The sequence below is a fragment of the Grus americana genome, chromosome 3, assembly GCF_028858705.1.
Source record: "Grus americana isolate bGruAme1 chromosome 3, bGruAme1.mat, whole genome shotgun sequence".
Lineage (NCBI taxonomy): Eukaryota > Metazoa > Chordata > Aves > Gruiformes > Gruidae > Grus > Grus americana.
In genome coordinates this window covers 65,119,195-65,263,373 of record NC_072854.1, presented here as the reverse complement: position 1 = coordinate 65,263,373, position 144,179 = coordinate 65,119,195, and the positions used below count along the sequence as shown (strand labels likewise).

The window sequence follows — 144,179 nt, the reverse complement described above, 5'->3', positions numbered from 1 at the left end:
ACATCTGGATACCTCAAGTTGAGTGACACTTTAATATAACTGGATTTTTACAAAATGATGGACACCTGCTCTTTGAAAATCAGGCTCTTCTTAAGTTGTATGAAGATAACCACAGAAGTGACGCACCTGAAACTAATAGACACTTCTGAAAAATCCTGTGCCTTTACCATGATTGATAGAGAACTGTGTGCATTTACAGCGTCATTTTAAGAAAGACCCACATGCCTGGCTCAAGGGTAACAGCATCGCTGGTTTCATATGCAACTACCTCTCATAGTGCACCGCTATATTAATCTATTCTGAATAAATGAGAAGAGTGCTAAATTTTTAATGAACAGTGTTTCCACCTGTCTCAAGATAATGAAAGAATGTAAAGCTGTTCTTAGAACTTTGCAGAAAGCAAGAGTAATTAGACACTATCGGCACCTATAACCTTGGGATGATCACACCACCACATTTTGTGCAGAAAGGGGAATTTTTTATTTTTTTTTAATGGATCTATTATTTCTAAAAGAAAATGATTCCTTGCTGTTATATTGCTCAGGGGAGCAGCACAAGCGGACAATAAAGCTCTATTCCACAGATCATTCTGTACTCCCACTGTTCCGTAAGAATACTGGGGTCCTATGGGCAAAGGATGAGACCTACAAAAATGGTAGGTGGGCTTACGCTCACCTCCCACCTAAGAGAAAGCCCCTGACACAAAAGAAAGTGCCCAGTTCTTGAATGTTCAAGTAATTACCATTTGAACTTCTCCATCTTATAACATGAAGATCTGGAGTGTTTTCCTGACCTCATTGCTGGTATGTTGGCAGGGGAAGGACAAACAATATTGCAGCAGGAGTCTCATGCCCACCTTGGCAAAAACAGACCATCCTTTAACAAGTCTCTTGTTCTGTCTTTTCATTCAAAACAGCTTATGTGCATTACGGATGAAATGGTATCTCTTTGCTAATAGACAAAGTATAGCATCCAGTCCGTGGCAGGACACTTGCTTCCTTCGCTCATCAAGTCAAAATGGTGTCAAATTTCTGTTGTCTGTATTTGAAATGCAACCTCCTCCCTCGAGAACGTATGTGTGAACAATGATCATGTAACTCACACCAGATTGTGACACTAGGCTAGTGCAAGTTACGTTTATGAGGCAGAACGAGTGTTCATTGTCCTGCCGCCTAATGAAATCAAATACATTAATAAATCCAACACTAATGAAGAATAGTATTTATCAGAGTACGGATTATTAAAAGACAGTGTTTCCACTTCACAGAGTTGTGAGAAAAGAACTGTCTTGCAGGTCTGCAGGTGTCCTGGGCTGCCTAATCGATCCTGCAGAACTGCTGTGGATGCTGAATTTTGAGGACCTGCTGGCAGCGCCAGCACTGTTCATGATGACATGGCGCTCTGGCTGCCGGACAGGTCAGACAGAACTCCTCAGATGTGAAGTAAAAGCAAAGATCTCACTCTACACACTTAAAATGATTAACTGGAACTACAGTGAAGTATTTTAATGGTAAGGGAATAAAGATATGAGGGGATATACTGAATTTCTACATATCACTCAGAGCAGGTTTATCATGTTTTTTAAGAATACAAGAAGGAACGCAAACCGAAGAGAAGAAAATTATGTTATCAAAAAAGAAAAAATCACTATAAAAAGTAGAAGGATAGCGAAAGAGAGGCGAGAGGATGAAACAGAGACTGGTCTCAGTGAGTTATGTAGGGCATGTATAAGAAGAATCACTGAGACAAAATGTGTAAAGGGCATGGCAGTGCAAAATAATACGATGTAGGAATACTGAAAACAGAACTAGCGGAGACCTTGACAGAGGACATAAGAATATCTGAGGATCTGAAATAGGTTTTAAGAAAGGCCAACATTAAAATAAATACATAATTAATATGTCCTAAAATATGGTTTAAGCATATCGGAGAATAAGAGATAAAGATGGTGGTATAGCATCTGCCACCATCAGGCTCAAACAATAAAGACATATAAGTGAATCTAAATGAATGAGAGCTTGGAATACTGTTGGTCCTAAATGGTTGACACCTGACAATATTAAATGATCAAGTAAACAGGTTAGCACAAATAAGAAACACATGCTATCATAAAGTGTGTATCAGAGTATTAAAGAATGACTCCTATTTTTGCCTTACTTGCACAAGAAACAATGAAACTGTGAAAATTAGAAACATCGAGGCGACACAGGGGAGAGAAATCTTTGGCTGTTGTCAATAGACATTAAAGTCTTCTTTTTCTCTTTTTTTTTTTTTCATTACTATAGTCGTACAGTGGTTACACACTGATAAAAATCCCTCATGTTTCAGCTGTCAGATTTTAAATATGGAAATCCAAGATAGTCTTAGAGAGAAAAGTTATGCACATGTTTTATTTGATTCAGAATCGAGTACTCTGCACATCAATCAACTGTTCTAATAAATGAGGAATCAGACAAACTATATGCAAGTAATTTCTATATTCAGAAAATCTGCTTTTCTGGATACCTATTGTGACGGCTGCTCTGGGAAAAAACTGAATTCAACATGTATTTCATAGGACACTTGAGTTCGACCACATAATTCAGCACAACTTATATTATACAGGACAACTGTGGCAACACTACCTAACGTAGACATACTACCTTGGTGAAAAAGCAAGTATTATTAGTACAGTTTACTCTGAGGGTTAACTGTCTAGCTTGGTGCAGAACAAGAAGTCCACACTGTAGATTAAATGCGACTGCAAATACATCAGTTCAAAATTCATCGCAAACGGAGCCTCAGTCAGTCCAAGATAAAACTGTGGAGTCTTCCACAAAGGCAAAAGTGATAGGCAGGTTTATAAATAAAACAAAGACACATTGTTTTACAAAAATACACGATGCCAACTTGAAGGGGGGGATGGAATCAAACTGCTACACAAAGAGACTAGCAATGTACACTGCTGTCTTCCTAAAGCTTTTGTCAAACTATATTTTTCTTAAGCTTTAGACAAGACACATTACCTTTAACACACACTAATAGACTGTCTTAAAGCCTCACGGGGAGCCTAGGCTCTACCAGGTTAGCATGGGTTAAAGTTGGTTGCATGTGCTAACATCACACCTTTAAGTCTTTGTCTAGACAGAGCATTAGAATAGATAACTTGTTTGTAGGATGTAAGTATACAGAATTAGATAACAAACTGCTCCAATAGGCGTAAACAAAAAGTCAATGTGCTGACAATGGATTGCAGAAGACAGAAGTAACAAGCTGGGTTCCTTGGGGATGCCTGTCTAGCTCTCTGTTGTTTATTAATGACCTTGAAAGGTGCTGTCTGAATGTAGCCAAAAATATGCAGTAACTGTAAATATGACGAAATGCCTCATATACTTAGAGAATGTGCCGTACTACAAACTAGCTTTCTAGGGCCTGCATTGACAAAGGTAAAGCCATCATGCGAGGCGCTGGAAGGACTTCTGGGAGCGCATCCCCTGCACCATTACCCTGTATTAATCTGAGCTGCTTTGCACATTCTTCTCCAGTGCTCAGTGGGAATGCACAGCCAATTTACCTACGCATCTGTGGGAGCCAATTTATCTAAGCATCTGCGGGTAAAGGTAAGGGGAATGTGCAAGACTCTGGAAGAACAGAAGCACTTGAGTGTAGCTGACCTGCAGGGAAGTTGCATTTATAGATGTGATCTTCTCACATCTATAAATGTGAGATGTGTGTAAAATCCTCACCAGACACCTGTCACTGTACCAAAGGGGATGGATTCCTAAATTAGGTTAACTGACCTCGCCTTGCCAATCCACGCTTCCAGTCAAGGAAGCCTACGTTTGAATGTTTTCTTTCCTGAAAGCTTTAATGGGCAGAGATGTTCAGTGAAAAGTTGTTCTATGGCAATAACCATATTCTGGCAATATCAAATCAACCAGTGCCTGATTAACATACAAAAGACAGTTTATCCATAGAAAAATGCATAGATGTTTTCAATTGTGAACTCCATCAGCTTGCTACTCAAATTTCTGAATGTGTAATGTTTCAATTAAGGCAGTATCTAAACTCTTCCGGTCATGTCTCAGGCACAGAATTAAACTAACCAACAAGTCTGGCATCAGAAAGATATTCTCCCTCCACAAGGGCACTGTGCTAATAGCGCAGCACAAGCTAAACCGTGCTTGGTCCATTTCCTTTGATCCCAGAATTGCAATTTTCCTTTTACTAAAACTTTTGGGGTTTAGTATTAAATCTCCTGGATGGTCTGTCACTGTTGTGCAATGCACCAGAGTGATGTTGCTGGAGCCATGGCAGATAGTAGGGTGGTTACTTTTTAGTTCAGTGTCCTTACGTCCAGCTGAAACAACACGAGAGCAGAGATAAATGAAGAGTGGAAGTTGATAGTCAGGTTCACATCTTTTGTCCCTGAAAAGAAATATATATATACCTATTACAGATGAATGGATAAGTGCATAGGTACTTTCTCACCAGGTAAAAATTGCCTGTAGGATTCTCTGTGGTTATAAGGGGGGCAGGAAGCCCCAGAAGACTGTTAAAATACAAAGGGAGTTTCCCCATAACGATCCACGCTTGATATCTAGCTTATTAATTGCAGCATGTTTTATCTGACTGTACCTCCCTCTGCTTCTAAAAATAGGACTGTCAAAAGGCATCGCTGTATCAGCCAGTTCCTCTCTGCAAGTTAATCTATTATACAAGAAAAGGACTTTACAAATGGCTACATTAAAGCCATCTAATGAAGTCAAAGCAGCTGTTTTAAAACATATTCAAACAAAATCTAGTCAATGAGATTTGGCCTCTGAATTTCATGTTGTACTATTAGGTATGTAGAAATTGAGCTTTTCAAGGGAATGAATTCTTTAAATTAAGTGAAAAGTCAGGCTATTTGAGCACCTCATTATACTCTGTATTGAAGATCTTTCTCATCCATATTATCCTATTAAGGTTTGCAGTGATACCCACAACTGTATTCACTGGTGCAATAAAAGGACACACACAGCACTCGGACCAGTGCTTTTGATACTTCTGTCTTTATTCAAGCCCAGTTCCTATTTATCTCAACAGAAATTTTGTTGCAGGATATGGAATTAAGCCATGTGTTTTTAACTCAACAATATATTACATCCTGTAAAAATGTAATTTTCTGGGCCTTACAAAATATCAAAGCTTCAGATCATTATTAATTACTTATGCATGCATATTACTCCTCCTTCCTACTGACAGATCTTCTTTGAAGCAGAATGGGTGCATTTCCTTCAGGCTATTCTGCCTTAAAAGGGTCAGCTTGAAAACCACATTTTTGTTACGCCTATCAAATGTGGTATCCACAACAGTAAAAATAACACTTAAGGCTACTGCAGCTGAAAAAAACAACAGAGAAACATGTATCTGTATCTCTGACATTCGATTATGTGCCCATCCTAAATAAACTGGTGTAGGCATGTTTTGCATGCTCAAGCTCTTATTTCTCCCTTACTCAATGATCTCATGCATTTCATCAGGGAATTAGAAACTTCCATAATTTTTTTAATAATTCAGAGTATATTAGTTAAGTACACTTCACCAGAAAGTGTATATTTCTAACCAGGAAGTTTCAAGGAGGGTCACTTTAAGTAGTTCAAAATAAAAACACATTAAGTCAGGTGGCCCTGGGTAGATTTACCTGAAGTTTTAGTGATAAAATATGGGCATATTTATTCCATTCCCAGCCATGAAAGGGATGCCCATTGCATCTAATAGAGAATGGAATGCTTAGGAAATCATGGCTTTCGTGTAAGGGCACAATCCTGCTTTAATTAAAGTCAATATGAAATCTGATAATATTGGTGGGAGTAAGTGCAAATCTTTATTTTTTTCAGGAATCAGTTTAATTCATTGTGCTTCAGCTAGCAATTCTGATTCCAATCTATCACAAACTACACCACCAACTTTGTTAAACCCAGAAAATCAAATTAACAATGCCTAAAACACATATTTGTTTGTTGCAGAAGCAATCAATAATTCCTGGACTACATATTCAAAAGTAGCATTGTCATGATGCATAGAAAATAAGCAGATGGATATATATAATGGGCACTTTTTAAATGACCAGATATGACATCAATTAATACGCTTTTGTTTAATTTAGCTCTATGATCCCTTTCCATCACATTCTGCTTTTTCTCTCATACTCCCATTTCCTTTTCCTCCCACTCCCACCCTGTTCTCTCTTATCATGACATTCCCTCCCCCATGTCCCCTCTGTCTCCCTGTCCTGCCTCCTGTGTGCTGAGCATCAACAGTGCCAGCCCGACACACCAAGCAGAACATCTCATCCTTCAGCCATGGCCTCGAGAGCCTTTTATTCACTGCTGATTTGCTTCTGTATGCTGCAAAAGAAGTGTGGTGTGGGTCCAAATACCAATTTGGTTGTCTGCATGCGAAGTTGGAGAATGTAAACAACCTTCCATGTAACCTCCTGGCAGAGTGAGTTATTCACTGCCCTAGGGTGCCTCAGTTCCAGCAACATGGCCAAGTGGATTGCACATACGACTGGGAGCCCAGAAACTCCTGAGTGCCAGTAATAGCTTTAACTAATGATTCTTTCAATGGATACCGACAATTCATTAATCCTCTTTGTCTCAGATTATCTGCAAAGATTGGTATAATAACGCTTTGCTCGCCTTCCTCACAGGATTTTGCAAGAAACAATCCAACATCCAAATTTTATTGTCTCTCTATATATGCTTTTCATTTATTTCAGTGGGAATTATGCTTTTTCATCTGAAGGCAGAACTCAGCCCTTCTACATTCAAGATTATGTTGCGCTCTGAAGACGTAAAACTCAAGTTTTGTTATACTTTTAAGAGACATATGCAAAATCAAAAGTTGAACAGAAGGCTGTTACTCCCATTAAGAAGAGATATGACAGGAAAAAGCAAACAAGGAAAATGAAGAATGGTCTTCCTTTTAAATTAGAACAAATTTGTGTCCCAGAATAGAAGATGGAGCAAGAAGATGTGTGCTTTCAAGGGAAAGTATGTTAAGTGCTGAAGATATTGACCAAACTGTTCAAGAACACTTCATGCTTACTTAATGACTGATTACTCAGTAATGTTCCCAAGGTCAGCAAAACCTTGGGTATCTGTCATCTGAATGCCAGTTCCATGAATTAAAGTGACCAAAATTGCAGTAGCTTTCAATAGCAGACATTTTTAAAGGCTATGTCCCTTTATGGTATTGTTTATTTATTTAAGCATAGTCAAAATATCTGTATTCCATCCATTTAAGACTAAGTCCTAACGAACAGCACTCATGTCCAAACACTTAGACCTTCCTACTTCCACTCTCAAAAAAAGTTAAAAAAAAGAAAAAAGTCTTCCAAGAAACGTCTTCAAAAATTCTCATTTCTCCTCCCCAGAGAAGATGTAGTAGAAGAGACAGCACGACCTAAAGGTCAAGAGATTCATGCTCTGGCAATAAATGGAGGAAGCAAATTCCATGGTAATAGATTCGTGACTCAGATGTGCCCTGTATCCAACCTCTCATCTGACTGTTAGCTCAAGCTTCGCAGACAGCTCCAATTCCGTATTATCACAGATGCAGAGGAGACGTTCTTTTTGTTAACTAGCAAAAACATATTTACAGCTTTGGGATGTAAAGCTAACTCTTCATTTCACAACCCTAAACGTATCAAAAGGCAGCACGGACCAGAGAAGAGGAGCACAGCACCCTTGCGCAGGGGACACGAGAACATGCACGCTCTGCTCCAGCCGGAGCTTGCAGCAGCCTCTAAGGTGTGGCACCATGAAGAGCACTTTGCCATGAGCTAATGATGAGGTTTTAAAAGCATAAATCTACTGAAAGGAAAGGTTACAAATGCCAAGCGACTATTTTTCAGCTTTTTGGACATCTAGAATCAGTGTAGCAAGGGATCTGTAATAAGACTTGCACATGCTCTCTCAGCTGACTGTAATTTTCAATGGTTCAGTAAAATGTAACACGAAAAAAACCTTTCATACCAAAAATGCTATTCCTAGAATTACATCTGAGTGCCATGACATTACAATATAAATTATATCCTCACAAGAGTATTGGAAAAATGGGTAATTAAAAATGCCAATTTATACGTACATGAAACACATTCTTATTGCTAAAATTAAGTGCTTATTATAGAAACCAATTATTAAGCTATACCACACTTTCGATTTTATGAACTAAATCTACAAATGACTTGGGTGCCTAACTCCACCTTTAGGTACCACAGGTTAACATTTCAGCACTACCACAACCCACAGATCCTTTTCAACCGCTGCTTAAATTTGAGGGCAGACCCAGAGATCAACAGGCAGGTACATGCCAGACTGTGAAGCTGCCCACAGCCCTGCCTCATGCCTAATCACAGCCCTACCTCATGCGTAATTCCTGCTGAAAATCTCACATTCAACATTTCAGGGGGAGGTAAGAGGGAGCAGCAGGGTCAGGGCACACATCTGCCAGGATTAGGGCACACGCCTGTGTATTGGGAAATACGTTCTGAAGTCTCCTCTCTGCCTGATTCATTGAATGAACCTGAACCCATTCTCCTGTTTCTCTGCGAAGTGGCCAGTGTTTTGAAAAAATCTGTCTCAATCTGTCCCCCTATAGCTGCTCCACTTTGTATAAACATTCGTACATTTCTTGGAACACACACGTGAATCTGGGTCTCCCATATGACCACTTTAACTAGCAGGTTAGTCTCACAGGCTCCCTTTCCCAATGAAGTATAACAGCTTCAATAGAAGATATTTGCCTAAAAATACGCTATGGCCTCGGATATTGGAAACCTGTGCTCATATATGGCTCCAAATCAGACCAAATACAAACATGGTTTGAATATTGGCCTGCTACTTTGCATCTTCCCTCATATAATAAAATAAAATAAAAGTAAAAATTTCTCTATCCTAACCTTTCCATGGGCTTTCAAGGTATTTCGTATTGCTTCATGAGAAATGATATGCTGAACTCCACTAAAAATTCTGAGTAGAAAAAGTATATCATTCCAGCAGTGTGGAACCAGGGTCCTTCCAACCCAACCAGGCACTGAGCCAGGCCAGTGACTTCTTGGTCTGAGCACCAAAAGGCAGGGAGAAGAAAAGGACAAAAAAGCATTGGTCACATCCGGAGCAAACTAAGCACGGGCAATTGGCTCCTCACAAAATGGTATAGAAAAGAGCTTGCATAAAAATAATGTAACAACCACTTTGAGAGCCAGCTCAGGTATGGATAAATATTGCCTGAAGACACCAACCCACCTCCAGAATAATCTTGCTTCCTAACAGCCCCGGCTCAGGAAACTCCTATGATGGCAACAGGAAGAGGTTATCCCATGGTATGGCGAACTATCCCAGTCTGTAAAAGCTGCCTACACAAGAAGTACTTCTCAGCAGCCTTGCACTAGCAATAATTTGGTTGCAAACCAAGAAAATTTAACCCAAGCTGGTCCTGAGCAAAACAAGCCATTTAGTGGCAAAGGGTTAGGTTCTGTGCATTTATCCTTTCCTAAGATAAAGGAATAAATGCACTTCCTCACACCTTTGGCCAACACAGCCATGCTTGCAAGTGCCTAGTAATGCATACAAAGCCTAATGCTGCACATACCAGGCAGCAACAGCGACAGATGCTCATTTTAGTGATCCACACTCCAGTGTTCATGGGACTGGGTATTGTTGACAATGGTGTATGTGTGTGTACCTGGTAATGAAAAATTAAATCATTCTCAAATGTCTATTCGTTCCCTGCCAAGAGCATTATTATCCACATGGAAACGACAGGCAATTACTCATCTGCTCTGAGGTCTCTCTTGTGTAGAGCACCATTCTGTGACCACCCTCACATTAAATTTGGGCTTGTCTACACATGGAGTTGTTCCTGATTAATTGTTCTTGATTAATGTCATGTGTGGCCAGAGCATCCACATGTGGCATTAATCAGAAATAGCTTTTATGCGCAGACAAGCCCTTATTCACAGTAGGAGCTCTAGCAAGATCAGGAGGAATGGCCCATGCCCAGCACCTCTTGGGGCAGATACTTCTTGCCTAACACAGTGTAAGACATTCCTCAGTCCAGGGCTCCACCCGCAAGACATCCTCAGAATACATACCTAACCATATGTAAAGCACACTCCCAGGTTGTTTTCTTAAAGCCGGTGCTGTGGACAGATGCTCAGTTTGGAGACAAGTGTGCAAATGTTCTCTACTAATTGCTCTCTCTTCTGATAGACATCCCTGCCCTCACAGAACTGGAGGGCTCATAGGAGTCAGTCCCAAACTTGTTCAAGCTTTGCTGATTTTGGTCAAGCAGCAAAGAAACGTAGGTTTGAGCTCACCCAGCTGACTCTGCCCAAAGCAGACGAGGGTGCACCTTCCTCACTACCAGCCCCGAAACTCCTTTCTTCCTTGGTAGCCACTGAATCTTGAAGATTCCTTCCTTCCTTGCCCTGGCTTTAAGCTCTTGTTCTCTATCGAGTTCTCATCTCTCCACATATTTCCGATGCATGGAGACATCCTTCTTTCTCAGCAAGTTTGTGTTTGGTTTGTTGTTTTTTTCCAAGCTGGTATTGTATTATGGAGAGCCAAACTGTTATTACTCCAAGTGCTACAATTCAAAAGTACTTTCTTGAACAATTATTTACTGTTTTGTTTTTGTTTGATCTGCTGGGCACCTACACTCAGTTCTGGAAGTGAACAGAATTTAAAGAATAATTCTTTCTCAGCAGAAGTTATTAAGCCAATGTCATCTGACCACTCCAGTTTTCTTATTTATATACACAAAACTAAAGTAGTACTTAAATTTACTAGCCAAGATAAAACATACTTATTTTGATAGAGAACCTGTCTGGTGAATTTTTGTTTTTCAGGTTTTATCTTAAAATGTTTCTCTTTTTATCATGATTCAAAAACTGAAAATTTATTTATACAGCCATTAATAAAAGAAAAAAGGAACATGTCTGTAAATACAAACTGGTGTGCTATTACCTACATTTTCTTCATTTTTAAAAATCTTATTTCTAAAGTTTTGAGTGTTTAGGTTTTCTGGTTTCTGGGGAGGGTTGGGTGCAGATGGGGGTTTAACTGTCTGTTTATTTCATAGGGAAAATGATATGTCTGTGTGTTAGATGTGGCTTTGGAATTCTCTTTTAACAGTATATCACTTGTTTTAGACCAGGTGTTGACTGGTCAAATTACAGGAACATGAAGTATAATTTGTACTTGTCACGCACGCAGCCCTTTCTTAAAGGCATTAAGTACTATCTTTTTCACCTGATTCAGTGAAAAGAGATCTAAATGTGTGGTGGGCAGTTACAACCTCTCAATGTGCCTCCACCCGCATCACCCTGCGGATGGTGCTTTGTTATCTGAGCACTGGAATCACACTGGACCCAGCTGGAAAAGAGGCGAAGAAAGCGATGTGGGAGGAGCAGAGCTCTTAGAAACCATTCCTGGTTTTGTAAATAGGAAAAAGCAATTTTAATTCAAGATGATGTAGTTTCCAAGTGATTAAGCCAGAAAGACAGATGACTTATTCTTCCAGTGGAGTGGGAAGAGGCATGTAGGGAGTCCCTAATGCACACAAGGGTCCAAACTGCCAGCTAAAGGGGCCAAAAATGATATTCCTAAAATCTCAGGCTAAGCTTATCATTAGCCAATAATTTGACATTATAGGCACAGATAAGCAATCGAAGTTGTTGGTACTGAGGCCCCTATATCTATAATTCAAGCAGCCTGGGGGACTTCAGACTAGGCTTAGTCCAATCCCCTGAGCTGTGTGCTCCCCCAGCCAATTCAAAGTTGTTCAAGGGACCTGTTACAGACTTGGACCATCGCCAGCTGTCACAGTGTTTTTGGTGTACAAGCAGAGCAAAGCTTCTGGTTTAGTTTCTCTGAAAGGAAACAAAATTTAGTCAGCATACACCACAAACACTTTGCAAACTAAACCAGAACTCAGAAAGTAAAGACAATTGGGGAATTAACTTCAAAACTGCATTGCTGCTCTAGCCTGGAACACCATGCACAGCCTCAGGCACCTGAAAAAAGAATCTTGATTTCCAGCCAAGTACCCGCTGACTGTTTATCTTTGGAAATAAAAACATAACATTAAGCTACATAACAATGGCCAATTAATTAAAAAAACCACAACACACAGACACAAGGAACATTGAAGCTTCACCTAGTCTTTCTAATGCCTCATATGACAAATTACTGAATTAGAAGTCCTAAGCAGTGTTTAGAGCAGGGAACTGGAGGCCAAATATTCAGGCCAAAAGCTACAAAGGTCTAAGGCACCGAGCAGCTGTGTAGATGGCCAGCTCACACTGAAATCACTCAAGCCCAGTGAGATGCCTAAATAACATTGTCCCTCCTGTCTCCTTCTCTATCAAATAAACTAGAGCAAATCGTTTTAAAATTTCTGGGGTTAGATTAATGGATTTCTGCTTAGGCAGTTATATAATAATTTTGCACTTCATCATTTCAAATGCAAAAACAACTGAGAGACTTTCAGACTGTAGATAAACTAATAATACACTGCACTTTTAGTTTGTTATTCAATAGATGCTACATAAAGTGGGATTGATTTTGCAGCTATTGCACTTGAGCAGCTCTTATTTGGGGCAATGGGCGCTTGTGTGGGAAGAACTGCTATGGAAGCAGTCCCCATAATGCCTTATTGACAAAATTAATCCTCATTTTTCCTTCAAAGTGATTACAAGCTGCATCACCATTCCAGTGTTCTTAGATGGTTTCGGTACATTTCCCCATATGGCATTAGGAGGAAGTTTTTAAAACTTATATGGCAAAAACTTGATTAAAAAAAAAATAAAATCCCTAAACTGGGCCATATGTAGGACATTCCTCTTGGTGATCTCTCTGTATTATGGAACAGGCTCCCAATTTAAATAGAAGTCAACCCAATTTACAAAATTGGATTGGACAAAACACTAGAGAACATGTTACAGTGTGGGGAGTCATCATGCATACGCAGTGCAGATGCACTGCTGAATGACCTAACTTGCCATTTGCATCTCTAATTTCTATGATATAATCTCCATTCCACACTGCAATTATTAGAGAAAGAAATTAATTTCTTGGTTCCAAGGAAGTTGAGAGAGGACTAGAGGGGTGAAAAGAGGAAATAAAATTTTACAGAAATTTGTAATTCAGAAAAGAAAAATCCTGTATGTATACGAAGACAGTAAAGGTTATGGAAGAGAACTGACATTCAGTGTACTGTTAAAGGAAAAAGTTTGCATTGCTGGAATAGTGGCAACAAAGTCACTCCTTGTTTCTATTGTGTTCAAAGTGCTTTGTTCTCTTCCACTATTCTCTGCCATTTGTTTTTATATTTACTGTTCCATATACCAATTAAGAATTCTTAGCAGGTCTTGTAAGCAGTAGAAATTTAAATTAGATTACAAAAAGAACCTCAAAAGCAGAGTGATTTTAAATGGCTCATTGAAACCAACTGCAAAATTCTTCTTTCAGATGGGGGGAAGGGTAATGCTTTTTAAGAGTGCCTTAAAATTAATCCAAAATGAGTATCACTTATTTTCAGCATGTCAGATTTGGCAGGTCTACTCTGAGGTTAATGTGAAAGTGAATGTAAAAATATTTTAAGCTTTTTATTCGCCAAACTGGAATACCATGAACAGAAAGCTTTGGGAAACCAAGGTGGTCTCAACAGTACCAGTCAGAGAGATGTATAGTGCATTAAGGTCTATTTACTGAGGAAACAGAATCGGGGTAAAAGTTGTTCAGGGTATGAGTTGCTGCTTCTCTTTCTGCTACCCGTAACAGTGAAAAAGGTATCCAGCTGCACATTACTTGAGGGGATCTGCAGTCCTGCCATGCAGCTGCTCCGCATTAAGTCAGCAAAATAAGCAGTCCAACCTTCTCCTCACGCCACCCAACTCCCATCTTTGCCTCGTACCCCATGCTGGCACAGTGGTTGTGTCTTGACTAGAATCACAGCTGGTTTTGCACATTTAAACCTGTTATCTTTTGCCAGCAAAAGCCAACAAGTAGTAAACAAGGCAACCTTCAAAAACTGCAGCATTTGCAGTTTGGGGCGCAGTGGCCTTGTCTACATCAGTGTTTTTTTTCTGGAGTCTCTCAGGGCTGACAAGGCCAGTCCAACCCCACCAGTATCAGCGCTGCTTGGCGCACAGCTGCAGATGAAGCTCCCTCACCGTGCATATTTCAAACGCTGCCATTGAGACTTCATGGCCTGACACGGCAGTGCTAAATTTGCCAGCAACTGTTTTATCTCCATCAGCACTCCCAAAGTTTTAACAGGAGCTGTGCCCCCACCCATTACCAGGGCTTAACAGCCTTTAAAAAAATAAAAAAAAGGTAAAAGAACAACAATAAAAACTCCTCAAAATCCCCACAGGTAAGAAAGTTTGACCCCCTCGTGTGAAAGGCCCCAGTTTCCGAGCAGCTTTTCTTGCCGGTGCTGCGCCACTTCCCGCAAACCACCAGAAGCCTCCAGTACTTTGTGCCATTATTTTTTGGCACCAGGTGACCTGAACTCCTCCTTTCTTTTTTTCAAAGTAATTTTCCATTCCTTATACCTATGAAGAAGAGTTTGAAAAAAGTGATCCACACAAAGCCAAACCGCAAGCCAGGTGATCTCTGCACGCAGTTCTGGGCAGTTCCCTGGGCTCAGCCTGGGACTGACCACACAGAACCACGACTCCCCTTCTTCAGGTCGGTAGGTGCCTGCTCACAGGGACAGCGAGAAATCGCTGTGAAAGCGAATCCCGCGCCAAATCCCCACCGGCAGAAGGCTGCCCACCCGGCCCCTTCCTTTCTCCCCACACGGGGCGGGCACCTGCCAGCCTCCGACGTGCGCTACGTGTCGACCCCGCCGCCCCCCGCCGCGCCGCGGCCGCTGCAGGCAGCAACATCTGCCGCGGTTACACAACGGCGGGAGGGAGGACGGCTGAGGCGGCACCCCGCGGGGCGGGACGGGGACGGGCACGGGCACGGGCACTCGCCCTTGCCCTGCCCGCAAGGCCGTCTCTGCCCGGCTGAAAGGCATTGGGAGCCGCCTGCTCTAGCGGCCGCCGCGGCGAGGGGCGCTCGGCCGCGGCGCCAACGGGTGAGGCGGTGGCCGAGGAAGGGCGGAGACTCCGGTGCGAGGCCTGAGGACAAGAGGTGCCGGGGATGGGCCAGGCCGGGGCTGCGGGGCGGCAGGGAGAGAGGAGCCGTCGAGGAGAGGCGCTGACTCTCTTGGCTGGCAAGCCTGGCGTCTGAGAGGAGCCCCACCTGAGGGCAAAAGAAAAACGTGAGGAACTCATGAGGGAGAACGTGATAGCTGCTGCCCAGCCTGCACCAAATTTAGTAATCGCACAAGCACAGGACCCCGGGGTTAAAAGTGAACCTTGAGTGAGCCCCAAACTGAGATGCAGGTACTTGCATGCGTCCTCGCTGAGAAAGTGTGGTTTCTGAATTTTATTTTTGAAGCTCTCAAGTGGCTGAGAGAATTGCTTCTGAAGAGATTGGTACTCACACAAAAGCCATCAGCCTGCTGGATGGATTCAGTTTATAAAGTAGCTCCCCGTTGCAGCAGCACTGCAGTAAAACAGGCCTGAAGCTCACCTGCTTGGATGGGACACTAAAATAACAGCAACAAAAACTTCTGGGCCGACAAACAAAAGTCTGGGAAAAGAAAGAAGGCTTTGATGTCAGATCTTAGGATTTTGAGCAATTTTGTGAAGCCATAGCTAAATGCAGGGTAATGGGGAACCAGAGGAAGTTGTTTAAACAGTCAAAAGGCTTTCAATAAAGATGGTTCACAAAGGGCTACTAAGGAAAGTCAGTTGCCAGGAGGAGAAGAGGTGGTGACATCCTGCCAGTCGTGGATGCAAATCCAGTTAGGGGATAGCACGCAGGGGCAGAGTAGGAATAATTGCTTAGTTCTCTTTTCTAGAGGGGTGCCTCAAGGATCAATAGAAACAGCGGCATTGTTTAATGTACTTATTGACGACCTACTAGAAAGGCTGGATACGTAAGAGTGGCAGGCAACACAAGGCTGGTTGATCGCGAGGCACCTTGGTAAGCCTTGACAACCCTAAGTAACTGAGTAATGCAGCGGCAGAGGGAATGCGGTGTAGATAAGTGCAGAGTAATGTGCCTCGGAAGGCATGATTTAAACTACTTGTATACACAGATGGGTTCTGAATTAATTGTAACCTTTCAACAAAAAGATTGAGGTATCAGTGTGGACAGCTTAATGAAAATGTCTGCTCAGTGTGCTGCAGTGGTCAAACCCAGAAAATAAGCTGTAATAAAAAAATGGATGATGGAAAATATTGTAATATGATTATATAAAGCATTGATAGAAAGTTTCAGTTAGCCAGCCTTAGAGGGATGCAGAAGAGAAACCTGCCTACAGAATAAACCGAACGACCTTGTAGAGGTCAGTTCTGCCAAGTGCCGAGTTATCTCCCCTGTTACTGACTACAGTGCATCCTGGGCTCTCAGCACCTTAACTGAGCAGAATGATGGCTTTTAAAGAAAGAGTACGGGAAAGTTTGTACAATGAAGGATGGACCAGACATTGCACGTGGCATGCTTATGTACCTTGTTCAATAATAAGGAACGCGCAAAAGGACATAGCTTATCAATGTAGCATATAACTAATCTGTAGAAGACTGGTCAAAAACTGTTACTATGGTAAATAGCTTAGGTTACCACCAAAACAGAGGAAACTTAAACATACATTTAAAAAAAAAAAAAAAGGAAACCCTGTCTCTCAGCTCATGTAAATTGAGTCAGTCCATTAACTGCTGTAATCAGTAGAACTGATTATACAAGCCAGGGAGGTACCATTTCATCAGTTGTTGTACAGAAAATAAAAATTACAAGAGCCTTCAACTTGCAATGTTCAAGACTTAGCAGGGTTAAGATAGAAATCCCTCAGATTTATGTCTCCATCAGTGATGATATAACTGGCTAGTTGCTTTATATTAGAGGTTTGTCTTCTTAGTTGTATGGCCACAAGGGAATCCTTCCCCAGGTACAGTATTGTTGAATGCCTGATGCATTATGAGTTCTTTAGAAGACGTTAGTGTTGGCACTGCTAGTAGGCAGATACTGAACTTAGTGTACCAGCAGCTTTTTCTGTGCTATGAATACCTACCTTCAGGCAAAATGCATGTGACTGAATTTCAGATATCCTTTTAGCTATTTGTTCTTTCTGAAATCAAGTTCCCTTGTGCTGTGCTAACAAAAATTGAGCCAGGGATAGCTAGCCACAATACATGAGCAGCAATGAACCTCATATTACAGTTAAAAATAGCATTAATCAGAGCTATACACTGAATTTAAGCCAGTATTAGTCACAGAGCTGTTTGTTTTATTCTGCAAGCATCATAAATATTCTTGAGCAATCAACTAGCCTTGAGAATTTATGTACAAAAGACAATGAATGAAATGTTCATAAAACATTGCAAACTGGCAGGAGTTTTGTTCTTAAATGTGAAGACTTTTAGAAAATCTGTAAATGAAAATACAAAGTAGTGGATATTTGTAAAACTCTTGGAGGAGTAAAAGCTATATGTACATGTTTATTAGTAGTAATAATCCTCTTTCTACCCTGGCATGGGACTGGCAGGGGGATTGGAAGAGCAGGCAACCTCAGGAGGTAGAAGGGTAGGCCAGCCTCACACTTGAAGGGCATATTTTACTAAAGATCTTGCTTCAGATGGATGTAAGAACCCTAACACGCATTCTTGCTATTGCTGAACACCTTCCATACCAGAGCGAACTATAGGATATTTGTTTTATCATGCATGGGCATTATAGTGAGGGAAGTTGTTGGATTTAACATTTGCAGCATGAATGGAAATTGGTTATTGGGGTGTCAGAGTCTGGAGGGAAGAAAGAAGCTGTGGATGCAATTATGCAAAGACGTTGTTGAACATAACTTCACTGTGATGGATAATATGTTGTTGGACTGCTGCCGTTCACCATGTGAGAGATTCGTTGGGGGGGTGTTGCATGTAGCTGCAGGAAATGGGATATCTGGAAGCAAAATTGCAGTGATCTTCCTGGACAAGAGCTGTGAGGATTGAAAGTTTGCAGGGATAATTCATGCTGGAGCAGAAAGGAAGCAAGAGTCTCCAAAGAGTCTTGCAGAGGTAATTGGTAAGAGGCACTAGGAGTGGAATATTTAGGACACAGGGAAGGCAGAGAAGAGAGGGAAGCAGTTTGTCCTGTTGTTTGGGTGGGAGTGAGCACTGCCAGGAGATGCTTCCAAGAGGTTATTGGAAGGGTTGGTTACCTTTTGTGTGAGATTAAAAGTGCCAGGGTGGACCTTGCCTCCATTGAAGACAGTGATGATGACTATTTCTACTGATGTTAAGGTGGCCGGGGTCCCACTCATGATCTGAGATAAAAGCAGAAAACTGGGATAGCTTTAAAATCTTTTTGACATCAAATATCTGTGGCCACAGTAGTGATACTTAGGCATTCACCCAAAATGATCTCTGCCAGGCATTTTCTAGGAGAAGGGTATCGGGTTTTCCATTTTATAGTAAGAGAAACTGAGGTCTGTGTGAGACTTTCACAAGAAGAAAGGAATTAGGGTGCTTAAGTCTGATTTTCATTACATTGCTGGAATTGGGAGAGGGGGTAGAACAAATACCCTGGCTCCTGGCCTGTTGATGAGACCACTGCATAGGCTGTTGAAGGACTTGTTTTCCTTTCTGATTACATATCACCATTTAAATCCATCAGCTTCTACTTTAAAAGGCAAAGAGTGCATGCTCAATTCTAGGGTAATTAGGTAATGTTGGTATTATGCTCTGAAGCTGTAAAGTGCTAATTTATGTAAAAGGCAAGTAGTAGTATTATTAGTGCTTGAGTATGATATCATCAGGCTGACGCATAAGAACAGTAAAGTGTGAAAAATCACATACATCTGCTGTGCCTTCCTAAAAACAACTTAAACCAAAATTAATCAATTGAAAAAATCAGTGTATCATAATTTTGCAGCACTCACAAAGATATGTCTGATAAGAAAACAGGGTTTATCTTTATGTTTTCAAATAAAGGGCTACAAAACTTGAGTTTTAACTAATTGTAGGAAACATAAACTATTTTGAACTATTTACATTTACTTTGTTTGCATTTCATTATTTTTGGGGGGTCCAACTGACTTACTATACGTATTTCAGAGCAAAACTTGGAACGTACTGAAATTGAGTCTGTTGCTTCCGAATCCTATGGCCCACGAAACAGCTACTCACAGAAGTGGAAACAACACTTGCCAGTGCCAACCAAAATGAAAGGCTGAGGGAAAACAGGAAGTAATCCACATAGAAAGTGTGTAACTAATCTTGAGAGGGATAGCAGTAAGCCTCCTCTGCAGCAAGCATTCAGGAAGGGAGAAGCACAGATAGGTATCTTCTACACTGAGAATGGCTTGTCTGAGCGAGATTAACCACAGAGAACAAAGATAACGTATCGGTGTTCCAGAGAAAGACGATGTGAAGTACTGGATTGAGACGAGACCCAACTTGAAATGTAAAGCCTCAAAAGAGAGGTTTGCAGTAAAAAGGGTTACAGGTTCTCAAGTAAAGAAATGCAGTGAAAATCCACTGAAAAGACGGGTCAGACTGGAATGATGCCCAGATCCTTCATACTTGTAAAAGGAAACCACACTGGAGAAGGTGTATGCAAAATAAATTGCCTAAAATGCTGAACGAGATGAGAAGGTTTATTGCTTAGAAATTCTCCTGAACCCACAGCATATTCGTAAAGGCCTGGAATGAATGCTGCTGCCATTACCACACAGTACACACATTATAATTATTTAATTTAGGAGAAAAACATAATCAAATCAAAGGAGAAAATGTAACTGAAACTGCAACTGTCTGCTGACAATGTGTGACACGTGACCAACACCACAGCTGCTTGTAACCCTTTATCACCATGAGGAGGATTAAACTACTTCCCTATTTATTTAAATAAAATTCAAAGTGGCAAGGATGCTGGAGAAGCCTTAATGACCACAGTGATTATACTGAAGAACTACTTTCCTACATACTCCATCACTGTTTCAGCACACACTTGTTTGCTGTATGCTGAACCCTTGTAGACTCCCATGGCAGTCAGTATTTCTCACGTGATTTAGAAAGATTCTGCTGGGTATGATACCGTTAGGTCCAATAAGCATGTCCAAAGCATGTGCTTACCCAAATCTAAATTAACATTCAGTGCAGCAACAGAACATTTCTTTTATATAACCATTATGTTAATTTTACTAACATTTTCTTCATGTCAGAAATCTTGGAACTGCAAAGGGAAAATGTGGACTTAATCAATGGAATAATATAATTACATTTGAGATTGGGTGTTATTAAATTCCAGGCCAGACACTCACACAGATCAGTGTCTCAAGTGGACTGTTGTGCTGTAAAGATGCAACTACCTGGAAATCCAGTCCCAAGTACAGACCACTGTTGGATTTAAGTTGTGTCAATTTGATCAGTCAGTGGTTTGAGAAGTTAAGATTTTGTCAACCTTACTCATACTGAGAAGTATCTTACTTCCTGCACAGCCTCACTGATTTAAAATAGAATATTCGTATGCAGATACAAGAGAGTAGGGTACTGTGTGAAATGATCTGCCTAAAAAACCACAGCTGTTAATTGTGTGTATAAATGTATCCTGGATTGGGACCTATATTTGTAATCATAAATTTTTCTTTTTTGGATCATTCCAATTCATTCTAATAATAAACTTCAATTATTCGGTGGACTTCAAATATATTACTTGTCAACTACTAGTTCAATTAATTACAGCATGTATGCAATGAACACTTTAGGTGTAATCATCCAGGTCTAATACATACTTAGAAGTATGCACTCTGCTTTCTAATAATTTTTAATTAAATAAAACATTTCATTCTACCTGAAATTTTTTTAAAAGTCTTTGTTGACCCAAACCAGTAGTGTTATTACTTGGCATGGTCTCCAAATGGAACAAACTTTTGTTCACACAGCCTAGCTGGTGACCGCTTTCCACCTCTCTGCTCTGTTTGAACCTGGTGTCATTTGGTTTACTACAGAAGCTACTGCCACTTATCAAAGAAACCCGAACGTTTCCCTTTTGTTATTTCTGGTTCCCACTGATACCTAAAAGTAAAGAGTAGCAAAAAGGTCCATGTTGGGGTTTGGTGTGACAGAATACAAATGGAATGAGACTTGATTAATGAGTTACTTATGTGTGTGTGTTCATTTTCCTGTATTTACACCCTCTTGAGCCTCTTCGAGAAATAATGTTCTTAATAAGCTTTCCCATTTTTACAGAGTTACTTTTTCAAAGCAAATACCTTGCGGTGAAATTACACTTCAGGAAGAACCTCAGTTGCGATCACACAAGCTTGAAGCCCTGCACTGAGAGGGTATAATGGTAAAACAATGGTGCTTGTCACCCTTCCCAAGACATTCTCACACGAATAAGATGATGCGGATGAAGGGTGCAAAGCCACGTTCATTATTACTGAAATAAACTATAGTGGCATGTTACTATCTTGAGCCATCTAAACAAACAGGAAAAGGTGGGTGGGGAGAGAGTAACACAATTTGCATAGCCTGTGTTCCTTAATTTAGAACAGCGCTTTGATGTGTACATCTTTGGTTCCTGACACACCAACATGGGATGCAAGCACATGAAACCCTCTAACATACCCCCAAATGCTTCAGGAAGTTCCTTGCTCTGGGTAACTCTTTGCTTTTCATAAGGATTTATTGCTAACACACACACTGGTAACTCCCATTCTCAGCAGAGTAACCACTTCCGATCAGCACAGAGATGGATTACCTTGTGAAACCTGGCAAAGAAAAAGTGAGTCCCGTGGTGACTACTGGAGATAGCACAGGCTCTGTCCCTCTCTGTGTTTCCACCCACTCTCCCATAGTAGCCAGCTGTGAGGAAGGCAGTACAGATTTGACATCGCTCCAGCAACTCTTTGTAACTGATGGCTTTAGGAAGCTTGTGCCTGGTATAGAACTAAGTGAACTGAGTTAATCCTATGTTTTCTGACATAGTCTGGACTTCAGTGCTTGTTAAAACAGATAAATTTGCCAAGGTAATTCCTTCCCACCTGGATGCTCAGAAGATCTCATGCCCAGACCCATGGCTAATCTTGTGTCCACTCTTTCCCTCCAATCACGTGAGAATAATAGGTCTCTCTCTCAGTTAAAGCATGTCAGAAAATGGAACTGCCTTATAGTCAAAACCCCTGTGTTTTCACCCCAAAGGCAAAAAAACCCCACTGTTCTCAGAAAGGGAATTCAAGGGGGAAAAAAAAAAAAAAAAAGGCATGTTGAGAGACCACAACAGATTCCTCTGCTTCCTGGGTGCCCATCTGGAACAAACTTGTTGTTCGTTGTTTTTCCTCAGGGTGGGCAGTGAAACCAGCGGCAGCCATCCAGCTTGGCACTAGTAAAGCAACGAGCTGGGGACCTCCTGTGCCACAGTTCCCTCTTCCCCCCCAAGCACCAGGTGTCCTGGGGAAGGGTGGGATTGAAGGAAGCTGTGAGGAGGTCAAAAGCGAGAGCAGCCAGAAAATCATGGCTTATCTTCTCAATAGCAGAGCTTAATCATTTCTACAGAAAGGGCATTTCTTCCAGGATATCATTCTAATATAAAATTTCCTACCAGATAACCCTAGCAGATGTCCTGAACTGGGTTTTCCTGACTGCTTTGTGTCACCGTGGGATGGAGCACACAGAAACTCACATCCAGGGTGATCTGGGACAGACAAGTCACAGAGAGTTAGGGATTACATTTTCAGAGTTGCAAAAAGGGACTTAGATATCCAAGTCCCCCTGAAATCCATTGCCCTGTGTATCTTGTTCCAGTGATATATCCCTGGAACTACAAGTATTCAGCTGGCTTGAACATTTCCAGTAAATACCTGGAAAAACACCATCTGTGATTCTCCTTTTTGATTTTCCTTTCCTTCCTTTCACTGCACTCTGCAGACATTCCAGTCTGGAAGGAGTGAGTGGGGGCATATCCGCAACCCAGCCTCAGTGCCTGCCTGACCTTCCTAATCCAAAATGTTAACACCCAGCCGAGGATCCATCTTTTCCCTTCTTTTCCATTGTCATGTTTGATATTTCTCAGTGATTCTTCCTAGATGGGCGCAGCAGTCACATTCTGCTTTCAGCTCCATTCGGATTCTTCACTGAGGAGCGACTCTGTGAACCCTGCTGCTTTCATTCCCGCCCCTGGCCATCTCCGGCATTCTCCCAATACACAGTGCCCTGCTTTCCTGCTTTTTGACTGAAGAACCAACTCAGGTGTGCAGAAGACTTTGAAGAATATGAGTGAAAAGATTTCTTTAAATAACCGTGGCTTAGATCAGGAGAGGCAAACAGATGAGATTCGGGGCTTCCTGCTAGCTCAGTGGTGATGGGCTCATGCTTTGTCCTGCATTCCCTTAGCTGCCTGTCACCAGTCTTCCAGCCATTTCCTGGAAAGCAACCAACTGACTGTGTTCCCACTTCTCTGTGGCCATAAACAGTGACAAACTTGGCTTGTCTGACACCGCTCTGGACCCCATTGCAACCCCCGATGAAAAGCTCCATCCTGCCTAATTCTTTGCATATGGGCTGTAAATACCTGAAGATATGTTTCGTATAAGTGAGGTGTCATGGAGGCTGTGACTTCCCTACTCTTGCTTCTGGCAGTCTCACGCCAATTCTCCATAACTCACTTTCTGGCAAGCTGGCAGCTTCCAGCATCTGAAAGCCAAAAATAGGAAAGGGCATTTGCAGGGCGGTGATATGATGTGTGCTTGACTTTAAAAAGGATCTCGAACTCAAGGCAGTGGAGAGCAAAAAGGTATACTGGTATCACCATGGATATGTGACATTAAACAAACCACTTGTCATGATACACAGCTGACTACTTGCCAAATGGAACAGGATCTTCTTATTATTCATTGTTTTGCCCTGCAAAACCTGCATAACCACAAGAAGGAAAAATCTCCAGAAAGCTACTGTCACTTTTCTGACCATCCCTGGCCAGACTGGAGGTCCTGGTTCAGTGGCAACACCCAGACATCCACCTACTCACACACATTTGAAGACCAAAAGGTGAAATCGTGGTGGGCACCCTACTTAATTGGTGCAGGAAGGGGAGCTGCAGGATGAGGTAACTTCCTTGAGGTAACTCTGACACTTGTAAAGCTTCCTGTCCTCCCAGGGCTTTGATTCCATCCCTGCTGTCCCTCACAGCTGGGGTGTCAGCTGGGTATTTTTCTGGTGTCTTGTACATGCCCACCCACTGCTGCCTGCCTGCATGGCTTTGCTAAGGATTCCACCAGCCACACAGGGAATTGCCCTTCTCCCCTCATCCGCCACACCTCGCTGCACCCAGGAACCCAGCTCTGCCTCCATCCCAGCAGGAGATGAGGGGGAGGTAACCCTCCTTTTGGTTGCACGTTCATAGTTCACTGTGGCCAAGTGTGCCCCAAAAGGGGGCAAGAGGACTGCCACATGGACAGCATCTTGAAGCATCCCGTTCGTCCTCTCCTGTGCCTCCCCAGGGGGGAACCTCCGGCACCACTGTGTCCTTGTGCAGTGCGTGGAGGAGCAGAAACCCCAGCTCAGCCTACATGATGGTCGCTTTGACCTCAAAAGACAAGCACACAATTCCTCCTGTCCAGGGTGGGTGTCCTGTCTACCGCTGCCCCCCCCCCCCAGCATGCCCGTGGGCAGCTGAAAGGGGTAAAGCGGGCAGGGGAGCAGAAAGCCAGGTGAAGGCACTGCTGAGAACAGGCCACCATCCAGCGCCTCCCTGCTACTTCAGCACGGCTGCCCTTCAGAGAGGAGCTGGTGGATCTGGAGCAAGAGGCAGGAGCGCTGAGTCTCCGCGGGGGGGCGGGGGGGGGGGGCGTTGTGCACACGCGTGGCCCTGCCGGGGCGCTGCTGGACACGGGGGAGTGATAGGGGACGTGCCCAGCCAGGGCGATCGCCTTTGCACAGCGTGCACCCACCCCTGCTCCGCATATTCTGTTTTTCTTTGCCATTCCAAGAAAAACAATCATAAATAATGCTAATAAACCCCACCAAACCGGCCAAGGGCAAGAGTGGGTGGGCACTCGCCCTGCACACCCCGGGTGGCTGTGGGGCAACCATGAGGGGTGGAAGGTGGTGGGGAGGGGGGGAAGAGTGTGCCGGCACCTCTGCACACACCTCCCGCATGCGGCGCCCGTGTCTGTGGAAAAAGGTGGATCTCGGATCTCGCCTCCGGGAGAGGGGCCGGCCCCGGGGGCGCCCACGCGGGTCCGAGGGACCCACGCCGGTGAGGCCGGGCACCTGCACCGCGGCGGCGCCGGAGGGGCGGACCTCGCCCTGCCCGGGCAGCGCTGCCGGAGCGCCCAGCTCCACGCGTGTCCGCGGCCGCCGCGCTGCAGCGACACGACCGGCCGGGGTGCGAGGAAGCCCGGCGATGCCAGAACGCGGGGCCGCCCGTGGCCGTGAGCGGCGGGCGGCGCTCTCCGCCGTGGCCGCGCCAGAGGCGAGTGAGCGGCGGCGGGGTGCGCTGCTCCCTGCCGCCCCACCGCGGAGCCCCGCTTTGTTCCCGAGGGGAAGCGCGGAGCGGGGCGCGCAGCGCGGTACGAACGACCCACGGACACACGTGTCGCCCATCCGGGAGCAGCGGGGTGCTCGGATGCCTTCCGCACCCGCCTGGCCCCTTCCCGCGTGTCTCGCTGCGCGCGTGTGCCCCTCTGCGTGTACGCGCGCGTCTGTGCGCGCGCGCTGGGTGTTGGGTGGGTTTTTTTTTTTCTTTTTTTTTTTTTTTTTTTTTCCCCCTCGCTTGCTCCAGGTTTTACTTCTGGTTGCCTGTAAGGGTTTTGCTCCTCCCTTCTGAAATCCTATATTAGCTGTGGCCAAAGCTGGGTAAGAAACACAGCTCATTGTTGGCAAGTGCCGATGAGCCTCGCCGAGGAGTGAAAAACAGCTCTGGGGCTGCGGCAGCGATCACAGCACCGTCACGTAAGCGGCGAGGAGAGAGCCGGGGAAGCCCTCTCTATGCTGGGTGACTTTTACTGACTGATTTCACCGCCACCTTTGAAGCAAAAGAAGAAAGAAGCCGGGAGGTGAGTGCGGCGGTTCTCGTAGCTGGTGCCGGGTGTCCCTTTTGTGTGCAACAGGAAAAAAAAATGTGACTGTTTAAACACGCGAGGAAAGGTATTTCTCAGCTGCCTGGCTTTACCTCCTTGTCCGCGCATTGCCGCATTTTTACCAAAATAATTAGGACTTAATTCCAAAAGTTGCTGACACCGGCTAGGTGGGACTTCCCAATTCTTTGCGTGTTCCCCGCAAGTTAGCGGGAGTGCCGTGGAAATCCGCTGCCTTCCCTGGCGAAGCCGGGGGGCTCGGGCGCCTTTTGAACGTGCGGGGAGGAGGCGGCTGTTGCCGTATGCAACACTTTCCGCTGATAGGTATGCACAAGTTGGAGTGGGAAGGCGTGTTGCTCGCCGGATTAGCGGAGGGGACTGGGATTTTCGTACCGCAGGCTCCCCTTTTATTTTTCCCTTTGTACTCCACGGTAGAGCCGCGGTAGGAGATTTTTTGTTAATTTCTTTTTTTTTTTTTTTCCTCCCCCCGTGAAAGAGGGGACGGCGGGACCAGCGAGGTCGTTTCTTCCAGGGCCAGGCAGATGCAGCCGGTCCGGGAGAGGGCGGCTGGATGTCCGAGGGTGTATTTTCTTAATGTATTCACACGCTAACTTTCCAGGTGGGCAATGGCAGACCACATGATGGCCATGAACCACGGGCGATTCCCCGACGGATCCGGCGGGCTTCACCACCACCCTGCGCATCGGATGGGCATGGGGCAGTTTCCCACCCCCCATCACCACCACCAGCAGCAGCAGCCGCCGCAGCAGCACGCCTTCAGCGCCCTGATGGGCGACCATATACATTACGGAGCTGGGAATATGAACGCGAGCAGCGGGGTGAGGCACGCCATGGGGCCGGGCAGCGTGAGCGGAGGGCACCCGGCCGGCAGCATGCCGCCCCCCGCCCGCTTCAGCGGCTCCCAGTTCATGGCCCCCCCCGTCGCCAGCCCGGGAGGGCAGCTGAGCGCCAGCATGCAGCTCCAGAAGCTGAACAACCAGTACTTCAGCCACCACCCCTACCCCCACAGCCACTACATGCCGGACTTGCACCCCGGCAGCCACCAGCTGAACGGCAGCGGCCAGCAGCATTTCAGGGACTGCAACCCCAAGCACGGCGGCAGCGGCGGCGGCGGCAGCGGCTTGCCGCCCGCCGTCCCCCACGTCCCCGCGGCAATGCTGCCGCCCAATGTCATAGACACTGACTTCATCGACGAGGAGGTCCTCATGTCCTTAGTCATCGAAATGGGGCTGGATCGCATCAAGGAGCTTCCCGAGCTGTGGTTGGGACAGAACGAGTTTGACTTCATGACAGACTTCGTTTGCAAACAGCAGCCCAGCAGGGTGAGCTGCTGATTCATTTAAAACAAACAAAGGACTTTCTATCGGTGCGAATGAAAACATTCCCCTAGACACAGTGTCTCACTTTTCAGGGCTTGAAAAGGTGAGAATCTGGAAAGCAGAGTCAACTATGCGCTTGTATAAATTCTTTTTTTTTTTTTCCTTAAATCGCTGCCACTTTTTTTGTAACTTTGACATTCACGTCCCCTCCCGTAGTAATCATTTCTAGCGAACTCTGCCTTTTTACGTTGCTCCCCCCCCCGCCCCAGTCTCTTTAATTTCCTCGCAGTAACGTGCCCATGATTCCCACAGTGCTGAACTGTTAGATATTAATCTTGGCAAATTGCTTAATCTTGTGGATTTTGTAAACGATGATTTCCAATGACTTGAACTGCATTCAAATTCTGAGTGAACAGGGAAAAAAAAAATTGCATTAGTTGGTTGCATGAACTTTGAAGGGCAGATACTACTGCACAAATGCTGCCATCTTGCTTAATTTTTAACTATGCATTGCAGTGCAGACTAATATTTTTTTTTTTAATATGCTAAACTGGAAGCTTAACAGATGTGGGCCAAACCTTTCCAGATCAGGAAAAGTAATACTGTTACTTAAAAGTCTGCTACCCATTCCCCTTCCCCCATATGTACAGACAATAATATGGTGTGGATGGAATGTTGACTAGTGGCGAACATTTCACAGATTTTTTTTTTTAATTATTATTATTTTGTTTTCTGTCTTCAGCATTTTGACACTGTGCTAATATAGTTTATTCAGTACATGAAAAGATACTACTGTGTTGAAAGCTTTTCAGGAAATTTTGACAGTATTTTTGTACAAAACATTTTTTTGAGAAAATATTGTTAATTTATTCTATTTTAATTTGCCAATGTCAATAAAAAGTTAAGAAATGCTTTAGTTTTTCTAGAAGTCATTTACCAGTATTTTTCTTCAAAACTCTTCCCCACTGTCCCTGGTAAGTAGAACATCTATCTGTACAACCGTGTTGGTGTGCAAAAAGACATTCCAAAATAGAAAGTACACTACACCCATATATATGTCATGGTGAACTCGGTAGGTGAGCAGGATTTGAACATACTTACAGCATAAAGCCTCATACGTAACATTGTAATATGCCTGTCAGTGTGATTTTATGAAAAATAAAGTTGCTGAGGCGCAACTTTTTTGTGACTTGCCAACATACTTGCTTTAAATGTAGTTGTCCAGAGTTATGATGCATAAAAGTATTTATTATATTTATCTATTAAACTTGTAATTTTATAAATCTGCTTTCATTTATATAGTAGACTTTGTTCTTTTGTATATTTATTATCTCACATGGAAGAGCTACGTAAAAAGACCCAGGGCTTCAGATGCAAGTATTTGTAACTTGGGAAAGAAGGGTGGTGGGTGTCGTCCCGTCCCTCTCGCCTCGCAGGGTTCACACAGGAGATCGCTGCATCAATCCAGATCTGTATTGCACCAGAACCCATTGTGTTTCATTTCCAGTGGCTTAGGAGAAGGGGCATATATCCTTAAAATACTCCCCCGTGGGACATCTCTGACCCGTCTCTCCCAGAAATTGCTACCAACTAAAGCCACTGAGACAAATCCGTACAGGTCTGCTTTAAATATTTGGGAGAAAAATGCCCATTATTACAAGGCAATTGACATCTTGCTCCTTTAGTGCCAACTGTTGCAACCTTCTGCCCCCACTCAGCCTTTGGCAAAGCTCCCGCACAAGTTATTACTTCGGTGAGGACTGCCGGATCAGCACCCTAATAGTACATGTAATCCCGTTTAGCCACGCTTCCCAAATTCGATACAGGAGCGATACCACTGTGCTTTCCTTCTGCTTACTTTTTTCGGCCTCATCTTCTGAATTTATTAGGAAGAAAAACAGCATGGTGGATGCAGTTACATTTTAAACCTGGGCACGTAAACAGGGGAGGATATCACCACACAATGGGAGTGTAAATAGCAGTGTTTTGAATCAAGCTGGGAAATTAAACTGATTACTATTGCTAAAATTGTCCCAGCTGGTGAGAAAAGTGATACTTGGCCTTCTTTGCCTTACAGACGTGAAGCAGCTAATATGTTTTATGAATGCAAAAAAAAAAAAAAAGCTTGCATTAAAGTATTAGCAAAAGTAGAAAGAAGGAAGTGTACGCTTCTAGGAAAACCTGATGACAAAATGCTCTCTGCAGGCAGTAACAGCCTGTTCTTAGACAACTCTCAGTGCCCAAGAATTTAAAAAAACAACCTTCTGGTTTCAGCCAGTGCTTGCTAATGTTTTGTGATAGTAAATTTAACATCAAATGGCAGTGAATCATAACTTACCAACTCATCAATAACGTAAAAGAGTGTTGAGAAGAATACAACTGTAGTTTTAAGAGCCATTGCCCAACTTGCCACTATATAAATCCCTTTCCCATTTTGAGGCTGTTTGATCTGCATACGTTGCATTGCCCTCTTCTGGAGTTTGGGAGGGTGATTTTTTTCTGATTCTAATCAACTTCTAAAACAGACTATCAAATTATGTGCATACCAAATTGCATAGATGTTTAAAGCCTCCACAATCTCCGAAAACAAAAGGGAATACTCTCACTTTAATGATAAGCACTTTTGCTTCATAAAGTTGGTTAAACAACAGATTCTTCACAGTTGAGACATCACTGCTTAAGCCTGTCAACATTAAATCCTTCCATATAGGCTTTTCCAAGAATAGGCAGTTTCGTGGGCATGCTGGCAGCGTCTGTTTGTGCAGGACTCCTTGCAGAACTCAAGAGGTGCTGCCTCTAAACAGCAGCAGGTACTGAAAACACTGGCTTTGGGCAAGGCACTGTCAAAGAGTTTTACGATTTCTTAAAAGTAGACCCCAGGGAAATTTGCAAAACAATCATATTGCCTACCTTGTCCCTTAATTTCTAATGAAGAGTCAGATCCCAGTGGGTATGACAATTATGTATTTTCTTATTCATAAGATCATCCACTAAGCAATATTGGGGGCCTGACCCACATCTTCCTGATGTGAACCCCTTGGCAATGCTCCCACTGGCTCCCACGTCTGAAGCAGTAACAGGCCTTTAAGTAGATCCTCTCTAGCCTCCAAACTGTTTAGAAATACGCTAAAGTAATTTATTATTTGAACCCAGAGATTAGTGAAAAATGCACAGTGACCCAGTTTTCAAGCTACCACCAGATCCTCACAAAGGATGTTGCCGTCTTGCGTCCCATTAAGTTGCTTTCAGTACAGGAAACTTGACCTCTGTACTTCGGCTGTTTTTCAAGAACTTCCAACATGGTACATGAGATCTGCTCCTCTTTAAGCCACGGCCATAAATAGACGCGCTGCTTTATTTGGAAGGGAGATCAGCCCTAAGCCGCCTCGCCACGCAAGACATGCTTGGCCGAAAATTAGGTGCCGATTAACGCAATCCTCTGCTTATTTCCCCGGGAATAAAGAATTCACGGGTGGGCACTGGGGCGGGCGGCCGAAGGGGGGGCAGCTGCCCCCTCACCGACGGGGCTCTGCCGCTGCACGCCGCGGCCGGGGGCTCTGCGGGCGGCCCGGCCCGGCCCTGCCCGGCCCGGCGCTGCTCCCGGCCCGGCTGCCGCAGCCACCTGCGCGGGGCGGCCGGCGGCGCCACGGCGCCCCCGTGTGGGCGGCCGCCCTCCCTGCCGCCGCCCTCCAGCCTCCGGGCTCCGCGCAGCCGCCGCCGGACGCGGGGGGCGAGGGGAGCCGAGGGGGCCGGGAGCTGCCCCCCGAGCGGGGGAGCTTAGTTCGCGCCACGGCGTTGGGCTGTGCGGGAGGGAGAGTAGGGGTACGGCCTACAGCGAGGGGAGCCGGCCGTGTGCCCTTGCGGCGCCGGTGCCCGTCGTAGCCCTGCCCGAGGCGCCCCGGAGCGCCCGTCGGCAGAGCGGCGCCCGCAGGCGGCGGCGCTACCCAGCGCCCGGCCGCACGGCACGGCGGCCCGAGGGGGTGCGGAGTCTACCGAAGTTTCTCGGCGTGGGTTTAGAGAACAAGCAAACAAACCTTGTGAAAACGTGCATGTTGGTCTCAGGTTTTATTTAAAAAAAAAAAAAGTTACATAAAGGAGGATTATCCCCTGCTTATCTTGTCTTGCTAGGGGGATTGGAAAATTCCAACATCTGGATTTGCAGAGTTCATTTGTTTCCTTTTTTCTTTTCTTCCCCCCCCCCCCCCCCCAGGAGATGTTTTCCACACTCCAGATCTGCTAGAGAAGTTGCATACAAAGCCCCATGGATCGCTTGGTGTTTGGCCAAAGGCTAGGGCATGTGTCTGTGGAGCCACATGGCAATACTTCCTCAGGGCACGGGTAGCTTCTGCATCAACATCTTGCTATAGGAGCCATTCTGTTCCTGTGCTGTTCCTCCTGCCCTCTGCCTCTGCTGCATCCTGGCTGTGTGGCACAGCAGGGCTTAATGTGTGAGCTGGTACCCAAGGGGCCCATACCCCCCTGTATTAGAAACCTTGGCAAAACCGGGGTGGGCATGGGCATAGAGGGAAGGGAAATGAAGTCAGAAAAAGCAGTTCTTGTCCCTGATCCTACAACTATCCTTTCTGAAGTCACTGCAGGGGTACCGCAGACAGGAATAAGAAATGTCAATGTTACAGATCTGGGCTACACACACCGACCTTAACCTGAGCTATTTCTGTATCATCACTCATAGGGATAGCACTGTGAACAAGGACTAAGTAACATTGACAGGAGCTGTTTAAATGATAAGACAAAGTATTTTTTTAATAGTCAGGCAAATATATTTGTCAGATAACACTGCATGTGCAGTAAAACTAAGATGAGGAATCAAAGGAATTTGGAACCTAAGGCAGCAACATTTTCTCAGGGCTTCATGTATTCTAAGTGCATCATTTTGTCAGTACAGAGGAGGTGTTTTACATAGTTTCTGCAAATATATTTACACATTTCAATATGGTGCCACTATTGTGCTTGCGCACCAGATAAAGCTGAGTCTCAGTAACTGCAACAATAACGAGATACATCAAATGACTGAACAGATGAGCCACTGTTATGGTAGGTTCTCTGTTATTCTCTTTGCCTCATTTTAGAAAGAAATTTGCGACACCAGGTTTTTAATAGAGATGGATCAGGTATTGCAGTCCCTCTCCATCTGCTGTGCCCTTCCCCCTCTTAAAAACTTACAGAGGGGCAATTTGATCGCAAGCCTGAAACAGGTTTTGAAAGATATGTTTACCATGTTAAAACTAAGCAAAACATTTTCCAGCTTATCAGGCTTCATAAAATGCTGACCACTCTTCTCACCTTTTTCTTTCTCTGGGTCATTTTGTTATCTCTGTCTATTGGTGTGTTCATTTGGCAATATATTCCCTATTTTACCAGCAATGAAGTAAAATAAAAGAAGCTTTCAGAATTGTCACGCTCCTCAAACTGTGGCTGAAGTTGCTTGTGTGAGTACACAGCATTTCTTAAGCTCAAAAGCTAAATATTTAGCAGACACTGGTCCCAATAAGATGCTGAAGGTGCACCTACTTATGTGCAGTTTTGACCAAGAGCCTCCTAACAATTGCACTGCGAGTTTTCTACTGCAGCCTGCTTCACTAACACACAGGAGAGGGTGAAGTTTCTGAAAGTGTAGAAAATGTCTTATCTGCTGCTATTCAAACAGAAGTAGCACAGAGAATTTCAGATTTCACTCTCTCTCTCTGATGGGATAAGTATTTACAGGCTTGTTACTCAAAATCTTTTGTGTTTTCTTCCAGCTACATTATTTGGTCTAATAATGGATATTATCTCTGTCTACAGACCTTGTACAGCTCTACATCCTCCATCAACTTTGTACAAAGTAAAGTATGTATTGAAGGCAGGAATGGATTCCTGGGATTTTCCAATGATAGGAAATGACACCAAGCCTCTGCACATGTCTGCTTTGTACAGTAGCTAAATAGTTATATTTTGGGTTGCTTATGGGATTACAAGGGTTATATAGTTATATTTTGGGTTGCTTCTGGGTTGCTTATCAGCAGGCTGCACTAAGGCTAGCACGTGGTTTGACAAGGAGATCAAGAGCAAGGTATGAACACAGGTATGGAGATGAATATAAAGCCTTTCTAAGTAGCAGGCAAAAAAAGAATTAGTTATGATCATCACTGAGAAAGTTTTAGAGGATAGGTCTGAAAACCAGTCAGCCCTAACCCACAAGCTGTAAACAGGTGCCCGTCTGTGGAGCGATGGGGACAGCTTAGTTTTGTTTGCCATGTCTGACAGGACACAACGCTGAACACCAGAGAATTTGAGAAAATGTGGTGTGTTAACCTTCTTCACAGACCATTATTTACAACATAAACCTGAATTTGCTCTGGTGGAGATAAGTGAGCAAAGCTGCTGTGGGATGGAGCCGATGAACCCTGCAGTCCTGTGTCCTGGCTGCTCTGCTTTTGAAGACGGACATGGGATCTGTGTCCTTGCTCCCAGAAGACGAGTAGGGAGCATTCCCATTCCTAGTCAGCCACCACGCTGGAAACCGTTGCAGCCAAAACGTGGACTTGAAGCCTGTGCTCAGCTGCTAAAAACCACCTTCTCTCTTTTTAAATCCCCTGTAATCCATTATCTCAGACTCATCTGACTGGTTTCTTTTCAGTACCCAGGAAGCACCACAGGCCCCGCGCTTTCTCTTGCCCTCACTTCAGTTTAATCAGGGCAAAAATAATCCGCTGAAAGCATTTGAGGCCGTAGCGCGTTTGCTTTGGGATGTGCAGTCAGCCGGTGTGGTGGTTTATTGCAGCCGTGCCCTAGGATGGTAGGGGAGGGCGACAGCTGGTCTGTCACAAGTCACCTTGTGCGTGACTTTGCCCTATAAGGACCGGAACAACCTCTGACGGGCGTCTCGCCCCATCCCCAGCTTCCCAGACAGGGACCTGCTGCAGGGCGACCCACCGCCCCGTGCGTGGCTTCTTTTTCAGCTCTCACCTTTTGAGAGAGGGTCCTCTTGCCTGACCTTTTAATCAAGCGCTTTACGTGAAAGACAGCAGTGCACACATAATCGCGTGGAATTTTGATAGGTGCTGTTTAACTTGTTGGTACTTACTTGGAGGTGCTTAATTTCAATTCGGAGTTTATATACTGAAACAGAGCAGGGGTAAATTAACGGGACAGATGAAACCGTGCTGTCGGAGTGGCTGCAGAAGGGCTGCAGTACGGGGAGCTCGTCCACTAGGTGTAGCTGGAGCCCTGTGTTTCTTATTGTTTAAAGGCTTTAAGAGAACAGCCTTTTAATTTGATTTATTATATACGTTTTAACCAAATGAAAGGTGGTCAGAGTGAATAGTGATGGATACTTATGGAGTAGAGCCTTTACCTAACGCAAAAATTCCAGCAATTCCACAATGCCATCACAAAAACAGGTTAATACACACGGGGTTCCTCTAGTCCAGACCTTCTAGTCCAGGAGTCTTTTTGACATGGCTCATTTTACATGTAAATATCACAAGCAATAAAGTCCCCTCCATAGAAAGCTATTAGAGGACTTGGGTTTGATTGTGTGTTTTTCCCCCAGGCTCTGTTACCAAGGGCTGTGTTTAAAAGAGGAGGCTGGTTCCACAGAAACCAGTGAAGCAGAGCATTTCTAAATTCCAAAGCTGAAGTCTCCGTCAGTATTTTGGCCTAAGGAAGAAAGGGAGAATACTTTGCTTCCTTGCCTCTCCTTCAGATCTCTCTAGCTCTTTCTGTACATAACAGCTTTGTCTTTAATGGTATCCTCATAACTTTGAAGATAAGGCAAAACAAGAAAAGACCTGGTGCGTTAAGCCAAGTTCAAGAGGTCCATTCCCCATTTTGGGGATTTTTTTTGTGGTTAGCTTTCAAAAGGCGGTGATCTTGATTGATGAATTGTGAAGATTTACAGGAATTAAGATTATTATGCACCTGTGATTTTCCTAGATAAGCTTCATCACCAAAATCTAGATCAGTGATACTCTGGGTCTAGCTCTAACCTAGGTAACTTCTTGGCCAGTGGTGTCCAAGTCAAAAATCAAGCTTTGACTGATGGCTTACCCAGCATAGCCATAGCCTTTGGGTCCCCTTTGGAGTGCAGGCAGTATTTTATGCCAAAACTGCATTGCATATTCTCAGTCTAACACAGTTATTTCAGTTTCCCCTAAGTCACCCCACCAGTGCCAGCGGGCTTAAAAGTGCTCTGAACGCTTTGTTCATTTTAGGACGACTATACATTGCTTGGCCAGGGTACTCCATAGTGGTGTAAATCAGTCTCAGGTGTTGTAAGTCCTTCTTGAGACTCTGGGGCGGTGTTGCTGGAGTCCCTGCTCGAACAAGTGAAAGCATTGCAGCAGCACGGCACTGTAGGTGCAGACACGAACCATCCAATGTAACTCCAACACCTCATGTTACGATGATAATGTCAGATTGGATTAACTCAGGATTCACAATCACTCTGATGACCAGGAGCCTATCTGAGGTCCTTATTAACTTAATTCAAATAAAACATCACATATTTGAGTATATTCTTAATGTGGTGTTTAGGCCAGGAATGGATTAGGGTATTTTCTGATCCATATTTTCCTCTGACATTAGCTTATCATTACTGTTATAATCATTTTAATAACGATTTAGGGGGACTTTCTGATGATGTTCTTTCCTCAGCATAAGGTGAAATAAACTGACAACATCTTCTTAGTTTTGGGGGATTTTTTTGCATCACCCTAGTAGCAGGTGGCCTTTACTGAAAAGGAAAGGAAGGTAGATGGAAAGCTGAGTTAGATGTTTTCTGCTAAATCTGATTGACTAACATTTTCCTAATTTTGTTTCCTCCCCCACAAAAATGAAGAGCTCCAAACTGCTTTTGGTCAGTGGCTTTTGCCAGCCTCTTTCATTGTGAGGAAATTGCATGTTACTTTTTAAGGAAACCTAAGTACACGCATGCTGAGTTCTTCTCTTCCATGTATGTCGCGTCTTAGGGGTATTTTCTCTTTCTGGTTGTTCTCCTAAAACAGTGAAGAAGTAGATGTATATAGCATTTAATGTCCCAACCAATTCAGGTTGCCAGTACAGCATCCGTTGTTGTCAGGGGGGTTTCGTGCTTGCCTTTAGAAAGACAAGTTGCCAGCTTACACCTGCTTGTGCCAGCAGCTGCCGGGTTCATGATTCCTCAGCGTTTGTTGCCTGAGATGGATGATCATGCCGAAATGCTGCATTTCTCTCTTCTTCCACTCTTTGATCAAGGTTACCTGGAAGATTGATGACCTGTGGGTATCCTCGACACTTCACAGTCTAGGAAGGAACAGCATGACAGAACAGGACTTTGAAACTGATAAAGCGTCAGAAGGACCCAGCTAGTCAAACATTAGTTGATGACATGAAAGGAAAGAGAAGACAGAGCAAGCCAGGTTTAAAGGAACTGTATCTTCTCCTGGTTTGCTGTTGGCTGGCACACAGAAGGTTTCTGGGGGACTTACTGCCCAGTGTGCTCTCCAATAGCTTTTTCCTTCTTGTGGTTGTTTGGCAGATAAACGAGAAAGAAGAATAGGACTAAAGGCAGATTTTACTTTTTTCCATTCTCAGGTTGGTGAAACATTCCACAATCTTACAAATAGTGACTATCCTTCCTGCCTGCTCTGTTAGATGATCTCCTGGTGAGAAAAGATTATGGCACAGAAGCTGATACTAAAAAACCTGGAGGTCCAACCAGAGAGAGGAGCCTACTGTGCCGGGAGAGTATGAGCTTGCAACAGAAAGGCAGCCTCGGGGCACTTATAAGACAGGGGAGGCAGGTGGGAGACCAAATGATGAGAAAAAAAAAGAAAACAAACTGAGAAAAGGTAATCCGTATTAGCCATTAGAATAACAATATGACAGCCCCTGGATTTTATTTATGTCCTGTGTGGGTTGTTGTAGTCACAACCCCTGAAATGGCTCAGAAATCTCACAGAAGTCTTACGAATTTAATAAAAGTCAGAATTTAAATTTTCCATGGTCATATGAAGTACAGTTCCTTTGTGTAGAGAAGATTTCTTTATATTGGCTAACATTTACACCCTCCAGTCCTATAATTTACCTAACTCAGCCCTCCTTTGTGCAAAGTGGTGCTGGTTTTAGACCATCTTTGTTCAAGCTGACTAGCTGGATCCTGTGAATTTCACAACTGATGCAAGCCCTTTGTAGAAATTGGAAGCACATAAAGAACATAAAGACACTGAACATTTTTGTGAGGTGGACCTCCCTTTCACTCTGAGCATGCAACTCCGGTCCTCACGTATAAAGCAAGCACACCACAATTAAAGTAGAAAAGAATCTGAACACATCTTGTTCCCATCTGCATGACCTTGGGCAAGTCATTATTTATTGTGTTTTAACATGTAACACTTTATGTCTCAGTTTAACCTTTCAAATAATGAGTACAATGTGCTTTTTTGCAGTTCATTGCTGCCTGATGTTGAACTTACTTAATAGATTATATTAGATCCTTGAATGCACGCTGCTACACAACTGGAAATCGCTGCCACAGAAGTTTCTTCCTACATCTTTAATTCTAAAAGTGTGATTTAAATATTTTAACCACAGATAACCACGATTTGTAGTTAAATACCTTTTGGGTTCAGAAAACAGAACTAATAGCCAAAGAAAAAAACAGTTAATATGGGAAACAGTAACTGGTGAGTGTCTTGCAATGCTATAGGAATACCGACAGTATTACAGATTGCCTGATGGTGATTTCAGAGTACGTGAGTGAACTGGAATTGTTCTGTCTGATTCCAAGGGGGGGTGCTCAATAGTTGGTTTTTCCCTGGATTAGCAATTCCTCATACTCCAACTGGTTTGGGAGTCTCCAAATTACATAACCGCTCTGAGGCAGCACTGCAATCTAACATCCTCTTTTAGAGTGCCATTAGAGGAAAAACACTTTTTAAATTCATAGTAGTAATAGCAGTAGTAGCAGTAGTAGCTGAGTTTTGGAGACACATCTGAAGATACCTAAGAGTTAATATTATGCATATATCTGTCCGTATACTCCTATTCAAGTTCAGGATCTAAATTAGAGACTAATTTGCCTTTCACAATAAATGTGACTTGCATCAGCTTTTTATGTACACAAAATGAAGATTTACTATATTCTAACAAATTGGTGACATTGGTGCCACCTCTCATATTTGTATTTCAGCTTAATAAATTATGAAAGTCACTCTCAACTGATCTTTTCTTTATTCATCCTTTCATCTCTTGGGTTTTATTTTCTTCTTTACTCATTTGGTCCCCCAAACGTTGTTATGTTTAATAAGGTGATTCTACCTAGACAGCTAGAAAATCTTTCTAAAAAAATCCAATTAACACCGTTTCACAGTTTTGGTCTGTTAATGCCAATATACTTTTTGCATCCTTTTGCATTTTCTATGCAGTGATTCTCTTTCCACACGTCTTAAAATAGGTCATTGGTGTTTACATCAGCAGCAGTTTTAGACATCACACAGTAGTGCTGCCAGCTCTGCAGATCACTGCCTGGTTCCTTCTGAACTAACAGTTCATCAGCCACCCTGTCGTTATCCAATAAAATAAGGTTTTCATTAGGACTTATTTCACTGTCTCCGTCACTTTCCTCCTCCTTTCTACACATCTGTATCTTTCAGCACAAATGTCCCTTTCATTTCCAAGGGTTTTTTAAGCGTTATCTCAATCTGTGTCATTCCCATTTTGTCAGTCCCTATTCTTCCCTCCCGTAGTCTTAGGTTAGTTGTAACCTCAGTGTTGCTCAGCCCCCTGCCGCCCTCAGCTCTAGTTATGACTGTCAGCAGAATTTGGACCTTTTTCTTTCCGGAGAAAAATGTTTGGCTCCAATTACGAGACGGTTTACCGCCCATGTACAGCCCGTACAGCTGAGAGAGCTAGCCTTCAATTTCTAATTTGCTTTATTCTCTGGGCTGCTCAGCAGCAGGTGCTGCTTGGGAAATCAATGGCAGTTCCACGCGGAGCAGCTGCAGGACTGAGCCTTTAGTAAGTCTCTCCCATTTCTAATTTTTACAAGCCAGCTCTAGCAGCAATCAAAAAAAAAAAAAAGAAAAAAGAAAAAAAGTTGAATATTGATAATGAAACTGATGCAAGTGAACATTACTAGCAAATGGAAGGGGCTACGAAAAGGAGGGAAAGACAAAAAGCTACCTTGTGCAAAGCAAGTCAGTTTACATTATCTTACTGGAATAGATAATTTCTTCTCTACAATTCACCCTTGACCAGTGTACCATTGGCATTTAAAAGACTTCCAAATTACACCTGATATGTGATTTACTGCTCGATCACATTTGAATTGGGCCCAGAGATTTCCCCTGGCAGGTTCACAAAATGTCCAAGGTTGATGGTTGACTTGGCCCAACTCTACTCACACAGTCTGTTGGTAGAAGGTCATTTCTAGCTAGAGGGGCATAATTTTAAAATTAAATTAGATTAAAATTAGACAGTTTCAGGATTCAGTATATTTTTGAAGTTTCATAATAGATTTTGTGTTAGCTTATAATGGTGTAAATCAGCAGTAACTTGACTGCAGTACCAGAACAACTGCAAACAGCTAATACTGCTCTTCTCCTTCCCAACAAATTACCTGCATATATTGGAGGAGAGTTGTTTCCAAACTGCAGAGATGCATTCAGATGTGACTGCATGCCTCACCTGAGGGACTCTTTTACTTTATGTGTGAATTGTGAAGTGAAGCTATTCTCCACTTTGCCAAATTCTTCAAATAGCACATAGCATAATGTATTTATAGAGAGTCTATCTCTTGGGCAAGCTGAAGCGGTGGAAATTGCCTGGAGAAAATTGAAACCCTGATAATTGATTTTGCTTGCTCTTAAGGTTTCAAAAGACTTGAATCTTTCCAAGAATAAATCAAAAGCTGTTCAGTAGCAAACCATGGGGAACTCCTCCAGATTCTTAGAGTGGTTTCCTTGCTAAATTTCAGAAACTATATTCTTACTGATGTAGATTAAGAATTAAATTATTTGCTTAAAATAGCTAAGTCTGTTGCCTGCTGGGATTTTGTGTGTCAGCTAATTTGGCTGTGTTATTAACTGCCATTGGTAGCCAGGATCTTTGAGCTGAAGAAGAAAAAAAACCTGGCAAACCTTAGGTATATGACAAACCCTTCAGGCCATAAAATCTTATTAGATGGCAAATCATAACCTCCCAACCCTTTTGAGATTGATTTGGAGCTAGGAAATCTGTAGAAAATTGATGCAATGTGGAACACCTGCTTTGTGTATGCAAATAAATGCAAATATGGGGGGAGGGGGTTTGGGGGGTTTGTTTTTTTTTTCTTTCATTGACACAGTACTAAGCAAGAGAGAAATGATTCCCAAGAGGTCACCATGCAAAATGTCTGATTGGTCCAGATGTTTATGACATTTCTATAGAAGTAAATTAAACCCAGTGGAGATCGATCTTGACAGACTTTGCATTGGGATCTCGCAGGACTCTCCCAACGCTGGTTCAGTTGTTGCTGCCCACAGCTGGGAAACGCTGCCAGGCTCTGCAAGCTTCTGACTTCTAGACCACTGCCGACACTTCACCGTGCTTCTGTGTCTCAAGACCTTTGTAAGGGCTCTTTCTAAATTCTAATTATACGTTTTATGTTATAAGCGTTTCTAAATTCTTCATACACGCTATACTTTCATTATATGTCTTACATACCTGCTTGCTACTATGTATTATCATAAGTATATTATATAATATGTAATGGCATAAGTATATTATGGTACATATTTAAACAGAATGGATCGATTTTATTTCCAATATAATTAAGTGAAGTAGTAGTATTACAGGAATTGGTTCTGCCCAGGTACAATATAATTTAAAGACTTGTATCTTTCAAAAAATAAACCAAAAAATATTCTGCGGGAAAGTTGTGAAGAACTCCTTCAGGTTCTTAGTGGGGTTTCCTTGCTAGAATCCAAAAATGATGTCCTCACTGATACAGATCTGGCACTGAAGCGGCAGTTCCCTGCAGTCTGCTGCATCCCCAAGTGTGACGTGATCGGGAATGGTTGCCTCCAGATTTTCCTGTGCTGCTGGCAAGCAGGGTCTCGTGGAGCAGAGCAGCTACGATTTGCAGAGGGGTGCAGATAGCTCTTTTCTGGCCAGTGCAGAAGGCAGGAGAACCTCTCCAGCCTCTTCACCTTCTGCGAAGAGACTGGCCTGCAGGCCAAATCAGGCTGTATGGCTTGCACGGGACATTAGGGCTTCTGCAGAAATTAAGCTTTCATTCAGGTGGAAGAAATAAAGGCTTGACATTGCTCATGGTGAAAAAGAAACCCAAAACTTTTTAAAGTGCCTTTAACCAACACTTCAGAGAGAGTTTGCATTTTTTAAAGCCCTTGAGTGTTTGAGAGGGAGACTCTAAACTTGAGCTGCCAGTCTTTCACCTAAACCTTCCCATGGCACACAAAAAGAATACATAAAACTCCCAAAAGTAACTGTTTCAATGCCAATGACATTAGCACTGGAGGGAGGGGAGAGCATCAGCAGGTGAGAGCTGAATGTTGCTGTAGAGAAAAATGGCCCGGGGAAAGAAAAGAAAAGATATGCTAAAAAAGATAGGAAGAAAACCAAAAAGCTTCAATAGCATTGACTTAATTATTAACTTGTCCTTCCATTTGGTAAGGCTGAATGCATTGAATATCATATAGAGCAAGTGATAAATATAGGTAGAAATTTACTTATTAGATTTGTTTTCCCCTGGGAAGCCTGTTTCTTTAGTAGGTTTACACTGCTGATGATTATATTTAATCCAGAAACAGGCTGCAAGAAAAGCAATTTCTGTGTAACCTTACCAATGACACCAGTGGAAATGCCACTGTGTTCCAAAGAGACTGTAGGGTTATGGATATGCAATCCAGCTCACAACTGAACACAACTGAAAAAGAAATTCAGCCCTGTTACAGGAAATTCTCGAGGAGTGGTCTAGCTTTACTATGGGGAAGGTACATTCCTCCTCTTTCTCATGGATTAGAGAAAGCTTTTTTTTCCCCCTGTTCCCCAAAACAGGGACATGAAATGCCCAAAGCATTGCAAAAGCAGAACTGTCAGAAGCAGTGCAGGTTTCACAGCGAGCATTTTCAGCCAGCTCTCTCCTCAGCTCGCCAGATGCAACCATCCCAGCGCACAGCGTCAGAATGCTGGTCCTCATTCTCAGCATGTAAATCGACTGCGTGATGGTTTCAACGCACCCCTCTAAATTCCTCAGTGTGAGTTTCCCTTTCCATTCTTAAGGTGGTTGTTTCAATTCACAGGTCAAAATCCAACAGATCCCTTTTAATCTTCCGGAGCTACACACACATTCTCCCCACATACTCCAGGATCCTGGTTTTATTTGGTCCTTTCTGTTCCCTGACTGTACCAGAGCCTGTTTTCTTTACTTGCATATCTAGGAACAATTCAGAACATGTAGCTTTGGATTTCTTTTAGCTAATTTTTATAATGATAACCCCAGCTAACTGCCTGTTATCAGTATGCTTTGATGTCCCAGGGACATGACCACGTTCCCACTGCCCAGTGAATCCTTGCATGTCTTTTGAGCTGCGATAAGGGTCTGTGTGCATCCTGTCAGGCTGTTGCAAAAATGAGCTAACAAGTAATAGCTTTAACCCCAGTGAAAGAGAGCAAAGCTGAACGTGTCTTGCCTTGTGTTTGCCAAGGAGTGAGCATATGCCAGCGTAACTTTCTGCAGCTCAGCTGTTGCTTAGCTCCTTGGTAGTTCAGTTGTGCATTTTGATCTCAGACACCCTGGAGCTGATTTTATTTCAAGAGAAAAATGAACAAGGGACTCGAACAGGAGAACTCTCCAGTCAAAACAGGAGGAGCACAAGCAGCCCGCACACTCTTATCTTCTCTGGTATTCTGCTCACTCACGCTGCCCTGTCACAAGCAACCCCAGAGCTTTATCTTATCTCAAAACATGTCCAGCAGGTTTCCAACCCCCTCCAAAAGATTTGCAGCAGAAGCCCCTGACCTTGCAAACTCCCTTTCGTTATCCTTAAGTCTGTGACTGCCTTAGGAGCACTACCGAGCCACCACCAGTGTGTGAAGAAGATTCGAAGAACTGATTTTTCCTTAAGCCACAATGTCCACGCATCCCCAGAGAGTATGAGCTGCCTTTTCCGAGTAGATAAATAAGACTAATGAGAAACCACCCCAAGTATGTTCTTTCCACCCCACAGACACTGTCTCCACAAATATAGCAGGACCTTTAGTCCTCTCCAGTGAAAGTCTGAGATGCTGCTACCATATGGACTATTTTTGAGCCAGTAGTTCTTGATACTGTGCCGTCCAGTACCATTTTCTCTTATATCCCTCGCATATCAGGTGCAAAACATTTCTGCTTCTTCTAGTGCCATGCAACAAGGGTTCGGTCTGAAGGCTTACTCCAAATCATTGTAGCATACATGTGTTTTTCTTCCTATTGTTGTTCTAAGCATTATTATTTTTCACTGGAGCCACCTTCAGCACCAGCCTATTGCTTCTCAGTTGTTTGCATATTTGTGCATTAAACTGACCTACATGTCTCTCTAGGGGAGTGGGCAGCAGATGGTCCTTGGGCCATCTGGCATCTCAAGATGCTGCCTGAGTGGCTTGTGGGTCACGGCAGTGGGAGATACCGGTCGCTGGATAAACAGCGTGCAGCTGAGCTCCCTGGGGAGTGCTCTGCTTGCTTGTATAAACAACTTTGAGCCAATGTGAGCCGATACGGTAACACATAGAAAGTAGGTCAGGCAGGTTACCTTGGCAGCAACAAGAACATTTGTTTGAGAGCTGCTGGGATCAGGGGGACAGCTACACCAGCCGTCTCCATTAGCATTGCTGCCCCAATGGGACAAGCTGGTCAAGTCACTGGAAGGGCATCATGGTGGCTGGGGCTGGAGCACTTGTCCCATGAGGAGAGGTTGGAGAAAGTGGGATGTTCAGCCTGGGGAAGAGACAGTTTTGGGGGCCCCTAACTGCAGCCCCACAGTACCTACAAGCTGATTATCAAGATGATAGAGACAGGCTCTTAATTTTCTTCTTCTTTTTCACCACAAGGGCAGTCAGGCAGGAGTACAGACTTCCCAGGGAGGTTGTACAGTCTCCATCCTTAGAGATTTTTAAGACTGATAGAAAGCCCTGAGAGACCTAGTCTGAGATCACAGGTGAGCTTGCTTTGAGCAAGAGGTTGAACTAAAGGCCTCCCATGGTCCCTTCCAGCCACTGAGTCTATGATTAAGAATCAGTCTGTTTTTTAACAAATCCTGCCCAAATCCCAGGTTGCAAAGGGCAGTCACAGCTGGGAGTTCACATTATGGAAAACCATCCCAGTCTTCCTGGTACAGACAGCAAAATTAGACCAAGTTTGACCAATCCATAATCGATACAGATAAATTTCACCCAGCACAACACATCAAGTCATTGAAGGATTAAGACTTAATTTTGAAGCAGCTGTGTATGAATCCTTCCTTTATTTTCTCTTTCTGAGGGCCCGAGTCTCTAATCTCTCATGCTATCTCTGTCGGAGCAGGGAATAGCCAACGTAGCTGGCTCATGCTGCCAGCCAGCAGGCAGCCTCCCTGCTCGCCTATCAGAGTTGATCCCCTGCAAAGCACGCATTCAGCCTCCGCGGTGTTTGCTCCTGCTGTGTCATTCTGTCCTTCCCCCCTTCGCCTCGTCTTCCCGTCCCTCTTCCTTCGGTGGCAGGATTACAGTACCAGTGTCCTGTTGCTGGCGTGCCCTTGTCTGAGCTTTCTGCCTGACTTTTTTTCTCTGCTCAGCTCTTCTCTTTGCTCCGGTAAGTCTGATGAACAGCTTCCTTGCTGTCACTACTTGGTGGCATGGTGCAAGGGCTTTAATCTAAGTACTTCCCTTTGGGATTGTCAGCCCACATTTTCTAGTAATAGACTTAAAAGCCTGGGCACCGTGTGATGTGTGAGGAAAACAGGCAAGTATCTAAGGCTGTGGGTGAAGGTGAAAAATGGTTCTCTAAAGAGTGATCAAAAACATTCAGGCTGACTTTGGTAGAGTTTGCCTTCGAGTGAATCTGGGGCCATGGCTGGTTTGCTACAACAGTAAGTGATCAAGACTCAGATGCCGCATAAGAGGTGAGGCAAGGGACTTCAGAAAGTCTCTGAGTCTTGTTTTTTATGGAAACTGCTGCAAAGCCTCCTAATTTTTGTTCAGTTTTGTACTAGAAATCTGTTCATAAATCATAAAGCTATTCAAATGTAGCATGTAGTTGATAAAGCTGATTTTATCATCACTTTCTGAAGTAATACATAGGACAGTGTCTAGGTTATAACTAGGCACTTGTATTTTTCTGGAGGGTAACTGGAGCTACAGTAGCATGGGCCATTCCAGAGTTTAATGTCTGCTGCTTTGAGGTGTTACTGTAGTTCACTCTGGTGTTATGTCAAGACAAAAATTCAGGTTTTATCAGCATATGCTGGCTGCTGTAATTATATGGAATGCTTTGTTTTAGAGCATTTGTGTTTGTGTGTATGTGAATTTTGAGCATAAAGTGCTAAATACCATTACCCATTTTAGAAGTGCTTAAAATAACTCCTGGCTGCAGAGCAGGTGCCATGTGTCCTTCTGCTGGATACATGGGGAGGCAAGAGCTAAATATAGACCAGTTTGTAAACCCTCTAGAAGTTCAAGCTGCAAGAAGGGAAGGAGGAAGAAATTCCCATGAGAAGGAAGGGGAAGCACTCTGTTTAAAAAGGATAAACAAAACTCTGCAACAGTATGAAAGACAGTCTGCAAGAGAACCTAAGAAGCAGACGTTCGTTTTGTGCTTTGTCCGTGCCGGGACGGTTCCTCGGCAGCAGCGTCGGCTCCAGCGGCGTGAGAGGCAGGCTGACACGGCACCCGGCACGGGGGATGCTTTTCTCGGCAGCAGAGGGATGGCTACTGCTGCTCTGCTAAATCAGGCGCTGGCTTCTGCCGACTGACCTTTTACTTTGGAAGTACTAGCTGATTTCAAAGCACAGCGAAGGCAAATCGTGCTGTAAATGTGAAATGTTAAGGCATAATGGCCAGAGACAAACAAACTCAGCACGTTACCAGACTGAGCTTAGCAGCACACCTTTTTCTGTGTTTTAACAGAGGAGAGAGGAGAATGGAGCAGAGGGTCTCCCACAGTAGGCAGGCAAGAGCACCCTCTGGCTCTCGGGGGTGCTTCCCGCTGTAGGAGAGGAGGACCATCTCCGGAGCCAGGTCTTGTCCGGGCTGGGGCAGCCAAGAGCTGAGGCACAGGTAATAGCAGCACCCAAAACAGATCTCAGCGGTGACTTGCAATTCCATCCCACGCTGACTCCAGCCTGGTTTGCTCTACTGTTGCTGGTGGCAGGGACAGGCTTGGAGTTTTAAACACGCTGCGAATCAAGGTGGAAAAAACACCTAGGATCTGGGCTTGAAATTCGGTCTGTCTCTCTCTCAAGCAGCTCAAAACTCCGAGGCTGATGTAGGAACAAGGCATTGTATGGCTGTATTAACTATACTTTCCCATTAAAATGAAACCACATTAACCCTCTGGAGTGACTATATGTAGGCAGCAACCACGAATATCTGAGATCAAGCTTTCATCCAAAACACCAGGGCCATGAAAGATACTGATCTCAGGGCTGTGGAGCAGGTCCAGAATTTGGAAGTGCAGGAGGAAAAGAGTAAACAAGATCCAACACTCAGACTCAGCCAGATAACTGGTCAGTCCTCCCCCTCGCCATGAAACAGGTAAGGCTCTGTTGGAAATTCAGGTGCCTGGAGGCAACGGTAATGGTAGCAGGAGTCACAAAACTCAAGAAGTGGATAGTCTAAAATAGGGCAAGTCTAAAATTCCTTGAGGAACCAAGGAATTTCTCTTCTGGGCTCAGTCACCTAATTTTTAGACATTACTGTGTCTAAGATAGCATATAAAGTAAATACTTTGGGTCTTGCAAAGAAGTTGGCACCATAAGTCTTTTCTGGCCTGATAAGGAAGAATTCCTGATGTACATCAAGGTTAAACAGGCTGGAGCACAGGGAGGACCAGGGCCAAGTGCAGTAAAATCTCCCGTTATCAAAGGCTGTAAGCGGGCTGCTCTCGGCAAATGAGAGCTGCCCTGTCTCCCTAAGTATAAACTCTGTGACACTGGGGAAGCCGTTACGCAAAACAAGGTGCAGAAGTCTTAACAGGCATTGTGTTTGTGCTGGAAGTAGTTATCAGACTGGTTTAGCCTGAAGGAGAATGGAATAAAATGTTAAAATACTTATTTGTGTGTGTAAATGCCCAGTATGATGCAGTGTGAGCACCCTTGGGTTAAAGGTTCGTTGCTGGGTATTTCTGTGGTTCCTGCCTGCTCACCATTCCAGGCTGGTGGCCTGAACCTCAGCAGATGTGAATTGCCATGGTTTCAGAGACTGATTATAACTAATCCCTTTCTACCCAGCAATGTGTGTTAGAGAAGATTTCCTGTGAGGCCAGCTTTTAAAGATCGTGTCCTTGGTTTTAAACATCCAGCTTCTCTTTAATTCGCCCATGTGTTTCACTTATTACTGAGAAACATCATGCATAAATCAATCGCCGCTGTTGATTTAGAGCCTACTGTGTTTGCAGGCATGCTTCATGATTCATGTAGGAGGAAACTTTTAGCTGGACAGTGCTGCTCCATGAGTGATGCAGCTGGTAGTTGGGAAACAGCCAAGGGAGAGAATCAGGGTGCAGGGAGGAGCCCGTCATCTTGTGCCTTCTTACAAAGAGAGGAGGGAGACGGGCAAAAGAGAAATTCATGTTTTGAAATGGAGCATTTAGCAATCCTGTTCTCCTTCTGTGATGAACATGTTACAAAAATAGCTAGTTTAAATTGGGGATGTACTTTGTGAGCCTTTTGTTCTGTCTAGACAAGAGCTGGTGACCCTGGGTTTTTTAGCTGATTGATCGCCAATTGCCAATTAGCTCAAATTAATAAATGCAATTGTAAACACTAGTCTAAACATGTCAGAAATAAACACATATTTTGTGGAGCTTGTGGCTTAGCATTTACAGTAATCTTACTGACCTTGAGTTAATTGGCAGTCAATTAACTCTAGTTGAAACAAGATCACAAACTGTAGTCTAACATTCATGCTATCTGGAATTATTTACCTGAATCGCACATGCAGGGTCTAATCTTTCAATGTAAATGAAACTCAATATGAATCCAAATCAGATGGATATAATTTTACAATCGTGTTGCGGTAGCATAATGACTATGCCACAAGCAGGATAGAAAGAATGGGATGCATCTGTCTGACAGGGTCCATGGGACCCGGTCCAGCCACCTTCCCAAGCCATTCCTGCTGGTGAGTTGTACCCGTGGGAGGACTGCAGAGGCATGGATTTGTAGCTTAGTTTTCAGGCACGTATTGAGCCCCACTCAGAGCTTTCAATTATAGGCCCACAATTAATTGCTTGGGAGATGATAAACCACAATATTTGACAATCTTATCTGTCAAATAGCTAGACAATCAAATCTTGCAAAATATTGCCTTAGGGATGGCCATCACTGCACTTCCAAACATCACTTTGACTGGGGAGAGTTTAATAACTGTGGTGGGCTGACCTTGGCTGGATGCCAAGTGCCCACCAAGCCACTGTATTGCTCCCCTCCTCAGCAGGACATGGAGGGGAGAAAAATAAGATGGAAAAAACCTCATGAGTTAAGATAAAGGCAATTTAATAAATCAGAAGCAAAAGGCCACGTGTGGCAGCAAAGGAAAAAACCCAGAAGATTTGTTTTCTGCTTCCCATCAACAGGTGATGTCCGGCCACTTCCTGGGAAGCAGGGCTTCAGTGCATGTAGTGGTTGCTCTGGAAGACAAATATGGTAAATAACAAATGCCCCCACTTCCTCCTCCTTTCTCTCAGCTTTTATTGCTGAGCAGACATCATATGGTATGGAATATCCCTTTGGTCAGTTTGGGTCAGGTGTCCTGCCTGTGTCCCCTCCCAAGATCTTGCCCCCCCCAGCCTACTGGTGATGGAGGGGGAGAAAATGTTGGAGAGAAGCCTTGGTGCTGAGCCAGCACTGCTCTGCCCTCGCCAAGGGTGTGTTACCAACACCTTCCTCCAATACACAGCACAGGCTGTGAGGGCTGCTGTGGGGAAAGTTAACTCCATCTCAGCCAGACCCAATACAATAGCAAACACTGAGTCATGTATTACAGTAAATTACATCTTTCTTATCATGTACTGCTTTTGGCCAAGTTAGTTTATGATTTTGAAAGCTGTAGAAATTTAGACACCATAGAAGATCTACGTAACAGCCAACTGACCAGGGGACAAAATACTTCCCAGTTAGCTCCATGTTTTCAAACCAAGTTGTCTTTTAAAAAAAATAAGAAAGCAAACTCCTCAGATGCTGGAACAGAACTGAGAAAACAATCTTCCTTTCTTCCTTCCCCAATGGCACCATTGTAAAACACATTGTAAACCACAAATGATTGCAGGACTGGTGTCACAGTCAGGGGTTTGGCTATTTAGACCATGGGACTCGCTTTGAGAAACCTGGTCTACTGGAGACTGATGGGGTCCATCTGTCAGAGAAGGGGAAGAGCATTTTTGGTAACAGACTTGCAAGCTGGTGAAGAGGGCTTTAAACTAAAGTTGCTGTGGGAGGGGAACCTCAATCCATCCCACTCCTACCAGTTTGATGCTAGTTCCAGCAATAGATGCCCAGAACTGGGAGAAGGATCCCAGGTCAGCAGGAGAGCACCTGAAGTGCAGCACAAAGGAATTCCAGCCACTCCAGCCAGTAAATCAGCTTCACTGGGGGCCCAGCTTAAATGCCTCTATGCAAATGCATGTAGCATGGGGAATAAACAGGAGGAGTTAGAGAAGTGCACACACCTATAGGGCTATGATCTTATTGGCATCATGGAGACTTGGTAGGATGGCTCCTATGGTGCTGGAATGGAAGGATACAGGCTCTTTAGGAAGGACAGGCAGGGGAGACGAGGAGGGAGTGTCACCCTCTATGTCAATGACCAGTTGGAGTGCATGGACCTCCACCTGGGGATGGATCAGGAGCTGACTGAGAGCTTATGGGTCAGGATTAAAGGGAGGGCAAGGACAGGAGACGTTATAGTGAGGGTCTGCTACAGGCCACCCAACCAGGAAGACCGAGCAGATGAGGCCCTCTATAGACAGATAGGAGCAGCCTCATGTTCACAAGCCCTGGTCCTCATAGGGGACTTCAACCACTGCAATATCTGTTGGAGGGACAACACAGCAGGGCATAAGCAATCCAGGAGATTCCTGGAATGCATTGATGATAACTTCCTTCTTGATGTGACAGAGAAGCCAACGAGGAGAGGTGCCATGCTGGACCTTGTTCTCACCAATGAGGAGGAGCTAGTGGGGAACGTGAAGCTCAAGGGCAGCTTTGGCTGCAGTGACCATGAAACTGTGGAGTCCAAGATCCTTAGGGCAGCGAGGAGGGCACACAGCAAGCTCACTACCCTGGACTTCAGGAGAGCAGACTTTGGCCTTTTCAGGGATCTGCTTGGTAAACTACCATGGGACAAAGCTCTGGAGGGAAGAGGGGCCCAAGAAAGCTGGTGAGTATTCAAGAATCACCTCCTCCAAGCTCAGGAGCAATGCATCCTAACAAAGAGGAAGACAGGCAAAAATGCCAGGAGGTCTGCACAGATGGACAAGGAGCTCCTGAACAAACTCAAACACAAAAAAAGAAGTCTACAGAAGGTGGAAGGAAGGGAAGATATCCTGGAAGGAATACAGAGAAACTGTCCAAACAGCCAAGGATCAGGTTAGGAAAGCTAAACCCCTGATAGAATTAAATCTGGCCAGGGATGTCAAGCTTCTATAGATATGTCAGTGATAAAAGGAAGACTAGGGAAAATATGGGCCCTCTCCAGAAGGAAACGGGAGACCTGGTGACCCAGGATATGGAAAAGGCTACGGTAATCAATGACTTTTTTGCCTCAGTCTTCACCAGCAAGTGCTCTAGTCACACTACTCAGGTCGCAGAAGGCAAAGGCAGGACTGGGAGAATGAAGAACTGCCCACTGTAGAAGAAGATCAAGTTCAAGACCATCTAAAGAACCTGAAGGTGCACAAGTCCATGGGACCTGATGAGATACATCTGCAGGTGCTGAGGGAACTGGTGGATGAAGTTGCTATGCCACTGTCCATCATATTTGAGAAGTTGTGGCAGTCCAGTGAAGTTCCCACTGACTGGAAAAGGGGAAACATAACCCCCATTTTTAAGAAGGGAAAAAAGGAAAACCCAGGGAACCATAGGCCAGTCAGTCTCATCTCTGTGCTTGGCAAGATCACAGAGCAGTTCCTCCTGGAAACTATGCTCAGGCACATGGAAAATAAGGAGGTGATTGGTGACAGCCAACATGGCTTCACTAAGGGCAAATTGTGCCTGACAAATTTGGTGGCCTTCTATGATGGAGTTGCATTGGTGGATAAAGGAAGGGCAACTGACATCATCTACCTGGACTTGTGCAAAGCATTTGACACTGTCACGCATGACATCCTTGTCTCTAAATTGGAAAGACGTGGATTTGACAGATGGACTACTCGGTGGATGAGGTATTGGCTGGATGGTCACACTCAAAGAGTTGCGGTCAATGGCTCGATGTCCAGCTGAAGACCAGTGATGAGTAGCATTCCTCTGGGATCAGTATTGAGACCGGTGCTGTTTAACATCTTTGTTGGTGACATGGAGAGCAGGATTGAGTGTGCCCTCAGCAAGTTTGCTGACGACACCAAGCTGTGTGGTGTGGTCGACATGCTGGAGGGAAGGAATGCCATCCAGAGGGACCTTGACAGGCTGGAGACATGGGCCCATGTGAACCACATGAACTTCAACAAGGCCAAGTGCAAGGTCCTGCACATGGGTGGGGGCAGTCCCAAGCTCAACTACAGGCTGGGCAGAGAATGGATTGAAAGCAGTGCTGAGGAGAAGGACTTGGAGGGTGTTGGTTGATGAGAAGCTTAACATGACCCATCAGTGTGTGCTTGCAGTCCAGAAAGCCAACTGTATCCTGGGCTGCAGCAAAAGTAGCGTGACCAGCAGGTCAGGGGAGGTGATTCTTCCCCTCTACTCTGCTGTCATGAGGCCCCACCTGGAGTACTGTGTCCAGCTCTGGGGACATAAGAAGGACATGAAGCTCTCCTCCAGAGGAGGGACATGAAGATGATCAGAGGGATGGAGCACCTCTCCTATGAAGACAGGCTGAGAGAGTTGGGCTTGTTCAGCCTGGAGAAGAGAAGGCTCCGGGGACACCTTATGGGAGCCTTCCAGTACCTGAAGGGGGCCTACAAGAAAGCTGAAAATGGACTTTTTACAAGGGCATGTAGTGATAGAACAAGGGGTAATGGCTTTAAGCTGAAGGAGGGTAGATTTAGATTAGACACAAGGAAGAAATTCTTCACTATGAAGGTGGTGAGGCATTGGAACAGGTTGCCCAGAGAAGCTGTGGCTGCCCCCTCCCTGGAAGTGTTCAAGGCCAGGTTGGATGAGGCTTTGGGCAACCTGGTCTAGTGGAAGGTGTCCCAGCCCATGGCAGGGGGGTTGGAACTAGATGGTCTTTAAGGTCCCTCCCGACCCAAACCATTCTATGACTCTATGGTTCTGTGATTCTATGATTCGACGATTCTATGATATCATTAAAGGGAGGAACAAAAATCATCTTGAAAAAGAGAAAGAAAGGACTCATGGCTATAAAGAGTACAGAGTCTGTAGTCAAGCAGAAGTGGGGGCTAGTTGCAGGGTGAGACCCAGCTGTGCACCCTGCACCTCTGCGCTACCTCATGCAGGCAATGCAGTGGTGACAGCAGCTCTGCTGGCACTCTGAGAAGGAAGGAGCCTTCTCTACACTGAGTTTTCCAGCCACATGCAGGCAGAGATGCTGTTTCTGCTGGCCCACACCTTGCAGGAGCTCTGGAGCAGGTGCCCAGGACACTCTCACTGACACCCTCGTCACCAGGTCCTGGGTAAGTCGGAGCAGCCGCATCAGGGGTTCTGGATTTGCCTGGCTGGGGGCAGCTGCTCAAAGACATGGGAAAACAATAGCTTCCCTCTGCAAATTGGGAACAAATTATGTGAAATTCACCCCAAAAACCACCATGGACTATCAACCCATGTTACGCCCAGTTGGTTTTACTTCACTGTGATTTATTCTGTATTTGTACTTTGTCAAACAAGCTGTCAACAGCACGCAGCAAGTACAAGAGATGAGTGGTTTATAGCTGTTTATCTTACTCTTTGCTGTTATTGTGACAGTACTGAGCCAGGCCACTTGTAGATCAAGCACCACACCAGGCTCTCCAAGAGCACAACACAATTTTCAGTTTGCTGGTTTCATTTAAAATATTCCTTTTTCTTGATTATTGACTTAAGATGTGCCAACAGGGGAGACATAGGAAATGAAACTGATGCAGCACTGAAGTGAAGCTGCCCATATCGGTAGCCAGCGTCGCAGGTAAACATATCAAGAAAAGTAAACATGTGGCAAATACTAGGTTCAGAGACGGAAGTGGTATAAATGACTCAGGAGTCATTTTGTGTGTTATCACTGGCAATGCAAATAAGAGGTTTTGATTTTTAAGTATTAGTTTTGTGTAGGCTTTTCCTCTTGGAAAGTATGTAATTTGTTTTTCTCCCTGCAGGCAAATCACCTTGGTTGTTTATTCAAGTGTGATGTATTTATCAAGCCAGAGACGACGGATGAGCTGCCATCCCAAATTCCACACAAAATCACTCACGTGCTGGTTGAGCTTTGGGAACAGTCAGATGACTAATTCGGTGTGCTTTTAAATTAACCCTCCATTTCTTTGCTGCCAGGTACTGCACCAAGCATGGAGAATGACCAGTCTCCCACCTTGCCTGGGCAGGACATCCAGGGGCAGAGCGGGGACAAACCAGCCCCTGGCTCGCAGCCCCCCGCTCCAGCCCCTGCAGAGCAGCCGAGCGCCTGTCCCGAAGCAGCCGTGTGCGACATCTCAGAGGAGCTGAGCCGGCAGCTGGAGGACATTATTAAAACCTACGGGTCTGCCGTGAGCCTGATGGAGAGGGAAAGTGCCGCTACAGGAACAGACAGGCCTGAGAAGGGAGAGCCAGGCAGCGTGGAGGATGCGGAGTATGAAGATGCGAATGAGGAGAGTGAGAAAGAGAAGCTGGCTCCTGGGGATGCTTCCAGAGCAAAGGAGCCCTGCGGCAGCAAGGAGCAAAAGCTGGAGAAGAAAATCCTGAAAGGACTAGGCAAGTACTTGTGTACTTACGCAGCCCTTCTGCGAACAGAAGAAAAACCTCCCTGGTCCTTGCTCTTTTCCATGTGGGTGACAAGGACCTTTAGTTACCACTGAAAATTATGGTGATTGTTACAACTTTTATCTAACTGATAATTATTTTCAACAATTACCTGACAGATATGTGTAGGCTGTATCAAATCTTAGTCCTTATAAAAAGACAAAATTCTGGTGTACTATTGGGCCACTCAAACTAGTAAGCCAAAGCTGTGAGTCTGACAACACACTGCAGAAAGTTGCTGCTTAGACAAAGGAAAACCTGGCCTCTTGTATGTGCCTCGTTAAATTTTTTATTCCCCTGCTTCCTCAGGTATGACCTCTCAGCGGTCATAACGGAGCTAAGGGTGCTACTATGTGGTGTAGGAATCTAGAGAACAAATTCACTCCCGTGACCAGGTTATTTTTCATCTAGCAGACTGCCGGACTCACCACGAGCTATGTGAAATAAGCCAATATGCTTGTTCTCTCTGAGCACAGCGCTTAGAGAGCACCTCGGCCGTGGCAGGGCTCCCTTAGCTGAGCTGGAAAGAACTCTCAGCGAGTTTTTGTAAAGTACGTCCTTTCTGCTAGGCAGCCGCTAGAGAGCAATGTAGTTACATCCCAATCTAGCAAACATGTACTTTATTTCCCTTCCTACATTTAATTCCCGCCAATCTTCAAGCCTCTCCTTTGCACGACAACCCAAACCCAACGGCAGATTAAGCCTACAGAAATATCGCTGCAGGACATGCCTATAGACCAGGCACTAAACATAGGACAGAGCAGAGTTTTTTCCCCCAAATTCCTTGAATGTGCAGGAGAAAGAAAGATCCTCAGTTTCTATTACGTTGGCTTTGGTGCAGTTATTGGTACCTCGCCAAGATCGGTGAAAACACTACCAAAGCACAGTTCTCCAGTTGCACTTGCAATGGTTTTCACTCCAGGATTTGATTTTAGCTCTCTTCTACTTTATACTGATGCTGTAGAGAGACCTTAGTGTGAAATAGTGGATTTTTCTCCACGGGCGGTACTCTCGGACCGCACTAGACTTGAAGTAGAAAAGGTCCGGCCTAAATCAGAGAGCAAATTTGCTCTCACAGCCTCAGGAAAGAGGAGCATTTGGAAAAGCACAGCCAAGCCCCTGGCACCACAGCCATCTTTATCTCCAGGGACGTCAGGGACATTTTGCATTTGACAAACAAGTGGTGTTCAAGCTCCAGCTGATACTCGGGGCTGAAATTAATACCAAGAGATATCAGCAGAGAAGCAGCACATAAACAGCTACACAGTGATTTAGCTATGCATGCCAAGATAGTTATTAGACTGTGAAAGCACTGTCTCAGGTATCCATACTCTCTTCACTAAGTCAGGGAACTGATTTACACCATGATCACGTAGCCCAGACCTGGCTGGCAGTACCCACTGCTCTCTGATTGTTTCCATCCACACCATAATCTCCGTACCTAACTTAATCTTCCTCGTGTCTTGTACGGGCGGAGCAGCAGGGGGATGAGAACACCAGCTTTGATCAGTTTTCGCCTACAAAGAGATCTAGCTTCTGGGCCTTTGGGGTCCAGGCCCTTTCCATCCTATTTCAGTCAACTGTACCGTATATATGACTCAGTTGTGTTGCAAAAACATTAAATTAAAATCAATTTATGCAGGACAAAAGCATTTCACAGCCAATGCTTTTGCTAAACGACAGCACATTACTGAGGTCTGAAAAAGAGGAAAATTCAAGCATGTTTGTTCTTATGGTGGGGGTCAGAAATTCATAGCAAAAATTATTCCCTTCCTTCCAAAATCCCTCATTTTTCCTGGAGTTTTTACAGATTTGTGCATCAAACAATCAATTTAATAACAGTACAGCAGCTACAAACTACCTCTACCATCAAATCTCTGCTTCTTCTTTTTTAAGGGAAGGAAGCCACCCTACTGATGCAAAGCTTGAACAAGCTGAATACTCCAGAGGAGAAGCTGGACCTGTTATTTAAGAAGTATGCTGAGCTGGTTAGTACAGCATTGGTTCTTTTCTGTGCAAACTGTCTATATAGGAAGGTATAAACAACCATATGCCATGTAGCATGGTCAAACCTTATGTAGTAGTAGTGTCCTTTCCTGTCAAGTGAATCCCTAAATAATTGTCAGCATTAAATAATCAGTTATGGGTGAGAAGGAGAAAAAAAGTAAAAAGTGAGGAAAACAAGCTGGTCTTTGGGTTAAAAAGTTGATGAGACAAAATATTTGTACTTAGAGGTGAATCTACCAAACCGATCCACACTGGAGAGTAGTGTCTAGGCTCCTGCCTTCACCTTCTGCAAGGAGTTTTGCATACCTCTGTATGCGGGTGTTGCTTTAAATCATGGATCAGTGACTTAATCCAAATGAAGATAATAGGAAGCAGAAAAACAGAAAATAGAGAACTGAGGATAATCGTGAGAGAAAACATGACATAGTGAAATTAAGAGTCAAACCCCTGCCACTATTATGTTACCCCTGTAACTACCTGACTCTCTTCTTTCCACACTTATGATGGGTTATTTTCAGATCAAGTATTTTCTTCTAAGTAGTTAAAGGGCCGTATGGCCACAAGCTGTGGAAATCTTGCAAATGAAAAGGCTGCAGCATTTTACAGTTTGTGGAGTACTGAAAAATGTGCCAAGCAGAACATTGACTTTATAATTGGTTTTATGCACAGATGTGTCCATGTCTCATTATAATGTGAAGTTCAGCTTTTCCTTTTTTTCATGTAAAATCCTCTGATTTCATAAATTGGGCTCAGGCTGTTTATGGTTTAGCTTGTGCTTAAAGGGACTTCATGCCCATGGATTAACTGAAATAGGTTGTCTTCTTCCTCTGTAACGTACTCTCCACTGCATTCGAACATCATTGGAGCACAGTATAAAAGAGGGGTCATATTGCCACTAATCCATGCAGGAGAAAGGTGCTAAAACATAGATGCAGAGCATTCAGTTTTGACATTCTGTGCGATGTCACTAAAATAAATCTTTTCATAAATACAACTAAAACTTGTTGGAGAAAGCTTTACAGTGGTCGCTCAGCACAACCGAGGGGTGCAGTGTGATTAATAGCTTGTCAGCAGCCAGCTGTAGTAGTTACCATTCTTTCTGCTCCCTGTTGTCACCCCATCACACACTTCAGGTCCCTTTTTGCTTTTGCTGAGTTGTTTTCCAGCCAGATCAACTCCCTGGTCCGGTGAACCATGTGGTGACACAAGCACTTGTTGCAGCACAGCCCAGGGGATGGTGCAGCCACGTGCCAGGCTGAGCCGGGTGCCAGCAATGGCTTCAGCTGCTTTAGATAGTGCTACTGCTGCCACTGCCGCCGGTGCTCCGGGACCCTGCACGGCACCAGCGCTTCCCCACAGCCACCCAGCTATATGCTATTTAACTGTTAGCACGTGCCCTGGCACAGTTCAGGCGACGGGTACACCAGAAAATGGAAGGCATCAGGGAAGAGCATGGGCTAGTGTGAAGGAAGCCATGCCTGCGGGGATGCAGGAGGAAGACAGTTTAGCCACTTGGGCAGAAGCCGTGCCGCGTTACTCGTCATCAGAGAACATTTTGTTCACTAATACTGGTGGTTGGGGTTAGTAAAGCAGGCTGTGCTTTACTTCAGCTTTTACCTACAAATGGCTGTTGCAGAATTGCTTGTGACCGGTTTCTTTTCAGAGGTCCTGAGGGTCTCGCAAGTGCTGGGTGCAAGAACTATATACTAATAAATACGAGTGGTGACATTGTCTGCAGTGGGGTCAAGATAAAACATTTTTTTCCTAAATTGAGAGTTTATCTCTCTAGGTCAACCTTCTAAAATCAGAATTCCTTCTATTTGTAGCTAATTTTAGCTAATATTTCACTAATTATTCTTAAAAATTTATCATTGGTGTCCCTTTTGTCATTCCTATTTACCAGTGAATTCCCTTCTTCAGTGCAAAAGTAACACCACGTCTTAGACATTCCTGATAACTTTGAAATATCAGTTTCTAACACAAGTCATTTTTATGGGAAAAAAGAGCTATAAATGCTTGGAAGACTTCTCATATCACGATTAAGACCTATTTTATTCTAAGCCCCCTATCTCAAGCACAGCTTGAGTGAATCATCTAAAATTTGGATAAATCATTATCCGCTCAGCACAGGCTTCGCATGCAAAATGTGAAGCAAAAAGAACCCTTTTTATGTTTTTAAAAGGGAAGGGGAAGGGGCCAAAATCCAGCTTATAAAGGAAAACAAATCTCAGCCTTAATTACAGAGAGTCTAATTTTTCCCTTCAATACTAGAAAAATTATTTTAGCTAGTGCGACTTGATTAGATGTAAAAGCCCCTATTCTGATCTACTGGGTTAAAACCACACAAAACACATGTGGAAAGTTGAACATAAACTGTAAATATACTTCAAGCTGGTGATTGCATTGTTTTGTGGTATGCCTAGCTGCAATTTGATTGATAATACACAGAGCTCTGTACTGTAAGCATAAATTACAGAACATCTGCGGAAAACAGATCCTCGGGCAGAGAAAGTATAAAATATGATGCCTGTTGACTGTCTTCTTTGAGCTGCACGTCGTTCCCCTGCATTCACAAACCTCAGTCATACTGGGGTTAATTATTAATACTAGTCATACCATATTATTAGATAATGTAATCTTAATAGCAACTACTATTATTAAGGTTCGCACATTGCAACTCACGTGCTGCTGTTTTTCAACCGGAAAACATCTGAACTTCAGAAATGTCTCGCAATGTATGCACGCACTCCCGCAATGCAACGAGGAGGGCTGCTGTGCATCGCAACGGGAGAAGAAATCTTTAAAAGCTTCAGAGGTGAAATGCTTCTTTGAGATGTCTATTCCGGCGTTAATTTGCAGTGCAGGAAGTTTTTTCAAAACAGCCAGTAATAGGCACATGTCAGAAGAAATGACCAGTCTATGCGGGGACTGCTATTAGCAATTCTGTTGCTGTCTCTCATCCCCGCTCCAAACGCACCCTCCTCCCCGCCAGCCCTCCAGGCAAGGCAGGAGCCACGCGCCCACAGGAACAGCAGGTTCCCAGGTGAACGTCAGGGACTGTCCATATTTTCTTCAGCAATTACATGGATCCAAAGAGCCTGAAAGAGCTTTGATTCCCTGCAACCCACCCCCGTTGATGGTGGGACCTCCAGAAACACAACTGATGGACAGTCCCATGCGTGCCCATGAGCAAGAGGAGCCTGACAAGAGGAGGTGCCCATGCATCGTTTTGGGGAACTCTTCCCTGAAGAGCATTCTCCTCCATCAGCAGCAAAGGCCCCACACAGACAGCATCCCTAGTCTCCAGCACCTCTTTTGCTGTTGTTTTTTCCAGTAGATTGCTGGCTATCTAGGAAGCCGCTTCTTTTTTAGGAAGCCACAAAGCAGAATGAGCAACTGTTGCGTTATCTCATGATCTGGAGAAATCTCACCTCATAAAGCACTACCAGCTCCTCCAGTTCCTAAGAAAAACTGAAACAAAAATAAAACCTCACAGCTGCCCTTCAGAGAAATTCAAACCAAAGAAGGGAGGGCTGAAATGGTGTGACAAGAGTATTAAAAGTTATGTTCACTCACCCGCACTAGAGCACACTTGGGACTGTTGCAGCGAGAAGGCTTTGGACTCCCTCCAGTTTGCTTGCTCCTCTTCCATTAGTGCTCATAAATATAAAAGGTTTCCTAAGAGGTTAAGAAAGTGTGAATACTTTCCCAAAAGCAAAAGAGCTCATTTTCCTTTCTTTTTTTCCTTTTCCTCTTCATTTTGTTTTAATCCCCATTCCCCACCCAGCTTGAAGAACATCGTGCTGAGCAGAAAAAGCTCAAGTACCTGCAGAAGAGGCAGGCCCAGATCACCAAGGAGAAGGACCAGCTGCAGAGCGAGCACAGCCGAGCCATCCTCGCCCGCAGCAAGCTCGAGAGTCTGTGCCGGGAGCTCCAGAGGCACAACAAAAACCTCAAGGTGAGTGATGACCTTATCAAGGTACCTGGCAGTGGGGAAGAAGAAGGTGCTGATGCCTTCCCATCTTGCTCTAGTACCAAATCAAAGGGGCATTTGCATCTGCACGTGCAATACAGAATTATATGTATGCTCTAGGTTTGAGACCCATTTACATCAAGACTCCTTTATTCCTTGTTTGGAACTACCTGAGCACTTTTGGACTTTGAGTTTGCTGACTTTACCTGTAAGCCCTCCTTGCGTTATCAGGGAGATCAGCACAGAGAAAAACCAGTGGTGCTGACAGATCAGGTCCCTGAGACTGCAGATGTGCAGATGTGAATGCACAGAATAATAGGAACACCAGCTTTGCTCCAGGGGATTCACTGAAGGCTGGAGGGTGGTTTCAGGTAATTTGAGCACTTGGGCATTTTCAAGTGATCTGTGAGGACATTTGCCTCAAGACATCAAGCCTCAAGACAGGAAGAATGCCAATGCTGTTTGTAGAAGTCGTTTGGATTACGAGCATCGGTTCAAAAAGGAAATTTTCAGGAGTGTCAAAAGGCTGGGATCCATATGCCATGTCTGCCTACTGCTTGGTGCATCATGCCATTTAAATGTGAAATTTATAATATGATTATGCTTGAAAAAATTTAGGTTCAAGAAGTATATTTCTGTTGTGATCTTCCTTTTTTTCCAAGTACATGTTAGTGACGGTGGTGTTACTGTACAAAAAGCCTCTGCTTTGATCTATTCAAAATCCTTTGTGGGAATATAGTTATGTATAGAATTACACATATGAATTCTCAGCAGCAAGAATTTCACCTGATACAACCTTTATTAACTGTAACAGATTCTCATTCATTTCCAGCAGCTCAGGAGCGGGCCTTCAGGGTCTAGCTCTGACTTTCATTGTATGTTGGTAAGAATATAGCTGGAAGGGGGAACAGCCACATATAAACTCAAACTGTGCACTAGTAGAAGGACAAAAGCAGTTTAACTGATAGTTAGGAAAACCAGAAGCAAATCTCTGTGTGCTCAGTTATAGTACTGCAAAACTGGTAGTGTCAATTAAACTTGTGCCTGTCATTTGTACTAAACCTAGTGCACATTGAGCTATACCTCGGTATTGATCCACACTGATTTACCAGACCGTCTTTGGCCAAAATCTTTCAGCAGAAATATAAGCCAATTTTAAAGTGATTTAAGAGTACAGTGTACAGTGCTTTGCATAGACTTAACTGAGATTTCTAAACCAAACAAATCATATCGGCAGAACAAATCAGTGGAAACTGGGGTATAAAGAAGGACTAATTATGTTTGGAAAACATATTTGGAACAGGTTTTGTTGAATTCCTCACACGATTTCCCAGCTATCATATGCTTATTAATCTCACTAGTGGAGAGTATGAGTTTTTCTTTTCTCTTTGCATATAAATACTTCATTACACATTTCATCTTTACATTTAGGAAAGTCTCTTTTCAACATCTTTCCACTTGTTGGACTGCTTTACTTTGGGACTAGGTCCCCTAAATAAACCTATCAATTTCAGACTCAGGTCTGATTTTTATCCTCTACCTATGCCAGGTGAGCTGCTCTTGTAGTAGGAAGAAGTGTTCAAATGTTGGCCACGTCTTTGTAAGAATTTGGAGACCTTTTAAGAAACCCAGAATAGTAGCTTTTCTCTGATTCCTGTGCCTTCAGTGTAAAAACAACAAAGTTAAATAAGACAGTAAGGCAAAATATACTTGCAGAATGAATGAGCATTAAATTATTAGTAACCAAAGGCATTCAATATCTTTATCCAATTTTGTTTTTCTAATAATTTTTATATAATTCTTGGAATATTGGCCTTTAAGCTTTAGCTCCTGGACACCTGTGAATCTCCAGAATCTCATCTTCTCTTTATTTAAATGAGTGTGATCTTCTTTCACTTACGACTGTACTGAGAGGGCTCAAAACAGGAGAATCCTTCAAACCTTAGTTTAAAAATCTCATGTTTAAGTCATTTTTATTTTGGTTTTGGCAGGACAGAGAAGCTGATTCATAATTTTTAGCACTTGGGATTAGCACTTCTGATTCTGTTCCAAAGCATGGGAAATAAAAATTGTAGGAGATTGTGTCATTTCAATAGCAAAGGAGAAACTTGGCCTGTCCAGATCACGAACCTACTCTGACTTGCCATGTGGTACATTGTATGCACATCACGTCATGTAAATGTCATCTTCACTCATCTGGTGTGTGGAATTCCCATTAACTGGAGATCGGTGCAGCCAAGTGGTGATGAATATGCAATGCGGAGCTGCGCTGAAAATCCACAGTGCAGAGCAGGGAAAAAAAAAATCTCGTTAGTATTGGATACTGGCCTCGAAATCTGACTTACAGTCCAGCTATTCAGATTATTTCCTTACAGTTACACTTCACAGCAGAAAACAGATGTTTAATTCTCCCTCCAAGAAAAGCACGATAAATGTTCGTGAAATAGCAGAATGTGTTCCCACTGCACCAGAGAGTAGCTCTGCTAAGACCAACAGCCCCCTCGTTTCCCTGCATTGTGTTCGTGTTCTCCCAGTTATCTGACAGGTTGGTGGCTGCTTAGCATCTTGTAGTGACGTGAACATCTGAACATCTCAGGTCCCTTGCCCTTCCTGCTACAGGGCATTAAGCGATGGCTTTCATACAAATGTCGCAACAGTCAACAGCTTTGATTGTGGGCTCAGTTCCAAGCTGCAGACCTGAGGCTCAGACCGTAGTGCCTGGGAATGAGGCGAACGGGTCGTTGAAAATGAGGAGTCCCTGCTCGTATCGCCTCAGTTGATATGGCTTCAGCAGACCAACAGTCGTCTTGACTTGCCCCAGAGAGAGGAGGACCAGAGACAGCCCTGCCCTTCTGTTTGCAAATTATCTCACATTCCGGTGATAAATCCCAAACTGCAAAATATCCTTGTCTTAATTTTTCAAGGTTTTATTCAATATATTCTTACATTTTTAGCAGTAAAACACAGCAGACTGATAGCAGTACTGCAGTAGGACACAAGAATGTATTTTTGACAGTGTAGATATAGATTAAAAAAAGGCAGAGGAAAGGGAACAGTAGTTTATGGCTGGACTTCAGTCTTCCACAACTGGAAATCTAAAAAGACTACTACAATGCTGGTTTGTTGGTTTGTTTGGTTTTGTTTTTTTTTTTTTTGCTTTCATCTCTTAAACTGAGCGCTTAATTTAAAACTATTAAAAGAATAAGCACAGAGTGAAGCAGCTGACAAGTCCTGAGTGGTTTGCACATAATGAACTCACCATGATGATGCTGAGAAGTCACCACCCCAAACACCCTCTGCTCTGCTCCCAACAACCAAGCAAGCCGGGAGTTCTGGACTCCACACAGCTACTTCAGCTGCAACAGCAGTAACACAGAATAGAAATCAGTCTTCAAGCCTCCAGTTTGGGGGAAAACTTAAGGATCTTACCCTACTCTGTGGGGTCTTGAAATGGGAAGGGCTAAGGAACCCATTGGAAAAAAGTGCATTTTCTGAGGTTACAGGGACAGGTATAAGCAAAGAGTTGGGGCCGTGATAGGTTTGTAGCCTTGTGATAAAACCCGGGTGACACTGATGATTTGGGGTTTGCCAGATTGTGCCCAGCCAGGTGAGGTGGGTGAAGGGGAGCACACCCTGCAGCCCCGGAGCAGAGCTGTTGGGGACGCAGGGCTCTGCTGGCGGCACCACGGGCGTCCAGCCCCCTCCCTGGCTCCAGCGCGGGCGCAGGCTCAGCCGGAGGCCTTTAGAGCTAGCAAAGGCTCAGGTTTAACACAGACAACTCCAAAGACTGGTCATGTGTTATCAGTAGGAATCAGAGATTAGAAACCATATTAGCTTAGGGACCGGGCACCAGCCTTCGGTCAGCTGGGCACTGGCAGCATGGTGGCCATCTCCATGGCCCCGCAGGGCACTGAGGCGCGGGGGGCTGTTTCCTTGGCGCAGGGAAGAGGCAATGCCGGAGGGTCTCTGCGCCATGCCGTGACCACGCAATCGCCTTTCTGCTCGGTCAGCTCCTCTCGCCCGCACGCACCCTTAATCTGTAAGTGGGGCACCAAGGATCGAACAACTCGCTGCTGTTTTATGAGGAGCTCTCTGGGACACACCCCAGCACCCCAGGCAAATATCCCCCTCAAATATCTTTTTCTCCAAAGCAGAAGAGGTCAAGAGAAACACTGTGCCCTGCAACTAAGTGCTTCCTGGCTCAGTGTCTTTAACTGTGAATCTTTGTATTGTCTCTGTGCTCTGTATAATTATTCTACCTCAGAATAGAGGATGAGCCGGAACTAAGATCCTCTGAGTATCACATGAACGGGTTGGGATTTTTACATTTGCTTGATTGTTACTCTCAGGATGTCGTTTCACCTTGTAACAGAACTGTTTGGTGTGACATACACACAATCCACCGATTTTTTGTTTTATATTCAGCTGGATTTATTACTCCAGAGAGCTTTAAATCACAGCAGTGACATGTTATAACGCCAAAGTAGTTCTGATGTTTTGAAGCCATAGAAATAGAACTCCAGACATGCAAGTTCAAATTTTCACTCTGTCTTTGACTTCTTGAAATGAAAGCACCTGGTCACTCTTCTCCCTCCTCAGGGCTGCACCTATACAGTGGAGAACTAAGAGGCATGAGCGGCTTTTTAAACAGTTTATTAGAGGTAAAATGGAGTTCTGACTTGACCAAAACTATCTAGGAATTCTGTTTAAATTTGCCAAAGTTGCAAACAAAACATAAAAAGGACAGTATTGTTTGTAAACATCCCCTTTCAAAAGAAAGTGAAATGTTTCATTTTGGGAATTGTAAAGCAGTTAATTTAAAACACCTTCTGAGTAGCATTTTAAAGTCTACTTTGGAACAGCATTTCTGTTTCAAAATTGTCCTAAAAAGAGTAAAACAAAAAGTAACTACAAACAGAACACAGCTCAATTTCTGGCCAAGCAAAATGTTTCAGGCTAACTCAAAATCATTCTCACCAATTAAAAAAAGATAATTAGAGAGTTTCTCTTTCATCTTGCTGAAAATTTTTCATGTGTCCAATTTCCAACCCAGGTACTGAAACAGGATCGCCCCCAGGCCGTTTGCCCAGCTCCCTCTGTAATTCTCTCTTCCTCTTAAGAGTGAGAGTCCTCCTGGCCTCACACTTTGTTTTACTCCGTTTGTGAGTACACACACGTGTTCTTGTGTAAACTGCAGAGCACAGCAGGGCTTCATGGTGATCTCTGTGCACTTCGCTATTATGAGCACTAATGGCTCCACTACTTTCCTCCTGTCATCCAAACTATTGTCATCTCTATCGCTCCCTGGTCAGCAAAAGGACAAACGTCCCTCACCTTGAAAGGCAGTTGTCCAAGATCAGGCTTGTGTTGTGCATGCTAAGTAGAAATTGGGTCATTTGGTATTCAACTTACTTTAAGAGTAGGGCCTGAATCAACACCTTTTATGCCACATTTATGATATAAATTATACCTCATTAGAGTCAGCTAAGGTTTTATTCAACTATATTTATAGAAAATATCCATATGCAGTGTTATCAGAGATTTTTATGTAAATGACTATGCTAGTTGAAAGCTTATTAGAGTATGCCATTTGCATAATGTGGTTCTGGCATGATTTGTAACTACAGCAGATATGGTCCTGGCCACTGTACATCAGGATTACCTTCCCCAGAAGGGCAGACTGCCCTCGAAGCAAATGAGTAGGGAATAAATATAGTTCATATTTCTTGATTCAAAGCAATGAATTCAGATTCTTTCTGCACTCTTTTTTTAGAGAAACAAATCCAAAACAGAATTTCAATAATTGGTAAAAAAACCCAATCCATCGGTCTTTCTCCAGGTGAAATTCTGATTCTCTGCTTTGATTCTGTAAGAAACAGGCAACAAGCTTTCCTTCATTCCACCACCTAATAAATTAGTCCAAATATTGGTGTCAGTTAAAAAGGGAAGGAAAATTGAGGAATTGGGAGGGATTCTACAGAAAGTGATGGATTTCTCTTAAAAATGAAAATCCCAAAGACCATAAATTTGATCTGAGGATTCTTAGTTAAAAGGAGGCATTTTTAAAGGGTGAGTTTTTAATTCGATCAAAAAGAATTTTGATAAAAGAGCTTTTGACTTCTTCCACTAAATATCTTCTTCCAAGGCAAAAGCTGTGCTGCAGTATCATGAATCAAGACATGCATGTATGTCCCCTTTCCAGGCTTGCTTTGATCTGAAACTCTACTCTATATCCATCTTTATAAATGCAAATTCTTAGTTCCCTAATTTTTTCAAGGCCACTGTGTAATTTGCTCTGTAAATTTAGAATCATGCTTAGTGCTGAAGCAAATGAAAGCAAGAAAATCTCCAAAGAGGAATGCAAACACGTGTAATCCTTCAAAGGGAAGCCTTATGCTACTCTGAAACAATATCTTTCTGGAACCACTTATTATGCATCTTTCATGACTGCATTCTCTCCCATTTAACAACAGGAGGAAACAATTCAGCGGGCACGGGAGGAAGATGAGAAGAGGAAAGAAATAACTAATCATTTCCAGGGTACGCTGAGTGAAATCCAGGCTCAGATCGAGCAGCAAAGCGAGAGGAACATGAAGCTCTGCCAGGAGAACACGGAGCTGGCAGAGAAGCTGAAAAGCATCATTGACCAGTACGAGCTGCGGGAAGAGGTGAGAGCAATAATGCCCTGGCTGCCCGCAGGGACAGGCAGCAAACCCGGCTTCCCTGGGGAAAGCAGAACACATTGCCAGCCTGTCCTCCCTGTGGGCACCCGTTGGGGTGTCTCGTGGAGGTAAGGAGGGTAGCCTCCATCACGCTTTGCCGTCTGAGCGGGACTATGCGTGCCGCAAGCCTGCCGGGCTCTGCGTGGCAAACTCTGTGGGCAAGGAGTTGTGCAGGCCAGCACCCTGGAGTAGATTCTTCTTTGCAGGCACAAGGCTCCCCATAAGATCTAGCAGATAATAGCCAGATGGGAAATTATTCTTTCTGTAGCCATTAGAGTTGGTCAGAAAATTTTGACACAAAAAAACCCTCTAGTAAAATCCCAAACTACCTTTTTTTTATTTTATGACAAACGCTAACAAATATCACAATGGGTCTTTTCATTGTTTCTAAATACGTTTATTGTGAGCCTCAGTGCAACCAGACAACATTATCATACTGAATAAAACATAAGTAATCTGTCCTTACAATCTGGAATGCCCAATACAATACATGCATTTCCAAATCTGTTGCATCATGTATGAAGTCTTATGCTGAATGAAGGAAATGTACATTCCCATCTTGTGGTTTCTATAAGAAGAAAATGTAAAGCAGAGGCATGCACTCAGACTATTTTCTCCTGTGAAATTTATCTAAATGAAGCAAGAGTGAAGAGAGTTATCAGCAACATTTACCTCCTGAAGGTTGCCATGGAGCCAGATGTTTTACAGGCCAGAGGAGGCCTCTGGTTCACCCGGTCTGATCTCCTCCACGTCACCACTCACATACTTTCAGCCAGGTTCTCCAAGCCCACGTTGAGCACGTGCCACCAGAGCAAAAGGGATGTACAAGGCTTGTATTTACAGAGAGGATGGCATTAGCTGTGCACCTGCTCCCAAGTACTGCAGGTGCAATGTATCTTTACACATTTATCCACGCAGTGGCTTAGACCTGCTGGCCACTTAACAGCTCCAAAAAAGTGTCCCCCCTGCATATTTATTATTGATGAGAAATTATTTCATCTTCAGTTATATTGGCTTATACTGATGACTTAACATGTAGATGACAGAACTGGCAAATATGCTAAGGTGCTTTTAAAAAATTGTATTTGCTATAATAAATCAAAGTAGATAACATAATGGGTTTCCCTTCACATGCAAATTCTGGCACAGTTTGTTCTTATCAGCACTGTAGCTTTTTTAGTAATTGCAATACGCTGGGAGTCTCCCTGTTTTGCAATATTTTTGTCTTACGAGTGCTCCAATAGATAGCTGTACATGCATGAGCATGAAGGTCTGTGTACACAATTATACCTGCGCATTCAGCAGAATTTATTTTCTTACAGCACCTTGATAAAATATTTAAGCACAGAGAACTTCAACAGAAACTGGTGGATGCCAAGTTGGAGCAGTCTCAGGAACTGATGAAGGAAGCTGAGGAGCGACATCAGAAAGAAAAGGAATACGTACCTATCCTTCTAATCTGTCTGTCTTTTATCTAACTTTAGGCCAAAAACAAGCCTTGCATGCTATTTCACTAATATATTGGTTCTCCAGGTCCAAGCTGGGATATGGTAGCAGAGTTTTTTATTGCTACCGTCAATGCTCGGTGTAAAGGAACAGCCCCTGCAAGACTGCTTTCATTGGCATTTACAGTTTTTGAGGCAAACTGCAGAGTGGTAGCTGTTCCCCGCAGGCACAGCTAGGACAGGAAGAGGGCACTCCTCCGTGGTCTCACACATTTAGCGATTCAATCGGACCAAAATTAATTTTCTCAGGCTGCCTGGTATTCTCACAGCAATCCTCACATCTACAAAGGATCAGAGTTCAACACTGACACCTAGTCCCTCTTCTCAGCGGTGGCAGCAGTGAGACTACTCAGGGGGAGTGACAGGCTGTCATCGGCTGGAAGAAAGCTTTAGTTTTCACCAGTCCTCCAACTAACTCAGGAGCAGCATGAGAGAGCTCTAAAGAGAGCATATTTATCCCCTCCTCATATCTGGAAACAGATCCATTAGCACAAGCATGGCCAAAGTATCACAAAATAGGGATGAAAATGTGGGACTCTAAGCCCCGTGGCTAGAGCACAAGGGAAACACAGCAAACGCCTCTTGCCAAAAATTGCCCGTAAGAGCATCTATCCTCATTCTCTGCACTGATCTTGTGGCTGGAACACCTACTGCTGCTCAGCTTTACTCCCAGCTAAAGACTGAGAGGGAAGACAAGCTGGGGCTTCTCTGGGTGCACATCTGCATGCCATTGAGTGACGATTTGTGGCCCATCTGAGTTATTCCCTTTCACTGTGAGGCCTGTGTAAAGCCAAACCCCAAAATTTCATTTGTGACCATTGATCCTTGGCAGATTCAAACCCCAGGAAACATTTCCAAGAAATCCCTTACAATGACAAAGCAAATTTGGACTTACTTTACTGCTGTCACTGTGAGTTTTGCTACTGAGTACCAGATTTCAGATATTGGGAAAAAAAAAAAACCCAGAAGATGTAAAAGAGAGGGCATTGGCTCTGTGGAAAACTGAGAAATACAGCCTTGTGTCAATGACCTTTCTTGCTGTGCCTCACAGAATGTGAGTTTTGGGGCAGCCTGTTGCCTGTGACTGGCCCTGTTTCTAGCCAAACTTTGTGTGCTTTATCCAGAACTGATATGCACAGTTTTGGTATTTTAATTTCTTTTAAAGCAGTGAAAGTCATCACCATCTACATTTGAGAGTGGGAGATTTTGTGGCTTTGCTGTATGTCTGACTAGCACCTATGAAATAATAGGTTCGAAAACAAGCTACAAAGCCTTTAAGCAGTGGGTGTATAATGATATGCACCATGTACAAAGAGTATTTTTCATACTGTCCAAACTAATGCTTAAAAACCCTGCCTTTGAGGTAGGCTGGGGATGTATGGCTAACATCACCTCAGAGCAAGGTAGATTTAGTTGAAGAACTTCAGTGACTGGCCAAAAGCCATGCAATGAGTCAAGGCACAATTAGCATGTCATGATTCATCACAGGTAGCCCAGCACCCAGAGAGCTGGCCTACACTTATCTCCCACCTCAATTCTATTGCTGAGCTCTTAGTCCCACCCACCTAGCTATTGTACTAGTGTCTGTGGGAGTAATGTATATATATGCATGTATGAAATCAAGGTAGTTTTGACGGAGTCCTCTCTTTTAGCTGTACCTCTCTCCAGCGCAGTAATGTGCAAAGTCAGAGCCTTACTGCATTTCAGTGTCCTGTCATTTGACTGAATGGCTTTCAGAACTATATACTGATTCTCTCCATTTTTCACATCCCTGTGCATGGCTTTTGCTGCAGGATTTTGCAAATGTCTTTAAATTAAAATTTTTGTATTCTTTTATCTATTTGATTACTCCTTGAAGGCTCACTTTGATGTCTTCCCAGGCAGTTCTTCTACGTAGGAATCTTTGCCTCTATACAAAACTTCTTTACCTCGGACAAGGAGAGATGTCCCCTCCTGCAGCCTCTGTAGATCACATCTCAACAGGCAGATCACCTTCTTGCTTGCACGATTCACTTTATATGTGCAACAAAGAATGCAATTCCCTTTATAAGCAGCAACAGTTCATACTGTGTGGCCTTCCCAAAGGGTCAACTTGACCTAAGGATGCAATTTTGCTATCATCCCATAACTGGTCAGCGCTACTTGGACTTCCTCTCCATACCATACATTTTTAGCACTTGTAATACAAACTTTGATGTGCAATAATTGCACTTTATAGCCTCCATGGCTTTCAAGTATATGACTGGAAGGTATTGATCAGATTTCTACATAACTGGAATTTGCAGAGTCTAGCAGCAAAAAGGGAAGCTTAATTTTCACTAAACCAGTCCCTAGATCCATGTCATTAAATGGGAATGTATGTTCTTGGGGACTGGTTCTTTAGTCCTGAGCATGATGTGACCATCTCAGCCTCCAGCAGCTATCACAGCTCTAATAATACAGGGAAACATACCACACTTGACTGAAGTGCCCCTTTGTAAACACCACATGCAGTATTTGTTCACTTCTTTATACTTCAGCCTCCTTGTTACCACTTCATAGCCTATTAATAAATGTATCAGTTCTCCTGATCCGTTTTCTCCCAGCTTGGTGTTTGCAGATGACCTCAGGCTGCGTAAGAGTGCATGCTAATTTGAGCGAGCCTCTCTGTAACTTGCTTCCATTACGGAAGAGTTTATTAACTCTTGGATTTTTACTGGCTGCAGAACCTATATGAGTCAATAAGAGAGAAGGATTTCATTAACAGGCAAAAGAAGCCACTTTTCTTTGCCTTCTCTGTCCATCTCTTGTGCTGTGGCGGAAGACATGGCACAGGAGCTGGGACCTTTTCATTATCTCAGGCACACTGGGTATGGAGGTAACCCTAGCTGAGATTTAAGCAATATAGATAAAAGCCCAGTTCTTGGAAGTAATGACTGGCCTAGAGACTGGGTAGCTTTCAAAGCACTTTTCATTAAATCATTCAAACCAGACACCCTATAATTCCTAAAAAACCCCCAAAACCCCCCCAAAAAACAACCAAAAAACCAACCCCCAAACAAATAGATATGGAAGAAACATGAAACTTAAAAATCCAGATTTCATCCAAACTTAAAAAAAAAATTATTTTTATGCATGTAAAACATATCCTCTCCCAAGAAAACAAACACATGAACTGAGGCTCATTTAACCCAGGCCCACGCATACCATCTCTTTTTACTGGCTATGACACAACCTATTTGAAAGTTTAGTCAACAAGATCTAAATTCAAGAATTTGACTTATCTCCATTGAACCAAACATCAAATTAAATTCTCAAAATAAATATGAAGAGGCAGGTATACAACAAACAGAAAGTGGTATTTCTTCATACAATGCATACTTGAGCTGTAAAACATTCTTGTCTCTCAAATTGTAGATGGTAAAAATTCAGTGGGTCCAAATCAAAAGGCCAAATTGATTGAAGAAATATTTTTCTAGAGATTACATATATATACATATATATATGGGCAACAAGTTAATTCAGATAGTCTCTGTGCCACAAATAGCTGGAGACAGGGAGGGAATTCATTATGTTGTTCAGTCAGCATTTGTAGGGTACATCCTCGGCTCTTTTGCCATGTGTTATTTCAAAAAAACTGTTTAGAATAAAATTTTTTACTAGGGATCAAAGACATTTTCTGCATGTCTAGTCACCTTTCACTTCCAATATGAGAGTAGGATCTGTTGACTTACACAGTACTTTTTTTTTCAATATATTTTCAGACATCAACTGTGCTATTTTAAACAGGACAATTTAATCCAACAGAAGAAAGTCCTGTGGTAAACTAACTTGTTTATATCTCATTTCTCATTAGCATTCTTTTTCTAACATATATTTGGCCTAACCAGTAAACCGCTTTATAAACATTAGGTAGGCGATAGGCACATTTCTTTAACACTTCAGCAAATGTTTCCTGCGTTTAGATTAAACCAATTGCTAGACTATTACCAGGGACTTTGGAAGTGCTGACTCAGAACTGCAGCCTGGAGAAGTCTGTGTACTCCTCATTCCTACAGTTCATTCAGCCTCGACCGACCCTCCCACCTGCAGCCTGCACATTAGAATGTCATTTTGCCAAATACCTTGAAGTAGGGAATCGCATCTTCCCAGGAGCAGCCAGGGATGAAACTGCAGTCAAGCTCTTCCTGGGCTGCCTCCTTGATCTAAGGCAGGCATTTATCACCCTGAGCTGGGATTCTTTGCTGATGGCATGTCAGTGCAAATGGAGCCCAAAGATAACTGATGACAGTAAACGTACGACATTTACTATGCATTCCCTTTCTGAAAGCTCACAGATTTTTTGAGGCACGTCTGACTGTGACCATACCTGTATGCTAGGTCCTGATCATTAATGTCAAAGGGACTTTGCCATTCACTGGAGAGCAGGAATTGGGCCAGACCTGTGCTGAAATGAAAGTGCCAGAAAATATCATAACCACTCTCTAGAAGTCTAGTGAAGATACAGTTAAATACCACACTTTTTAGAGCCCACTGTACTGCACACTTCCTTCCAACTAGGTTTTGAACTCCTATTCAAATATGCCTTTGGAAACCAAAAGCCCTGCCCCATGTGTCAGGATAGCACTAAATACTCTGTCTTGCCTAACTCCTCTAACTACATTCATCTGAAAGTTAGATCACTCCTTATCAAGGTAGCAGTGGCAGAAGCATAGGTAGCTGGAGGATGAGGATTTCCAACCGATAAACTAGAGACCTAACACTTTTCTCTCTGTTGCCCAAAATACAGCTCCTGAACCAAGCTGCAGAATGGAAGCTCCAGGCCAAAATGTTAAAGGAGCAAGAGACTGTCCTGCAGGCACAGGTGACGTAGGAGAGGTGATTGCATGGTGTGCCTTAGTTTCCCAGGTTTTAACCCATGAGGCACATTCCAGGTAAAGTATCCAAACTACTTTCTATGTATTCCTTCTAGCCTCATTCTACATCCTGTAGACAATTGCAAAGGAAACAGGTTGTTTTCAAGCCAACTGTAAGGTAATGCCCATACTGCAAATCATACTGTGGCATGTGGGTTGGTTAGTCTGGAGAAGAGAAGGCTCTGGGGAAACCTTATTGCAGCCTTTCAATATGTAAAGGGGGCTTATAATAAAGATGAAGAGAGACTTTTTACCAAGGTGTGTAGTAATAGGACAAGGGGTAACAGTTTTAAACTAAAAGAGGGTAGATTTAGATTACATATTAGGAAAAAATTCTTTACTGTGAGGGTAGTGAGGCACTGGAACAGGTTGCCCAGAGAAGCTGTGGATGCCCCCTCCCTGGCAGTGTTCAAGGCCAGGTTGGATGGGGCCTTGAGCGACCTGGTCTAGTGGAGAGTGTCCCTGCCCATGGCAGGAGGGTGGGACTAGATGACCTAATTTAAAGGTCTCTTCCAACCCAAACCATTCTACGGTGCTGTGATTTATGAATGTTTACAGTACTCAACCACACAACAATGTGCATGCCTTGGCTTGGTTATTCACCATAACTACCCTTCAGGCAGGTTCCTAATCCAGCAGAGCACTGGAGTACACACATATCATGAAACATGTTTACCAAACAGGAGCTGATGTGCTCACGTGCTTTTCTGGACTGGGGTGTGAAGGCAGCGTTTTCATTAACTTTAGCAGGAATTCTGCCTACTAAGGGCTTATACAAGGGGCCTCTGGGATTTCAGTGTTTAGCTGGAATTTGAAACATTCAATTAAAAACTTGCCAAAATTACACTAAGAGTCAGGCTGTAGTGAAAGGCAGTAAATACAGGAAACAGGCAGTATATGCTACACTTTGAGAGCAATGCAATAACTGACCTTGAATACGAGTGGGAACACTAGATGACATGCTGCTCTTTCACATAAAAAAGAGACAGCATCAAGAGATTCTCCTAGACTTACAGACATAATCATGTAGGTTTATCTTCTTTGACCTATCTACGAGAAAGATCCCCCACAGCAGAGGGGTTTTTTTTTTTGGGGGGGGGGGAATCAGTCCTTCAGCCCTCTTGCAGCTGCCCATCTCCTCACCCTTCAGGAAGCCCTCTCCTAAGCCCTTGCTCACACTTAATCATACTGGTAAGCTGTTCCAGCTTTGCCCTTGTAGATGGTCTAATTCCTACCTGTTGAGCAGTCAAGAAAGACTAGCGTTAAACTGATAACCTGGAAACATGCTAAGAGGTGTTTGGTCCTTTACATGTTTTTTCAAAGGCTAAGATAAGCTAGTAGCACACCGAAGAATATCATATAAACTGCTGCTGACACCAGTTTGACAGGTTCTGCAATCAAACCTCAAAGGCCTCCAGCTGAGTCTGTCCTGACTGCAAACCTGCTCCCAGTTTTCTCAGAGTGGTTTTAATTAAACTTTTATGTTCAACCAGAAAGAGTTGTGTATGCAGGCAGATCTCTGTAGCTGCTTTAATGAAACTGAAGGTATTGATAAAAGCTAGGATATATTAAGCATACATCTGAAATGGTAAAATTGTTTTTAGAAAAATCCAGTTAAACAAGTCTGCGAAGGCATTGATAATACATGTGCTCCTTGCAGACTTGCATAGATGAAAATTAAGTGATTCACTTGCTGGAATGAAACATGCAGTTCGGTGTTCTGCTCAAGTGTGAGAGCTTTGTCACTTAGACAGCAGCCTCCATTTGGAATTACTGGGAATATTATTATTATTATTTCCAGTATGGTAGCACTGAAGGGCCTCCCTCATGGACCAGATGCAAGCTGTTGTGCAAGCGCAGAACAGAAAAAGCATAAAGAGCATCTTGATGCAAACAGCACAAAACAACAAATAGATATTAACAGAGGAACACCTGCATGGAAATTATGAGAAGACATTGGTCAATGAGATAAGGAGAAGACATTGGTCAATGAGATAAGGCAGCCCTCACTGCCTACTATAGTGAGTGAGATACCGCTCCATTTCAGAGGAGGTGATGAAAACCCACTGCTTCCTTGAGCTGGAAGGAATCAGGGGACATCAGCTTCATGCCAGCCTGTTTCTGGTTGTCACAGTGTGCCTGAGACAGCTAAATCCATCCCTCCAAAGGGTGACAGGGATCTGGCACCAACTGAGGCAATATACCCGAACTGCGGTGGTGCTTCCCAGGATGCCGCAGGCCCTCCCCGGGAATGTTGTTTAGGCAGACTTTTTTAGCTTCATGCTTTGAAACAAAGCGAGAAGATGAAAGTCAGCTGAGGCCTTTAATTTTCAGTAGCCGGCGTAGCGCAACCACTGGGCTATGGCAACCAAGAATGTAACAGGGCCAAAGGGGCATCCTCGCTGTAGCACCCTGATGGCATGGCGATGCTGAGATGCCCCCACTTCCCAAAGCCTTGCACTCACAGTTCTCGCCTGCTGCCTCCGCTCTCTTCGCCCACACTGCCAGGGGCGCTGGATGGGCACTGGGCAGCAGCGAGGGGGTCCTCATCTCCCTAACCGAGAAGCATGAGGCAAGTCTCACAGCCTGTTCCCAGCCACTATGAAAACATTCATTTATTATTCAAATTTAAATTGCAGAAGCTATTCTTGGTGCTATGGTACTGCCAAGGGCCCCAGCTGAGATCAGACCTTGCCCTGTTCAAACCTGAAAGGTTTTTAATGTAATTAAACAATAGGCAAAAGTTGGAAGGGAAAAGCAGAAACAGAGAATTGAGGTGAGGTTTTTTAAGACAAAGGGAGTCAGGCTGCTAACACAAATCCCTCCGAGTTTCTGCTTGTGCATCAGTCACGGCTCTGGCTACAGCCTAGTATAAATACACGTATGCAAGCTTCCTGTCAGCTAGCTCCAATATTGGCACCAGAGCTCTGCACGGATTAGCCCCTCATGCCTTCAGCCAGCTCGGCGGGGAAGGGCTGCAGCCAGTGCCCTACTCACAGCCACCAGGACCCTTACTACCTCGTTTAAACTTAGCTCGGGCACATCTACAGTACACTGCAATTACAGCCATGACAAGGAGCATGATAACACCTAGACAGAATGAACATGAAATATAATATAACCATATCTGATTTCAAAATCAAAATTAAACCCACCCCACTATTAGCAACATTTTCTAAATCTTCTTTTCCTCAGTAACTGAAGAGTAGTATCAGGGGAGGGTGTGTGTTGGCTGGCACCACACAAAACAAATGCTCCTAGCTAATCATTTAGTCAGCTCCCCGCGGGTGTGGAGAGGGCAGCTAGCCTCCAGCCAGAGCCTGAATACTGCAGGCTGGTCTTGAACCTCCCGTTGCTCTGCACCCACCCCACCTCAGCCGACACGTGTTACACCAATCACTCTTTTTCTAACAAAGGCTGTCAGGCTGGACAGATGAAATGTCCGATCACCTAAACACTGCTAGGGGTGCTCCAGCACCAGAAGGAAGTGTATTGAGTTGGAGCTGGTCTTCTTTTCCGAAGAGGAGATAACCATGCTTTATCTATAGAGCATCCTGCCTGATTTTGGAGCTTGAAAGTGCTTTTCCCACTCAGGAGAAAAAAAAGACAGAAAAAGCAGAAAACAAGAAAATCTTATAGAAAAACTAATCTCAGATCTTTAGAACCCCTTTTTTTTTTCTTCAAAAACATCCACAGATTTTAGATATAAGAATATGGATTCCTGACAAAATACAGCCACAGATGAACTTTTACATGGCTACCAGGTGTAAACTGATAGCAAATACGGAGCCCTAACAGTCTTAAATGCTGGCACATTGCAACAGATCTTTCTTCTGCTCTGCTTCACAGAGTGAAGCGTAACTGGCAGAAGAGGCTGGCAGGGGATTATTTTCTCTGCCTTTGCTGGCCTTGCCCGCAGCTGCAGTCCACACGCAGGCTACAAACCAGAGCTGACAAGGTGCCCTCTCAGCTTGCTCAAGCCATGGTGCAGGGACGCAGCCTGAAGGAATCCGGTGCAGTACCACGGCGGTGTGAAGCGGAGGGTGGGCTTTGTTCAGTGTTGGGGCTACCCCGTGTGCCAGATAACACAGGAAGGGAGCAGCAACGCTCCTCTTCAACGGTGGAGTCCAGTGAACCACATCAAGTGCTGCCTGGTGCAGCTCCTGGCCACAGCCTGTGCCACCGAATGGGGACTGGAAAGATGGAAGAGGGAAAACTGTGGTTGCTGCGTGATGTGGGGATGCCTGTCCCACAGCTCTCTCGGACATCAGAAGCAGGGTAGCCAGGGTAGCACCCAGCTCCCAGCCTGGCTTGTTCAGTAATCAGGATGGCAGGTAAAGAGCTGGGCAGCCAGGCTGTACTGAGCTCCTCTGCTAAAGCCTGCCAGAGCTTACGCCCTCGGGCTAAAGTTAGAGTTTGGCGATGTCTGCGTGGTGAAGCAAGGCTTAGAGCTCAGGCACAGCTCTGACCACACTGGCTCTCACCTCGAGTTAATCCCACTGCCTGGTCCTGCACAGCATCAATGGTCGGACAAGCTCAGGTTAGTCCCTGCCCATGGAGATGGCCCAGGGATCACATTATCATCTTCCATTCTGTAGGTCATCCTAGGAGTCCTTTCCTGTAGATGTCAGGCACAATTGTACATAGAAAAGAAGTATACAGGGCTTGTGAGGAAAGGCAGGGACTGGAAATCTTTGCAGACTTTAATGCTGTCCTCTTGAAGTCTCCACAGAGTTACCAGGGGAAATGTTTTCAGAAGTCTCCACTTCTAGGGAATTCTTTTGCTTCTGGGCACCCTGTGTATGGTTGCAACATTCGGGCACCCATAATTCCCAGGTCTTTTTAAAATCACTGGCCTGGGTCTTCCTATTATTCTTCTGTTTACCTTTCTGCAACAGAGGACTCATAATAGTTTGCAACCTTAAAAAGATGCAAAGAGTTTCAGTTGCCTGATGTTTGTGCTTCATGGTCTCTAAACAGAAGCTAATTTCCGTGTCCAAACACAATAGTTATTTTATTGTCTTGTGCCAAAGTAGAAGTTCACTGTCCTGGAGACTCTGAAATTACTGTGGTTTTTTCCTCTGTTAATGCAGATCACTCTCTACTCTGAAAGGTTTGAAGAATTTCAGAAAACATTGACCAAAAGCAATGAAGTGTTTGCCACTTTCAAACAGGAGATGGAGAAAGTGAGTAGCAGCTCATACCTGAACTCTGTGCTTGAGATTTTCCTTTCAGATTTTGCTATTTCTCACTGCAATAATTTTATCTAACATGAGACCATTTCTGCACATTTTAGAGAACAATCTCATCAACATCCAAATAAGGTCTGGAGCACGCTGAGTCACGACTGACAGCAGCTTAGACTTCAGCACTGCAAACTGAACACTTCACTCTCCCTTTCAGCTAAACCCAAAATTGCCTGGAAGAATCAACATTTTACCTAAAACCTAATGTGGTGGTTGGGTACAGACACCTCAGAGATACCAAAGAGGGGAGTCTGGAGCTGCATTTGTCAGCCCATGTCTCCAGGAGTGCCCAGAGCCTCCTGGGTGACTGACACTGCTACAGAAAGGTTGACACAGGCTACACATCTTCCCACTGAAGTGCGTAAGCAGAGCTGAAGCCCACCAACACCTTCCCACCATTAAGCCCCAGTGACTGTTTCCTTGCAGCTGGTGTACTTATTTGCTGTAATGAATGGGAGACAAAAGCCAAACACACCCACATGTTGTATCCACTTTCATAATAAAAAGTCTTCTGCTATGCCACCAGGACCCAAAATCCTGGTGCCCTGATCCAGGCAACCTCTAATGATTTTCACAGAGAGTTTGGTCTGCAGGGACTTTCCAAAGGGAAAGATGGTGCTGTTTAGCTAGTGGTGTGGTTTGGAGGTAGTATAGAGGTAACTAATCCAGAGGGAACTTCCTTGGCAGTGCTGGCTCAGAAGATACAAGCCCTTCTTTAACTTCCCAGCCATCTAACACGGTGGGCTGGTAAAGAGACAAACAGAATAATGTCATCTTTTTTTGCCTTTTGTTTTTGTGATAGTTTGGGAGTTGGTTACACTTTTAACCACATAATCAACTGGTCCTACTTTAGGACCACAGACTGGAGGCTGAAAGTTATATGGCAGCTCCTTAAAACTAAATCCATCCCTTAATATAAATTATTACTTAGCACAGCCACTACAGCTGCTGGAAGCAGAGTTATGAGTACAGCCAAAGACCTGAATAAAATGGCTGCTCTAATTTCATCTGCAGCATGGAATTCGTGTTGTGATTCAGCTTTTTCTCCTGCTTCTATAGATGACAAAGAAAATGAAGAAGTTGGAAAAGGATACTGCTACATGGAAATCCAGGTTTGAGAACTGTAACAGAGCATTACTGGACATGATTGAAGAGGTGAGCAGTCTTTTTCTTCTCAGGATGCAGCTCTTTCCCCACATAACGCTTTAAATAGGAGATGAGATGACCTGAAACTGCCAGAAGTCAATGAAAGATTTGTTCTTGAATCTAAGGATCTTTTTTCCAAGCTACCTTGATAATTAGATGTCATTAAAGAAAAAGACAATCCCAACTGCTGGAGCTTCTAGATCGTGCAGAGACATTCATTATGTCCACAAGAAACTGAATTATGTAACTGTGAATATTAAGTGCTCTAAAAATGTGTGATTGTTAATGCTCTCACATAGAAGCAAATTGGCATTAGTTCCCTTCAAGCTACTTTCTTTCTGCATAAGAGCATCCACCCAGGGAATTAATGTGCTCTAGCTAATGAACTTTAAATTCACACCTTTCATTAACTTCCTGTGTAGGCAAATGCTAAGACCCAAAAACAAGTACTGTGGCTCACCATAGTTTTAAACATGCTGTCACAGGGCCCTTGCAGAGGAAATTCATAAGCATGTTGGAACTTGTTCAAATAAGATAAGATGCTGCCTGAAGTTTCACCCCAAACTTACACTGAACTTGGACCACGTCTTTCTGGTTAGCTTTGTAGTTCTGTGCTATTGCTACTTCTACGGGCTTCTGTATCTCTTGTTTCCTCACTGTGTGTAGAAGCAAGAAAATGTTCCAATTCAGGAAGTTCTCACAGAATCTAGAAGCAAAATAAATAAAAAATATAATACAGCTTGTTTTCCCCCAAATTCACACCCACACCCACCCGAAGTCCAGGTAGGCTTTTGGATGCTTATCTGTACAAACATCCACTATGTTTTTCCACCTCTACAGATCATGAACAGGTATTCCTGCAAATATTTTGGAGCGAAATTGATCTGAATCTGTATGGAGAATGCTAATACACTGCAGTAACAGGGGTGAATTTCCTCTTGAAGTTTCAGTACAAAAGACCATAGTTATTGTAGAGCAGTTGGTGAAAGCCAGCTACCTGGCAGAGTCCTGTGAGGGCTTCCTAGATCTCAAATTGTTTCTTAATTGCCAGTTCCACCAATGAGTTGCATGCACCCAAACTCAGTCTGCACCTTTGTCTGATGTCTTTGACCACAGAAAGCCATGAGGTCCAAGGAATATGAGTGCTTCGTGCTGAAAATCCAGAGGCTAGAGAACCTTTGCCGGGCTCTGCAGGAAGAAAGGAATGAATTGTACAAAAAAATAAAGCAAGCACAGTTCCCTGAAGAGGTGAATGGAAATGGCATCTTAGAAGAAGAAGATGATGCTGATACGAGCCCTTCATCCTCTCAGCAGGCAAGCATTGAGCTGCGCACTACTGACGAGACCATGCTCAAGGAGCTGGCTGAAGCGTTCAGGGTGTCCCACAAGGCAGAGGAGTCCCTCCCAAGCAACAGCAGCAATCCAGAGACCTGTGACACTCAAACATGTAATGCCATCCTGGTGCCAGAGCTCCCCTCTCCTCTCACCCCACAGTCAGAGGCCGGGAATCGCTGTGAGCAGCCCAGCACGAGCACACCAACGCCCACTGAACACGTGCCAGCACCCACTGGGAGCACACCAGCGCCCACTGAAAATATGACAACGCCCACCGAGAACGTGCCAAAGCCCACCAAAGGCATGCTCGCACTCCCAGAACGGGTGCCAACACCCACAGAAAGTGCGCCAATACCTCCTGAGAGTGTGCCAGTACCCGCTGGGAATATGCCAAAACCCATTGAAAGCATGCCAACACCCACCGAAAACATGCCAACACCCACACAAAACATGCCCACTCCCCTTGGGAATATGCCAGTACCCACAAAAAGTCCACCAAAAGCTGCAGAATGTGTGGATGACCCAGTGGAGTGGTCTGTCCAAGGTCAGTCCACAGAGCAAACGGGGGACACAGACATGGAAGCAGTGGATTGAAGACACTGGTGCATCCAGGCTTGTCTTCTACAAACCACAGCTCTACTTTGTCCTCTAAATTGATACCTTTGTTGTTTTTTTTTTTTTAAAGAAACAAAAAGTGAGTGCTAAAACACACTCACATATCTGTAGGCAAATGTAATGCACTTCTCTTTGCTACCACTATCCAGTAATAATGGGTCTGCAAATTTTGCTGTCCTTCATCTGCTAGAAGCATAATATTTTCTTAATGACAGGAAAATACGACGAAATTACAGGATCTTTTTTCCCAGGCATAATGAGTCATCTCATTCAGCAAAATAATTTTAAAGTGTTGAAGTTTCATGTTTCAAAAATCATTGCAATTCACATACATATATTTAAAGACTGATCATTAATTGTATCTTTTTGTTATGATGTTGCATAAAAGATGGCCTACTCGGACACATAGTGATTTTAATAAATGAGGTGAAAGGAATCTGTAATTACAAAGTAAAATAGTAAAACCATCAATGTGATCAGCCATATCCAAGGAGAGGTGCAATAACAAAAGGTGAATTTTTGTATGAGTAAACTACCACTCAGTACTGTGGCCTGAACACCCACAAACTCTTAGCCTTAACCTGAATTTGTCTTTTCTGCTTAGTGTTCTGAAAGAGGGGTTTTTTTCAACAGAACCACAGGGTAGGGGGAGAACATCTTTTCTAGATTACTCATAAAATAATCGAAAACAACAGCAATTTCTAAACTGATGGCAATTCCCAAGGTAGGGGTCACAACCCTCTTTCTGCATCCAACAGAAACTTGCTAGTTTGTCATACTATTTGGGATCATGAGCCCAACAGAGGGGCTTATGGCTGTTTCCAGCTCAGAAATGATGTCAGAAGTTCAGAAGCTGGTTGCAGATCCCAGCTTCTAGGCCAGGAGCAGAAAGCAGAGTGGAGCTACACTAGAAGGTACCAGGATGTATTCCAGAAGATATCCCTGAGATCATGTTTCTGGACAGTGCCATCTCTCCTGGTCACAGCCACATGAACCTCTTCACCACAGCTTCCTCCTGGCCCTGCTGCATGTGCTGATGCTCCCAAGAGAAGGGTGAGCAGTCGCCTGTCACCCCATTCGGTGGAGTGGAGCACAAGTAAATAGTCCAGAAGCAAATAGGTACCAGGGAAGCAGGAGTCCCTCTCACAGACACCTTCAGGCACTGGCTACGTTCTCACCCCCTCTCTTGTCTAACTGGCTCTTCCCGTCTGCCTGCCAACACACCTAATGTAGCCACCTTGTCAGAAACTGGTTGATTCTGGCACCAAGAACAAAGATGAAGAAGGAAGGGGGCAGAGAGGGTACCTACCCAGACAGCTGTATGGTCTCAAGCAAGGAGAGTAAGAAGGATTTTTGGAGGAAGGTTAAAAAAATCCAGTTGGCACATTTCTTGTTTCTCATCCCCTTCCTCTGAATTCAGTCTAGGCCTTTTGGAGTCTTAGATGGACAGCTTAAGAATTTGAGAAGGGCAATTAAGCAAGACGTCCAGAGGCTGGAAAGGGAAATGTTACAATCAAACAAACCTGTGTTTATAGACAAATCCCAAGAAGCTCCTGAAGACAAAGTGACTTATTCAAGCAGGAGTCGAAATATAGGTGAACCAAGACAGAGAATGCCATCTTTGGCAGAATGTGGCAGACTGTGGTCACAGAGTCCTTCCGGCACACTGCCCTCTAAAAGTGGGGTTTGAATCTTTGCTTTCTGCCAACATGGTCCACACCCTGGTTAAGTATATCTGTGCCTGCACTGCTTGGTCTCCAGCCTTTCTGAGAGCTAGCCGTTAGAGTATACAGAGCGTGATTTGCAACAGTTTGTTTTGATATGGCCTGAAGAGTAGCTATGATGGTTGCAGTTTTCAAATGTGGATGCCTTATCTTAGATACCAAGACCAACAGATTTATTTTGTGTCTTTAATCACCTGAAACTAGATCATTCGAGTCTTAGTTACCTTAAGCTCCTTTTATAAGCACTGGAGAAGAATAAGCATCTTTCAAGGACAAGTCATCTCATGGTAAGACTGGCATTCAAGACAGAAGAAACTCTCTGTTTCTCTCTGAAGACACCATTTCTCTTCACCAAGTCTACAGCCAGCTTAAGACAACTAGCTTAAATTTAAAATGTCTATTATTAGGTGTCTAAACTAGGCAAGATGAATCCCATCAAACATTCAGATTCAAAGCCCTAAGCATATGGCCATCTCTGAAAACCAAGCTAGTTACGTGCCTGTGAACATGTTAACCTATAACAAACTCTTATCCTAAGATAAAAAGTTGTACTCACCTGGTTTACTTTTCTTAGTTTCCATTGACTTAAGTCTGTAGAAATATAGTTTCTATTACAAGTTTTGTTTGTTGTTAGGGTGACTTTTAAAATTAATGTAATTTATATACCCATTAATTGGGTTTTTTTTCCCTTTATTGGTCTTGTTTGATTCTATTGCCATTTTAGTAATTACCTGCATGAAACCAACTTATTTTTCTTCAAGTAGGCCCTTAGAATGCCTTTAATTGTTGAAGTTTTCTTATACATTCAAATATTCAATTATATAATAATAATAATGATCAACATGGCCTTGCAACTTTAACTTGATTCCATTTTGCATAATCATTATGGTCACATCTTTAATTATATAATTGTTGCCTCATACCTTCCAACTTCAGCAGGCAAGGAGACAAGGATCCTACAGATGAAAACTTCCTACATAGTTATGATTGATTCTTACAGTATCATCCCTCATGAATAATTAAACAGCCTTCTGGGATAATCACTCCCACTCTATTCCGCCTTCCTCATTTTCGCCTTTTTAATTCTTGCATCTAAAACTGCACTCAAATACTTGCAATTCCTATTACTCTGTGAGGTTTTTACCCACATACCTGTTGCTTCTCTTCTTCCATACCATCTACCATACTGCGTTTTATCCCAGCAGTTTCCTCCTTGTTCTCAGTGCATACATATAACACTGAAAGCAGAGGAGACTGACCCTCCCAGCTTTTAGTTCCAGGATTTGGCCTCAGGTGTTTGCAAGAGATGGGAGAAAAAAATGGCTGATCCCAGGCTAGATAGAGCATTTAGAGTCAAACTAGAGGGATGGTTTATGTGTAACGTCATGGCATATAAACCTGTGGGAAGCTGGACTACCCTAAGTAGAGGCAGAAAATCTATAAAATTTAACCATGCACCTGTTTGTCATCCATTGCATCAGACTGGCAGTTTAAACCACCATCACCATCACAGATTTCTGTGTGTTAACCTGCTTTCTCTCATTCTTCTTCAACATTAATTGCTGGTCTCTCCTCTTACTCTCTTCTTGTACTAGTACCCAATACAAAACTGCCCTTGTGAAAAGCCTCTGGGATTGCAGTCTGCATGTCAATGCTGCTGCACGTCCCTCAGGTACCTCTGCACCCACGACACAGAAGCCCACCACACTTCAGTGATCATTCAGAGGCAGTAATCATAGAATCATAGAATCAGAATATCCTGAGTTGGAAGGGACCCATGAGGATCATCGAGTCCAACTCCTGGCTCCACACAGGACCAGCCAAATCAGAGCATATGACTGAGAGCATTGTCCAGACGCTTCTTGAACTCAGTCAAGCTCGGGGCTGTGACCACTCCCCTGGGGAGCCTGTTCCAGTGCCCGACCACCCTCTCGGTGAAGAACCTTTTCCTGATATCCAACCTAAACCTCCCCCGTCGCAGCTTCACACCATTCCCTTGGGTTCTGTCACTGGTCACCAGAGGGAGGAGATCAGCACCTGCCCCTTCGCTCCCCCTCGTGAGGAAGCTGTAGGCCACGATGAGGCCTCCCCTCAGCCTCCTCTTCTCTAGGCTGAACAAACCAAGGGACTTCAGCCTCTCCTCATACGTCTTCCCCTCTAGACCCTTCACCATCTTTGTTGCCCTCCTTTGGACACTCTCCAATAGTTTTATGTCCTTTTTGTACTGTGGCGCCCAAAACTGCACGCAGTACTCGAGGTGAGGCCACACCAGCGCAGTCACTTCCCTAGACTGGCTAGCAATGCCGTGCTTGATGCACCCCAGGATACGGTTGGCAAGTAAGTAAGTAGCAGTGACACATGTCTTCCCTGCCGTTCATCCTTATCATCATTCTCCTACTGATACTGCCAGTCTCATCAGTCCTGGTGTGTGCTGTGGTTGCCTCCTTCAGTCTTGCTTTTATTTCACACAGTTATTCCCATACCACCAGGCACAGATTTGGGGGTGAAGAAAGGTGGTGGTAGTGGTAGCTATATCCTCCTTACTAAAACTGTCCGTTGCTGTGCTGCTTCTGAACCAGCAACAGCCTTTATTTGCAAAATTTGCAAGGAAAGAACAAAAATATTTTCCTTTTCTGCGTGTCTGACCTTTGTCACCTCAAAAATTTAACAGCTCCCCCACTGAACATATAAAACATAACATTTTTTCCATAACGCAGAGTTTATCCAAATGTGAGGGGATTTTCATGATGACAACTAAAATCACATCCATGATGCTAACATGACCCTCTCACCTAATTTCTGATCCCTGTGGCAGACCACAGTAGTGATAAATCTTGTTGATAAAAGACTTGTAAGAAACAGCCTATCTGTTTCAGCTTAACTTTTCCCACAGAACTGAACAAAAGTAGACACAGGCACGGAATATACAATCCAGATGACAGAACTGCAGCCATAGTGCAAGTGACCCAGAACAGGGACGTACGGTAAAATACAGTGAAACTGTCATTCTAGGCTTCACTACTAATGCCGTCTTTAAATTCACTTTGTCAGTCAGACTGCAATCAACCGCATATGCAGTCGTCTCCGGATTCACACTGTCCCTGTCTCTTTGCAATGATCATCATCGTGCTCATCAGTATTGAATTTAGACTTTTCTTTTTACTTTATTATGAAATGGCAGCAGGACCCGTTCCTCTCCTGGGCCCACACACTACCCCCTGCATGGCTGTTTATACTAACGTTCACCCATGACCTTTGCTGAGCCAAGGGGCGAGCATAAGGAACAGTGATGACCCTGCCCTCGAGTCAACCTGCCCAGCAATGCAGCACATGCCAGCTGGATGCGGGACTTGGGAGGACAGGGAAGGGCAGACACGGAGAAAGGGTGTTTGCTGCACTGGCAGGCTCCCCTTCCCCTGAATTTTTTGCACTAACATGGTTCACTACTGTGCAATGCTGTTTTTTCTACTTAGAAAAGACTTATCGCATGCCTTTCAAAACGCAGGAGGAGACGATGGTTGTGGCTGTGGCAGGACAGTGCTGGGCCAGCGCTCAAACCCCAGGGAAACCCAGAGTTGTCGACATCCACAGTCCCCACTGGCTCACAGCTTGATGTGGTGACAGCTCAGGTCACCCTGCAGCCCCGGCCACTCATCACACTTGACCCAACACAGCCAGTCAAGCAGTAATTGCTCGTGGGCCACAGAGGGTTGAACAAACCATGGGCCAGCTCCCTCTCCGCAGGCATGGCAAGGAGTGGTGGAGGTTCTTAAATTTCAGTCCTGACCTTGGGAGAAGGGTGGCAAAGAAAGATGCCAGGCCATATGCCATTTGTGAGCAGTTTTCTACATCGGCAAAGTAGCTTCCACACTGCTTATATTTGGAGACAGTCTGAAAGAAAGGGCATGTGAAGAGCTAAAAGAGCTAATGGTTCAGAAATAAGCCCAGAATAGTGTATTTTACAATATCTACATCACATGTGTATGGACAAGGGTCTAAAGGGAATGCTCTTTGCTCTTTGATCCTACTCAAGGGAGACACATAACATATGCAGGCCCCCACAGAGCAACTGAAGTCATGCTCCAGGCTAGGGCAGTCCTGGATTTACCCTGAGGATGCGACGAAGGCATGCACATACACCCATTCATGTTACCTAATGGGGCATGTGCTCTGTGTCCCATAAGGATGCCCCATAAGGAGGGAACAGCCACATCATCCTCCCTCCCTGTCACAGCTGCTTGTGGTCCTGACTGGAAGACTGGGAAAAACTTCACATTTCCCTGTATTTGGATCCTTGCTTTTTTTTTTTTTTTCCTCTATGCATCTCTGATTTGAGGTTGTTTTCTCTGTTTATCTCATTGAAAATATTTTTATGCTTAAAAGAAAAAAAAGGGAGAGGCTTAAATACAAGTCTGTCTCTGTCAAAGTTAGTAGGATTCAGCTTTGAGGTGCAGATGACACACTTGTAATCTAACCTGAGAGAAAGGCTGTCTTAGCAAAACACTTTACGCTCAGCACAAAAAAGATTCTAAAGTTGGGCTAAGGTGTTGCACCCTGTGGCCACAAGCCATAAGACAAAGATTAAGAAAATATCTCATGTTCACTGATCAAGAAAAAAGTTCTCTATTAGTAAAATATTCCTTTTTTCTGGAAAGAAAAAAAAAAGGGAAAAAAAAGGATGTTCAGGAAGTCCTCTTATTTTCATGAATAATTTTATACACTGATTATCAAAATAAACCACAGAGAGTGTCTTCAGAGGATCCCAAAATACTTTTCAAGCTGTAAATGTTAAGGAATGACTTCACTTTGGGCTGAGGGCCACCTGCTCCGGGTTGTAACACAACAGCAATACACTGCAGAAATACCGAGAGTCAGGACAGAGGCTTTCACTAGGTATAAACCTTCAGAGCAGAATCCAACCACTAACTGTCTGGTAATAGAAAGAAACCTTTTCAGTGACCACTTTATTCCCTAATTGCCTATTTTTTGTGCCTTGCCTTGATAATTCTGGTGCTGCCATCATCAGAAAATAATGGTCCAAGTCTTTGCAGGTGTAAATCAGAGTAGCTCCTTTGGAGCCAGCTGAGCTCCACAAGTTGACATCCAATGAGAATCCCATCCAAGGGGCTGAATTACTGGGCCATTAGCAAGTCCTCTGTTCCTATGAAGTGAACATTTTACCTCAGCCGATACTTCAGGGGCCCTGAGAGAGACAGAACGGATTTACTCAATTAGAATTTGGCCAACGCATTGCGTTTAACAAAGCTACTTTTAGGAAAGGTGCCAAAAAAGCAATCTTTATTGACCACAAGTGGCCACGGCCTCCGCTTTGCAGCTCATCCAAACACCGAGTGCTGCAGTGCTCCAGCTCACATCCTCTCCTCAGAAAGGATGAAAGGCAGAGCACCGTTTCTTCAACCACTTCCTGCAGCTCTTCGCTCTTTCTCACACTTTTCCCACCCAGTGATGGGTCTAAACCTATTCTGCTTACTGCAGCTTGCTGGATAGACCTTGTTAAAAATAGAACAAAATATTATTAGATTCAGGTTTCATTTCACATGAGAACTAGGTCAGGGCTGACAACACCATTTGAGCTGCTGCAACAGCTCTCTGTCTCCACAACGGGGGAGGTCTCACCAGCTTACAGCTCTGCAGACCCTCCTCTGCAATGGCTCCAGTGCCTGTCAGGCTCTCCGATGAACTGATCTAACTCACTAGCCCAACAGAAAAGTAATCCAACTAAGGGAAAAAGGATTATTTTCCAGCATGTTAGAGTGCTGACGGATAAAGTAGGAATAGTCCTTCTGGCAGCAGCAAACTACTAGGTCAGCTCAGGTGCACCAAAATCCTGCTCTCTTACTACTTAATCGCAGCTCTACTCTATTGGGTTTGTGTGGCAAGGTTTGTGGTAGCGGGGGGCTACAGAGGTGGCTTCTGTGAGAAGCTGCTAGGAGCTCCCCACACGTCCAACAGAGCCAATGCCAGCTGGCTCCAAAATGGACCCATCGCTGACCACCACCATCGGTAACAGTGGCAGCACCTCTGGGATAACATAGTTAAGAAGGCAAAAAAAAATGAGCAGCAGTTTTTTGCAGCCAGAGAGAGGAGTGAGAAGATGTGAGAAACTCTGCAGACACCAAGGTCAGTGCAGATGGAGGGGGAGGAGGTGCTCCAGGTGCTGGAGCAGAGATTCCCCTGCAACCCTTGGAGAAGACCACAGTGAGCCAGGCTGTCCCCCTGCAGCCCATGGGGGATGATGGTGGAGCAGAGATTCTACCTGCAGCCCGTGGAAGACCCCTGGTCAGAGCAGGCGGAGGTACCCAAAGGAGGCTGTGACCCCGTGGGAAGCCTGTGCTGGAGCAGGCTCCTGGCAGGACCCACGGAGAGAGGAGCCCATGCTGGAGCAGGTTTGCTGGCAGGACTTGTGACCCCGTGGGGAACCCACACTGGAGCAGTTTGCTCCTGAAGGTCTGCACCCCGTGAGAGGGACCCACGCTGGAGCAGTTCCTGAAGAACTGCAGCCTGTGGGAGGGACTCCCATTGGAGAGTTTCGTGGAGGACTCCCTGCCATGGGAGGGACCCCATGCTGGAGCAGGGGCAGAGCGTGAGGAGTCCTCCCCCTGAGGAGGAAGAAGCAGCAGACACAATGTGTGACAAACTAACCACAACCCCCATTCCCCATCCCCCTGTGCTGCTGGGGGAAGAAGGGAGAGAAATTGGGAGTGAAGTTAAGCCCGGGAAGAAGGAAGGGGTGGGGGAGGTGTTTTTAAGATTTGGGTTTATTTCTCATTAGTCTACTCTGTTTTGCTTGGTAATAAATTAATTTTTTCTAAGTCGAGTCTGTTTTGCCTGTGATGGTAACTGGTGAGCGATCTCTCCCTGTCCTTATCTCAACCCACGAGCCTTTCGTTATGCTTTCTCTCCCCTGCCCAGCTGAGGAGGGCAGTGACACTGTGGCTTTGGGGAGCACCCGGCCTCCGGCCTGGGTCAACCCACCACATCTACCTAAAGTGTGATCTTCCTGTTGCCACAGCCGGAGACAGAATACAGGACCAGACAGACAACTGTTGTGAGCAGCAGAGTAACTTTATGCTTTTAAAGACTAGCTACCACAGAAGGAATCCTCCTCTCTCCACTTGTGCTTGGTGTCACAGCCTTGTCTCCTGTTTGGGTGCTGGCATCCCTCTGACACAGCTGTGGGCTGGTTTGGGGTTTAACCTGGCAGAAAACCAACCTTTAAAAAAAAACAACAATATCTTCTTTTTTGCTGGTGTGGCTCCCAAAACTGGCTTACTATGGGGTTGAGGTGCTGGTATTTCACTCAGTGTGGAAGCTGTGAAGAGCAAAGGGCTTTTGAGCATCCATGTGCCCCCGCACATCAGTAACACTCAGGCCACAAGAAGGTCCTCTGGTAGATCACTCATATATCACATCACTTCCAGTTTGCAAAGGTGGGCAGTTTTCTAGGCCAAAAAAGCTACCTCGAATGGCAGGCTGTGGCAGCATCTGCCTTTGCAGCCCAGAGGGAGAAGGTGCGCTATATGACACTGTGGAACCCTTAAAGAAAGGGTTATGGTCTAGGCACCAGGTGACCGCAGAGGTCTCCGAGGTGCCATCACCATGTGCCAGCTCAGCAAGTTGTGCTGTGGACACAGGGCTGGGCACCTTACCAAAATGGTAACAGGGCTGGAAGAGCTGGCTTGTATGACTTGGGCACACGGACCATGCTAGACCTCACCCAGACAGGGAACCTTGCAAGGTCCGTCCTAGCTTTATGGTTCCATGATTTGCCAGGTGTCAGCAATGTTAAAGTTGGGCACTGTGATTCTCAGTCTCCTTTTCAATCCATCCCTCTGGAGGGTATTACCAAAAACAACAACAAAAATCAATACCTTTTTTAAAATCAGCATTTGCTGAGATTCATCAGTTTTCTGAAATTTCTATTTTCTCATTTTAGGTGGTCCTGGTGCCCTATGGCTAACACCAGAAAGCTTGAGCCTACAAACTGCCAGCTAGTTCAGTTTCCGAAAAACAAAGTCACAAGCCGAACACCTCCAGCGTCACAGCAACCGCACACAGAAAAAACCTTAAGCAAATCCCAGGAGGACAGTGAAGTTGTGCTAGTCATCATGTTATTCAGCTATCTCTTCCTGGGTGTTTCCACCAGTTTCCACAGAATTAAAAATAAAATGCCGGCTCTAGCAGTAACATGACTTCAGCTTCTTCCCCCGTTCCCTGTTCAAGGCACCGCTCCCACCCACACGCTGCACCCACTGCCCTCGCCAGCGTGCTGCTGCACGGCTGCACTTGAACTGGGTCACTCAAACAAGCCAGATGATTAAAAATATCCCACCATCATCACCACCAAGAAGAGCTAATTTTAACTCAGATCACTGCAGTGATCCAGTTGGGTGGGGGTTTTTTGTGACAGTATCTCATGAAACTATGACCTGAATTCTGGTCACAATAACTGCTAATTGAACTTCACCCTTTGCTCGTAAAGGAATCCACATAGCAGAGGGACAAATACGCGCAGCTGCATGACGAGAACCCATTCATTTTATTTGGATGTTAACTCTGGAGCATAACACTGTTCTCAGAGTTAATGGTAGCCTTTCCATTGACTATTTTAGCAGAAAACTCCTGGACTGAAAACAGAATTTGAAAAGTTGTATTTTAAATCGCAGTCTGACCCTCTACACAAAAGATGGGGAAGACACAATGCCCAACACATGACGATAATGACTAGCTCCAGCATTTGGAACTGTGCGTCACATTTCTGCTTACAAAGAAAATGGAAGCTTTCGCTCTTCCATGGGTGAGAACACCATGGGTTCTCACACAGGAGAACAGGTTGTGTGCCAGCAGTGAGGTGATTGCTCAAACTTCAAGGATCATTTCTCTGCTCCCAGTCATTCTGGTAGATCCTAATTGGCAAATTCCCTCAGCAGTATGAATGTACTGAGTTTCTTTCTTTCTTTGCTTATTGTACTACAAAATGGTTTTAAACCTTAACAGCACCCCAGAATACAAAATACTCATCTTTCTGTTACACTGGAGGCTGAATGTAATGTAAAGAAAATGAGGCATTTGTTTCAAAGAAAGGAAAAAGGGGTGGTCTATGTCATTTTCATTAGAATCAGCCTTTTTTTGTGGGTTGGTAATGCAGTGTTACCTCCTGAAATTCAGGGTCACAACTGAATTACATCAACTGAAGACAGTTTTTGTTTTAAGTTTGTGCTTCTATACCATTGCTAGACTACCAGACCAAACCACACTTTCGACTGGTGCTATTCTGTACAGCTAGAAAGTCTGTTCAGAAAAGTCTTGACAACAGAAATAGCAGCTTGACACAGGGTCAGGAAGAGATGGGCCTGCTACCACAAGCGATGTCTTACTCAGCAGTTCTCTGCACCTGCCTAGGTCATCCAGTTCCTCCTCACCTATCATTTTCTGCATCATTAAATACACGCACAACACTCGAAAATACAGATTAAAATAACTGCAATTTACAAGCATGGTATACAACAGCATCATACGTTCAGCTGGCTCCCCAGAAAGGAGACTGAACTTCTCCTTCTACAAAAGATCACAGTCACCTTCTGTATGCAGAACTGTGGCTGCCATTAACCTGCCTAAGCCTTCCATATCTTCAGGTTATTATCTTTGCTATTGTCTATTTCTATGTCTCTATTATACACAAACCAACAGAGATTCTTGATAGAACACAGCTTCATCCGCAGTTACCAGTGAATTAACATATACCATACTAATATCTTAATTATATATTAATGTAGCATGTTATACGATGTGGCATGTTCTATTATAGCTATGAAGCACATCATAGATCTGCAGAGCTGTAGTAAAGCATTTCAACAGTGTAAGCTTCGTAACACCACAGTGCAGGGACACACTGCAACATCGCTGCTCTGCTTGGTGCCCTTCTCCCGCAGGGAGGAGCTGGGATCCTCGCTGCACCCTGGAGAATCCCATCGGCACTGGTAGATGGCAGGGGGAAAAATACAATGCAACAGCAGGTTGTGCACCTGAAACCCCTGCAACTTTTGTATTATAACCCCTTCTCTTGGGACCCTGTATCTCAGACAAATGACTGATCTTTCTGCCTCATCTTCCTACATGTAAAATTGGGGCAGAGAATGTGGTTGTGAGTTATTTAGAGTGCAAGCCTGCATATCAACATTTACTTCTCAGCAAGATTAATTGCTTTAATCTAATTTAAAATGCCATAAAAATTATAACCATAGAATATTTTATGTTGGCAAGGACCTCTAGAGGTTAACTCCGCTTCCTAAGGGAAGCAGGACCAATTCTGAAGTTACTTCAGGTTGCTCAGGTCCTGTCAGTTTTGAGTATTTCCAAGGATAGAGATTTCCCATCTCTGGGTACTTCTTCCCATGCTTGATTACCTTCACAGGGAAATGGTTTTCCTTCTAATACTCCTTGGTGCAGACCATGCCCTTGGCCTCTCACCTCGCCACTGCGCACCACTTTCTTCTCCATAGCCTCCCATCATTAGTTGAAGACGACAGTTCATTCCCTCCAAGTCTTCTCCAGACGCACAAACCCAGCTCCCTCCGCTCATCTTTTGTTGAGATGACATGGGACGCCCTTATTTCATGCCACGAGACCCCACGTACATGCTTAACTGCAGCAGTGAATTCCCTGCCTGCTCAAGCTGCTGCTATCCAAGCGAAGCAGACACCACTCCCCATTCATCCCCCAGTCTCCCCAGTACCTCACCGTGAACTCCACCACAGCTTAACCCCTCATTGATTTTGTCAGCGTACCAGCACGTGTGATCATTTCTTAACCCTGTCTGGTGAAAACGCATCAGGCAGCTTTAGGTTTAGTCAGGAAAATGCTCAAGCAAACCAGATCATTTTGACCTGCTTTGCTGAGGGGATGACTACGTAGGCAGCTGTGCCAGCTGAGTAGAGGAGCAACTGTTGGCAAACAGGTGGGTTCATCCAGGTCTGCTGGGAATGCAAAATCCTCACTCCCTGCAGCTGCAGCTCCAATGGGATGTGTGACACAGCATCAGTTACTTGGGCCCTACCTCCCAAAGGCTCAGGTTCCTACACTTGATAAAGTTCTCCTGAGGCTTTGGCAAATCTTTCCAAGTCCTCAGCAGAGTAGTAATTGTTAACAATAACATTTACACAGGTGTATGAATTTTCCACATGTTCTGTTCCTACTTGCCAGGCAAAATGTTATAAGGATTAGTAAGAAGAAAAATGCAGCACCACGAGAACTTGGTTAAAGGACACCCATGTGTGTTACATTCAATCAGAGAAAACAAAATAAGCAAAAGTCTTTTCTAATCCTTAAAGGTTAAGAAGCTTAAGTCGGTCTTGTAAAGACTTTTTGTCTTGTCATACCAGCCTACCACTGAGAAGCCACTCTAGGAAACGTACACTACAGGGCATCTCCCAGGGGTACTCCAACCAGCAAAGTCTGAACAATAAATGCACGATGACCATTTCGAAGTCTGTTGGGTATGTATTTTTGTTTCAAACACTTCTGCTGAAACAACTTAGCTAAGAGTCACAGTCACAGCTGATGATTAACTACTTAACTGCTAAGACTTGTGAGGTGTCTACTACTTGGTCCCAGAAGCCAGGGGCAAGGTTAAGACACTATGATGAAGTTCACATCATTTGTGCCCTTGCGTTATTGACTCCAGGACTCAAAAGCCTGTCTGAACTATCTTCCACTGTGCCCATGCAGCCTACACCTGCAGCAGTCAGAGGGAGCAACGGTACTATGGAGAAAAGTCAGGCTTATTTTGGGGTCCTCACTACCACACTACAGGTTTTCAAAAGTGCAATAGAGAGGTTTCTGGGTCTTGTTCATGCCTGTTCATTTTCAAATTGATGCAGTTAAAGCAGTGCAAGCTCTCAGATGCACGTTTATTGTGCCCTTACGTCCATCAAAACAATCAGAAGAAAATGAGAGTTCAGAGTTACACAATATTTTTTCTGGAGATTTTACACACCCACTTTGAAATTTGGACCACTCTCTCTGGCTTGGCTCACAAAACTACGTTTCTACTAATCAGCAGCTGAGCACAGGGGGGAGAGAGGATTCAATAATAATCTGGCTTGGAAAGTCCAGCTGCTTCAGGTGTGTGTTTGCACAGAAGTGGCAGCTGAGCAGCAAAGGGACAACAGGGCAGCCGTGCTCCCAGCCCAGGGGCAGAATGGGGCTGGGCTCTCCAGCGCTCCTCTCCTGCCAGCACATTTTCATCAGAGAAGGTCAGACTCACACCATGCCAAAGTACACATAAATAACAAACCTCCAGCGAGGCCGTGACGACACCACCATCCCCGTGGAGGAGAGTGCCAGCACGCAGACACGATCCTTGGCAAAAGCCAAGTGCAACCCACAGAGTCCCCTCTCAAGGCGTTCTTGCACTGGGCTGTGCCCAGCGCTACGGGCATTCACTCCTACCGGCTCTAGCGATGGTAATGACAAGACAGACACACCAAAGGAAGCCCTTTGTACTTAACAGCCGTTTCTCCCAAGCCTAATTTTATATTGCAAGTAAACTAAACTAGTCATCAAGCACCCTGTCCACCTTACTGTATGAGTCAGATTTCTGATTCTTTTCTTCCTGTGAAAGGGATTTAGAGGGTAATTCATCATTAATATTATAATTCTTATTAAGAATTCTTTGTTAATGAGAGATCTGCCAAACACATGACTAGACTAATTTATACAGTGCTTGTTTTCAGCAATACCTGTACTCTGAATTTCTGATGTCCAGCAATTATCTGAAGCACTAGTACAAATCCCCATCTGGCATAAACAGGCACACCATCATTTCCACAGACTTCAGGAGACAGCTATATTGCCAAAATCCTGGCTTGGCTTCCCAGCTCTGCTGCAAGCTACTCCTTTCTCATTTGTTCCAGACACAGACAGGCAGCTCCTGAAAGTGACTTCTACTATAGGATCGCCCCAAAGAGCAGAAAGATGGCCAGGCGATCCCGCTCCACCTGCTGCACAGCTGCTCCACCTCCACGGGCACGACGCCTCACGCTAAGCAGTCACGTCACGGCAGTAACAGGACGCCCCTGCCGATCTTCTTCCAGCGCGTGAGTAATGAAGCAAGGACCCTCACGAGACATCTGCGTGGTGCAGGGAACTTCAAGCTCGCAATGCTTTATGTTCCCCTGGGCAACAGGTATTATGCCATTGACGTGCAGCAGCAGGGGTAGTCCCGTGTTGTTCCTTTTTTCCTTCCTTTTCCATGCAAACCCTTAAGATAAATAGCCCTCAGAAGCAGGTCACAAGCATATTACAGATGAGGGAGGCTGAACACAGAGGTAAAATAATTCAGCTCAGTCAAACCCATCCCTGGCCCTCTCCAGGGCTGGCTTCAGCCTCTCCACGTTGCATTTCGTGCCTGCAAGCGCTGAGGTGCAGAGTCAGCTCGGTGCGTCTGGAAGGAGCCAGGTCCATGCCCCCCCCGGCTGTGAGCACCCCTTCAGCCCCAGCACGGGTGGGAGGGGCTCTTCCAGCCAGAGCCACGGAAAGTTAAATTCAACAAGCTACAAGCACTGCCAATTTTTAAGTGAGGACTGCTTACAAAAACATCAGGAAAAACTGCCGTAAAACTTTTGAACAGGAAACGCCCCGTACTCTGCTCTTGACTTGTACTCCAACCAACCTGGCTGCCACACCGCCTTCAGCAGTGAATCACAGCTTACACGGTGTTCTGCTACCGACCGTTCGGTTCCCATGTCCTCCCCGGCCGTACGCCAAGGTCTGCAGCCTGCTCCCTTTCCGCCATCGGCCTGGCCAGCCAATCTAGCGCTCACTGCATCGAATGGAAATGCTGCCTGATGGCAAGGAAAGACTCCCACACAGTTCAATATATTCTTTGGCAGAAAACTGAGATTAAAAAGCAGGCTAAACTCAATTACTATTTGTGTAACCGGACTATCCTGGTTACAGAGTTTGTAACCATAGCAATCATTTAAACAAAGCTTTAAAGAAAATATTCCTTTGTTACTAAAATGTTGATCCTTGATTCTGATTCAGTTTCTTGATCTTCCTCGTGTCTCAGGTCTCAGAGGTGCTGTCTGCCTCCAGGTCTTATCGAAGACTCGGCTCAGAGCCGCTGAGTATCCTCAACTAGTATTTGGGTCTTGTGCCAATAGAATGATGCTTCCTAAACGCACAAATACGAAAGGATCAGTTTGTCATGTGGGGATTGGGAGGTTTGCAAACATTATACAAGTAATCGGCTAGCAGGGATGTTTCTTAGAACTAAGTCCCAGGCAATTAAACTGAGCCTACTAATAATGACATTCCAAACAAGGTATTAGTTAGGTTGGAGCCAAACTCATTTAAAAGCTCAGGTACTGAAAAAAAAAAGAAAAGAAGGAAAAAAAAAAAAGCAGCAGAAGTATTTGGCAATTGGCAATTTATATTATTTAAGTCTCCTTGATATTATGGCCAGATTATCTTCTATCTCCAAAGACTCCATTCCACAGTTATGAGTCTTGTATTAGTAAGAGTCATGCAGGCATCACACAAAGGCAGCATTGATTTGTTATTCTGTAACTCTATCTGGATAACCAGGGAGATTTTTATTTTGAAAAGATTCTGCTGGAGCTTTTTATTTTTTTTCAACCGCTTGTTAAACGAGTATGTAGCCAGGAAAATGGGACACAGAAGCACTAAGATGGATGTGATCTGCACACGTGTTTTTCTCACAAGAAAACAAGTGTAGGGCATGTTTAACAAAAGGGAGTAGCTTCAGGGTTACATTAGATAATGGAGCCAGATGTAAACTCTTGTATATACAGCACTCCAGGCAGGTCTGTTAGAAAAAGCAAACCTTTCTCTTCACGGGAGGAAGGAGCAAATTCCTTCTTGGAACATGGCTTGAGAGCTACTCCTGAATGCCACCATGGCTGGTTCGGCCCTGCAAGCTTTGCTCCCCTGAGCATCGCATCAGGCAGCCTGTGGGTTAGGGAGCTACACCAGCCGCTGCAGTTTCTCTGCACATCCCATTGATGGTGGTTGGACATCGCTGAATGAAAAGCAAATGTGCAGGAAACCCAGTGACTAACAGACATATTTAAGGCCAAAAAACACTAATGTACCAAATCAATGACAAAGCACAGCAGCTGCAGCCTTAACAGGAAAGCAGGTTTTGTTTTATATGGCCAGGTTTTACTAGCATCAGAATGAACATAAGTTGTTTCACAGAATACTGTCAGAATAGAAATGAAATACGAATATAGCTGTGTGAAACCTGGACATGTATTTTTAGGTACACACACCCACACACATATGCAGCCTGAATAGTTCATTCCCCTCCTCTGATACAATCAGGGATGCCTCCAGCAGGAGCATGAGCCCAGGCACGCTTCTAACCCAATTTGCCTGTGCCACCCCTTTTTAACTACATACTACATCATGTAACAGCTTGAAAAGCTTTTTTCCAGTGACTTTTTCTTTCCTCCATTCTCACAATGCTGTTCAGTTTCTTTCAGCAACACAGTAATTACCGCAGCAGATCAGACCTGAAGTTCTGCAGTTCAGTGCTCAGTACCACCCCCTCCCCGCAAAGTGGTGAAGACTGCAGTAATTAAGCAAGAGAAACAGTCTCCCCAAAATAGTAGTTCTCATGTAGTTTTCTCCCATAGGCTTAAGGCTTAAACCATGACCTACGATCCCTTCAGCAAGGTATCAATATGGAATCGCTGCGTTCACTTGCAATTACTTGATGGTAGCTTATTTACATTTCCAGCTCATAAACAGATCTTTGTATTTTAAGAGGCAGCTATCCAGAGTGCTTTTCACAATTAACACAACACACAGGTTTTCAGCTTCAAGGTTATTCAAGCCAGCCACAGTATCTGCTTCCAAAATTAACCTGAACATCTACAGCTTGCTCTTTGGAGAGTGTTTCCAATTTCCAAATCACACCTCATCTCTTGAGCCGTGCCCACCTTCCCCCACGGCCGTATTTGCTCTACCTTTTCTAAGCCCGGATTGCCTTGATCATTTACATCCTTCCTGAACTTCTCTGTGGTAATATGCAAAGGATAAGAAATTACACTGTAAGCACATGAAGCAAGATTTGCTAAAATGCACAATTAGATTAGTCAGACTGCTGAAAACCTTATGCAGGAAGCAAGAATTTGAGGCTCCCTTCTTTGCAACAGGGTTTCAGAGATGAAGTGTTTGCTGGTAATGTGGGAAACCCTTTTGCCTAGTGCTACCATATTGCATCCTCCTCTACAGAAGCCGTTCTGATATTTCTCAGACACAACAGGGCATATTCCATTAACAGACTCAACCAGAAGTTAAAGATTCAGCACTTCATCCTCTATTCATCCCCATCGGCAACAGCTGGGACAGCACACGGGGGTTCCCAAAACAGCTCCCACAGGACATGCTATGCTGCAGAAGGAGCATTTCCAATGTCAACAAAGTGAACAGGATTTCTGTTTTGCAAGGGGAAACGTCAGACCCTGCACCTCCTTTTCATAGAATGGTTTGGGTTGGAAGGGACCTTAAAGGTCATCTAGTTCCAACCCCCCTGCCATGGGCCACAGTCTCCACTAGACCAGGTTGCCCAAAGCCTCATCCAACCTGGCCTTCAACACTCCTCCCTTCCAGGGAGGGGGCAGCCACAGGTTCTCTGGCCAACTTGTTTCTGTGCCTCACCACCCTAACAGTGATATCTTCCTAATATCTAAATCTACCCTCCTTCAGCTTAAAGCCATCATCCCTTGTCCTATCACTACACTCCCTGATAAACAGCCCCTCTCCAGATTTCTTGTAGGCCCCCTCCTTTAGGTACTGGCAGGCTGCTATAAGGTGTCCCGGAGCCTTCTCTTCTCCAGGCTGAACAAGCCCAACTCTCTCAGCCTGTCTTCACAGGAGAGGTGCTCCAGCCCTCTGATCATCTTCGTGTCCCTCCTCTGGCCTCGCTCCAACAGCTCCATATCTTATGTTGGAGACCCCAGAGCTGGACGCAGTACTCCAGGTGGGGGTCTCATGCGGAGGGGCAGAATCACCTCCCTTGACCTGCTTGTCACGCTACTTTTGATGCAGCCCAGGATACGGTTGGCTTTCTGGGCTGCCAGTGCACATTGCCAGTTCACGTTGAGCTTCTCATCAACCAACACCCCCACGTCTTTCTCCTCAGGGCTGCTCTCAACCCAGTGTCCGCCCAGCCTGTAGTTGTGCTTGGGATTGCACTGACCCACGTGCAGGACCTTGCACTTGGCCTTGTTGAACTTCATGTGGTTCGCACAGGCCCACCTCTCCAGCCTGTCAAGCTCCCTCTGGATGGCATCCCTTCCCTCCAGCGTGTCGACCACACCACACAGCTTGGTGTCATCAGCAAACTTGCCGAGAGTGCACTTGATCCCACTGTCCGTGTCACCAATAAAGATGTTAGTGCCGGTGTGGTGGGTTGAGCCTGGCTGGGGGCCAGGTGCCCACCAGAGCCGCTCTCTCACTCCCCTCACTCACCAAACAGGGGAGAAAAGGCACAACAAAATGCTTGTAGGTCGAGATAAGGACAGGGAGAGATCACTCACTAATTATGGTCATGAGCAAAACAGACCAAACTTAGAGAGGAAATTCATCTAATTTATTACTAAGCAAAACAGAGTAGAGGAATGAGAAAATAAAATCAACTCTTAAAACACTTCCCCCCACCCCTCCCATCTTCCCGGGCTCAACTTCACTCCCGGCTTCAACCCTTCCCCCCCTCAGCGGCACGGGGAGACGGGGAGTGGGGGTTACGGTCAGTTCATCTCACGGTATTTCTGCCGCTTCTTCATCCTCAGGGGGAGGACTCCTCTCATCGTTCCCCTGCTCCAGCATGGAGTCCCTCTCACGGGGTGCAGACCTTCAGGAGCAAACTGCTCCAGCGCGGGGTCCCCCACGGGGTCACAAGTCCTGCCAGCAAACCTGCCCTGGTGTGGGCTCCCCTTCACGGGTCCACCGGTCCGGCCTGGAACTTGCTCCAGCGTGGGCTTCCCACGGGCCGCAGCCTCCTTCAGGTACCTCCACCTGCTCCGGCGTGGGGTCCTCCACGGGCTGCAGGTGGAATCTCTACACCCCCTCATCCTTCCTCCATGGGCTGCAGGGGGACAGCCTGCTTCACCATGGCCTTCACCACGGGCTGCAGGGGGATCTCTGCTCCGGCGCCTGGAGCTCCTCCTCCCCCTCCTTCTTCACTGACCTTGGTGTCTGCAGAGTTTCTTACATCTTCTCACTCCTCTCTCTGGCTGCAAAAGCTCTCTCTCTCTGTTTTTCTACTTCTTAAATATGTTATCACAGAGGCGCTGATTGGCTTGGCCTTGGCCAGCGGCGGGTCCGTCTTGGAGCCGGCTGGCATTGGCTCTATCAGACACAGGGGGAGCTTCTAGCAGCTTCTCACAGAAGCCACCCCTGTAGCCCCCCCGCTACCAAAACCTTGCCACGCAAACCCAACACAGCCGGTCCCAGTACCAACCCCTGAGGGACACCACTGGTCATTAGTCTCCACTTTTATTATAGCAGTCTTCAAAGCTTTAACTGACACCGAAAGCTTGTTTTCACTGTGCCCTTTAATATTTAAGGTGACTACAGTAAGTCTCTCTAAAAAGAACAGGTGAAAGAAACCAGTCAAGAGAAGAAGGGGGAAAGAAGAACCCACACTGTTAGCTGTCTGGTATTTATTACTTTTTAATACAGAGAAGTCACAACAAAATATTCTCTAACAACACACGCAAATGATATCATAACCAATTATTTTAGTTTCATCAACATTCATTTGCTATGTACATATTCTTCCATCTGCAAAAGTGCAATCCAAGAATGTCTCAACAAGAAACCTTTATGGACAAGTATATTTTTGACGGGTTTTCTCACCAGTGGCCTTACAACATGTTTGTCCTCAGTTACCTGGTACAGCAAAATGAAGAGTACATGGGGGGGGGGGGAGAAAAAAAGAAAGAAATGGGGTTAGATGCCTCCCTTGTAGGAATAATCCCTATTTTCCCAACTAAATTCATTATGAATACACTGGAGATGTTAATGCAAATAGACTACAGGATAGTCTATGGGCTGGCTATAGAACACTGGAGTTTTAATGACTCCGCAGCATTAGACGGAACAAGAATTTCAGGCTGTTCACCTTGGTAGATGTCAAATTAAACTTCAGCATGTAAAAGATATCCATTGTGTTAGTTACAGTTATCAAAATTTACTTTTAAACATCCTACTGATGGATGAATTCATTTTTACACATCCAAAATATGAAGTCTATCGTCTAAATGCAAGCCTCTCCTATGGAAAACAGAGTTAACTACTGGAAAGAAAAGCATTTGCACATGCAACTCCTATTACTATCACAAGGAGTATCGTGCACTTAAGAAGAGTAGAATGAACCTCCAAATCCAGAGGACTGTATTCTCCTTTACAAAACATATTTCAGGCACAATTTAATCTGACCATAGGCCAGATTAAAAAGAACACACAGCATCAGAAAAATGAAAGGTAATGAAGAGTAAACTTTAGCCAAACAAGCAAAGCAAGCAGCTCCCTAACTAGGGAAATTATTTCCCTTTTGACACATGTAAAAGCTCATGACTACTTCCAGTGCTCGTCAAGACAGAGAGCAAAACAACTGTAGTCTAGTTTAACCTCTTAGGTAGCCATTAGGTCCCCAAGAAGTTACCTCTGCCTTCCTACTTATGCAAAGCGCAGCTGAAACTCTCATGGCCAAAGAGTAAGCCTGACTGCTTGACTGGAATCTGATGCATGTTACAAAAAATACCACATTTTGCAGTAACGCAAGCCCAGTTTTCAGTACCAGCAAGAAGCAGGGAAAGCATTGTCTACAAATTAGGGACAATTTACTTCAGAGTGAAAGTTCACAGGAATCTTTCTGTACCTCAGCTGGTTTCCATCGAGGACCATTTTTAGAGCGCTACATGTGCTTTGCAAGAAAATAGGCATTTCCTCAAGCAGTAGATAAGACTCAACAGCAGAATTAAAAGGAAAAGCTAATGGAGAACTAAATTGTTTTCTTGGATAGATTTGTACATAACTCATTGTTACTGTTAAGACTTTAAATATGCTTTACAATTCCCATTTTCTCAGTCTGCTGCATTCTTGGCTTTGACTTGAATATACTTGTATAACCTTTCATACACTTGTGTTTTTAAAGCTGGCCAAATTCCCTTTTTCCATGTCTACTCATTCTCGATTGTCACACCTACATGTCTGAAGAGGCACCTCAGTACTTAATGAACAGAATTATAAATTAAGCTAATCTAAGGAACGCAAATGAACAAGTATTTAGAAGGGCTCCAGATCCCACTTCTCGCCTACCATGTGCATTGTACAGTGACACCTCCCCTGACCAAGTGCATGAAAAAGTGGGTACACACCACCATGTAACCGATGTGGGAATCAACACCCTAGACTCATGGCACGAGTCACTATCACTCGAGGCCAAACACTACAGCTACAGATGTATGCCTTAATTTTTCTCATTACAGGACCTTTGTCTTTGATGTGTGATTTCAGGCCGCTGGAACAGCCTAGCCGTTGTCTGTCTGGTCTGGTTCAGCCAGGCAACACAACTCCAAACCTTGTTAGCCACCTTAACTCCATCAGGCTGCTCTATGTGCCACCGAAGTTGAAGGGCTCATCCTCCCCAAGGACTTAATTCAAATTATAATTTGATTGTTCTCCATAAGGGAAGTCTACACTGCACAGATAACCAGGTTTTATCTGCTAGACATCTGTTTCCAGCCCAGGTGTGCCTGGGCCAGCTCCTGCTCCTATGGGCAATGGTTACAGTGCTGGTCCCACTGCAACTGGGCTCGGTGTAACTTGGTTTGCGGTAGCCACGCCAGGACGGTGTTAGAAGTCTTCCAAGCTCCTTCCCATAATTTTCTTTAAGAAGGAAAGAGGTTTTCCCAAAACTGTCACAAACAGGGAACAACTGCACAAAACCCCAAGGACGTGCTCCAGACCCAAAACCAAGCCCAGGAGCGAGGACAGGAGGAGAGTGCCAGTGACGAAGGCTATCACAGCCTTCAGACCAGCAGCAGATCACCAGTGTAACTGTACAAGATAGACAGTCCAGATGCAAAAACCATTAACGTGAGCTGGCTGGCTTCTACGGACATTACCACTCAAGTCAGCAGTAAGTCATCTGTGCCAACGTAAGCCCTCTGCACAGCTCGAGTATTACTCAAAGAGTGGCTAATGTTAAAAGGAGCTAATTCTACAGTGAAGACAGCCAGGAAATAAAACTGTGAATTTGGCATTTTTATGCACAAAGAAACATGGATATTCAGTTTGAGTTTTATGTGCACATTAATTTCTTAACTTAGCAGAAAGTATAATTCTCAGTCCAGCATAAGAAATGCTTTTTTGGCTTCTGACTTTTTTGTTTTCTTTCCCAGGGTGGCAGAGTATCAGGGCCATTTTTAAGATCACAATTTCAACAGATACACTCTTTAAAAGGATTCTAATTTGGGAAAACAAAGACACTTCATAAGAAACAAAAAATAATCCCACCTCATAAACAGAAACAAAACCCACACCTCTCGAGTGGACAAACACTCCATAAATACACTATGGAGAAAAGCCAAAAAAAAAAAAAAAAGACCCTCCCCTAAATCTCAGTTGGCTTGAGAAACCAAGCAAAAGATTAATGACCTATTTTAAAAGTTTTATTTAAGAAACAGAGAAATGGGAACCAAGAAACGACTGCAGAGTCTACAGGGCCAAGCACTCTGATGTAAATTCACTGCCTAATGCACTGTCTGTTATGTACAGCAGAGGCATGTAGAAAGCAAATACGCTACGTTTGCTTTCTTAAAAAGTCTCCCAAGTTTTTAGGTCCTGGACTTAACGCGATTTTGAAAGACAAAGGTGCAGCAATTAATTTTTTTAGAAAACGATGCCATGTTTCATACTCAGTACCTCTCACAGCTCTTACAGGTCTGACAGCTCAGATCCCACTTCATGGTCCTCCTTCCACACCAGTCACACCAGTCTGCAGCAGGCAGCAAAGCCTCAGCCCCAGCAGACACATACAAACGCATCCCCATTCAGCTCAGCCTGTTCCTTCCCTAAAATGTGTGTGAAGAAACACCTTTAAATAAAGCATTTTAAGGTTTCCAGCTTGTTTTGGTATGAACAGATGACCCGACTGGGCAGATGACAGCCCCGGTGGAAGCAGCACTATCGCCGTACGGTCCATCACTGAGGGCAACATACATCAAACACCCACAGCAGGAATATGCTATGCCAAAAAAAAAAAAAAAAATTCATTTCAAGATTGCATTTTCTGGCATACATTTACATTCACTTGTCACAATACCTTAGTGTACACCATCTCGGGAAATCTGAAAGAAAGTCTGCTGAGGTGACTGGCAGCACCCGCGGGACCAGCTCCTGTGCCCATGGGAACCGATGCGAAAGGCTGAATGAATTCAACAGTAACAGGACGGTTTCTTTCCAAGGACTTCCCATTTTCATCAAGCTGGAGGGATAACAACCCTACACAATTACCCACTTTCCAACCGGACATATGTCTCTGTCCTGTACATCTCCCCATGCCCTTCCTATAAACTGTATTACAATTATACAAAAAAATAAAACTGACTCATTTTTAGCTGAACTTTACCCCACACTCGGGATATATTCAAAGGCCATTAAATTGGCTTACCTCCAACCTTCACAGAGATCTTGTCAGGAGGATTCTGGTTTTAACAACATGTATATATACATATTAATATGTACACAGACAAAGAAGCTGCTCTTTCAGTTAGAAAAGAAATTAATTTCATCACAGAATGAATCCTATAAAAAGATATGTAATAAAGTTGAAATACCCATAAAATAGCTATTACTAAAGCAAAGCTTTCGTCAATAAGCCTCCAAAACTTTAAATGAAGAAAATGGCTTCACGAAGTGGTAGTCTAGATTTCCACAGTGAGGACACTGCTGGACGTTGCTGTATTCAGAGAAATACTGCATGCCAATCCGTACATCTATTACTGGCTTCCCGCAGTGCTTACAGTTCAGCCGAGCCTGTAAAAAACGAAGAAACAAACAAAAAAACCCGTTTTGAAATAACAAAACTCGCCTCCGTTCCTCGTCTCTGAAAAAGAGCATCACACGCAGCCCCCCGCCCTGCCCTCCCCGGCCGGAGAGGGGTAAGTCAGGAAACTGGCAGTAAGGGGATCTGCTGGTAAGGACACTCCTCACCCGGACTGGTAACTCACAGGCATACTCAATGTTTTTCACATGAAATACCACCACCAAATACTGGACAGTAAGCTACCTCCCACTCTGACTGAAGGGAGGTAGAGAATTTCAAACTTTCTATAGACACACGATTGTTTTGTGTCGATTGATCTCCGAACCAATTCCTCAATCCCCAGCAGAGAAGTGCTGTCTCAATAAATTATAAATGAAGCCCCAAAGCCAAGAGAGAAATTTTACATTTGTGCCATGCAAATGAACGGTTTAGGTTGAGGTTTAAACATCATCTGTCTATGAAATATATCAGCATTTTAATCTTTTGGTTTAACACAGGTATAACTTGATCTACTGTATCAGCATGGCATGGTAGCGTATCACTTTAGGTAACTATTTAAACATTTATAATACGTATCAGGTTAGACAAACTAAACATCACTTCGAGCACACAAACTATTCTACAAAATCCAACTGAGATAGGACCGACATTAACGGGGTGGATAGGAGAAATAATTAAAGGTCAAGGGTGAGGACAGACAGAGCTATTAATGTTCAGCAGTAACAAAAAAAAGCAAGTCTTCAGAAGAAATCTAGCTGAGAAACCCAGCCCATCTGATGTAAAGAAACCAACAGGTGGTGTGAAAGCTCAGCAGGCTGTTTGAAATACTCAAGAAAAGCAGAAGGGATTTGAGACCGTAAAGGAGTTTGAGAGTAAAGGTGGCAAATGAGCAGCGAGGGTCTGAGCTGTATCATAGCTGAACCTCGCAGCCCAATACGCTAATGAAAGCTTCAGCTCTTCACTGAAGAGAACAAAAAATGATTTTCTGTGGCAATCTTGATTTAAGGAATTTTCCTGAGATGAGGAGAGGAAGAAATTATAAAAGTACTATCCCTGTTGAGACAAGACTCCAAAACAAACAAACCGTCAGCTCCACAGCCATCTAGCAGGGCACGGGTTTGTATCATCTTTTTAACCAAAGTGTTGTTTTCCCCTTTGCTACCGTCCAGCACATCAGCTATCTGCTAGTAACCTGACAGTGGCTGCAGTTCATTATCCTACATGCACATTTGTGATGTCTCCTTAAATATTTTGAAATAAGGTATGAAATTATTCAAAATAGAAATTAGCAAGGCAATTTAGAGTTAAATTATATACCATATTTAAATGTCATGCCTCTGTACGCACAGAATCATCTGTAACAATCACGGTGAAACAATAATGCGTATTATCTGGCAATCACAGTCACTGCAGCTAATGATTTCATAGTCAGTTCTATTACTTACCATGTACTGTCACACTGTCCATTAATCATATAATTAAGGCTCTTGTATAACGAGACCTTAATTCTTGTCTTGTACATTCAACAGAAGCAATTCAGATTTAAATTTCCTGGCTTTTACAGAGCTAGCAAGTCAGCATCAGTGTTTCATCTTTAGAAGTCTCTATTTGAAAAAAAAAGTTACAATCTCAAGAGGCACTACATTTGGAGGTAATATCTCTGTCTTCAGTTATAATTGTTATCAACGTCACTTCATCCAGTAGCAGCAATTCCACTTGTCGTTTGAGCAACACATTTTGGTATATATGTTAAATTTAAAATAGAATGGCATTTTGCATTTTGACAAAACTGTCTTTTAGATTGCTCTTAAGCACGCGCAATAGCATGAAATGATCGTACTTGGAACGAATGCATCTCCGCGAGGCTCCTGTTCTCACCCAGTAACACCACCTGCGTGTCGAAGGCAACAGCCCGCTCCTGAGCATCCCGAGTGGACCACCGAGCCATTCCCAAACGCCTTCTCCCTGGCCAGTCTACCCCCACCTACACAACAAAAGTGCTCTGCCCATCACGGGGACAATTTGTCTTGCGTGCTGACCACCCTGCTGCCTCAGGCACGTCTCTAGTCTGCAGTAACCCCAGGCCTTGGCTCTTGCTCACCCAAGGTACAGATGAGGTGAGCATTTAATGAAAACTAAGCTGCTTCAGGCTGTGGTGGAGGACCATCAGCAGAATCAGTCACAGCAAAGATTAAGGAGAGCTGGATAATCTCCAAGCACAAAGACTCTTTGAACCTTTCCGTTCCCTCGGCTTTTTTGCTACTATTATGATAAAACGCAATTCAAGCAACTAAAAGAAACTTGAATACATGAAACATCTGCTCAAAATGTGCAACTGTTATTAAAATACTACTGGAATTATATCTGATGCCAAACATGCTTGCTAGTGATCATCCAAAGCATCATATTTAATCGTGAATGCATTTAAAGGGGCTTTATTTAAAAACATAACTATTAACCACTGACCATTGCATTGGCTTTTGCCTAGCTATCGGCCCTTGTGCCTCGTACGTTAAGACACAGTGACAAGGACTCAGTCAGCTGTCTTGTACTGCACTCCTAGGTACAGGCTGGAAAAGAAGGATGGAAGAGGGGAAGGGAGAAGAGAAACACAAACCTTGCCTTTATTTGTCATCAGTTGGAATTTCACCTTAGGACTCTTATTTACATACGGTACTAACCTGACAACAGGGAGATGCTGCCAGAATATCGTAGGTATACATAGTTCCCAGCTGATGCCAGCTTCCATCCCATCGGGACTTGCACTTAATGCAGATAATTTTGTGAACCCCTTCTAAGCAGTCTACACAAACAGCATAGAGGTGCATAAGCCTTCCTGTGGACAGGAAAGACACTTCTTAAGGAGACTAGAACAGAAAATTAAAACAGACATTTCCCGTAATGTATTATCTTCCCTTTAGTGACACAAATCGCACCTTATTAATTTTTTTTTTTTTTTAAGAAAGGGTGAACGATAAATTAAAAAATGTTTCTCTATGGGAAATACAGAGGGCTTGACTGAAGCTATTTTCCATGGATGCAAAACTCAGGAATTAGTCATCGCCCTGCCCACCCTCCCTTCCTCCATTTGCTGGTAGACCTGAGCAAAATATTTTCTAAAAGGAGTTGCTGAAGCTCCATGAACAGATGCCAGGTTAAGCTATGTGATCAGCTGCAGTGTTTCCAAAACCAGGATTGTGCCCTAGCTTTATCCACACCTGACAGAAGAAGTGGAGAAGTGTTGAAGCTTATTAGCAAGCTGGGTACAGATTCTTTTAACAACTTGCCAAAATCTTCCAGCAAAGAGGGAGCTAAGGACCTAATATTCCTCATGGAAAAAAGCAACAGCCAGAAAAGCAATTTTCTTTCATGTACTTTTTCCTGACCATTCTTTACAGTAAGTATATCTTTAAACATTATATATTTCACATACACAGACTTTAACATGCCATTCAAAACTATGAATCTACTGAGTTCTATCGTGACCTTAGGCTCTGTACCCACAATCACTTTCAAAACCTGAGTTATACTGACTTCCATAAAAACCAAGTGGCTCAGACTCGAAAATGAAATATTTTCTCTACACAAATGTTACTAAACTCACCGATGCACAATCCGAGATGCAAATTTCACACAAAACAAAAAGCCCTACACAAATTGCAAAGAGCTGGCATCCAGATTATGTCCTATTTGTAGTGATTGAATCCATCTGTAGTTTAATAGTTGGCTATTAAAAGTGGGCTGACACAGAGTACTAATTCTGTAATATACCATATTTTGCACTGCCAGACAAAACAAAGTTAAGAAGCAATGGAGTTAGAGATCGGCTTCAAAACAGGACTGCATATAATACGTGTTTCTTTTAGAATGCAATTTGTGCTCTTTAGCATCTAAGTACTGAACACATCACAACCTGTAATTTAAAGAAGATACACGTCTTGTACCCTTTCTAAATAAAAGAGAATAAAATATTAACAATTTATGATTAGTCCGTACCAGACACTTTCAAAATTAATTGTTTGGTTTTTAACTTGTTTTGTATTTTAAGCCAACTATTTTAGAAAAATTAGAAGAAAACCCAGATTCTTCTGAAAATATATATACACAAAATAAACTTGCTACTACGAGCTGGTAAAAATTGAGTCATTCCACATTGACGTGTTCGGCTCTAGAAAATGTGATGAGACTAAAGTGCAAATATAATAAACTCTGTTCCTCAAGTGAATGCTCGAGATTGGAGACGTTCAAATAATTCCACATACAGAAGTTCGGTGTCGTGCAGGCAGCTAAAATAATTTTCCCCATTTGAAGTTCTGCACTGTTCCTGCACATTAAAATACTGCATTCTCCCACTGCCTAATTTTCAGGATCCTTGTTATATAGGAAATGAGGCACCTGATATCTTAAATATGCCTGAAATAAAAGAAGTGATTTTCTGTACTGAAGAGAAAATAACACCCTGGATCAGCACCTTGCAAGCTTAATTTCATTTCAAAACCAAACCATTTTACCCAGGACAAGGAGGTAAAAATTTTAACAAGTAATTATTCACAGCATCTTGTCTGAGCAAGTTTCTCAGATGTACCATCCAATGGGTAAGGAGCAATTAATTAAAAAAAAATAGTTATTCTGCAGAGTTTCATTCTTAGTGGCAAATGTTAGCAAGTGACGAGTTTCACTATTACTAAACCAGCTATCGGTATTGATGAAATCACAAGCACGTTGTGCGTGCCTCCCCACAAAAGCAAGTAAGTGTCGTTATCTCATATACGTATATTCTGTTTATCCTGGAGATTTTTTAGCTTGTATGTTTGCCTATCACTTTTTCTCCTTCAAGTACATTAGGCAAGACACAAACAATAATGTTAGCATGAATACAGCTTAGTGACTTAATGCACAGTGATATAAAGAAGAAAAAAAAATACAAAGTTTGTTGAGCAAAGGAATGTTACATAACATGTATTATGAGCATGCATGGGATATAACAGATTTATAAAGGAGAGAAACTTAAATGTTAAAATACCTCTCGGTAATGCCTTCCCAACAGCCCTTTCGACATATAACCCTACGTTTTTGAACACCAAACTACGAATACTTTCTCTAACTTATTCTAGCCATGCTGGCTCCCAGCAGGCTGCAGGACAGGCATGTTTTGCCGTGTACCACCCTGATCACTCGCTTTGGGACACAGCTTTCAGGAAAAGCTGAAGCTCATCCTAGCCCTCGTCCGCCTGTTCCTCTAGGAGGAGGAAAGCAATACACGCCTTGGTCTCACCTCAGCTCGGAGCTGGGATGTGATCAGGATGCAGCCTAAACAGGTGGGAGTTTGGAAATAAGTCTAAATCCCCTACTACAATGCTGCTGCTTCAATTCACCGTATTAAGCGCTTACTTTTGCTATGTCCAACCTCTCCAGGCCAGCGTTAACATAGGCCAGACTATAGTCCTTTACATGTTAAAAAAAAGTCTGCTATAAACCAAAACTGATATTCTCTAGTCTGAAAGCAGATGAGAGGCATCTCATCTCACCGGTGGTACAAATATAACTTTCACCCATGCTGCAGCACAGCATGCTTAAATTTAAAAAGTTGTTTAAAATGTTGATGTATATCTTGTAGTAAATCTCACAACAGATAAATCAGCATGCACACGCTGCAGAACACAGCGGCTAGAAAACCTTCCCGTGGTCTACCTAGAAACTGGGTGAGAAATCTCTTAGCTGTAAACCCAAATGGAAGGCACAGATCTTTCTACACGGCATTTGTTCCTTGTAATCCCCTCCTAAGTGTTTCAATTTGATCCACATGATAATTTGGACGTGACTTCAAGCTTTACAGAACTACTTAAAAATGCAGAATCAGGATGAAAAATCTAAAATGGGGGGTCAGGGCACAGAAGGCAGTTCCATCATTTAATGAAGCCTAGGATGACTGACAGACAACCTGTACCTTGAAGGTGACAGGGAACATCATATTCAATCTCATCGTGTCTCGATGGGCTAAGGAACAGGGTCCCATCCACCAGCGGAAACTGTTCAAACACTGGCAGCGCCCTGTGGCATAGCGCACAGTTTACAACGTTCCTGTGGCTGGCACTAAGAGCAGCAAGGATAAACTTCCGAAGGTCCTCCCCTTGGCCCACCTGGGCATCGTCTTCCATCCGCACATGGAAAGTATTCAATTTATGCCTGGGGATGTGAGTAAGCAGCTCAGATAGATCGAGCCTTCTCAAAAACTGCACAGGGGCATCGAAGTGTCCTGATCTATGTGCTTGCAAACCAGCTGCCCCGTAATCAAAATGTGCGTTCCTGAACATGCCCCCACCAGCCATGTTCTTCTTATGGGGCTCCAGGTGAATGGCGTTCTTCAAAAACTCTCCTAAGTATCGTGAGGAACGAGGGCCGCTGAAATGCGTGGGGGCAAGAATAGAGTAGCCGGTGGGTGGGGACTGGCCAGGAGAGACGCAAGGAGAACGAACGGCGTAGCTGCCACCCATGACGCCCTTCTCCTGGGAGTTCTGCCTATCCATCGAATGCCTTCGCTGGAGGTCATGACTCAAGCCTTTCTGCGGCTTGTTGGCCGGCCTGCCCTTTTTGGCCTCCTCCGCTGACTCTGCCATCGATCTTCCCGTGCTCTTCTCCAACACCGATTTCTTCTTCTTATCATCCTGCATTCGCTTCACCTGGTACCAGTCCGTGTCCTTCTTTAAGTGACCCTGCCCGCACCGACAGGAGCAAAAGCGAAAAGCCAGGTCATATCCCTTCTTCGTCCACATGTTCTGGCGACACTGCTTTTCATTCCAGCTCCTGGCTCTGCCAATGCAGTTGAACTGGACGAGAATGCTGCTTTCCCACTCGTAGAAGCACTGAAGATGCATCCAGGTGCTGTACGGACAATGCTCGTTGTTGCATATAACCTTCTGGTAGTCATCCTTCTCGAGGTCCACCGGCCTTCCAAAGCTACAGATCAGTGGAGTAGCACAAGGGGCTTCTGTGGAAGATAAAACAGATACATTAGTAACTTAATGGCCTGGTTATTACAATACTTCTTTAAATGCCGTGCCAAATACGCAGGGGAACTCTTACTCATGATCTGTATTACTGAAGGGCCCCACAAGCACTAGCTCTGGGTCAGGGCAAAAAGCAGTCTTTGCCAAAAAAAGGTTAAGTACGTGAAAGGAGATATGGAAATGAAGGAATAAGGAAACAAACTGACATTATGGTTTGCTTAATATTCAAAGCCAGAGCACCTCAGAAGCATTAGCCCTCCGCAAGGGTTTGTGGATACAGTTGCAAAGGCTTTCAGAAGGAAGGAGAAAGCTTTGTGGATGTTTCTGGAGGGTTGCTTTGAAGCCTGAGAGGCAACATGGAGAGAACACACAGAGATGCTTGTTTGAAAAACAAGGAGGCAATACAGCCTGGCTTTGTGATCACAGGGAGAGGCAGGAATTGATCTTTGGGATTCCTAGCAAGAGACAACAGCTAGGGAGAGGGAGAGGAAGAGGAAGCAGAGGACTTTGAAAAGCAAGACAAACAGCTGATGATCCTAGGGCAGAAAGGAGGGCCTTCATTACATTACCAAAGCAAATACAGGCTATACCACCATCACTGACCCACTGGATAGCTAAATTTCACAAAAGAATGAGTTCTGCAACACAGACAGGTTAAAAAAAACAAATACCATGTGGTGTTTTATCAGCAAAGTAGCAGCCTTTACTATATCCTTGAGCAAAGAATAGTTTATTTCAATTTTCTCTCTGCAACAATATCAGCTTCTACACAACAATGTTCTACAAAAAAATGTTCATTTATGGACCAATGACATCTTCCCCTCCCTCGCTGAAGTACCACAGACTACAAACTACTCCCATTTCTGGCTGCTCAGTTGCAGCTGAGAGGCACAGAAAGGACAGGAAATTTTCAGTTGGAGATTCTACTGCATCTTAAGAGTTTCTAATTATGAAGTTTTCAGCTGCTTAGTCAAGTATTACAAATATTTCTCCTCTGTATTTCTGACTTCCTACTTCCTCCACTTCACCAAAAAATACTGCTCTGGCAGGGCTGGCAGGCTGCCTTTTAACCTCTGTAGTGCTGCCTGCAAACACGAGCAGGCTTCTTCAGGGTCCTCCCTGGCCAAGTGCTGCCTCACCCCGTGCGAAACGGAGCAAACAGCTCCTCGCAGTTCCCCAGTCTCAGCCAGAGCTCCAGGACTTGCAGAAGAGGTACACCGAGCCTTGTGAAGGGAGGCTGCCCTGATCCAGGGTTTTTTTGCCTCAGGACTTCAAATTTCTATCTGATAAGCAGGGGAAAAAAACCCACACTCCGCTGCATTGCTTTTAATCCCGTTCTTGTCACTGCTAGCACAAATAATACAACATAATTTGCAGTGGGATGATAGGTTTTATGCTGCTACATTCACTTTTACTCAGAGTCTCAGTAACAGACACACTACCCATCATCACCTGTCCTACAGCAGCAATACACAAACCAAATGCTTTACCACGACAGATCTTTGCCATGCTAGTGGCTTTACCCCTTCCCAGTAAGTTTTCGTTAAAAGGCTATAACCAAACAAACAAAATCTTCAAGGTTATCTGCAGTAAATTCAAGATTAAGGCAGCTCTTAAGACTTATTTACCCAGAAAAGACGGGCACAAAGAGTACAAGAGAATATTCCTGAGCCATTCCCCAGGAGATGCCACATCCTTTATCTCATTCTCTGCCTCTGATTAAAATGCCAGAAGCGGCATAGTTGCAAGGAGAATCTTCTGCAATACCCTTCCTTGAGGGACTAGACTATAAACTGCAATCAAGGCACATTCCTGAAAACGTTCTCTTAAAGCAAAACAAATAACAACAAAAAAAAGCCTATTTCATTTCAAAATATGAACTTGTTCAGTCATTAAAGACAAATTAGCAAATTGGAGAGAACAGACATAAGAGAGGCACTTTGGGACTCTTTGGAAGTTCCTTCTATACATGTGACACCTATATTCTTACTAGTTGTCTCAGGTCTCTGAAAAGCCCACTAAGAACACGCAGGTTTCGAGACATCTTTGAGAAGCATGAATTTTATTGGCTACCAATGACTAATTTTTCTCCATGTTTTTTTACTGTGTATTATTGAGTATAGCATCGCTGGCCAAGAGCAAAAGTGAATGATAACTTATCTGCTTTGAAACAAAATCTGTCAGTTCAGAAAGTTCTCCCACCCACTCTCCCGGACTTCAATTCAAGTCACACTATGCCACACCAACCATCTCTGCAAAGCTCTTCCTCATTGTCAGTCATTTTTTCATCATATTTACTGAAAGTATAGTTTGCAATTATAGTATCCTCATGCAATTTATCCCCAAGAAGTCAGTTAAACTGAAACCATTAAAGGCAAATCATCACAAGTCACATGTGCAGCAAGATACCAATATGAACAGCTCTCACTTATGCATTTCCTGTATTCATCTATTTTGGTACATATTCCTTTCCACCACTGCCAGGAGACAGGAAGAAAGAACATGCCAAAAATCCACTTATGCTCCCCCTGTGTTTCGGAGTGTAAATGTTCTAACAGTCGCAGGTATAATTATAGCTGACAACCGAGAAAGTTACTATACAGACAAGTCTAGAAATCTCCACTTTAGAATAAAGACTTTACACTTGTTCATCCATACTGGCATAGTTAACTGACTAAAAAAGAAAAGTGTTTCCTTCATTAGTCTTTGAACGTGTTTTGGGGTTTGGATGCAAAAACATATGATCTCTAGCCTCCTGAGAAGTTGTCCTGGTTTCAGCAGGGACAGAGTTGATTTTCTTTCTGGCAGCTGGTGCAGTGCTGTGTTTGGGATTGAGGATGAGAATAATGTTAATAACACACTGATGTTTTTAGTTGTTGCCAAGCAGTCAAGGACTCTTCAGCTTCTCATACTGCCCTGCCAACAAGAAGGCAAGGGGTGCCCAAGAAGCTGGGAGGGGACATGGCCAGGGCAGCTGACCCAAACTGGCCACAGGGATATTCCATACCATATGATGTCATGTTCCGTTTATAACCAGGGGTGAGCTGAGAGGCTGGGCAGCTGGGGGCGTGGCGTGGCAGCTGGGGGTCTTGCAGAGCATCAAGTTTGGGTGGTGAGAAATTGTGCTGTTCATCACATGTTTTGTACGTATTATTATTATTTTCCTTTCTGTGCTTGTCCTATTAAACTGTTTTTATCTCAACCCACAAGTTTTCTCACTTTCACTCTTCCAATTCTCTCCCCCATCCCATCAGGGTGGGGGGTTGAGCGAGCAGCTGTGTGGTGCTTAGCTGCCAGTCAGGGCTAAACCACAACAGAAGTTTACAGCCTCTTATGTGGATAAAAAAAGTCAATTAATAAAATAAGTGGTTGAAATACAGAAAAAACCCCCACAGCCTGTGTATTCCACAGAACGTGTCCACAATTGTTTGAATTATGATCATGTACCGGATATCTAGAGGCTATTGTAAAGGTGATTTTCAACAGATTTTTTTTGCCCTTTTCCCCAATTGGTCAATGGAAGGACTGCAGAATGGGATTTTCTCCAGCTTCTCGTTGAGAACTCACGGATGCCAGATTACCTGAGGAATTTCCCACACAGCATAACTATGAGCAAAAAAAAGCTTCAAGTTTTGGACGGCAATGTCTTTTTCAAAATTTAAGTTAACTAGATGACTACAAAGTTTTCAGACATTCCCACATCTGATCTTCTATCTACTCAGCGTGAATTGGCTGGTCACACGATCACCATAGCAAAAGCAGGTCTACAGCAGCTGGAAGAAAGCAACAGAGCAAAGAAGAGCCTTCTCGCACACAAAAAACTCCACTGAATTGATAAATGGTGGCACTGAGAAAACTTCATTGCTAAGGGCAGAAGGTGGTCCCTACTCACCTCTTCTGGGGACTCACCTGATAGAATCACAGAATCATAGAACAGTAAAGGTTGGAAGGGACCTCTGGGATCATCTAGTCCACCCCCTCTGCTAAAGCAGGATCACCTACAGCATGTTGCACAGCATCGTGTCCAAGCAGGTTTTGAATATCTCCAGAGCAGGAGACTCCACAACCTCTCTGGGCAGCCTGTTCCAGTGCTCTGTCACCCTCAAAGTGAAGATTTTCCTTATATTGAGATGGAACTTCCTGTGTTCCTACTCGTGCCCGTTGCCCCTTGTTCTGTCACTGGGCACCACTGAGAAGAGTCTGGCCCTTTCCTCTGGACATCCACCCTTTAGATATTTAGAAGCATTGATCAGATTCCCTCTCAGTCTTCTCCAGGCTAAATAGACCCAGCTCTCTCAGCCTTTCCTCATACGAGAGATGCTCCAGTCCCCTCATCATCTTTGTAGCCCTCTGCCAGACTCTCCAGTAGTTCCCAGTCTTTTTTTGAACTGGGGAGCCCAGAACTGGACACAGAACTCCAGATGTGGCCTCACCAGGGCAGAGTAGAGGGGGAGGATAACCTCGCTCGACCTGCTGGCCATGGTCTTCTTAATGCACCCCAGGATACCACTGGCCTTCCTGGCCACGAGGGCACATTGCTGGCTCATGGTTAACTTGTCCACAAGGACTCCCAGGTCCTTCTCTGCAGTGCTGCTTCCCAGCAGGTCAACCCCTAACCTGCACTGGTGCCTGGGGTTATTCCTCCCTAAATTTCACTACTCCCTGACATTTCACTACTGTCACTGCAGTAGCATAGGAAATACTCTAGAAAACCAACAGGTCTCTCTGCCACGTTGCCATGCTCCACAGCAAGGTTAATGCCAGTCAAGGCACCTGCTGTCACTGATACAGGTTTGTTATTATGAAGTCTGCTGATTTCCTTCATAAAACTGCTGCAGTATTTCCACAAGAGAAACTGAAGAGCCCAGCATGGCTAATGAAAGTTGTCTCAGTAGAAAGCTCTACCACTTCTGTAGTATCCCCATATCTAAGAAAGCAGAAAACTCCACTACGTGAAAAGTGTATAGAAACCTCAAGCCAACATTTGGTTCTGCCTCATATTTCAAATTCCAGCAGGTCTATCCGCGCAAAACAGACTGTGCAGGACTGAACATCCCTTGCAGACTTCTCTCCATTCGTGTCTCCTGCCAAACATAATCATGCCACATGTTCCTACATAAAGAATAAATGAGAAACAGAAAACAAAGCAATTTTTTGTGCAACTTTCCCAGTTCACAGCAACAGATATGCCTTAGGAGTGAAAAAGCCAGCATTCCAATCACTTAGTATGGAAGCCACATTAGCAAATGTGAAGAGCTCTTCCCATCAATTCACACCCTTCAAACTGCTCTGGGTTATTTAATCATCATTTTATAAATGAGACAAAGCACTTATTACAGAATTACAAAACTTTAAAAATTCTTGTTACCAAGCTCTTCTACTTCCCATTAATTAGAAATGCATTTTGAGATTATTCTTCAAAAAGTCAGAGCCAGAATCATCATATTAATGTTTTACGATAACAGTACAACAATTACTGTCAAGAGAGACACTAAAGGGGAGTAAATAGAAATTCACATGGCCAAACTGCCCATCCACACCTGCAGCCCCAAGCCGGTTTGTCACCTAAATATAATCTGCTTCCAAGTAGCTAATAGCTCAACATATTTCTGGTTTCCAAAGTTATGAAACTGAACTTCTGGAAAAATGAAAGATTACCAGGTATCAGAGCAGCATCCATTCTCCCAACAGACCTTTCTGAAATAATGCCTAAATGACCACAAAAGTACCTCTATTTTACCTCTTGGTTTCAAGATGGTTTTCACAGCCTAAGAGAACAAAACAAGACAGTGAGCAGTTTTGTGTAGCAGAACAGCTTCAACGTTTAGACACAAGTGCCCGGCTGTGACAGACAGGCTGCCAAGCTGCAACTGCAATTGCATGCTGCTTCTCTCAAGAAGTTGTATTTCCACATAAAAAATATAAATGTTTTCTCATATTCCACTGTAGTGGTTTTGATCAGTAATTCTGAAAATAGTTACAAGGGGCAGCACATAAATGTCCTTTAAAACAGAAATAACATACAACATTCCAAACAAATGTACATTTGAGCAAAGATAGCTCATTGTTTAAACGAGGTTATGTTTTATTTTTGACAGTACTACCATAAAATTAACTTTTATTTCAAAAATGAGAACATGATGGAAGACTGCAAGGAAGGTGGTTTGGGTGTTTGGCTTTTTCTCAATTTTTCCATTCAGGTTTATAAACATCAATAAAACCCAGGAATGGAAACAGACAGTTGAGATAAACCTCCTTCAACAAAACCCACATCAACCCGGTTTCTACATTTTAATAAAAGAGGGTTTATGAAGACCACCCTTCCCATTTTATGACCCAAATGAAAGCAGCAGAACAACGGCTGCCTGAGGAACTTCCCTTTGGTGAAGTAAATGGAGGAGAATGTTGTTTACTTCTGTTTATACACCCACCATAAAACCGATGATGTACCCAGCAAGCCAAATGCAGTGACTCCACGGCTTCAGTTTCATGACTGCTCTCATTTGTTCTAAGTCCTCAATGTGGATGCCTAAAGCAAAATTCGCTCTTCCCCCCACCACGTTCCCACCCATTATCTGTTGTGTTAAGCACCAAAGTTTTTCAGTAAGTGGACAGAAACAGATAATTATTTCCTGTGCTCATCAGTGTAGGTTTCAGATCACTGCAGACTTAGGATCGCTGGTAAAGCTCAAGGGAGGTGTTAAGCACGTGAGGCTGGGGGCAGAGGAGGGAGAAGTGTGGCAGCTGTGGAAGAGGCAGCCCTACTATCATCTTAAAACAAACGTCAGGTGATAGTAGGTTATTATGGATCTGGAAAAAGAAATTACCTAAAAAAAAAGTAAGGTCTTGGCACTGGATCAGCTGCAAGACACTACAGCTTCTTTTTGGTCCACCATTACTCTAGCATCTCATCATCTATGTCAAGGACACTTTATTTGCCAGCACATTACCTAGGCCAGAAAGGGTACCTGTGGGGGACACGGTTCGCAAATCAAGTGCTTTAACCTCTACTACTGCTTTCCCACAAACAGTGCTCTCTTCACAACTCTACACAGCTAGGAATTGTTCACTCTGCCAGCTTGAACCAGAGCTGAGTCATTTCTGTGGAAGGCTACTCCCTACCAACCATCTGCATGAATCTTCTGAATTTCCTCTGCCATCAGCATAGCTTTATTTTAATTGAAGTCATACAACATTATCGTGCTAATACTGTAATGCAGCTGTAGAAAATAAACCACCATCACAACAACAAAACAGACTGAAGAGAAAACTTGTGTTAATCGTCCAATGTGTTTGCTTTGGTGAACCTTGGAATACAATCTAATGCTCAAAAGATTACCAGGACATGACAAAACAGTATTGCCACGTGTGTAACTTGTTAAACAGTACACATAATAACAGCAATACAGAAACGATCAGCCACCTTCCTAAGAGCCTGAATGCAGCAGCAAGAATGCAATGGGAAAAAATGTTTCACAATTGGATCCAAAAGGCAGGCTTGGATCTCCAGTGCAGCAACAACAACAAATAACAGCTGACAAACAGTAAGAGAAGTCTTTCAAAACAGCTCAGCTCATGTCTTATATTGATAACACTCACTGATGATGACTGATGTCTCTCCAAAACTTCTTAAGCAATCTTTGCAGACTGATCTAGATGAACGTTTCCAGCCATTCTCCAGGAGGGAGGGGAAAAAAACAGGACAGCGGTACCTGATAAGCCACCTAAAACACAGGCTCTCTCCTCTGTCATGAGACTCCCTCTTATGTTCTTGGAAAGAGAAGCCAAGGCTGGCAGCTCATCTTCAGTGAGCAACAGACAGAGCTCAGGCTGGCACGCCACCCACCGCAGACCCACCTGAACTGCCCTCTCAGAGCCACTGACTCCAGACAACGCCTCATCACAACGGCAGTCTGGCTGATAGCTTTCCACATGTAAGCAGCTACATATTGACAATTATGTGCCAATCTGGAGCTCAGTCCTACCCCCAAGGACCAAGTAGCTGCAGTCATTATTTACGTTCAGAAGGGACTTAAAAGAGAACAAAGCTGTAACGCAGCCCGGCTCTCCTTGGCACGCTTATCCCATGTGCAAGATGCCACTAGTTCTATTGGGTGAGTAATCACATCACCTTCCCCTAGAAAAGATTTCAGGTAATTTGGAGCTGCTAAACCCTAGTTCACCTGGGAATTCAGATGACGGGACTCCTGGAGGGCTCAGTAGGTGCTAGAACGACCTCCATGCATCTCACTTACACTGACTTCACACTTGGCCTCGAAGGGAGTCTTTTCACAAAAAAACCCACAAAAACAAACCAAACCTGAGAAAGGTCTAGCAACTACACAGCAGTGGGAAGATGCCATGGAAATCATGAAGGCTTAACTCATACCGGCCACGCTAACACCTTCTAACTTACACAGTCATAGCTAGCGCTTGTTTATGAAATCAGCAATTAGCACGTGATACAAAGTCAGTTATCTGCGGTTCTTATTCAACCACCTGTTCCCAGCTCAGCCATCAACTCACCAAAGTCAGTCATAAAGTCAAGAGCAAAAGTACAAACTAAGGAGGACAGGCACATCTGCACAATAGTTTTGCAGTTCGCTCACACAGCCATCTGTGCTCCAAGCTGGACCAACTGCCTACACGGCTGAAACCCATCGTGAGAATTCACACGCTCTTGTAGAAGTCACCGTAATCTGTACAGTTATCATCTAGCCAACTTAGCCAACTTATTTCCATTTAATACCTGTCATCCAAACACAGAGAACGACTCAATCACCAGCTTTGGTTTTTGCTTCGGATGTACAGACTCCCTCTTCATAGGAGAAATCTTGCCCTGGTTTGTGCTGTAATACCCTCAATCCAATTGAAAATATCACCAGTTCACCATACCCAGGAGAACAGGCCTGAGCCTCTACCTGTATCAGCACCAGGACATCTAATGCCAGTGCGCTCATACTTCTGTGTGAATTCTGAGTTGGCTTAACCAGGTCAGGCGACAATCGGTCCTCCATGCCACAAGCAATCATGCCCGGGCCAAGAATACTCCTTGCACTCCTCAGCCTAGGGTGGATTTTTCTGGTCACTTCTATCATGGTGAATGCAGAGACTAGTGACTATCTCAAGACTGGTGGGCATTAATGTGTTTTGAACATTGGCTATTGCTTTGTCTGAGCATGAATCATCCTCACAGAAAAGCATTTCCACCATTAAATTATCCCACTGTACCCTTCCAAGAGCTTTTAATACCTTGAAACATAACAGAAAACTAACCCTGGTGCCTCAAGAACCAGACATCCTAATAACTAAAGCCGATTCTAATGCACCTGCCCTAGCAAGTTTTCAGTGGCACACTCCAACTCATGCTGGGAATAAAGAGACAAATGTGGCAAGCAGTAGACGCCCTAATACCAAGCACGGATGTAAACACCGCAGGCTGGACTTGCCCAGATTCAGAGCCAGCTAGCCACCAGACCCAGTCCAAAAGCACAAGAAGGGAAGAGAAAAAGGAGAAAAGGTTGAATCAAGTGGTATCAGTACCTCTTCTTGTTTCAAGTCTAGGGATGTTTGTGTCATTGGTCTATCCTTCCCAAGTTTCAGTATGACAGACAGTATTTGTATTTCCCACACTAAAGGCTGAAGAAGCTGGTAGAAACTCAGTGGGAAACAGGAGATGCAGTCACCCTAGCTGCAGTACCCAGCATATCTGCAAGACAGCAGCTCCTGAGCATGGAGCTGTTGGCTCCAATAGACATCTCCCTCACGATACTGTGCTGGCTCCCGGCCCTGCCCGTGTGCCGTCTTTGGCATCTGTGCAGCACACAGAGACCTCGACTGTGCGCTGTTCCCAAAATGGGTATGGGTAGCACAGTCGTGGAGATAGGGAATGCCAAGCGCACTCAATAGCCAGGCTCTGACTGAAGCTACCTCCTCTCCCAGCAGGCATTCAAGGCAGGAACAACAGCAATATCCCTCTCAAGCCCTGGAAAGAGGACCGATAGACTCTACTATTGTAAGAGACCAAGAGATAAAGGTTAAAGTGAATGCTCTCAAGATAAATGTCACTAAAGTCTACCAGGAAATGCCAGTGCTCCACTCAAAATCCTGCAAGCTTTCAGAACGGAATTACCCACTCCAGTGACTAGATTACTGCTTCAAGAGGCCTCTTTGAAATTATTTGAATTTCTATCAAAACTGTTTAAAGAAAGCCCATGCTCTACTAATGCTGTTGTAATTAAGATACCTTGAAGATTAGCTAGAATATTTTCCTGTGAGCTGGATGCAAGGTTTACCTCTATTTTTTCCCCTCGCATACACTGCAGTAAGAAAAGCAGAGAAGGATGGATGTCTGCCAGTCATCACGATACTTTAATATCAAAGGCTGTCGCAATATGCAAGGCTGTAAGCGAGGCTGAAGAAAACGTACAAATGTCTCCAAGGACTAGAAATCATTTTGTCACTACTTGTTAGCTCACTGGGAGGAAGAAACGGGATGAGTACAGAAAAAGTAAAGCAATCAGTTCAAAAACTGTATTTCCTCATATGAAACCTAACAAACATCAAGCCCAACCCTTACTCATGCAAGTGCTAGACTTGAGCAAATGACTAATCACATGAACACAGAATGCCGTCAAGGCACCGATAACCATTTTGATAGCAAATAACTGTTAGAAAAAATTAAATGGGTGTGCACTTGCTTGCATGAAAAGACAGTATTTATTTCATTCAGTAACACTATAGACATGATTCCATTTGCAAAGATTTGCAGAACATGAATTGCATTTGCTAGAAAAGCATGTAATTGCATAGTTTTAAAAATTGTGAAAGGAACATGAAAGTTCTTTCGAACCCAATTTGCATTGATAGAGACAGTGAAATTTGCATTCAATTGATTTCTGCAGTTAGAAGAACTCAATGGAATTATGAAGCAAAATGGTGTTCCTTTAGAAAATTAATAGGTATTAAATTTTGTAGTCACTGCAACAGAATAGAAACTTCATTTTCCAGGTGGTCTCACTGATATCAATGGGACTCCCTCAAGCTAAGTAACAAGAAGGTGCCAATACTGAACATCACTAGAGTGCCAAACTGGAATTGGATGTTACATGCAACAGGGAACATCTGACAGCCAAATATTAATCCATGCTTAAATACTATGGCAATTCATGCTCTAAAAACACATTTTTAAATTAAATATTGCACTGACAAATTTTCTGGCCCTCTTCAACTGTCCCACCTCCAGGATATTTTTTTTTTTAAATCTTAACTGCTGGCCAGTCATAGCTTTCAATACATTAGTCACTGTTGCGCTGACTGATTTTCTTCTTCATATGCTTGTCCTACATTAGTATTTTTATTTGAAAGTAAATCAGTCTTACAAATCTGTGAAACTCAGGTGAAGAGTGTGCAAAAGCACAGCTGACCATTGCAAACTCGGGTAACTACAGGCAAGTTCCAAGCCCGGCCAGCACGGTGGGTGCTGCTTGCACAACCCCTCAGCTGCTGCGGCAGGAACTCCACTCCTGAGAACCCACGCTCCAGTGAGACCGACAGCAACCACCTCCACCAGCTCCCCCCACAGCCTTTCTTCTCCTGAAGGACTCTCATGCGTGGGGACCCTGTACAAATCTGACCTCTGGCAACTCCACCTGACAACCCACCAACTCGCCAGCTCTGCTGCTTTTGCAGTTCAAAGGCTCACCTACGCCGGAGGGGGAAAAGTATGGTCTTAAACCAGGTGGCAAATACACTGTAGGACAGTGATTTAGAGACAGCTATGCCACATTTTTTTAGTATAATTGAGCCGGCTATAATGAACCCCATGTTAAAGGGAAAAAGCACAGATACGGAGAGCTAGCTTCTCTTTTTCTCTCATATTCTCATAGGACCAATGCTGGAGAAACTAGAGGGACAAGGGGATGAAGCAAGATGCTAAGATAGCGACCATCAAGAGGATCTTGGGTCAACTGGACAATGAGACCAAGAATGGAAACAAGGCAAATAAAATGGATGTAAGAAAGAATTTTAGGGTCAGAAGCAACCATACAGAGAGACCAGAGTGAGAAGTTTATAGGCTAAAGGGATAAAACGGCCGGAGCTGACAGTGTAAATGTGCCCAGGCTCAGCAAGGCAGAAACGGAGAAGGCATCTGTTGCTCAGAGCCTTCGGATCTGAAGTAAACCCTGTGGATATTCGTCTTCTGCTGCTCAGGGCAAAGTATCCACAAAATGTCTTGTCCCCTCATGCTCTTTATGCCTGCAGATTAAGATAACCAACTACTGCCATTGAGATCCCTGGTAATCCACAAGGCTGGAGTCAGTGGGATACGGGCACCGTCCCATGGAGCTGCCGGTATAATTTTGCATGATGACAGCTCAAATTTTCCAGTTCGGTTAAGTAACTCAGAAAATTAGCTAGAAAATCAAGAATTTGTTAGGAATACCATTCAACCACTCTGAAGACAGGGAATCTGAGAAATGAGGCTTTCTGTGACATCAAATTTCAGTTTCCCTGCTCACTGCAATCCTGTTAAATTAGTCCGCCCCCCTCCGCACGATCTGTGCCTCATTCAATGCAGAAAATGGATGCAGTTTGGTCAAGAAAGATTAATCTATCCTATACAGAATTCCTGCTTGGTCTGATGGAAGAGATAGGAAAGGAAGGCACAGCTACAAAAGGTGAATCCTCCTTGTGGACATCATCCCAACACCTCCTGAAAAGTTACAGTGCAAAATGGAGAAAAGCCATCACATCTGGTCAGTGGTTATGATCTCCACCTTCCCAACTCCCACAGCCAGACATGGAATTCGAGAACTCTCTAACCAGTTTGAGCTCTGAACATGCAAAAATTAAAACACCACCAAAAAAACCATGAATAAATGCTCTCTTGGGGCAGGGGAAAAATCAGCCTATGTTTCTCAGTCATCATGCCAAAAATCAACTGAGAATTTGAAGGAAAACTGTGCAGGGATTGAAGATAAATTTGTCAAAATGTAAAAGGGAACAACATCTTTACACTGTAACAGAGTGCTATAACGACAGTTCCGTATTACATGGCACCGCTAGTCCAAGCTGCACGGAGAAGCTCAGAGGAAATTAAAAATTCTGTTTCATTATGGCACATGGATGGGGGGCAGAAACAATACATGGACCACATAATGAACTGTGAAGACTTCAAAAAAATATCTGAACCACTAGCCCTTCCTGAATCAAGTAGTCCTGATGGGACTGCGTAATTAGGCTGTCACATTGCCATCATGAGGCAAAGCCAAGGTTTGCACAGACAATCTTAATTTTGCAATTATTAAATCTGCTGCTTTCATCTCTACATACTTCTGTCTTGGTATATTAATGAAAGAAAACAGGTTATGAAAGAAAACAGGTTATATTATTATCATCATCTACTGCTTTTCCAGGGTAAAGATAGGGTAGGAGAGCGATAATACCAGCCACATGCAAATTACTCTAGAACAATATACAGTGACCATGCAGGAGAGAAGGGCAAGCCCGGGGACGAGGGACCCCAAGGACTGGCGAGCCTGGGCAGCACGAGTCACAGCATGCAGCTGCACGGTCCAAAAGCAGCACAGCGAAGAGATTCCCTGCACCCAGCACACTTAATCTGCAACCCAGATAATCTCCCATGAATAATCGAGAGTTGACCGCGTACAGCAGAACTCTATTAACCTCACAACTCACTGCAGCAGGCCACGTCCTCCATAAACTGCTTAGCGATCAAGCAACCATAAGTGCATGGCCTCTTACAAACATCTTGAGTCCAGTAATGGGATACTTGCCTCCAAGGCCCTGGCTATACTACATAGCTTCATTTCAGATTCATCAGTTTTGAAGACTTGGGGGAATCCATTATCATCATCTTATCTTTTCCTTGCACATGAGAGCCGGATTCCCAGCTCTGTAGCACGACAGGAGCAGCTTCTCCTTCCATCTCCTGAACCAAAACTGTTGAAAGCTTTGGACTTATCAGTGAGAATACAATTTACAAAACTTTCAGCTCAGGATTATCTGATGGACAGTAGCCAACATAAAATAAAGCTAGCAACCACATCTACTCCTCCAGCCTTTATGATTATCTGAAATGAAAGATATGACTAGACGCAATGATCCAATCAAGGCAAAGATCAGGTGTGCTTGCCAGGCACTTACAGCAAATGCCGAAGCCAATGTTGTTCCTCTGTTGTGAGGGAGAAAAAAAGGCAGGAAGGGGGAACGGAACGGGACGGGACGGGACACGGGGACTTGACAAAAGGGTCAGGGATGTTTCTGACCACTGAAGTCATATGGAAGCAGAGAGGGAGAGAATAAAGGAGCATCTCAGGTTAGTTCCTGGAAAGGCAGCCTCAGCTTCTGAGGAAGCTAGCCAGCCCTGAGGAAGGACACATGAAGTACCTGGGGGACACAGTCTTAAAGCTGAAGACGACTGACAACCCGTCCAGCTAACAAGCTGTACCACTACCAGTGTACACTGGCATCACCTTCAGTGACATCTGCACAAGGAGCAACGCTTCGTTATCCCCACGCAAAACACACACGCCAGACAGGCACTTCTGCTTTCACTTGTGTCTTCGCGAAAAAAATTGGAAAACACTATTTCTGCCCACCTCAAAAACTAAATACAAGCCAACAGTGTCACGTATGAGACACCACCTGCAAAGCGGATGTCACGCTTGTTACATCACTGGACTGAAGTCATGATAAAAATGCTCTGGAAATTCTCTTACTCATGCTAATCTTTTCTTCCCCACTTGTTCACTCAAAACAAATAGTCAGAACCCCCCCCCCCCCCAAACCCAAAACAGTAAACCCAAAAAGGAAATTCTAAGCATTCTCCATGATTCTCTGGAGTAAATAATACTCTTATAAAAGCAGTCTGGCAAAGACCTTGTGAGCTAAAGTGATTCGTAATTAATTGCTAATATTTCTAAGGCAAAGTTTCCATTAAATAATACGTGGGAATCAGACATCTTGAAAACCAAAGTAAGATTCTTGGAACTACCTTTGGCTCACAGCAGCCAGGCAAAATTACTGCCACAAAGTATAAAACCAGTTGTAGCTGCCCTCCCCTTTTTCCAAAGCATGGAGAGTAAAAAGCTGAAGTCCAACTTGGGAGGGGAAAAAAGTCAAGAGTAGGGACTACGCACCTCAGTTTGTAAATCTAGCAGCAGACCTAAGGGGGGGGGGGTGCTGGCTTAGCAAAAAGTGTAATAAAATCCTAGCTTACCTTTAGTTTTAGCCTGAAATATCATTCTGCAGCAAAACTATCTCTAGACGTGGATAGCAATGCAAGTTTCTGCAAGAAAACACCTCACCAAATTTGCTCTGAACCAAAAAACTACCCACCAACCAAAGGCAGCATAAAATGGTTGATGAAAAGTGAGTCTATTACCTTGACAAACCCAACTGCTGTAAAACGACAAATAAAACGGACTGAAAAGTAGGACTCCATTTTTAATTGTGCTGAAATAAAGTCGGGATTTTTCAACTCGGCACCGAATAAGCCGAGACGCGGCCGGGGCCGGCAGACGCTGCACCTCCCGACCGCCGCCGGGGATGCGCTCTGCCCTCCCGATCGCGCTCCCGGGCGGGCGGTCCCCCCGACTGCCCGCAGCTACGGCAGCCGGACGCTGCGGGGCAGGCAGGCTCGCACCGCCTTCAGCACCGCCGCCGCGGAGGCTCCCGCCCTCCGGCGGGTCACCGGGCGGGGACACCCCGGCGAGCAGCCTCCGCCCCGCCGCGCATTTCGGGGAGATCCCGGCGGCAGCAGCGGCCGCGCAGGGCCCTCGGCGGGCGCCCGCAGCCCTCCTCCCCCGGCCCCGCCGCCGCCCCCCAGCCGCACACCCGCACATCCCCTCTCGCCGGGCGCTCCCCCGCCCCGCCGGGCCCCCCCGCGCCGCCCACACGCCCCGCAGCCACCGCCTGCGCCACCGCGGGCCGCGGGAGGCCGCGGGGCCCGGCCCGCCGCCCGCCGCTCACCGCTCTTGACGTCTCCGGGCGCCGCGCCGCCTGCGGCCGCAGCGCCGCCCGCTCCGCCGCCCGCCCCGCCGCCGCCGCCCGCCGCCGCCGCTCCGGCTCCGCCGCCAGCCGCGGCGCCGCCGCCCGCTGCTGCCGCGGCTCCGCCGCCCGCTGCCGCCCCGTTCTCCTGCTCGTCGCCGCTGCTGTTGGCGCGCTTGTTCTTCTTGCCCTTGCCGCCCTTCTGGTTCGGCATCGCGGGCCCGGCCGCCGCCGCGGCAGGGCGGGCGGCGGCGGCGGCTGCGGAAGGCGCCGCCGCCGCTACCTCCGGCTCATGGCGGGGCCGCGGCGGCCGCGCTGCGCTGCGCCGCGCCCGCGGTGGGCGGCGGGGCCCGGGGGGCCGGGACGGGGAGGGCGAAAGGCGTGTCCCGCTCGGCCGGCCGCCGCCGCCCCGCTTCCTCCCAGAGCAGGCGCGGGCGCTGGCGGCAGCGGGAAGCGGAGCGCGTTGGGGGGGGCTGGGGCTGAGCCAAGCGGGGGGAGCGGGAGGGGCTTATCGGGAGAGGGAAAGCCCCGCTCCCGCCGGCACGGGGCGGGGGGGCAGCAGCGCCGCACAGGAGGGGCAGAGCGCGCCCCGCCGCCCGGAGCCCGACCGGGATCGGGATCTGGAGCCGGCCCCCCCGCAGGTGGGGCGGGGCGGGTGGCCGTGCCGGGAAGCTGCCGCCGTGGGCTGTGCCGCGCCCCGGGGGCAGGGCGGCCGGGGGGGGAACGGGCGAGCGGTTGAGGCGGGCGGCAGCTCGGGGTCCGGCGGGTGTCGGGGGGTCTCCGTGCGCGCTTCTCGCCGGAGCCCCGGTCCCGGCCCGTGCGGTCAGGGCTGGGCTCCCGCCTCGGCATCCCGGGCGGTGTGAATGTCCAAACAGCGGGGAACAGCTGGAAATTGTCACCTGAAGATGCAGGAATGAAACGGGGAGGGAAGGAATTATCAAAATAATGCAGTCTCGTCTTGGGGGGGGGCGGGTTAAGGCGCAGAAACATTACAAACATTACAGCCTTGACTTGAGATTTTTCATCCCGTGTAGTTCCTGGTAGGGGTAGCTCCGTGGGTGACGGACAGCGGGGGTGAACCCTTAGGATACAAGTTAGATGGAGACTGTCAAGCTGCTGCGCACACCTGGAGCAAAGCTGGAACCCACCGTGCCTCAGCAGAGGCATTGTGGAGGGGCAGCAGGCTCACCTTCTGCCGGAGTCCGGCTCGGTGGGAGGCACAGGAGAAAATTGGTAACAAATATTCACGGGATTCCTGCACCAAGGGAGGCCAGATGCTGCCAGTCGGCTGCGAAACAGCAGCACTTGTGCCGTGCCTCTGCCTCATCAACAAGCAGCAGCTCTTCGCTCCTAAGTGTCGCCTGCTGGCGTGCTCATGTTGGTACCTACCGGTTTATCCAACTTGAGAATAAAAAATACAACCTGTCCTAAGAACGGCACGCCAACTCCCAGGCTGAGCCGTTATTCTGAGCCTGGCAAGCTTTTCCTCGCACATAAATTAACTTTTTTCCTTCTGACCCAGATCCTGCAGATTAGGTTTCCATTATTTCCTTACGTGCAAGAATGCGCCTTCATAGTGCAGTTATAGTTAGTGGTCTGTGACTGATCCAGACTGCGAGGACAAGAGCTTGCATGAGCTGTCTGGGCTCTAGAGGTCAAGTCAAAGTGGGTAGGACAAAACCTGTAAGAAGTGAGGTCTGTCTGATGGGAAGGTGCCACGTTTTGTAAATTACAGTTTATCTACAGTGATTGGCCAAACTGTTTGCCTGGAACAGTTCCCCAATTTCTTCCTATTGAAGAATGGATGTACATCCTGGATCATCTTGTGCCTGTAGCTGGTGTCTTAGTTTTCCAAGAAAATTAGCCGCTGTTATTTTCAAATCTTTTTGAAGCAGCTATCACAAGAAGTTTTGAGTCACATGGCCTAGTTTCTTTGCCTGCAGACATCAACATTTTAGAGAGATTTTTAAAGCAGTTTCTTGTGTTGGTGGAAACCTTCTGAAATGATAACGTTTTTCAGTATCTTGCATTCTATAGCTAAATGTCCTACCTACCTTAGTTCACAGCTTTAAAGCTTCTAAATTGCATTTCTTTCTAGAAACCAGAGGAATGGAGAAAGCGTGGCCAATTTCTGAGGCCACAAGTTCAGGCAAATCCTGATCCCAGCCATCTTAATTGCAGAATTTCCATTTGTTTTGGCAAGAGCAGATTTCACCCCTAGTTGTTTAGATTTCCAAGACAAAAAAAAAAAAAAAAAAATTGTCCCTTTCACTACCACGCTCACAGCCTTGTAAATGTGCTTGCCTGCAGTAACAGAGGGTCAGACCTCCAAGGAAATCTATTCAAGTCTTCATGTTCCTATAAAACAGTGAAAACCCCATGGATGTGTAATAGGGGCCTGATTCTCTGGAGCAGGTGTGGAGCGTTGCACTAAATTGTCCAGTTTGAGCCAAGAAAGCAGCTACCTACCAAGTATCAGAGGAGCTGGAGGAGTAACTGCTTAAATGCCGTGGCTGAGTGCAGGAGTGTAATGTCTCAAACATCAGTTTAAGCTTCCTGGTTTGCAAGGTCAAATCTTGGAGATGTCCAGTCGGCCTTTACGCTCTGTGAGGGTTGTAGTGTGTAGGTGAGACCTTGTCGGGGTGAAATCCTAGAAATATATACAGAGATCAAGTAATTCATGGCAGTTCGGTAGTCATGGAGATCTGCCATAATGTTCTGGGGGTGAAAAAAGTGTTCCACAAGTGTGGCAAGTACCTGCTGGCTCACACAGAGGAGGTGTCTGCCTCTTGGGCTTTTCTCATTCAGATCTACTTGATGAAGTAGTGACAAGCCCTCTGTGGGTAGAAAGCACCATTACTAAATGCATATCCAAAGGGAAGGCCTCTTGTTAACATTGCTGAGGACAGTTTTGTAGCTATGTAGCAAAACTTACTGAACCAAAGACCTATGTCCATTAACAAAGAGCAGAAGGCTTGTGAGTAGCAGGAAGGAGGACTGAAGGGGGGTCCTATATAATCACAGCAATGTGAAGTGGTATGATGTGTCTAAGCTGATTTGGTAAAGACAAACTGGGCATCATTAATAGTATGTCTGTAATCAGCACCAGAAAAACCCCTATGGCATCAAAAAGGGAGTAGCACAGATAGTGGCCATCGTCTAGGCGATTCAGGGATTCCCACAGCTCTGAGCCAGCCTTGAGCCAAGTTTGTGACCTAGGACAAGTTTTTGGCAGAGCGGTGAGTAGGAGCAGGCGTGTCAGGCAGAAGCCTCAAGGTACATACTAGTTTTAGACAGAGAAACTCATCTCACCTGCCTTGATGCTACCATGTATGCCGCCCAATTTCCCTTGCCTGGTCTGGCAGGGGAACTAGACTGCCACAGTCCCCTGGTACGAGCACTTTCCTGCTTAGACCCGCAGTTGGTTGTGGGGTCACGAGGATCCCTCCGTGCGAGGGGTCTCCAGCAGCCTCTCCAAAAGGCCCTCCTGTTCCCCATCTCATGGAAACCAAGTGGCTCTCCTGGGGCCCGCAGGTCCTTCCTGCACATTGTCAGCCAGGGCTTGTCCTGGAGATGTGTCTTTCTGACGAGTGCCATTAGTCCACGCCAACTGGTACTGCAATTTCTTTCTCCGCAGTCCAATCCTTTGTAGAAGCCTTGTTTTTCATAACTCAAAACCAAGCATGTCTCTTTCTTTCTAGATATTGTGCACAGAGTAGTTGTGACCATTTCACTCTGAAGTGAGTTCTTTTAAAAGCCAGGTAAGTAGTTACATTATTCACACAAATATTGAAAAACTTAACCGGATTTCTGTTCACACTTGGATCTTTTCCACTTATCATACTTTCTCAGGAGTTCCTTTGTCAGAATAAATACGATCTCCTCCTTTAGTAAATCAACAAGGGAGATGTTAGCAAAACAAGCCACCTTTCACAGCCTTTTATTCTTATTTGGTGGTATTTTTTGATATTTTATTTCTTTCCCTATACAAAGGGCTAGCAACAGAAAGCTGACTTTAAGCTTATGTGATTTGCAGATGTTCACAAATTGTTCAGTCTCACTGAATTTTGATTTAGAACATAAAAGGCACCTCAAAATCCAGCTGTAGTAGCATAAACAGCATCACATTTGTAAAAAGAGATGCACGTAGAAAGGATCAAGAGACTTTGAGAAAATGTACTAAGACTGTTTTCTGCAGAGAAGAAAAATTCCCATAAGCCATATATTTTGGTTTTATGGGTATTGGCCAGTATTTCATTCTTGGTGTAATCTCCTTTGAGGTTAAAAAATGAACTGAAAGCATCGGTAACAGAAATAAATGACTGCGCGTAATCAGTATGACGGTATAGGAGCAAACAAGACTTTCTCAATGGATACAGACCAGACACTTGAAATCAGGGTCATACACTGAAAAGAGACTCAATTGACAAGAAATGGAAGTAAATAAAATAGTGCCATTTTACTTAAATTGCTGACAGAGCGAGCGAGCCGTATTCCACTCCATGGCTGTCAAAAGGCATGAGAGAGAGCTCATGGGAAGAGGTTGTGAATAATTTTGCAATCCTTCTCTCTGAAATAGTATATTATGAATATAAATGTATATAAATTTATATAAATCCTGTATTATAAACACTCTATTTAGGTACTTCTATGGAAGCATAGGGTGAAAAAGAAAGATCAAAACAGTGAAAACTCAAACTCAGACCTCTGCAGTTCTCCTGCACAACTTTGAAAACTTCATTCAAGTCCAATTTCATGCTGATCAAATAGAACTATTCATAGCCAAGAAATAAAAATAAAACATCCCTTGTGGGAGTAGACTACTTTGACTCGTTTGCTTTATTGCTAGTTATTACTGTCACCTCTCCAGATAACAGGTTGCTGCTCACCCAGCTACTTAAGATGAGTAAAATGTCACCTCTGGGCTCCAGTTGGTTATCTTTCAAAAATACTCTCTCAGAAGAGAGATGAGTCCCTCGTCCTGTCCCTCTGCCATCCCCATCTGTGGTTTCCACTGGTGCCGCAGTGGTTTTTTGCCTCCCGTCCCCTGTTATTAAAGCCCCTTGCTGGGTGCCCGGGAACGTCTGTGCTGCAGCTCCCCTCTCCTCAACGGCTTTGGCTGAAACTCAGAAAGCAAGAGAGAAAGTGACATTGGTTCTTCAGCCTCCTCTCTCTAAGTAGTTTTGGTCCCACAAGTCACTTATCATTTTTCCAAAGTAGTGTTATATGAGTCCTTCCAATTTTTAAGACAATAAAAGCTGTGTTTCCCAAAGCATCTTTCTCTGCCCTTAACGTGGAATAATGGCAAGCAGGCTGTTCTCGTCGCAGTTGGTCAGTGAAGTTTGCCAGGGAAAAGTGGTTTAATCAGAAAATGTGAGCGCCTCAGCTCAGAAATGATGTGTGGCGACTGGCTGAAGGCAGACCCTTGCAAAGCCCCGAGTATTTTTCAAGTCCTGGGAGCTTCGGTTCCAGAGCAGCACATTTGAAACTTTTGCAACTACTGAGGGAAAACTGGGGGCATTTGTTACCTTCACTGCTGCTATTCAGAAGTGGGTAGGTGATGAAGTTAAAGGAAATGATACCAGTTTCACATAGTTATCACTGAGATGACAGGCAGTGCACAGGTTTTCCAAGGGAGTATGGTGTCAGTGAAAAATATCCATTTTGTGGGAAATTGCAAAACACAATCATCCGCAGCCTGGAAATTTTTCCAGTTCTCCATGAATGTTTACTGTAAAGAAGCTGTTAGCATTTCTTCCAGGCATTTCTCAACAAAAAAAAAAAGGAAACACAACATGTAATCTGTGAGCTGTTACTCATTCTTTGAATAATGGATGCTATTTTTTGCAAAGGCCCCAAGCGACACACAGGCAAGCTTTTTCGGCGTCTGTAGGAAGGTGGTATAGCAACAGTTATGGAAGGAGAAGGGATGAAGAAGTCATAATCGCTCTTGTGGTGTTTACTTTTGAAAAACTGGATTGAGTTTCCAAACATCCAGTGGGGAAGCATTTTCCATCCCTGGGATCTGTCTCCTGTGTTGAGGGGAGCGACGGGCTATCACTAACTAAGTGTAAACGCCTGGGTCTGGGGATTTATAACGAGATCTCAGGAGATGGGTTCTGCTATTACTAATTGCTATTACTCATTTGAACGGGAAGATTGGTTTAGACATCTGTGGTAGGAAAACTGCAAAGCGCCATAGACAGAATTAAGAAAAGTGGTGGTGTGTGCAATCCCTTGTGATTTTGAGTGAGTTTGAGCACTAACGATCAAAAATTAAGGCCCTGACTCCGGCAAAGCGTGAGTGTGATGTTAAGCTTGTGCTGAAACCCATTATTTCCCCGTACTGGGACCAGGGCAGCTGCAGCCGTGGCACAGGCGTGGGGTTTCTCCAGCCTCCTGAGCTCAGCCAGCGCAGCAGGCTTACCTGCCCCTTCCCAGTCGCAAGGTAAAGCCGTGCGTGGTGATAACAGTCAGTTATTCCGTATTCCACGTCTGAAAACTTCGCCGATGTTTGCAATAATTGTGTACGCTCTCCGCTGTAGTAGCAGGGCAGGCTGAGTTCAGCGCTTGCTGTTCTCCCACCATCCTTGTTCTTACAAACAGATGGGCCCCGTGTACAAGTCGTGTCTCAGTTGCATTTAGCTAACAAAAGCAGCAATCAAAATCACCACTGAGTCTACAAAGAATAATGAGGATTAGAATCTCGTCCAGTGTGCCGGGAGGCTCGTTCGCATTCCCTGATCTGGCTATTGCCCATTTTTCCATTTTATGAAAGGACCCCCCCATACGTCTTTCTTTCCCTAAGACAAGAGAGCTAAAAAGCTTTCCTTGATCGGTGGGGGTAAGATCGTGTTCATCACATTTCCTGTATACATAATTCTTACACATCATATACTTCTGCCACAATTATAATTGAATTTATGCCTCTCCAGAAAAATACACCAGTTGTCTCCGTGGTCGCCCTGTTTATCATCTCCGGCTGCGGGAGCCGGTACCGGCCAGGTGCAAGGACAATGGCTGGCTATTCATTTCTCTGCACCAGCTGTTCCCCTCAGCACGCACCGGGTCTGGGTCCTGCTGATGACAACCCTCTTACAGCCGCTGCTGCTGTGAGTTTAATTTTATTTTAAGAGCTAATCCAAACTGATCATTCTGAAAGCGTGCGTAAGTATAGTGAGGGGTAAGTATCTTTTATAGAAAGGCATATATTATAGAATAGCTTATAGGTCTGTGTAAGCTTTTGGGTTTTTTTCCCCAGACTCACGGGAGATGTGGACTGGTATGATTAGATAACACCAGGTAGCGAATCACTAACCTGCTACAGGTGTCCACCAAATGCTGTGTTCCAGTATATGAGTCAAATCATGACTTAAGCCACCAGCGACAGCCGTCACGAGTCCAGTACGCGATAAAAGCAGTGGATGCTGAAGAAGAGCCCGTAGTACATCTCAGCCCTACAAAGACCTTGGAGCCAGCAGAGCCCGTTTCTTGGATCTGCTCGTGGCCCACAGGAGCCGGTCTGCACCAGCAGCTTAGAGGTCCTAGGACAGCGTTGCTTCTGGCTTTTCGTTATGTGAACCCCCAAACAAGAAGAGGAGAGGAGTGGGTGCTGGTGTTGGGGAGTTCGTAACAAACTGATGTCACAGGAAAGAAAATAAAATTTGTCTACTGAATGTCACGAGGCCTCTGAAGGCCGGATTGAAGATCCAAGTCCCAGTCATCTGCTTTCAGGAGCATGAAATCCATAGTTTCACATTTAAAAAGCAAATAAGACTATCTGGGTTTTCAGGGAATTTCTGGTTTCAAGTTGTGCACCAAAACATTATCTGCGAGGTTTTTAAAAATTGCTTTGAACAAGATGTTTTGTAACAAAGGGGGAGGTATAATTTGCAGCTGTATGAAAACAATGCAAAAAAAAGAGAAATTAAACTTGGAAAATCTTTTCTTAGTCTTGATGATGTCATTCACAGATCTCTTCCAACTAATTGTTTTAAAATTAATTTGTCAGCTAAATGTTTTTCTTCCAAACCTTTTTCATTAATATTAAATGGAGACAGAACTGACTGTCTTCTAGCTATGGCAGTTACATTTAACTTACATCAAAGGAGCTTTTTCTTCCCCTCTTTCTTCTCCCAGCTCAGTCTATTATATTTTCAGTCAAAATTTCCCACTGAAGAATGTACTTCTGCCTCTAAGATTTCTGCTCGCTTCCCTCCAGCTCAGAGGAGGAATTTGCCGGTACTTTGACCTTTCTCTCTCTCCTAATCTAACTTGAGCCAGTAGATGCCAAAGGTAGCTTAGTTATTTCATTCTTTTCCAGTTTTATCTGCCGATAGTCTGTCATTCTTTGTGTAGACTCAGGTGTCTGCAGAATAGTACATTCTGTTCTTCTACACGCCAACAAAACAAGACAAATGGGATGCTGTAAGTACAGTAATAAAACCCCCGAATAAATGAAACTTTGAGAGAGGTCACTCAAAAATAGCTTCAATTCCAACAGACCCTGCATTAGTGACTCAAAATTGTGTACATAGCCAATTAAACCAGTAGTTCATGCTGAGATACAGAGATGGGGACACTGGCTATTTTTCGTGAATGTTGACCTTCCTTCCAGGAGATCCACATTCTCTTCCCAGCCATTCCACGTGTTTATAGTATGATGTTGAGAAAATCATCCTCTCTCTTCAGTTTAAAATTTCCCATTCGTTAGAATAAGGACCATGATATGGCTGTCCTTTGTAAAATGCCTTGAAATCCATGGATGAAGTCAAGCCTTTTACACTGAAAAATCACCAGCAGTATGCATTTACAGAGCAACTTCTTAGAGCCTCAGAAATTATACAAAAATGCGTACATTAATTCATGTTTGTTCTAGTTAGATAAAGCTGTCTGAAAAGGCAATATTCCTGGTTCATGGGCAATTATCCTTTTTTAAAAAATTCAGTTTTGGTCCGAATCATACCAAACTCAGAAATGATTAATATTTCCTGCAAATGGGAAGTTCCAAGGGGGAAAAAAAAAATTAAAAAAGAAAAAGCAGAAATACCAAGGAAGGATGGCTTCCAAAAGAAATTACATTCCCAAGTGAATCTTGCGTTATAGATAACGGGTGCCTTGGGTGGGGGGTAAGGAGGAAAAGGAAATTAGTCTTGCAGGGTGCCTGAAGAAAACCAGACACAGCTTGTGTATTTAAATTACCATTTCTCTTCTTTTTGCATTTCAACCTTAACGCTTAGCCAAAATTCAAGGTTCTGTAGTCATTTTCTGTTAGGAAGAGAAATTAATGGTAAGAGAGGCGGGTGTCTTTGACACAGTTCCATTTGTTTACAAATACTGTACAAAATCTTTTTTTTCCTTGAACAAGGCAGAAACCAGCAAGCTGGAGACAGCTTCTCAGAAGGGGGTCCGGCATGTCGAGCCGCTAGCGCTCAGCTTAGCGGGATCCCAGGAGATTTTCCCAGCACCATCTTCCCCGTGCTTATTCAGGCCGTAACTTATGGTTGGCTTTACCTCCTCCCTCTCGGGTACGCAGGTCCTCCGGGGCTGCTTGCACAGAGGCACGGTCCAGGCAGTGAGTGTTGCACCTTGAGGTCTCTCCCAAAATCCCCTGCTGCTGGGCACAGCATCCAATTAACAGAGTCCGCCTTGGAGAATTTCAGAGAAAAGTTGGAAAAAAGCTCTCAAGGCTATCTGAAAGCTCAAAAAGGAGAAGAGAACCCCCAATGTACTTTCCTCACCATAGAAAAATACCACTAATGTGGGGGCGTTTGTTACTCTGGGCCCAGCTGCTGCTTTGAACGTCTGAGATATTGGCGGTTTTCAGGAGCAGGCTCCATTAGGTAACAATTCAGTACACTTCTGCCACAAGAAATAGTTGAGATGACATGGGCAGGATGGGGATGGGTAAAGGTGGTACACAGATGCCAACAGCATCTCAGCTTGGCACGGCCGTCACTGCCAGACACAACCTCCTCGCCATTCCTGTCACAGGCTGAAAGGTCTCTCTTGCTGTAAGAAGAAGCCTTTTTTCCAACTCCTAAAAGAAAAGTGGATTGTGTGTCACAGACTCTCACACCAGGAAAGGTACATGAACTCAGTGTAAATGATAATAATGAAATTGTAGTACATATGTAATTTCCAGCAGCAAAAAATACGCTACCAGTCAGGAAGGAGGAACTAGATAAAAAAATTGAGAGGTCTTTTTCATTATCTAATTTGCCATCATTCCTTGATTTCTCCAAGTGAGGCTGTGAGCTCTGGGGTAGATCATTAAGGCTCCTTCCCTCTTTTCTGTGGTATAGAACACTATACGCTACAAAAAAGAGAAGCTGGCATTGGAAGCTGTAGAGGTGCCATGAGCTCCGGCAATTCTAGCAAGTCCATAGAGAATTATGGAGGATAGCCCCAGGCGCATGATCAAAAGAGCAGAGAGTGAAGGTGATGTTCAGTCTTTGGCAACACTGAGAATAGCTGAAGTTTCTTGGAAGAGCTGAGGGCTGTTTTTTTTCCTAAGTTCCCTCATCTCTAATGAGCAAGAGTGCTTCTGTCAGGTATTGAGTTTAGATTTAGATTGCAGTGTTGTTCACTACTCTGTTACAAAAGTCAAATAGATTTAACGTCCAGACCTGTAAATCCTTTGCAATGAAACAGGAAAAAAAATGAAGTTACAGAACGAAGACCATTTAATAGGAGTGTACGCATGAATGGCCTGTAGGGTTTTCTCATTAACTGCTGTGCTGATTTATATTGTTGTCATCGCAATCTTTTTGTATTATATTTCATTACATTCAGAGAATATTGTTAGAATTAGACTGAAATTTGTCTTCATGGGAGGCATTGCCCTCACTGAAGGACAAGCATGATATTCCTGGGGCAACCTGTAATGCAATTTGCCACCTACAGCTGCCAGCTCACGTCCACTGGATCTTTAACACCATGCACAGGGCCAGCCCAGAATCTTGGGAATGGTTAACAAGGTGATTTCAAAACACCCACATCTGCACTAAGCCTTCAAGTAAAAGACAAACAACCACCTTCGTGTGTGACTGAGGAAAGGAAAATCCAGGCACCCCCCCTCCCTGGTTCAGGAAGAGTTGAAAGCAGCTGCTTCTGCTGGGGTTCATGCTGTCCTGGTTTTGGCTGGGATAGAGTTAATTTTCTTCCTAGTAGCAAGTATAGTGCTGTGTTTTGGATTTAGGATGAGAATAATATTGATAACACAGTGATGTTTTTAGTTGTTGCCAGGCAATGTTTACATCAAGTCAAGGACTTCTCAGCTTCTCATACTGCCCTGCCAGCAAGGAGGCTGGGTGTGCACAAGAAGCTGGGAAGGGAGATGGCCAGGAGAGTTGACCCAAACTGGCCAAAGGGATAGTCCATACCATATGACATCATGCTCAGTATATAACTTGGGGGAAGCTGGGTGGGGGTTTAGACCACATTTTGGGAACTAGCTGGGCATCAGTGGTGAGCAATTGTGCTATGCGCCACTTGTTTTGTATATTCTTTCATCATTATTATTATTGTTGTTGTTATTCTCTTCTTTTTCTGTCATATTAAACCGTTTTTATCTCAACCCACGAGTTTTACTTTTTTCCCGATTCTGTCCCCATCCCAGTGTGGGGGGGATGAGTGAACAGTGGTGGGGTTGATTTAGCTGCTGGCCGGGTTAAACCACGACACATGCTCACGCTGCCAAGAGCAGCCCGAAGACGTCCTGCCTGGTAGGATGTGTGCACGCATGGCAACTAATCGCAGACCGTACATCAGACTACAAAAACAGAGACCAATTAATCATCGTTTCACTTTGCCAGGTAAGTACTTACCCTCATCTGGCATACAGGAAAAACGAGTCATCGAGCTGTCGCAGAAAGAGCTGGGGCCAGTGCCAGGACCGGGAAACAGGTATCCAAACTCTCCAGCGTGCTAGCTTTCGTCCTGCTACGCTCAGGCAACAAAACTGATCTCCCGCGGAGTCGGACTCGAGCCAGCTCCTCTGGAACAGGGAAAGGTAGCAGCCAGCCTGTCCTGACGTCCCAGGGGACATCTGGGGCAGCTGCATCCTGCTCTTTGCCAGGAGCACGTTGCACTTCCTAACTTTTGGCTTCTTGTATCTTGCTCTTTGTTGAGAGGAACTGGGGTCTCAAGGAGCCCCATGTGGCAGTTCTAGGGGCTTCTGGTTGCTTCTATAGTAGCAAAATAGCAGGCACAAAAAATAACAGTGGCAAGCTTTGAAGACCAGCCAATGTTTCATTTCCATTTCATTTTCAACATTTTGTATGTGTGCATACAAACACAGGTGCAGATTAAAAGCTTCTCATTAAAAAATAAAACCAATAGCCTGGACTCTCCTTAAACTTGGAGGCATCACAGTAGATGCTTCACAGGTCCCATAGCTGACTCTGTCCTTTTTGAAGGCAGACCAGTACAAACTTCTTGCTCCTGTGGTTAGAACTCAATTCGTCCTATAGACTGACTGCTTGTAGGCCCATGAGACTGCCTGTCTTGAAATAAGCACACATGTATTGTTCAGCTCACAGCACTTTCTTCTCACAACAGAACAAAGAAAGAAAATATAATAAATAAATAAATAAATAAATAAATAAATAAATAAATATTTTTTTAAAAACCCCAACATCAAACTTAGCAGAGAAAACAAGATGCTTGGCCAAACCTCGTTCTCTGGGGGAGCTGATAGTTGATTTACCCTACTAACACATCAGTAATTCTCCATGCTACAAGAGAACTATGTGGTTCAGCTTCTTTGCTCTCAGGGTTGGTGCTGAAATCCCCTAGCCACATACTCAGGAAGGGAATCTTTTATCAAAAAAGCTTTGCTCTTTGTACCACAAGTACTGTACACAGCTGATATTGCCCTTCCATTATACCCTTGAATGGGATTGACTGTAGTGATGTGGCAATGATGCGCTGACAGCAGAATTTAGCCCCACTTTGATGGGACAAGGCAAACACACAGATTTTGGCACTTGGATTCAGGAGGGCAAATATCAAGGAGTAGGTCTCTGCGGACATTACTGGCTCAGTGGCAAAACTCTGCTGATCCAAATTCAAGAGACTAGTCTGAAGGAGGACATTGTGTTAGGAAGCTGGGAGAAAAGGAAAGGGGTCAGAGACTGAAGTCGCTGGCCCAGCAGCAGCAATTAGAGTTCACCATCGTTATGAGGTTACATATACCAGTGGGGACTCCGGCTGTATGGGGAAACAAAAGTGTGGTAGAGCAAAAGAAATATGAGGAGGAGACAAGGATTCGAACCTGGCTGGAGGAGTTGTAAGGCCCTGATAATGAGTGAATGTCGCAAACACCCGTCTTGACATGGACAGGGATGGGCTGATGATGACCAGGGAGTGTTGAACAAGGACGGAGCCTGTAGAGGCGGGATAACGTCTTGTGAGACCACTCCTCTATTCCTGACACACGTAAACAAAGACCATCTGTGCCCTGTGCACCATGTGCCTGTGACAGATCACCACTCACTTGGTCAGCCCTGAAGGGGGGGGGCAGTGAGACCCCCAGGATCCCCACAACCCACTGACTCATTTCTAGAACATTTCTGAACATTCCTGAGCACATACTGCGCCTGCTCAGTGATGACAGACCCCTGCATATGGGGCGGGCACGTCGGGTTATAAAAAGCGGAAACATAAGTTTTTGGCATGCACCCACCACCTGAAGACTACAACTATGAGCAGAGAACATTGCTGGATCCAAGGGTGGTGATATCTTTTCTCTCTCTCTTTTCTTTCTTTCTTTTCCTCTCTATCACTCTTTTTGTCTCTAACTTAATTTTCGGCACATTAGGGTAATATTGTCACATGTTTTGCTAAAACCTTACCTTTCATAAGTTCTGCTAAATTTTGAGCATTGTTATGACCTTTGCCAAGCCTCTATCTTTTGTAGTTCCACTGAATTTTAAGTAAATTTATGATTAGTTTGAACCTCTAAAGTAATTGTCATTACTTCTGATTACCACGTAGAGAATTAAAAAGTTAACCTCACCCTCTGAGTGGGACGGGTGTGCATCTCCAGACAGACCCAG

General features: G+C 44.4%; 3 protein-coding genes across 7 annotated transcripts; 2 read left to right on the top strand and 1 right to left on the bottom strand.

Moving 5' to 3' along the window:
* The first annotated feature begins 25,887 nt into the window (after positions 1 to 25,887).
* Positions 25,888 to 28,684, top strand: CITED2 (Cbp/p300 interacting transactivator with Glu/Asp rich carboxy-terminal domain 2). Its single transcript, XM_054822424.1, has 2 exons — positions 25,888 to 26,145; positions 26,786 to 28,684. The coding sequence occupies exon 2, from the start codon at positions 26,793 to 26,795 to the stop codon at positions 27,519 to 27,521; it is 729 nt and encodes a 242-aa protein (XP_054678399.1). The 5' UTR covers positions 25,888 to 26,145; positions 26,786 to 26,792; the 3' UTR covers positions 27,522 to 28,684.
* A 16,468-nt stretch (positions 28,685 to 45,152) lies between these two features.
* Positions 45,153 to 85,045, top strand: TXLNB (taxilin beta). Its single transcript, XM_054819075.1, has 10 exons — positions 45,153 to 45,315; positions 54,359 to 54,775; positions 56,720 to 56,811; positions 60,618 to 60,788; positions 67,277 to 67,471; positions 68,848 to 68,967; positions 73,799 to 73,873; positions 79,019 to 79,111; positions 80,231 to 80,326; positions 81,434 to 85,045. Exons 2-10 carry the CDS (start codon positions 54,373 to 54,375, stop codon positions 82,244 to 82,246), a joined length of 2,058 nt encoding a protein of 685 aa, XP_054675050.1. The 5' UTR covers positions 45,153 to 45,315; positions 54,359 to 54,372; the 3' UTR covers positions 82,247 to 85,045.
* Positions 85,046 to 86,620: 1,575 nt separating this feature from the next.
* On the bottom strand, positions 86,621 to 130,569 carry HECA (hdc homolog, cell cycle regulator). 5 transcript variants are annotated; one of them, XR_008576232.1, is made up of 5 exons: positions 130,102 to 130,567; positions 113,046 to 114,086; positions 109,780 to 109,934; positions 106,376 to 107,088; positions 86,621 to 98,188 (listed from the first exon to the last, which is right to left on the bottom strand). XR_008576232.1 is itself a non-coding variant. In XM_054819076.1 (4 exons), exons 1-4 carry the CDS (start codon positions 130,331 to 130,333, stop codon positions 106,924 to 106,926), a joined length of 1,593 nt encoding a protein of 530 aa, XP_054675051.1. In that variant the 5' UTR covers positions 130,334 to 130,567; the 3' UTR covers positions 102,702 to 106,923. The 5 variants fall into 5 exon arrangements, 2 of the variants coding, with proteins under 2 accessions (XP_054675051.1, XP_054675052.1); XR_008576231.1 differs by lacking the exon at positions 86,621 to 98,188 and adding an exon at positions 102,702 to 102,936; XR_008576233.1 differs by lacking the exon at positions 86,621 to 98,188 and adding an exon at positions 108,544 to 108,702 and having other exon boundaries at positions 106,951 to 107,088; positions 130,102 to 130,568.
* Between the last annotated feature and the right edge of the window lie 13,610 nt (positions 130,570 to 144,179).

Excerpts from the sequence above, each read along its gene's own strand:
- CITED2 (XM_054822424.1), top strand. The coding sequence starts at position 26,793 with ATGGCAGACCACATGATGGCCATGAACCACGGGCGATTCCCCGACGGA.
- HECA (XM_054819076.1), bottom strand. The coding sequence starts at position 130,333 with ATGCCGAACCAGAAGGGCGGCAAGGGCAAGAAGAACAAGCGCGCCAAC. Across the intron at positions 114,087-130,101 it reads GCCCGGAGACGTCAAGAGCG|AAGCCCCTTGTGCTACTCCA; the intron begins GTGAGCGGCGGG and ends TATCTTCCACAG. Across the intron at positions 107,089-109,779 it reads CAGCATCTCCCTGTTGTCAG|GCTCGGCTGAACTGTAAGCA; the intron begins GTTAGTACCGTA and ends CGTTTTTTACAG.
- TXLNB (XM_054819075.1), top strand. The coding sequence starts at position 54,373 with ATGGAGAATGACCAGTCTCCCACCTTGCCTGGGCAGGACATCCAGGGG. Across the intron at positions 54,776-56,719 it reads GAAAATCCTGAAAGGACTAG|GGAAGGAAGCCACCCTACTG; the intron begins GCAAGTACTTGT and ends TTCTTTTTTAAG. Across the intron at positions 60,789-67,276 it reads GGCACAACAAAAACCTCAAG|GAGGAAACAATTCAGCGGGC; the intron begins GTGAGTGATGAC and ends ATTTAACAACAG.